The sequence below is a fragment of the Panthera tigris genome, chromosome X, assembly GCF_018350195.1.
Source record: "Panthera tigris isolate Pti1 chromosome X, P.tigris_Pti1_mat1.1, whole genome shotgun sequence".
NCBI lineage: Eukaryota > Metazoa > Chordata > Mammalia > Carnivora > Felidae > Panthera > Panthera tigris.
Genome location: NC_056677.1, coordinates 37,363,457 through 37,507,635, shown reverse-complemented (window position 1 = coordinate 37,507,635; position 144,179 = coordinate 37,363,457). Strand labels below are relative to the sequence as shown.

Genomic DNA, 144,179 nt, shown 5'->3' with positions numbered 1-144,179 from the left:
ATTCAGGAAGATCTTGACACAGTAGTGGGGAATAATTAGCCTTAGACTGATTACTGCTCTGGAGTTGCATTATAAATCACAAAAACAAGACCCAAAAGATCAAATTGTTTCCAAGCAATATTCTTTTCAAGTGCATCAAGAACATTTATCAAGATAAACCATTTTCTGGGCCATAAAACAAGTCTCAATGAATTTTAAAAGTTTTAATTCATATAAAGCATACTTTCTGACCACAAGGGAATTAAATTAGAAGTCCATATCAGAAAGATCTCTGAAAACCCTAAGTATTTGGAAACAAAATAACACACTTCTAAAGAACCCATGGTTCAAAGAAGACATCAAAAGATAAATTTAAAAATATATTGAATTGAATGAAAATAAAAACAAAACGTATACAAATTTGTTGAATTTGTTGAAATTTATAGTACTATATGCTCATATGAAAAGAACAGAATAATTTCAAATCTCTGACTTCACTCTTCACATTAAAATGCTAGAGAAGAGCAAAAAACTCAACATAAATTGAAGAAAAGAAACATTACAACAGAAATCAATAAACTAGAAAGCAAGAAATAATAGAGAAAATCAATGTAACCAAAAGGTATTTTTTTGAGGTCAAAAAAATTGGTAAACTTCTAGCCAGCCTATTCAGGAAAAAAAATATGAAAACACAAACTACAAATATCAGAAATGAGAAAGGTTAGATCACTGTATAATCTACAGATTTGAAAAGAATGAGAAGGGGATATTGTGAACAATTTTGTGCCTATAATTTTGATAATTTAGATGTGAAGTGGAAAAATTCCTTGAAAGACACAAATTACTAAAGCTCATTCAAGAAGAAAAATATGACCAGAATAGCTCTGTATCTATTAAAGAAATTGAATGTGTGGTTCAGAACCTTACCACAAAGAAAACTTAAGGGCCAGATGGCTTCACTGTTTAATCTATCAAATATATAATGAAGAAATAAAGCCAATCATATACAAACTCCTTCAGAATATTTAAGAAGAGAGCATGCTTCCAAATTCATTGTACGTTTTCAGTGTTACTGTGATACCCAAACCAATCAGACATTGCAGGAAAAACAAAAGCAAATCAACAAAAAACAACAGACCAATACTCTTCATTAATGTAGATGTAAAAATTCTAAATAAAATTTAACAAACAGGGGCACCTGGGTGCCTTGGTCGGTTAAGCATCGGACTCTTGATCTCAGCTCAGGTTTTGATCTCAGGGTCATGAGTTCAAGCTTCACATTGGACTCTGTGCTGGGTATGAAGCTTACTTAAAAAAAAAATTAGCAAACAGAGTTCAACAATATATAAAAATGATAGACATTTTGACCATGTTAGCTGAATCCTCAAAATGCAAGGTGGTTTAATATTTAATCTATAGAGTCCATATATTAATGAGCTGAAAAATTAAAAGGCATGTAGATAGTCACAGTAAAAGCATTTAACAAAATCTAATGTCCATTCCTGTTAAAATCTCAGAAAATTAAGAATATAAAGGACCTCGACCTGATAAAGGACATCTATGAAATACCTATGGCTAACATCATACCTCTGGTGAAGTACTGAATTCTTTTCTCTTACCATCAGGCCAAAGACAGAGTGTTTTCATCATTTTATTTGATTTTTTAAATGTTTATTTATTTATTTATTTTGAGTGGGGGTAGGGGCAGAGAGGAAGAGAAAATCCCAAGCAGCCTCCATGCTGTCAGTGCACAGCCTGCTGTGGGGCTCATCCTCATGAACTGTGAGATCGTGACCTGAGCCAAAATCAAGAGTCAGACACTTAACTGACCGAGCCACCCAGGCGCCTCTAAACTACATTGGAGTACCTAGGCTGTTCAATTAGACAAGAAACAGAAATAAAATAGCGAAAAAAAAAAAAAAAAGAACGGAGACTCTATTCACAGAAGACAGTCATCTATGTAGAAAATCCAGTGGAATCTACACAAGAGCTACTAGAACTAATAAGTGAATTTTAGCAAGTTTGCAGACTATAAGATCAATATATACAAATCCATTGTATTTCTATACTAGCGATGCATAACCGGAATTTGGAATTTCAAAAATAATGTCATTTCTAATAGCAGAAAAATTTAAATACATAGGAATCAACCTGCCAACTTTGTGCAAGACGCATACACTAAAACTACAAAAAGTTGCTGAAATGAAAGCCTAAATAAATGAAGAGATCTAGCATGTTTATATATTATTGAAAGATTTGATAGTAATATTTCAATCCTCTCCAAATTAATCTTTAGGTTCAGCGTGATCCCTGTCAAAATCCTCGTGGGCTGTTTTGTAGACATTTACAAGCTCATCCTAAAATTTATATGGAAATGCAAAAGGGTTTAGAAGAGACAAAAACACTTTTAAAATGGAGAAAACATGGGAGAACTAATACTACTTCATTTCAAGGTTTATTATAAAGCTACAGTAGTCACGATGGTGTGGTACTGGTGTTGAGACCCACAATTGGATCAGTAGAAGAGAGCAGTGAATCCATAAATAGACCCGCACCTGTTTGGACCATGAAGTTTTGAAAAAACTACAGAGGTAATTCAGTGGGGCAAAGGTAGTCTTTGAACAAATGGTGCTGAAGGAATGTGATACGCTCATAGGATACGCTCATAGTATATGCCATATTCAAAAATTAGTTTCAAATGGACTGTGTACCCAAATATAAAACCTAAAGCTGTAAAATTTCTAGAAGAAATGTGGGAGAAAAATCTTTGTGACCTTGGTTTGGGCCAAGAACTCTTAAATACGATATCAAAAGCATGACCTATAAAAGAAATAATTGTTAAGTTGAACGTCATCCAGATTAAAATCTTCTACTTTTAGAAAACACTGTTAAGCAAATGAAAAGGCAGATGACAGATTGGGAGAAAATGTATTCAAGGCATATATCATTAAGGGACTTGAATCCAAAATACATTCTCCAAGCACGGTAATAAGAAAACAAAACAAAACCAAAAGCAATTAAAAACCAGCAAGTGCAAGGGAATTTTTAGGGTGATGTAACTGCTCTCTATGATACTGTGGTAGTTGATGTGACTCTGTATTTGTCAAGTCCCAAAGAAATGTGCACACGAAGATTAAAATATCAGCTGGGATTGTTCTGATTGGTTATTGTCAGGCTAAAAACCAAAAGAACTATATATGAATACTGTACTCTAGTGGTAAATGTGCTTCACACAGGAGTATGCTATTTTGAAGCTATAGTAGGATTAAACAAATAGGTAAATAAATTGTAGATGACGGGAGCTAAATTTCTCACTTTCAGAGAAACTTCAAATAGGCAAAAGTAGAAAGCAAAAATGAACCTTGTGGTTCTAGATTAGAGTTGGAGATAATAGTATGAACTCATAATATTACAGAAATAAAGATATGTGTGTGTGTGTATATGTCTCTCTCTATAATCTCTCTCTATATATACATATAAAATGTACATATATATATATATATATATATATATATATATATAATAAAACATTGGTTTGCGAACATAATTCGTTCCGGAAACATGCTTGTAATCCAAAGCACTTGTACATCAAACCAAATTTCCCCATTAGAAATAATGGAAACTTAGATGATTCCTTCCACAATCCAATAATATTCATATAAAACTGATTATGATACTGTAATATAATACAAAATCATAAAGAAAATGCAAAATATAAAGAAAAATAAGTTAACCTGTGCTTACCTTTGAAAACCTTTGTGGCTGGTGTGAGGGAGACAAGAGAGGAAGGTTATTGTCTAGGACGACCTTCACTATCACTAACAGAATCACTGCTATCTGTTGGCTCAATGGAATCTTTTTCTGCATGGGGGCCATTGTATATACTTGCACGGATGTTGACTATAGTACAGTATTTATAAACTTGTCATAGACTGCATTTAATGGAACTGGCAATAAGGCAGCAGAGGAAAGGGTCTATATCTGCAGGCAGCCTGATGTAGAATGAAACAAAGCATTCCTAAGCTTATTCTTCTATGGAAAAGCAACGGACTGTCTATGGGTGCTCTGAAGTGACAAAAAATACATTAGTGCCCGTTGTGGGCCCCTTCCAGCATTGTGAAAAATCACTGATTTCTGCCAAACACCACGGTCTGAGACCGAGCATCCGAGCATGGGGGATGATCACCCACAATCCCATAGCCAGAGTGAGAGAGAGAAAGAGAGAGAGAGAGAGAGAGAGAGAGAGAGAGAGAGAGAGAGAGAAAAGAACCATTGGCTCACTTGTGATCATTCGGCATCAGGTACTACTTGTGTTGCAAGACATCGCTTGTTTATCATGTTAAAATTTTTTAGAAAAGTTTGCTCGTCTTGCAGAACACTCGCAAAACAAGTTACTTGCAATTCAAGGTTTTACTGTGTATACCTATATCTGTATCTATATATCTATATCTATATCTGTATCTGTGTATCTATCCATTTCTATGTCATCTATATCTGTAGATATACATGGGCTGGCATACATACATACATTTTCTAGCTCTGCGTACTAAAAAGACCTAATCGCAATGACATTTCAGTAATAAAATGAACATACCCAGTGCCCAGATCTTAGTTTCTAACTAACATTCTCTCATTAAAAGAAACCAAGGCACCTTGGAGAAATTGATGACACCAAGGTTAGGGCAGAAAAAATGCGAGATAAGTTTGCAGCTAATCTTGTGTCAGAATGTAAGGGAGTACTCACAAAACAAACAAACAAAAGCATATCAAAGAGGCACACGAGCCAACCCGAGAGATCCTCTAATGGCCAAATCTGAAACAATTTGATCACTCAAATAAATAACTTAGTATTGGATTATAACCTAAAGAATGAAATAAATGTACATTACTTCATGGATATAAATTAATGATAGAATAAGTAAATAAATGGAGATGAGACAAACCTTCATTACTGAAGAATTCCAGATAATAAATGTAGAAGGAATGAGGCAAATAGAAAATCCCCATTGGTAAAAATTGCTGCAAGAAGAACCCGTAATGAAGGTTAAAGTTAGTGGGTGAGTCTTTGAAGCGAAATAAGGTATTCAAGTAGCTTCATATATCTCCCCCAAAATATTATTTATTAATTATATATATATTATATAAAATTAATTATATTTGTTAATTATTGTGGTGGTTTTAACATATGGCCACGCATATTCTTGGGTATGCCTCTCTTCATGAGATGGAGCTCAAGTCCCCTCAGCTTGAGTGTGGGCTGGACCGTGTAACTTGCTTCTAACAGAGCACGAAAGAAGAAAGAAAAAGAGTAGTGATTTGACAGAGGAGGAAGCCTGAAGACAACGCCTTAGTCAAATGGTCTAGGTTACCAACGCCAGTGATGTGTATTGATGTGATATGATAGAAGGATGCTCGATATCTCTAGTGTTCTTTCCCCAAACCTGTAACCCTCATCTAATAATGAAAAAATATCAGGGGCACCTGGGGGGCTCAGTTGGTTGAGCCTCCGACTTCAGCTCAGGTCATGATCTCACGGCTCGTGGGTTTGAGCCCCGTATCTGTGTCTCCCTCTCTCTCTGCCCCTTCCCTACTTGTGCTCTCCTCTCAAAAATAAATAAACACTTAAAAAAATTAGGAAAAAAAGGAAAAATATCAGAAAACCCCCAAGCAAGGAACATTCTATAAAATACCTGACCCATCTTCCTCAAAAGTGCCATGGACGCCTGGGTGGCGCAGTCGGTTAAGCGTCCGACTTCAGCCAGGTCACGATCTCGCGGTCCGTGAGTTCGAGCCCCGCGTCAGGCTCTGGGCTGATGGCTCGGAGCCTGGAGCCTGTTTCCGATTCTGTGTCTCCCTCTCTCTCTGCCCCTCCCCCGTTCATGCTCTGTCTCTCTCTGTCCCAAAAATAAATAAAAAAAAAAAACAAAACAAAAACAAAACGTTGAAAAAAAAAAAAGTGCCATGGTCATGAAAATCCAGGTAAGATTGAAAACAGCCACTGGTTGGAGGAGACTAAGGATGTATGCCAACTAACTGCAGTGAGGTATCTTGGATTGGATTCTGGAAAAGCAACAGGGCATTAGTGGAAGGACTAGTGAAACCTGAATAAAGTCAACCATTTGGTTAATAGTATATTAAATATGTAAGTTTTGATAAATGTGTTATGGTTATATAAGAGGCTAACATTAGGGAAAGCTGAGTGAAAGCTATATAAGGACTCTCTGTACTATCTTTACAACTCTTCCATAAATCTAAACTTCTTTCTTTTTCTTTCTTTTTTTAAAAAATTTTTTACCTATACAGTGTGCTCTTGGATTCGGGAGTAGATTCCCATGATTCATCACTTATATATGACACTCAGTACTCATCCCAACAAGTGCCCGCCTCAAGGCCCAGCACCCATTTTTCCCTCTCCCCCGCTGCCTAAACTTGTTTCAAGACAAAAAGCTTTCTAAAAATGAGCACAATGTTGAACTGACAATTCACCAAAGAAAATATACCAGTGGCAAATAATCCAACGATCATTATCATTATTCATTACAGAAGTGTGATATAATACTACAACGAGATACTGGGACAAACATATTAGAATGGCTAATTTTTTTTAATGTTTATATTTGAGAGAGAGAGAGAGAGAGAGAGAGACAGTACGAGCTGGGGAGGGGCAGAGAGAGAGGGAAACACAAAATCTGAAGCAGGCTCCAGGCTCTGAGCTGTCAGCACAGAGCTCGATGTGGGGCTCAAATTCACAAACCTTGAGACCATGACCTGATTGAGTCCAAGTCAGACGGTTAACCAACTGAGCCACCCAGGTGCCCCTAGAATGGCTAAAATTAAAAAACAAAAACAAAAAAACGAACCATATTGAGTGTTGGTAAGAATGTAGAGCAACAGGAGTTCTCATAATTGCTGGTAAGAATGCGATATAGTACTACCGTTCCTGAAAGCAGTTTGGCAGTTTCTTGAAAAGTTAACCATACATCTACCATGCGATCCAGCCAAGAGGAAAGGAGAGCACACATTCATACATAGACTTGTACACAGATATTTATAGCAGTGTTACTGGTAGTAGCCAAAAAGTGGAGACGACCAAGATGTTCATCAATAGGTGAATAGAGAAACAAATTGTGGAATAAAATACTACCTTCCAATAAAAGGAATAAAACATTTGCATTTGCGTACTAATGCAAACTAACCTTTGAGGACAGAAAGCAGGTTATTGGTTGCTTGGGAAGAGGGAGGTGGAGTATCCTGGAAGGTGAGAATACCAAGAAGCATGAGGAAACTTTGTGAATGATAGATAAATTCAGTCTGGATTGTGGTAGTATTTTTTCCAGTTTATTTATTTATTTTGAAAGAGAGCGTGAGCCGGGGAAGGGCAGAGAGAGAGGAAGAGAGGAGAATCCCAAGCGGACTCCACACTGTAAGTGCGGAGCCGGATGTGGGGCTTGAACTCATGAGCCCTGAGATCATGACCTGGGCCAAAATCAAGAGTTGGACACTTAACCAACTGAGCCACCCAGGTGCTCCAACTGTGGTAGTATTTTCATGGCTATTATATGCATGTCAAAACTTTTCAAATTATGCACGTTAAACATGCTAATATGCTCCTATGCTAATAACATTTCAATAGATCTGTTAAAATGTATTATACCTATTCTTATTTTATAGTCTAAACTTAATTTTAACGACATATGTTAATTTAGGTAATTAGCATAATTCAATGTATAATTAAATAGTGGTTAAAAATATTGGTTCTCAAACCAATTGGAATCTCCTTGTGGGCTTTTAAAAACACGGATTTCTGGGCCTCACCCCCAAAGTTTTTAATTCAGTAGGTTCAGAGTTGTACCTTATAATTTGCATTTCTAACATGTTCCCAGATGATGCTGACTTTGAGAACACGGTTTTTGGAACCAGAGACACCTCGGTTTGAATCCTGGACAGTTTTTACTAACGATATGGGCTCATAAAATTTTTGTAGGTCTCTAAGGAGCAGATCCTTTTAATGTAAAATAGGGATGGTAATACTTGCTTCACAGGGCCATTGTACAAATTAAATGATTACAGTGATTAACATAATAATTCTTGGCATATAATAAGCAACCATTAAATGATAAATATTATCATTATTATGATATATTACAGACCACTCGTCTTTCAATGGTCGCTTTAGTTCACCCATATTTTGCAGAGTGGAGAAAATTAATGAATAAGCTAGGTTTTCAGTGTGTGAGGTTTGAATTTAAATACAAACCTTTATTATTAACCACTGTAGGTCTGGATTTTTCTTCCTTCACTATTGATAGCAAGAAAACTCTCAGTGTGTTCTCGTGAACTAGCTGGCTTTTGTTTGCTCACATTCGCTCTGCTTCAAAGAGCATTGCAAAAGATATTGCATCCTTGGATGTACTCGGTTGGAAAATTGTAAGCTCACACTTAATGAAATTCATATAGAGTTAATCCTCCTGATTCACAGATTCCATATTTGCAAATTTGCCTACTCACTAAAATTTATTTGTAACCCCCAAACTGATACTTGCAACACTTTCATGGTCATTCGTGGACATGTACATGGCGGTGAACAATCTGAGCTGCCTGAAACTCAAGTTCTCAGCTGAGGCCAAACAAAGTGACTCTCCGCCTTCTCGTTTCAGCTCTCAGACTGTAAACATCTTCTTTTCACAGTTTGTTGAGGGTCATATTCTTCATATATATATATATATATATATATATATACACATACATATATGTATATATATATATATATATATATTTTTTTTTTAGTAAACTCTACACCCACTCAGTGAAGTAGGGCTCAAACTCAACGACCCTGAGATCAAGAGTTGCACCCTCTATTGACTGAGCCAGCCAAGTGTCCCGGTGGTTTTGCTTTTTAAAATGGTCCCCAAGCATAGTGCTTCAGTGCTGTTTCATGTTCCTAAGTGTAAGAAAGCTGTGATGTATATTACAGAGAAGATATGCATGTTAGATAAGCTTTGCTTAGACATGAGTTATAAGTTATAGTGCTGCTGGCCATAAGCTCAATGCTAATGGATCCACAATATATATGAAATTAGGTGTCTTTAAACCAATCACACAGAAAACAGGGTTATGTATTCATCAATTGACAAAAATGTTGTGACCAGGGGCGCCTGGCTGGTTCAGTCAGTTAAGTGTCTGACTTTGGCTCAGGTCATGATCTCATGGTTCATGAGTTCGAGGGCCAAGTAGGGCTCTGTGTTGACAGCTCAGAGCCTGGTTTGGATTCTGTGTCTCCCTCTCTCTGCCTGTCTGTCTCTCTCTCTCTCTCAAAAGTAAATAAACATTAGGGGCGCTTGAGTGGCTCAGTCGGTTAAGTGTCCGACTTTGGCACCGGTCATATCTCATGGTTCGCGAGTTTGAGCCCCACATTGGGCTATGTGCTGATGGCTCAGAGCCTGGAGCCTACTTCAAATTCTGTGTCTCCCTCTCTCTCTGCCCTTCCACTGCTCACATTCTGTCTTTCTCCCTCAAAAATAAGTAAACATTAAAAAAAATTTTTTAAGTAAATAAACATTAAAGAAAATTAAAGAAAAAAAAGAAAACATTACACTCAGCATCTTGGGAAGGAGTGGGTTTGCTTTCCAGGAGCACTGTGGTGCCAGAGATGTCTGTCACGGTCATAAATACTTGTGTATAGTTAAAGGTCTAGTCCCCATATTAATTTCCCACCCTCCTCCTCTAGGGAAGTGGTTCAGCATGCCATTTGACAAGCCATTTGCTTTATCAGCCATCTCTTCCCTTCTTCATGCCTAGTGAGGCAGAAATAGAGACTGCTGTATTTGGTGTACAGAGCTATTGGTCAGGGTCAAGACCTATGCATTTGTGTCTCACTGAAAATAGAGGGAGAGGAATAGAATGCAGTTAGAAGACATTCCCAAAGTGTGCTTGTAAGACCATAGTGAGGCCAGTAATGGGACCTCTACTTAACGGACTAGTTTTTCATGTCGGGCTTACTGAGGTTTTCCTCCAGCGTTAGCAGGAAGCCTTAATCGTGGTGACATGTTACATGTTCCCCATTCAGATTTCTTTGACTTCTCAGTGGTTTCTCTGACACTTGGAAGAAGGTCATTGAATCTCCAACTGAAACATGAAGGGACTAGGGGTGCCTGGGTGGCTCAGTCGGTTGGGCATCTTGATTTCGGCTCGGGTCATGATCTCCAGGGTCATAGTATTGATCCCCATGTTGGGCTCCACACTCAGTGTGGAGCCTCCTTGTGATTCTCTCTCTACGTCTCCTTCTGCCCCTGCCCCATCTTTCCTTCCTTCCTTCCTTCCTTCCTTCCTTCCTTCCTTCCTTCTTCCTTTCTTCCTTTCTCTCTCTCTCTCTTTCTCTCTCTCTCTCTCTCTCTCTCTCCCTCTCTCTCTCTCAAATAAATTTAAAAAAAAATGAAGGGACTGAGGTCAAGGACTGACGGTTAGAGGGTAGAAAGAGGAGAGGGATTTGCTTCAGAGAAAATGGCAGAAATAGCCTGTATATCTTTAACATTACCCAGCACAAAGATTCTGATTTTAGAATTGAGATGAAAATTGTAAGTATTTTTTAAAAGCATGGAAGAAATGTTGGCAATTCAGGTTGCATCTAAATAGCTTAAACCTTTTAAAATATTCTCTGAAGAAAACGTAACTGTGCAAATCTGAGCTTGAGTTTTGAAAATGTATATTGTGCGGTTCTTTTGTTAGGTGATTTAGGGAAGGTGAAAAACTCATGGAGAAGGTCTTGGAGAGTGTGAGGTTCAGGAACAAATATGTACCCCTAGCTCTAGAATTTGCTCATGCTTAAGGGCACCTGGGTGGCTCAGTCAGTTAAGTGTCCAAGTCTTGATTTTGGCTCACATCATGATCTCACGGTTCGTGGGTTCAAGCCCCACATGGGGCTCTGTGCTGACAGTACGGAGCCTGCTTGGGAATCTCTCTCTCCCTCTCCCTCTGCCTCTCCACCACTTGCTCTCTTGTTTTCTCTCTTTCAAAATAAATAAATCAACATTAAAAACATTTTTAGAATTTGCTAGTGCTTAGGCAGAGCAACAGGAGTCCTTTTGGGTAAGACCCTGACGAGCTGCAGGGAAAAAACTGCAACACTGATGGCCTCATCCTCAGACCTTGGATTTAAGCCTCAAACACGAATGGAGCAAACATTGCTTCCATCCTCTGGATACGTGACGGTGCTGAGGAAGGCAGTTAACACACTTTGAAGTAGGGAATAACGGATGTACCCAGGTTCCATGCTTGGTTACCGGCAAGGGATGCCAGTTTTGGGTGAAGTCTCAGATGGCATCCACAGAGCTCCTGACTTGTCCTAAGAGAGCTGACCTATGTGTTTATAGGAAGTTGAAGTGTGCATAAAGTTGGGAAAGTAAGTTCTTTTTTTTAAATTTTTAATGTTTATTTACTTTTGAGAGAGAGAGAACCCAGCAGGGGAGGGACAGAGAGAGAGGGAGACACATAATCTGAAACAGGCTCCAGGCTCCAAGCTGTCAGCACAGAGCCCATCGTGGGGCTCGAACTCACAAACTGCGAGATCATGACCTGAGCCGAAGTCAGATGCTTAACCAACTGAGCCACCCAGGCGCCCCTGGGAAAGTAAGCTTTTAATGAAAAGAGCCATAATATTGGTGGTAGAGTGTCTTCCCAATTGAGCACACCGTCAGGGTGTGTGTGTGTGTGTGTGTGTGTGTGTGTGTGTATCTCGGTGTGTTAAGATGGAGGGCACAGAGCAGCAAAGGGCCCAGTAACACTGGGTCCATACTGGCGGAGAAGATGATGAGAAACCCTAGTGCAGTATCTGATCGTTAAAGCCCCATGAAGCCAGAAAGATATGATACCAACAGATACGTCTGGGAAATTATAAAGGCCAACAAGAAGTCATGAGCCTAGCCTGATTCAGTCAGGGGAATAGAGGGGGTTTGGAGAGAGGATGGCTTGAGATCCAAGCAGCCCTTCTAGGGAAGTACTGTAACCCAGTGAGTATTGTCATTATAATTGCTATTCTAGTGCACATGACTACATGTCCTCCCCGAATTCCCAGGCCATGACCTGGAGAAACAAAGGTTACTCAAGTATTACGTTGCCCAAATGGTTGAGGATTAGCGATTGAGAGTCAAGCGTGGAAAGTGTGTACAGAGAACCACGATGCGCACTACATTCTTGCTGAGAGGAAACACAAATGTGAAAAAATTGAGAACCAAGTTAAAAGCATAAAGGCCATCAATCCAAGAAGCAAAAATTGCCCACTTACAATGTACTGTGCAAGATGGTAGAAATATCAGGGCAAGTAAAGAAGGTCCTTGTCATACGTGAATAACTCTACTGTTTTGTGTGCATGACGAGAACTCTAACGGAGGGGGAAAAATGCAGCGTTTGGGGGGAAGAAGCAAGAAATTTAAATAGTTCCAAAATAGTGGCAGGGTTGTATGTTGAACACAGGTGTGCCTTGGGAGTTAGCGGTTACTCGTTTGGGGGTCCTAGTCCTGAGGATAGCCTTTTGAAATTAGAAAACCATCTCAAGGGAAGTAAATTCACCCAAACTGCAAAGTTAGGGCATCAGCAGAATATAGATTAGCTCTATTACTCCCAGACCATGTTCCCTCTGCTTCACCTTGTTTCTGGGCAGTGTCTTAAGAGGCTTATGATGGGGACACTTTTACAGAAATACTTTACAAATAAAAGGAGAGAAACTGACAGCCATGTGCTATTTGGTCTCCTGGGTTATAGTGCCTGCGTATAGAGAGGATGACAGCGTGTGCTTAAAAGCTACAGTCTGCCTATTATTAAATATTAAAGACCTTGTTTCTTTGCCAGTCTTGTGGTTCTTAACTCAGTAAGACTTCTCAGCTAAGGTGGTTTTGAGGAGGGATGGGATTGTGTAAATGCTTTATTGTAAAATTCAAACTAAAATTACCTTTGTCATAAAGAACATAATCGTCTTCTAAATGAACGCACCCTCGGACCCTAACAGCAGCGCACCACGGTCATTTGGAATCAATCAGGCAGTTAGTGACAAAGAACCTCCTTCCTTCCTTCCACCCCTCCCCACCCCCACTGCAGTGCAGTAAATGGGTCTGCTTCCAGACTGTGAAAATGTGTCTCTAGGGATATTGTATTAGGCAAGTGAAAGCAATAAACTTATCTTGGGAATCTGTTCTACCTCTGAAGGGGAAGAGAAAAGGGCACTAAGTTAATACTCAGACCTTTAAGTCAGACTCCTGATTTTATAAATGCTTTGACCACACTATGGAATGTGATTTTTCTAAGATGCATTTCCCTTAGCCCCCCTCTCCTGCCATCTAAAAGGAACTGCATTAATGGATAAAAATCAGGGGGGGGGGGGGCTCATCTCACCTATGCTGAAATGTACCAATGATGCTCAAGGACAATAGTAGTTACTATGATGCTCTGGTATACTTGGAGGCCAGTGGGCCCAAAGGCCTTTCTTCTTTCATTGAAAGATAACAAAATGCTCATGTTGGCATTTATTTTATGCTATGGGTTTTGGTAAGATTTTGATGCATTTTATTTTGTCTTGTAATCCTCACAGAGGTAGATACTATTGTTCCTACATTTCGGCAGATGAGGACATGAGTCTAGAGCGACCAAGTAACTGTCTATGGTCATATAACCAGTAAAAGGGCTAAGCTGACTCATAAGTCCCCTGGTCACATATATGATAAACATAAGTGAATGTCTTATCAATCAAAGAAATGTCTCCTAGCCCTTTTGCATCCAGTTTCGGACTGTTCTAACTTATAAAAATCCTGTCCTGCCATTGAAACACGTGAATTTAGGAATTGAAACATCACTTCCTTACCCTACGGGAGGTTCAGGATTTGCCTTTAACTGAAGAAATGTGTTTCCGGGCACCTGGCTGGCTTAGTAGGTGGAAAGTGCAACTCTTCATCTCGGGGTTGTGAGTTCAAGCCCCACGTTGGGTCTAGAGAAAAAAATCTTAAAGAAATGTATTTCAGGGGCGCTTGGGTGGTTCATTCAGTTAACTGTTCAATTCTTGATCTCAGCTCTGGTCTTGATCTCCGCGTTGTGAGTTTGGGCCCCGCCTTGGGCTCCATGCTAGGTATGGAGCCTACTTAAAAATAAAAAAGAGGGGCGCCTGGGTGGCTCAGTTGGTTAGGCGGCCGACTTCGGCTCGGGTCATGATCTCGCGGTCCATGAGTTCAAGCCCCGCGTCGGGCACTGTGCTGACAGCTCAGAGCCTGGAACCTGTTTCAGATTCTGTGTCTCCCTCTCTCTGACCCTCCCCTGTTCATGCTCTGTCTCTCTCTGTCTCAAAAATAAATAAACATTAAAAAAATTTAAAAAAAAATAAAAAAGAAATGTGTTTCAATCTTTCAAATACTTCACAGACCAACAAAGCATTAGTAAAATCAATCAGTCGATCAATAATACACCTGCATGCTGTTTCTCAAATATCATTCCCCCCCCCCTTCTTCTCCCCAAAACTCATTCCACTTCTCAAATTCTTATTTGGATATATTAAAATGAAATTAAGACTTTACTTAAAAATCTTCAACAACAGTTTACTTCTTAGCATCCAGAGAATTATTTTCCAACTTCCCCACTCATCCTAAAAATGTATTTCTTTAATAAATATAAAAGCATCCAGGCAATGTAGATGCTGCTAGTAACATGTCGACTTGAAAAGATGATTTAAAACTTTGTTCAAAACAGACTTGGGAATTCAGATCTTGGTTTCCAGTACTGTTTCCCAATAAAAGGAACTAGGGCTTCTTAGGGAAAAGATATTTTCTAGGACTGGGGCCGGAAATATACAAGATGAACCAGGAGCATCTTGTAGTGCCAGAGAATAAGGAAACACTCAAACAAACAGAACTTATCACAGTGATGGGGTTTGTCAGAGGAGCACAGGAATGAGCTGAAACAGTTCCCAGTGGTCAAAGCTGAAACAATTGAGGCAACAAATAAAGAAGTGTTACATTATAGCCCAGCATATAAAGTAAATATCCATGAGTCCATACTGATATAGATGACTGAAGGAACACAAAAATAAATAAACATAAACGAGGGAAATGAGACAAATCTCCTCTGCAGAAGAATTCCAAATAATTTATGTAGCTCTTTCATCTGAAGGAGATGGAATATAACTCTGAACTTTTTAAGTACAGGCTACATCTAGTGCCTTGCTTCCAAAGACCATAGTGTGGAAAGGGAGGAGGAAAAACAGTAGGTTTACAGTGGAGAAACCTGACAAACAGATATCAGCCAGATGATCAAGGTCAACATCAACAGTGATCCGTCATGTTGGTAGTATAAGCCCTTGATGTCATATAATGTGACAAGAATGGCACTTCACCTCTGTGGTCTTCCTCTCCAAGACCCATAACCGCAGTCCAATCAGGAGAAAAACATCAGACAAATCCCAATTGAGAGACATTCTACAAAATACCTGACCAGTACCCCTCAAAACTGTCAAGGTCATCAGAAATAAGGAAAGTCTGAAGGATTGTTACAGCCAAGAGGAGTCACAGGGTGCCCTGGATGGGATCTTGGAACAGAAAAGGGATATTAGGTTAAAAAAAAAAAAAGGAAATTTGAATACAGTATGGACTTTAGTAAACACTGTACAAATATTGGTTCTTTAATTGTGACAAATGTACCATAGTAATATGAGATGTTAATAATAAGGGAAACAGGATGTATAAGGGAAACAGGGGTATATAGGAAGCCTCTGCACTGTTTTTTGCAATTTTCTATAAATTTAAAAGTATTTCAAAATAAATTGTTTATTTAATGGAATAAAGCCAATTCAAACCACGCTGTACCAGTTCCCTGGAGGAAGAGGGTAGAAACACAATATGGACACCAGACCTTTGCCTATATGTAAATATCTATTGAATTACCCCATCTGAATCCAATTTGTTGAATTATAAACCAATCTGCATCATTTTCCCATAACTGAGGTTGGCATATGTGTGGTAATGGAACTGGTTAATGTAGCTTCTACAGTTAAGTTCCAGGACACTCTTCTCCTTCGCCCTCTTTCCCCCCACCTTCTCCCCTGACGCCTTCAGAACTGAGCAGCCATATTAACTCAAAAAATACCACTTGAGAGGACCCCTTTAAGAAGTTGGTATCACTGCAGGTTAATTTACTAGATTTTCACCTCTGACCGTATGAATTTAATTATTTTCATTTGTATCATTTTTTTTTTTAATGTTTCACCTTTTCTCGGTCTGTTCTATCCAGTAAACTATCAAATCCAATAAACTTCCGTTGCTTTTACCCTAGGTCTTTCATTTCAAGACTCTTTTGTCTGTCAGCACTGAACACAGGGCAGATAGACCTTAATGTAGGAAAGATGATCTGGGATAGCTTGAGAAAAGTTCGCACCCTAAATGGAGTTTTCTCTCTGTACCTCTCAGATCCCTTTTTAGATTCTCTGATTGGAGTCGGAAACCAGCCGTCTTGTGATTTCCCAAAAAGGGTACCCCACTGGTCAAGTCCCCTTAAAGTAGGATCCAGTGATGTTGTTCCACGTCTTTTCCTTCCCTTTTTAAAATTCTTCTCTGTTCAGTGCGTTGATTTTTCTCACTTGTCACAAAGGAAGAGATTCATATTCTTATTTACATTAAGGAGTGACTGATAAAAACAAGTGCTGTTCTCCTTGAAGATGCTGCACATTAAAAGGGGTTCCCGTGAACTGTGTGACAGTAGATTGTGGGGATGTTTTTTTTAGTACAGATACCTTTCTTATATTCCCCAAATTCCAGGAGACTGGGATCCAGGTTTGCCCAGGATGATCTCCTTTTATGCTTGCGATCCTGGAGTAATTATTAGAGGAAACTACTTTCACTCCCCAAATTACCCGTTTGTATGATAAATTATATGAACACCTTACCAAAACCATCCAAGGCAAAATCCTATTTCCTCAAGTCAGCGTTCATATATGAAGCACAAAGGTGGTAACGAAGGTAGCTAATGCTTGTTACAGGGTATTGTGGATCGTCAACATTAAACACACTCTATTGACAACAAATGGGATTTTGTTGCTGATGGGATGTAACCAATTTGTTCCTAAGTCTGTTATTTCGATTTGTCTATAAAGTTAACTCAGGATCTCAGATGCTCTTCACATTAAGTTCTACCTTTGAATGATTTAAGTTCCCTAGGAATAAACAACGATAGTCAAATACCACCTAACAGTGCTCAGTAAAGTTTCGCTGTGGACATCTAAACTTCTTGCAGATTCTTGCGAGTACGCAACCAGAGACGCTGCTGCTCTTGTTGAGTTGATATTGTCTGTGAGATAATAGTATTTTAACCTGTTGCTATCTTATAGAACCAGCTTTTCAGAAAAGAAAAATTACGATCCAAAGCCATCTCAGGTCAAGGAGAGTAAGTCATAAACCGATCTCTGCGAGACGATATCCCTCTGTTCAGGTTGAACCCTTGTTCAAGGTGGGTCGCCCCGGGACGCATGGCACTGTGGGCAGCGCTCTGGGAAAGACTGATTTCCCTCCAAAATTTGCCTTTCTTTGGTCAGTTCTTTGGGGGCTTTGGGGAACCAAACTGTGGGATTGCCGTCTTCAGACATTTTATTTGTAGAGGAATTCGCACCCATGAAGTAGAAGGACGTGTGAACTCTTCTGCCTTCCCATCCTCTTTCCTCCACATCCACCCGGGATGTGACCCTGAGGGAACCTTTGACAGATTCTTCTAGGGTGAAGTGATGATCTAATGAAGTGATGAATGGCAGTGTGAGCAGTAGTTCTGCCTGAAGCATTTGGTGTCATCAAGGCTCTAGCCTCACAGCCCACCACGGATGGGAGGAGAGAGATAAGGAGGGAGGCAGAAGAGGAAAGATCAGAAGGATCACTTGCCAAAGACCCCCAGTGACCCATGGCTGAGCATCCTCTCCTTACGTTCTGGGAAGAGAAACCTGAAGAATATCCAGCAAATGGTAATTACTCACCTGTGTGCTAGCTAATGATTGTGGTAATGAGATGGAGCAGGGCCAATCTTCTTCCTGCTGTGCTCTTATTAGTGAGAGATAGCATCTACTTGTCATGTTTCCATTTTTGCACAACGTGTTGCCTAGGTGAGGAGGGGGTAGTTATGTGCAGGGGAGATAGTGGGGTAGAGATGTAGAAAATGCTCTGCGAGAGCAAGCAGAAATGGGGCACTCAGTCTCTTCGGGGGGAAAAGCTTACTGGGACAAGCGGAGAGAGAGGGATGGGATGGAAACCGGTTCTTGCTAGAAAAGAAGCCTAGAGAAAATGCTAGGCACTTCACTCCATTTAATAAACAACCTCCAAACTTAATGACCAAAAGTTATGATGATTTCTGCTCAAGAGCTTGGCTGGATCCGGAACATCCAGGATGTCTCTCATCAGCCAGTTGTGTAGCATCTCTGCAGCATGGTTCTGGCTTCAAAAAAGGAAACATTCCAAGAGGAAAATCCTCAATATACAAGACTTATCAAGAACATAACGATTAAGAAATAATTAGGACTGCTGGATTCTAATTCTGGCTTTGCCTTCAATGTCGTCAACTCGAGTGATGTGCTTTACTTCTGTGGGCCTCAGATTCTTCTTCCATGAAAACCAGGAGCTGACTAAATGATCTTGAAGCTTCTTTAAAGCTTATTTACAAAGAATCTGCTATTATCGCCCATTTCTCAGGAACCTTGAGTGGACTCTGGAAAAATAGCGTATTGATTATTATCACCTGTTGGTCTAAACCAACCCGTTCTCAACTCGTGTTGTCTCCTTTTACAAATTATCTGTTTCCGTTTAGGGAACCACCTTTGGTGTTCCACCAAACTTTCCTTCTACTTTCTCAGCTCAGTTATTTCCATTCATGCCTATCATAGAAGGTCAGTTTAGCACTCAGATCTCTTAACTTCAAGTGTAGTGTACTTTTCAATGTAGCTGTTCCACTTTTAGACATGCATCAATCACTCCCATTTCCCAAACTCAAACCCTGGAAACCTTCCTAATTATTTAAAGTCTAACTCAAAGCATAAGCTCCTGCACATAGTTTACTCCTGTTACTGCAATGGAAAGTGACTTCTCCCTCCTTTGAACTACTTTTTCTGATTATTAGCTCTACTCACACGATACTTACCTGTATGGTTTATGCTCCCAAATAGAGTATGATATAAAGAGCCACTTCACAAATTTTATCAAAAGCCCAGTTGAGAGAATTGATCTTTGTGGAGGACAATCAGGCCATCTCTTCTGCTAAACTAGCCTAAAACTTCTGCCTGGTTCAAGGTTACACCATTAGGGCTATACAGTTGTACTGAACTCTCTTGCCTTCCGCTGTGAAGCTGTCTACGCTGAGTTGTGTCTTGGTGTTACATCCTCAGATTTCAATGAGTGATGTGATAAGAGTCTATTCCTCATTGAGAGAGACGTCTTCCTGTCAAGATCTCCCAGTGTCTCCTGTCTCAGAAATATAAATATAAATTATAAATACAAATATAAATATAAATGTAATTTTTTTCAAGAGAGAGAGAGTATGAGCAGGGGAGAGGGGCAGAGGGAGAAAGTGAAATTTTAAGAGGGCTCCAAGCTCAGCGCCAGGGCTCAATCCCAGGACCGTGAGATCATGACCTGAGCCAAAATCAAGAGTCGGTCGCTTAACCAACTGAGCCACCCAGGCACCCCTATCTCAGAAATATATTTTAGAGTAAATGTTTCACTTCTCCTGAGGTACTGTTGGCTTTTTTTTTTTACTCATCAGGAATGGGAACTCTAAAACCAATTCCATTGTTTTCTTGCTTTTGTTGCTGCTGTTATTCTGTTTTCCATTGCTTGTTTTGGCCGCTAGGGTGCCCAAAGCCAAAGTTGTGATGCAATTACAAAAGTTGTCTTGTTCTTAGTAATTGTAAGTGGACAGATAGGTTTGTTTCTCTTAAGATAGGCATTTATTTTGAAGGCTGGGGGGTTTTTTTTCCTGATTTTTTTCTTGCTAAATTCTACTCTCTCTCTTTTTTTTTTACAGTTACACATATTTTTGTAATTTGTTTTAAAATTGTATTTTGGGGGGGCACCTGGATGGCTCAGTCGGTTGGGCGTCCGACTTCAGCTCAGGTCATGATCTCAGTCTGTGAGTTCGAGCCCCGCCTCGGACTCTGTGCTGACAGCTTGGAGCCTGGAGCCTGCTTCAGATTCTGTGTCTCCCTCTCTCTCTACCCCTCCCCTGCTCATGCTCTGTCTCTCTCTGTCTCAAAAATAAATAAAAACATTAAAAATTTTTTTTAAATAATAAAATAAGCTTGTATTTTTTTCATGGTTGGATTACATTTGGAGTTAACTCTTTAATCCATCTAGAATGTATTTTACATTTTCTGTACATTATTCCACAGTATTTAGCCAATATTATTAACATTACTTATTGAATAATCAAGCCTTTTCTGATTATGAGGAAAATTTTGTTCATTTTATACATTTTGAAATATATAAGTAATACATGAATTGTGAATTGTGAAAAATTCCAAGGCTGTAAATAAAACAGATTGCCCCATTTAGTTTCACATGGCTTGTCAATTTCAATTTTTTCCCTCAGAGGAAATTTTATCAGTTCACTGCTTATCCTTCCAATTTCTTTCTATGCATTTAGGTGCATATATGAACATGTCAAATATATAGTTTTGTTATATGAGGGGTTTATACATAAATGCATTTATACAGTATATATTGTACCGTAACTTTTTTTTATTCACTGCTTATGGTGATCCATCTATAGTAGTGCCTTTATTTATTTATTTTTATGGTTATTTATTTTGAGAGAGAGAGAAAGAGAAAGGGAGAGAGAGAGAGCGAGAGCTTGCATGAGCGGGTGGTGGTGGGGGGGGAAGAATCCCAAGCAGGCTTCACGTTGTCAGCACATCGCCCAACACGGGGCTCGAACCCATGAACTGTGAGATTGTGACCTGAGCCAAAATCCAGAGTGGGACGCTTAACTGACTGAGCCACCTAGGTGCCCCTTAATAGTGCATTTAAATAGAGCTGATTCTTTTTTAATAGCTTCATAGTATCTCATTGTAGAAATAATAATTCAGTTCACAACTTTCATACCAATAGGTTTTATGTTATTTCCAATTTTTCACTTGGATAAAATAATTTTACATGCGTCTTTATACTCCAGAGTAAGTATTTACATAGACAGATTTCCGCATAACTGGAAGTGAAATGTATGTATCTCCAAATAGTCTCTATCAATATGTATTTCTCTTGATAATATGTGCACGATAATAAATATGTTTCATCAACTTCAACAAAGCTAGATATTTTAATTTGTGTAACTTTTGTGCTTCTAAGTATGTCTGAATCATATGTGACTTTATAGTGGTCTTGTAGTTATCTACTAATTCAGTTCAGGCAATATATAGTATATATTGTATCTTCTGAATATATAGTATCTTCTGACTCCTTCAACCTTATGTGTTTATGTGAAATAATAAATGTATGGGCGCCTGGGTGGCTCAGTCGGTTGAGCATCTGACTCTTGATTTTGAATCAGGTTGTAATCCCAGGGTCATGGGATTGAGCCTTATGTCAGACTTTATGCTTAGTGTGGAGCCTGCTTAGGATTTTCTCTCCTTCTGCTCTTTTCCCCCACTCACAGTCTCTCTCTCTAAAAAAAAAAAAATGTAGAACTCTTTTGTTCCCCTAGCCTTTCCTTCTGTACTTCCTAATCTTAGAACATGTAATCTGGAATGTTAGAGCCAGATGATTGTTACTAAATATATATTTAACTTATATCTCCTCTCTTTCAAAAATTATCTTTTATATTTTCATTCTCTTTTGTAAGCCTACTTCCAGCAATAACTGTATGATTAACTAGTGCTGAAATTCAGAGTATTATATCACTATTTTTCTAACTTAAGCTATTTATTTTCATCCTTCAATTGGTACTCGAATAGGCCTTTCCATTTTGCTAAATGAATATTGGCTTAGGGCAGGTTCCCTAGAAATAGAGCCTGAGACAGAGAAATACATGCTGGAACTTGACTGGGGAGTGTGATCTTGGGAATAACAGTTGTAGGGAAATGAAGGAAGCAGGATGGGCAGGGGAAGAACTATCAGGTAGTTGCAACGTAAGGTTTCGGCCAAATCCAAGGAAAGCTGTGGAGATGGGATGCTCCTTCACAGCTGCCCCCCAATTTTGGAACAAAGGGGCTGGACCTTTGCACTTCAAATGGAGCAGTGATTGTGTGTGGTCTTCCTGATGGACAGGTGTAATCTTGGGTTCCCATCTACTGAAGACCGTTTTTAGAGAGGGACTCAGCTATGAGCCCTCAGCAGCCAGCACTTCTAGAAGTTTGGAGAATGAGTATCTCTTTCCCAAAGTAGGGGATTTACAGCCTCTACTACGAATAGCAACTTCACCTGAAATGCAATTTTTAAAAATTTCTGAGTCCAAAAACTGTCCATTTTTTTAGGTTTATTTATTTTTGAGAGAGAGAGAGAGAGAGGGAACACATACACACGCTGGGGAGGGGCAGAGAGAGAAAGAATCCTAAGCAGGCTCAATGCTGTCAGGGTGGACTCCATTGCGGGCTCAATCCCACGAACCATGAGATCATGACCAGAGCCAAAATCAAGAGTCAGATGCTTACCCGACTGAGCCACCCAGGCACCCCAAAGACTGTCTATTTTTTTTTAACTTTTATTTCAGTGCAGTTGACACACAATGTTACGTTAGGTGCAGGTGTACCACATAACGATTCAACTTCTTTACACATTATGTCATACTTGCCACCAGTGTAGCTACCATCTGTCACCGTACAACGCTTTTACATTATCATTGGCTATGTTCCCTATGCTGTGCCTCTACCTCCCACTCCCTTCACCCATTTTGCCCATCCTCACCCCCCTCGAAATAGAATTTTTAATTCCCTAACTTTTTTTCCCCTCAAATTGCATGGATGGTATTATTTGCTTTCTGGAATTTAATGGTGCAGGAAGAAATATGAGGCTGGTCAGATTCTTATTCTTTTCTAGATAACTTGTTTTGTCCATCCACCCATACTTTTCCTTTTTCCTCAACATTCAAAACGTGCACCAGCATATGTCAGACATGAGTGTGTCTATTCATTAATCATGCTTTGTAGTCAGCAATTGAAAACTGTTTTCTTCTGTTGTACGACCGATTACTGCACTATGTCTTTTGTTTCTTCTTCAGGAACACCGATTTTCTTTGTGAAAGTAAGTTTCCATACTCTTATCCTCATATCTACCTTCTTTTTCTTTGATATCATCTTTTGTCTATTTTTTCTGTCTTCAGTGAATGCTTCACAAATCTGTTCTCCTCATCGCTGATTTACGTTCCTGCAGTGTTAAATCTGTTCTTTCCTCATTGGGCTGTGAATTTAAATTTTATTATTACATTTCTGTATCTCCTGATGTCTTTGTCTTGCTCAGCTATGTCCCTCTTCATCGGAGCCTGTATCTCTTGCAGTTTTTTGTCACCTCCGCTGATTATGCTTCCATTTCACCATTTTCCTTGTAGTTACAATCTTTACTTTTCTTGAGAACAACAATGCTTTCTTTATAAAAGTTGTCTTTATAATATGTTCAAGCACAGATTCAAGGTGGTATGATTATCTCCTGCACCTTCAAGCTAGTATTTCCTTTACCTGATATAATCAAAAAATTTTTCGGGGGTGCCTGGGTGGCTCAGTCGGTTAAGCGTCCGACTTCAGCTCAGGTCACAATCTCGTGGTCCGCGAGTTCGAGCCCCGCGTCGGGCTCTGGGCTGATGGCTCAGAGCCTGGAGCCTGCTTCTGATTCTGTGTCTCCCTCTCTCTCTGCCCCTCCCCCGTTCATGCTGCGTCTCTCTGTCTCAAAAATAAACGTTAAAAAAAAAATTTAAAAAAAATTTTTTTTGTTAAGACCCACTTTTTAAACATTTAATTTTTTTGAGAGAGACTGCACACACACACACACACACACACACTCAAGGGCACGTGAGGGAGGAGCAGAGGGAGAGGGAGAAAGAATCTTAAGCAGATCCCATGCTCAGTTTGGAACCCAGCTCGGAGCTCAATCTCATGGCTTTGAGGTCATGACTTGAGCTGCAGTCAGGAGTCAGACATCGGATCCACTGAACCATCCAGGCTCCCCAGGACCTACTTTTAGTTTGGTTAATTTCTACTCATCACTAAATGGTAAGGTTCAATCCAGGCTCGATGTAGATTCCTCTTATTTGCTCTCCTGTCCGGCAGAGTGCTACAAGCATCCCCCTTCGTGATATCTGGCTGAATGACAATTGATATACACAGCTCCTAACCAAGAAGGGATTTTCTCCTGCTCCTTTGAATTTACGTTATAAGGACGAATTGATTCCTGGATAAGTAGAAGCATTCTAGGATTTTGTGGTTCTTTTTTAAATGCGCGTATTTATTTACTTTATTTATTTATTTCACTAAAATATCATGTAAAACCGCATAGATTCTAGCATCCATGACCGTGTTGCATCTCTTCCAGCTTAAGAGTTCAGAAGACAATTTACCATCTTGGGATTTGAGCGATGGTTCTGTTGCCTTTCTAGAGACTTAAACTCTTTGCAAGATTTTTTTTGTTTTAAAATTTTTTAATGTTTATTTATTCTTGAGACAGAGAGAGAGAGAGACAGAGCGCGAGCAGGGGAGGGGCAGAGAGAGGAGACACAGAACCCGAAGCAGGCTCCAGGCTCTGAGCTGTCTGCACAGAGCCTGACGCTGGGCTCGAACCCATGAACCGCGAACCCATGACCTGAGCCGAAGTCAGCCGCTTAGTTGACCGAGTCACCCAGGTACCCCAGAAAGATTTTTTTTTAAAGGGCACTACATAGGGGTAGAAATACAGCAGCAGGCACCCTGTGTCCGTATCCATATTGCCTGCTACCTTGTTTCCTGGTTGGGGTCGGTCCCATGTCTCTGAGATACGATGGGGAATACTTAGTCGCAGTTGGCAGACATTTTTTCTTTCTGCTTTACATTTTTAGTGTTTAGATCCACAAGTCATTGTGTTCCTGGGCCTCCAGTAGTATGTTCGTCATTTGACCCTTCTCTTTAAGCTCTGGTTCCTCATTTTCCCTTGTCCTGCTCTTTATTACAGGGGACAGACCCTTACAGGTTGTTTCCCACACTTCCACGTCAGCTGGCTTCTGGCTGGGTTTTGCCAAAGAGACGCAGTAATGGCAGATTGAAATTATGGGAGGAAATGAGAAACCACACATTTCTTTTTCTGTCTGTCTGTCTCTCTGCCTCAGGCCTTGCCTCTGGCAGGGTCTGTGGCTCCTTCAGCCCCGCGGCCCCTTCAAAGTCCCAGCTTTCAACAGACGGCTCCGTCCATTTTCACCTTGCGGATCCCTTTCCGATTCTAGCCCTCCCCCGATGGCCCTTTCCAAAGAATGGAAGCAGCATCTTGCTCTTGCCAGCTTCTAATTGCCTCACTCTTGTATTTTGTTTTGCTGTCTTTCCATCGACTCCATAACGAATTCCCTTGATTAAATCTCTCGTTTTGGAAAACCTTGAGAGGTTTCTCTTTTCTTGACTTGCCCCTGGTGAACGCATTTAATTTCCCAAACTGCTACTTTCATTTCCTGAAAATCACTTCTAGAGTCTGGGAGTTCTGAATGTCCAGTGCTGTTGCAACCTTACATACCTCTCCATAGTGTTTCTTTATGAGTATTTCAATGGACAAAAAGCATAGGAGGACAAATACTATGCCATTAGCTAATAGCAGTCATACTGCATTTGTCCCTGGCTGCACAATTAAGGGCAATTTAATTCTATCCCGTGGCCATTGTTCTTTGTAGGAATCCGGCGCGAATTACAAGGTGAAGACCATTGGGAAACAAAACTTTGAGCCATTATTTCTTCTGAAAGGCAGTTTCATGATGTTTCTGTGAGGCTGTGATCACGCTGAATTTGCCAGTAATTGTTAGATGCCAGTCATATTGTTAGATGATACAGTGTGACTCAAGGCCCACCAGGGAAACGAAGACGCCTTTATCAGGCAAGACATTGCAAGAGCTCAGAGATCCCTTCCCAGGAGCTGGAGGCAAAGGCCAGACCTCCCTTTGAGTAAGCTTAATTTTTTACTACAGTGTCCGAATCTCCAGATCTCAGCTAGGGTTGTGAACCTTCAGGTGGAATAGATAGGGAAGACTGCTTCTCTCTGGAAAGCCTGGAAAGAGCCTGCTGCCCTCTTCACATTTTTCATCAGTCGCAGAACTTGGTCATGTGGGTTCTACCTAACCTCAAAAGGACCTGGGAAATGTAGTTTATCTGTGTGTAGAAGGACATGTACATAGACGGGTAGCTCTGTCACAATGATCCTTTCTAGTTCCTCTTCTTGGAACCATATAGCACAGGTCTCACATGACCCCAAGTCTAGAATTTGAACGAACCATTCAAAAATTTTATAGGAATGATGGAATTTAAGCTTACTGAGTTACAGGAGTCAGGTAATGGGAAGGGGACCGGTAGACTATATAGGATAAGCCCGTGGATGGTCTGTGATTTGTAGTTGACATAAGCAACTACACTGCTGCCAGGCCAAACTTCCCGTATGATTTTGTGCCTCATCAAATATAAATACTAAGTGCTTTCTGATTGCAGTCTTGTTGTGAATGTTTGTATTTTTTTCTTCTCCAAAGATTAAAATAAACATTGGAGGGGCACCTGGGTGGCTCAGATGGTTGAGCATCTGACTTCGGCTCAGGTCATGATCTCATGATTCATGGGTTCAAGCCCCGCGTCGGGCTCTGTGCTGACAACTCGGAGCCTGGAGCCCGCTTCGGATTCTGTGTCTCCCTCTCTCTCTGCCCCTCCCCTGCTCGTGCTCTGTCTCTCTCTCAAAAATAAATAAACATTAAAAATTAAAAAAAAAAAATTTTTTTTAATGTTTATTTTTGAGACAGAGAGAGAGAGAGTGTGTGTGCGTGTGTGTGTGTGTGTGTGTGAAAGAGTGGGGGAGGGGCAGAGAGAGAGGGAGACACAGAATCCCAAGCAGGCTCCAGGCTCTGAGCCGTCAGCACAGAGCCCGATGCAGGGCTCGAACCCACGAACTGCGAGATCATGACCTGAGCCAAAGTCAGACACTCAACTGACAGAGCCACCCAGGCGCCCCCAAAATTTTTAAATTAAATTAAATTAAACATTGGAAGGGGCAACTGGGTGGCTCAGTCAGTTGAGCATCTGACTTTGGCTCAGGTCATGATCTCATGGTTTGTGAGTTTGAACCCCACCCGCGCCAGGCTCACTGCTGGCAGTGCAGAGCCTGCTTCAGATCCTCTGTCTCCCTCTCTCTCTCCCCCAACCCCGCTTGTGCCTGTTCTCTCTCAGAATCATGAAAAAAATCTTAAAAAAAGATATTTATAAAATAAACATTGGAAATAAGGAAATAAATTAGATGACTGAACTATGGACTCTGGTCCATTAATCCCATATTACATTACTCTAAGAATAAATTGTAGGCTAAGTGCTTGTTGAGTACTGGAATTCTATCCTGATCATCAGAAAGTAGTAGGAAGTACTCTTTCACTTGAAAACCAGAGAAGAACTGCAAAGCAACTTAATTTAGAATTTATCCATCTTACTAGGCCCTTTATCCTGTTGGGAAAGTGCTGCTACTAGAAACTGGCAGAAACATTCTGCAAGGGATGCACTAGCACTTTCCAAGGTTGAACAGAGTAGCCATTCTTGCTTTTGATTAGGTGTTCAAGATCTGTATCTATTTCTTTCTTTTTTTTCTTCCTTCCTTCCTTCCTTCCTTCCTTCCTTCCTTCCTTCCTCTTTCCCTTCCCTTCCTTTCCCTTCCCTTCCCTTCCCTTCCCTTCCCTTCCCTTCCCTTCCCTTCCCTCTCCTCCCCTCCCCTCCCTTCCCCTTCTTTCTTTTCTTTCTTTCTTTCTTTCTTTCTTTCTTTCTTTCTCACTTTCTATCTCTATTTCTCTTTATAATGTATGTTATAAAGATGTATATTATAATGCTGTAAATGTTCAACACATAAGAAATGCGTGTTCTCAGAAGAGCAGAATCTTTATGAAGAATTTGATTGGAGTTCACAACTCAAATGGACAGAACTACTTGGTCTGTGTTTGGTTTCCTGGTATCTCTTGGTAGTCTCTTCCACAGGATGATAAAATGACAGAGTAGGGGCCCCCTGACATGGTATAAATTGGGAAGGGACAAAGGAAACTGACTTTTCTTCAATTATTGATCTCTCGTGGAGCTCAGTTTTCTCTTCCATTCTTCACCTTTGAAATATACATGCATTTCACTATACCGACAAGGAAGTCAAGGACATTTCCTGAGGTGGAGGCTGCAGGGGACTGTCTCTTTCTCCTTCCACTTTGGACATGTGGTGGTCTGGCAACAGATCCACAGAGCATCTTCCTCCTCTATTCCCAGCAAACTGGCAGGGGAGTAGTTATAGAAACTCTGCTCTGGGTCTTAACAGGACACTTACAGCCTTTCTTTTCTCTCTCTTGCTTTTTTTTTCTTTTTTTAAAATTTTTTTTAAATGTTTATTTTTGAGTGCGAGAGAGAGAAGGGGGCGGAGGGGTAGGGAGACACAGAATCTGAAGCAGGCTCCAGGCTCCGAGGCATCAGCACAGAGTCTGACTCAGGGCTCGAACTCCCGAACCACGAGATCATGACCTGAGCCGAAGTCGGATGCTTAACCGACTCAGTCACCCAGGCGCCCCTCTCTTGCTTTTCTTCACCTTCAGAATGGTAATACACTTTCCTAAACGGTTTTATATTTCTTACTTAAAGATCACCGCTAGAAGTGTTAGTGTCTATTTCCCTCCTCTCTACTTCATCCAGCTGGCTATTCCTGGGTTTTGGGAGAATACCTGTACCTCAACTCCACATGCACCAGATTCTACTGGACTTCTGTTGTACCAAAATAACTAGGAGAGATGGTAGTCGGTAAATGTGATGCAATCACAGATAATCTTTAAAATCTCAAAGGCTTAATGAAATCGTATCTCTCTGTGTCATAGTCTAATACAGTCAGTAAGGGGACAAGTTTTCTTGACATGACGATTCATGAATGTAGGTTTCCTCCATCTTTTAATGCTTCCTTGTGTTTCCATCACATTCAGTATTTGGCTGCCAAGACTTCCTGCGAAGAGAAGGAGAGTGGGATAGAAAGGGAGTTTCGTGGCCAAGCCCAGAAGTAGCCTGCTCCATTCTGTACATGTTCCATTGGTCTCAGAACTCAGTCCTGTGGACTCTACCTAACCTCTCAAGGGGCTGTAAAATGTGTTTTAATGTGTGTAGGAGGACATGAACATGGGCCAGTGGCTCTGTCACAGTGGTTTGTTCTAGTTCCTGTCCTTGGGAACAATGTAGTGTAAGGTTCACATGACACGAAAGTCACCCTAACACTGAACAATTGTAGATTCCACTATAACATTTGAGAATTTGGCTGCTCTGGAGCTCATGAAACCCCAGCAAAAGTGAGGACCTATACTGACATTTTTATGGTAATTTTGTTGAATATTTTTACGATGTGCTTTTATAGTACATTGCTCAACATTTAAAAATAAATGTGTAGGGGCGCCTGGGTGGCTCAGTTGGTGAAGCGGCTGTCTTCAGCTCAGGTCATGATCTCATGGTTCTGAGTTTGAACCCTGCATCGGTCTCTGTATTGTCTAGGCAGAGCCTGCCTCAGACCCTCTGTCTCTCTCTCTGTATCTCTGTCTCATGTTCTCCCTCCTTCTCTCTCAAAAATAAAAATAAAACATTAATTTTTTTTAAAAAAAAATAAGTGTGTAGGGGCACCTGGAGGGCTCAGTCGGGTAAGCATCTGACTCTTGATTTTGGCTCAGGTCATGATCCCAGGGTGGTGGGATCGAGCTTCCTGTTGAGCCCCACGCTGAGCATAGAGCCTGCTTAGGAGTTTCTCTCTCTCTCTCTCTCTCACTCTCTCCCTCCACCCCACTCTCCAGCTCTCACTCTCTGTCCATGTCTAAAACAAATAAATAAAATAAAATATGAATAGCATCAAGAGGCAGTTAAGGCACAGAGGAGACACAATATCCTGCACATCAGATACCCTGAGCCGCATTAGATGAGCGTATGCATCAAAGGGCTAAACTTTGAATCATGCAAACCTTGTGTCCTGTTGAGTTCTAAGATCTCAGGGAGAAGGTAGGAGAGTGGGCCTTGCGCCATCTCCAGTGGATAGCCAGAGGCCACAGCTGCGTGTGACATGTCTACCAGCAAGGGACTTTTATGGCAATGGGAGAAAGGCGGGGGTTGAATAAAGGCTGCCCCCCCAGGAAAGATGGCAACATTGGCCAGCTGATGGTTTTGGTAGCTGGGGTCATGGACAGAGGAGAAACAGTTGTTCTCACGCAAAGGGTAGGAGAACCATTTGATTATCCAGTGAACTACCTTTGCATAGTTGAATGAAACAGTCATTGCACAACGGACTTACGTTTGCTTTGTTGGTATATATTTTCTTTAATCCCTTAGAACCCTGTTGGTCAGATCACCACATGATTTCCTGTCTTCATGGGTGAGAGCAGAGTAGCGGTTTGGAATCTTACTTGCCAATTTTTTGATACTCTTCCCATTAAGAAGTGACTTGCTGCTGAGGGGTAGAATGTGACAAAAGTGTCGCTGTATGGGACTTCCCAGACTAAATCATAAAAGTCTTTCACTTGGCTGTCTGCTTCTCTTGAGAGCTTTGCTCTTGGAACCCAAGCGCCTTGCTTTGAGAAAGCTCAGGCCACACAGAGTTGCGCCATGTACACATGTGGCCGACAGCCCCAAATGAAGGTCTTGGCTGACAGTAAAAATCAACAAGCAGAAAGCTGAGTAAGGAAGCCTTCCAGACAACACCAGCTCCAGCCGCCATCTGATTGTAACCACAAGAAATACCCCAAGTGAGAGCCACCTAGTTGAGCCCAGTCAATCCCCAGGGCTGGGAAAGATAAGAATGATAATAATAATAAACACTGGTTTAAAAATTTTTTTTTCAGTGTTTATTTTTTAGAGACAGAGAGACAGAGCATGAGCAGGAGAGGGGCAGAGAGAGAGGGAGACACAGAATCCGAAGCAGGCTCCAGGCTCTGAGCTGTCGGCACAGAGCCTGATGCAGGGCTCAAACTCATGAACGGTGAGATCATAACCTGAGCTGAAGGCGGACGCTTAACCGACTGAGCCACCCAGGCACCCCTAAGTGCTGTTGGTTTTTAATGCAACTAAGTATAGGTGACTTATTTTGCAGCTATAGATAACTAAAACATAAGGCAACGCTGTGGAAAATCAGTTCTCGTTTTCCTCGACTTCCTCTGTGCATCGCAGGTCCTTTAAGCTTACAGTATTTGGGATTTGTTGTTGTTGTTGTCTTTATTTTTTTTAGTTTGGAGAGAGAGCATGCCAGCTGGGAAGAGAGGCAAAGGGAGGGAGAGAGAAAGAGAGAGAGAGTCTCAAGCAGGCCCATGTGGGGCTCAATCCCATGACCCTGAGATCATGACCTGAGCCGAAATCAAGAGTCGGATTGCTCAACCCACTGAGCCACCCAGGTGCCCCTAAACTATAGTATTTGAAAAACTAGATATTTGCAGGCCGGGGGACAGAAGACATAGCGATGCAGACCGCCTGGTCCTTGAAGCCCAGTTCTGAAGCCAATAGCAGTGCCAAGGAGTGAGGGAAAGCTTTTCTCCCGCAATCCCGGAAAGTAACACCACAAAGCAAATAATATTGGAACCGCAAAATGTATGTTCCCTGGGTCTTTTGTAAAATATGAATGAACAGAAGCATCTTTGGGGGACTTTGATATTTTCATTCATCTGTGATCAACAGTCTAAGTAACAACATGTGCTAACAGAGCAAATGCAGGTTCATGACATAGGTTGTCACCACTCCCACTTCTGTCCCAAAGTAAATGGCTGCCTTATACTCTCCGATTGTTTTCTCGTCGTCTGCATGATATTGACAGCTCACCTACCTTGTTGGATTCTTTTAAGGATCGGTTGAGATAGTGTATGTAATCCACTGAGCCCAAGGCTTGACAAAACCCAGTAAATATACAGTAAGTACTGGGCAATTAATTATATTACACGAGGTGTCCCCGCTTAAGAGCAGCATCTTACTGTGAGGAAATAGTACCGTTTCACTGTTAGTTAATAATCCAAGTCTAACAGGCCCCCATCCGGTGATGACCCAGCAGTGTTTGCTAGCTGGGTACACTTGAACAAGTCCCTCAACCTGCTGTGTTTCCCCATCTGTAAAATGGGGGTGATAACAGCCACTGCCCAGGATGACTGCAAATGTTTAATGGGGCTCTACGGGACCAAGGCCACCCCAACGTCAGGAAGAGCGACAGCTGTGTCTTTTCCCAACAGTGTCATTTGCATTTTCTTAGTTTGTACCTTCTAAGGAAGTCCTAGGAAGCACAGCTATTAGGAGAACAAAATTCCCAGTCTTTTTCTTTAAGTGTGACGAGTGTCTTTTATTTTGCTTCCAGTCCTTACCAGTGGTGTGGATGGGACACGACGCAGGCTCATCGCAGTGGCACAGAGCCATGTGCCATCAAGTTCAGAGCCAGCATGGGGCAGAGTCGCCACGTGGAAATGGCAAGGCCCCAGAGCTGGAGCCACCTACAGCCTGGGATTGAGCCTCCGCGGAGGGCTATCAGCACTGGAGTCATGGGTAAGTCTAGTTATCATTTCCCTGAGGCTCATTCAGGGGTCTTGAATTCTGCCCTGAGTTTTAAAAACTAATTATTTTCCTCTCCTCCCTTTTCCTGTCGGGCAAAAGTGGGTGACTATAGAGCCACTCATTGACTGTTTCTGACAAGGGCCTGTCGCTGTAGCTGCACAACCCAACTAAATCTAGAATTGAATTTGTAGAGTCTCAATTTCCAGCAGATTCTTCTTCCGATGGAGCATTTCCCCCTATCTGCTACCAGTAAACACCACCCCCCCAGCCCCCTCTCCATCCCTTGTGGAACTGGCATGTAAAAGAATAACAACTAAGCTTTGTTTTTATTTACGTTAACTCTTCTTTATTTTCCTGAGTATTCATAAACCTGATAAATACTTGAAATTGTCAATATTGATTCAGAATCTGAATAGAGTATATGTTATATTTCAATATGTACTTTAAGAATGTGTTAATATTTAAGAACCCAAACCTTCAGATTATACCTCAATTTGGCAGAAGTAATACTATTCTGTCTCAATATTTGGAGTGAATTTAACATAACATTTTTTTTCCCTCTCTACAGCCAGTTTTGGCAGCAAAGAATTGAATTTCATATCAAGACATAGTACAAAAATAGAGAAGGGGATTTGTAAATACTAATTATTCAAATCCAAATCCATACATTCCTATTTTTCTTACTGAGCTTAATACTGTCAACATTCAGGCAAATTGGTTCCTTTCTCAACATTTTTTTTCAGGAGCATATTGTGTTAGATTACAAGAAAAATGAGAAATCCAGTAACAATAAGAATAAACTACAGAAATGAGACAAAAGTAGCTGTTTGAGGAGGAGAACCATTTCAATAGTTCATACATTTTCAACCAAAAAAACAAAAAAAAACAAAAAAAAAACAAACCATGCTGTTCCCTTCAGCACTTTTCTTTTCCTTCAGCACTTTTCTTTTCCAAGGCTGTAGAACCTTACTAACATACCAATTTCTAGTTACTGGCCACTGATCTATGATTCAAGAAACAAAAATTAGGGTTGAATGCATGCTGATTTCTTTGAGTCGTTTTGACTTTGTGAATAAGAGTCCAGAATTTACCTACCCTGTGGCCTTTTGCATTTTCTAAAGTAAACACAGAGAAAGTAATGCTTGAGTAAAGATATTATTCTTACGTTTCAAATCTTGGCACAGCCCACTGAGAAGAACTTGCTGTAATTTACCCAAATCATACTCCACACTCTACCTATAAGGTTGACTGTAGCCATTTTCTCAGGTAAACAACAGAAATGCACACCCCTGCTCATGCCCTCTGTGTTGCAAAATCGCTCTTATTAAATATTGAGCGGATGTAGAAGAATGTTTATAAAATATGTATAAGGTCGAACGATAATACAAGGAATACCCATGTACCCCCTTCAACCAGTTTCAGAACAAGGGTGGTATCTATGAGATCTTCTGTGACAAACGTCGTGATCTCAACTCCATCGCCTCCCTGTTCCAAGGCAACTTCTTCATTTTTCTTTAGTTTTTTAAAATTTTAATGTTTATTTATCGTAGAAAGAGAGAGAGACAGAGCACGAGCAGTGCAGGGGCAGAGAGAGAGGGAGACACAGAATCCGAAGCAGGCTCCGGGGCTCTGAGCCGTCCGCACAGAACCCCACCCGGGCGCCCCTCATCTTTTATTCTTATTTCTTCAAATATCTCCTCCCCCCTTTTTTTTTTCCTACTTTCTTGGAATTCCATTATCTGGATGGTAGTACTTCTGTGTGCTTACAACTTAAGGACCGCGAGATCATGACCTGAGCCGAAGTGGGATGCTTAACCGACTGAGCCACCCCGGCGCCCCTCTTTTTAACTGAAATATAGTTGACACACAACGTTAAATTAGTTTCAGGTGTACAGCGTATCGATTCACAAGTCTATACATGACGTTATGCTGACCACAAGTGTAGCCACCATCTGTCACCATACATCACTATTACAGTATCATCGACTGTATTCCCTCTGCCGCACCCTTTCATCCCCTTGAGTTATTCATTCCATAACTGGAAGCCTGTACCTCCCTCTCCCCTTCAACCCGTTTTACCCATCTCCTTGATTTTTTTTTTAAATCTTTCATCGCATACGTTTATAGTCCTGAAAGTACAACCGTAACATTTTTCGTACCTTTTTTAACGTTATGCTTTGAACGAAGTGGACACATCCTTTTCCGCTTTTTGGGGGGTGGGGGAGGAACATGATGTTTCAGAGATTCACACACACTGTTCCGTGCAACTGCATTGCATCCCTTTATTCTGCTGAGCCCTACTTCGCAGCACGGGTATGCCTCAATGTTATTTTTCCACCCTGCTGCTGATCTCTACGTGTGTGGGAGGGTTCCAGTTTTATCATGTTAGAAACCACGCTCAGTACAAACAGGAGCATTTTTGTAAATGCATCCTAAGATGTATGTGCCTGATTTCTCTAGGATGTACACTTAAAGCAATCAATTTCTGGCCCACGGGGTATGCTCATTTTACTTCTTCAATTACTGATAAATTTCTTTCTAAAGTAATTGTAAAAATGTGTTACATTTCCCCTCCCCACACCTTTGCACCAGCCAGTGCATGATATTGTCCACATTTTTTATTTTTGCCAGGTGGTCAGTATATAATAGTACCCATCTCTTTGTAGTTTGAATTCGTTTTTCCCTGGTTACTAATAAGATTAATTGCTGTTTCATGCAATTAATTGTCCCTTATATGTCCTCTTCTATGAAGTGTGTCTTTAGGATTTCTCTCTCCTCTCTCTTTTTAAAATTGGGAGATTTGGGGGCGCCTGGGTAGCTCAGTCGGTTAAGCAGCCGACTTCGGCTCAGGTCATGATCTCGCGGTCCGTGAGTTTGAGCCCCGCGTCGGGCTCTGTGCTGACAGCTCAGAGCCTGGACCCTGTTTCGGATTCTGTGTCTCCCTCTCTCTGACCCTCCCCTGTTCATGCTCTGTCTCTCCCTGTCTCAAAAATAAATAAAACATTAAAAAAAATTTAAAAAAAAATAAAATTGGGAGATTTGTTTTTTCATTATTGATTTGTAAGAGTTCTTTATATGGTCTGGATATGAATTCTAGGTCACTCATATTTGTCTCAAGCCTCATCTCCCCATTTGTGACTTTCGTTATTTTGAACTATCTCTAAAAGGTCTCAAACATAACATAGTCAAATTTATCAATATTTACCTTTATTATTTATATTATTTATATATTTATATTCATATATTATATTAAGAAATTCCTTAACAGTGCTAAAATATACAGTCTCTTATATTTCCTTCTAAAAGTATTATTAGTCATTATTCCAAATTAAGTCCTATGGGGCACCTGGGTGGCTCAGGTTAAGCGTCTGACTCTTGATTTCAGCTCAGGTCATGATCTCATAGTTAGTGAGTTTGAGCCCCAAGGCAGACAGTGTGGGAGCCTGCTTGGGATTCTCTCCCTCTCTCTCTGCTCTTCCCCCACTGGGGCTTTCTCTCAAAACAATAAATAAATTTAAAAACAAAAAAAGCAGGGGCACCTGAGTGGCTCAGTCAGTTAAGTGTCCGACTTCAGATTAGGTCATGATCTCACAGTTCGTGAGCTCTAGCCCCCCATTGGGCTCTGTGCTGACAGCTCGGAGCCTGAAGCCTGCTTCAGATTCTGTGTCTCCCTCTCTCTCTGTCCCTCCTCTGCTGTGTTCTCTCCCTCCCTCCCTCCCTCCCTCCCTCCCTCCCTCTCTCTCTCTCTCTCAAAAACAAATAAACATTAAAAAAACAAAAGTAAAATCCTCAGTCTCACTTAATTGATTGTTGTGCTTTCTAGGAGACAGAGACCCTATATAATTTTTTTCCCATTTTGATAGGCAAATGCCACATCACCATTTATTGAACTATTCCTCTCTTCTGCACAGATTTTCCGTAAAACCTGTCATACATATATATACATACATATATATACATACACACACACACATATATATATGTGTGTGTGTGTGTATATATATAATGCTTTCTAGAACCTCTATTTTAGTCCAGTGGTCAATTTGTCTATCTCTAGGCTAATACTTTGTTGTCTTATTAATATAGCCTTACAATAACTCTTGATTTCAGGTAAGGCAAGGCTTTCAGCTTCTTAAGTCTTGGGTATTCTTGGCAATATAAAATTCCATGTATATTTTAGGATAAGTTTGTCAAGTTTATAAAGAAATCATTTTGGCATTTGATTGCAATTTAATTGCGTCTGTAGATCAATTTCAGTTTCTAAAGCTTAAAATCTCCCTGTATGTTCTGCAGTAGTTGCGTTCCACATAATTTTATGTAAAGGTCTGTCATTATAATTCCGAGGTAAATATTTTCTCATTTCTATTAATATTTCTTCTTTGACCTGTGTGATATTTAGTATTTCCTAAGTCTGTAACACTTGGATTTTTAAAATTATTTTTATGACATTGATTTCTAACTTAATTGTTTTGTGGTCAGAGAAGATAGTCTATGAAATCTTTGGGAATTTATTGAGACTTGCTTTATATGTCAGTACATGGTTAAAAAAAAAGGGTATATCACATATATGTTTGAAATTGACCTTGTAAAGAATTTAACCCTGAGCAAAAAGTTGTGATAAAACTTTTTGCTACTTAATTAAAGTATTTAATGGGGTGCCTGGGTGGCTCAGTCAGTTGAGCGTCCAGCTTCAGCTCAGGTCATGATCTCACGGCTCGTGAGTTCGAGCCCCACGTTGGGCTCTGTGCTCACAGCTCAGAGCCTGGAGCCTGCTTCGGATTCTGTGTCTCCCTCTCTCTCTGCCTCTCTCCTGCTTGCACTCTGTCACTCTCTCTCTCAAAAATAAACATTGAAGAAAATTTTTTAAAGTGTTAAATGAGTATAGGGCCGTTTAGTTTTTCAATTTCTCCCTGGGTTAGTGTTAATGAGATATTAATAATTTCATCACATCTATATTCTGGTTCATATTTTTCTTCTCAGTTATTTCTCATCTGCTGTTAGGCCCATTCATTGAGTTGTAAATTTTCACTTCGACTTCTGACACTTAGAAAAGCTTTAATTTTTTAAAAAATCTGCTTGTGTGTTTGCCGAGTGTGTTGTTCTTTATTCATATTTTATCACCTTCTTTTGTATCTTTAAACATATTGAGCTGATTTAGAAAACCGGTGGTGTTTCTAATAATTCAATATCTGCATCATTCTGGGTCTGATTCTGTGCTGTATTGTTTTTTCTGCTTTGTACTCACCATGTTTGCTGTTGTACTCCTTTTGACCATGATTCTTATTTTTAGGAACTTGATCTAAGAGAATTCTTTGATCTAAGGGTCGAAACTCAAGTTTGTTCAAAGGAGATTTTGCATTCTGTCAAGTACATGGGGCATGTTTAGCCCAGGACCGCTTTAACTAAGTCTCCTTAGGTTTTAGTGGATCACCCCAAGTGTGAGAATTGCAGCTGCAATCTACATGAGAAATAACCTGTTACTACATATATTCTCAAGGGAGATTCATCCTCCCCCCTCCCCCATTCATTACCAAATTTTAATATAAGCGCATTCTTTTAGTGTCCTTGTAGGAAGAAGTATTCAATTCACTTTTATTTTGAAGGTTAGCCTACTGAGTTCCAGCATTATGCACGTATACAGGCATAAGAGTGATCTTCTGTCAGGGGCACCTGGGTGGTGCAGTCGGTTAAGGGTCCAACTCTCGATTTCGGCTCGGTCCTGATCTCATGGTTCGTGAGTTCAAGCCCCACATCAGGCTTTTTGTTGGCAGTGCAGAATCTGCTTGGGATTCTCCGTCTTCCCCTCCCCACTCACGCTGTCTCTGTCTCTTTCAAATTCATAAATAAAAACTTAAAATAAAAAAAGAGTGATCTTCTGTCAGACTCTTCCCCTCTGGGTAGGCTCAGAGCTTTGTATCCTATCCCCCATGCCCATGAGGCCAGGATATCTGAAACTCAAGTTCACTTGGTTTGGCAAACATTCTCAAGATCAAAGCTAGATTAATGCTTCCTTCACCTCTCTGAGTTTCTGCTTTAATTTAATTTTCAGCTCTGAGCGATGGTTACTAATTTGAAGGCTCGTTGATACATGAAAAATAATTAGATCTTTCTTGAAACAGGGTTTTTAGTTATATTTAGTGAGATAGTTTTTTTTTTTTTTTTAAGGTATGTAACCTGCTATACTGCTGTGTTGGAAAGTGATTTTCACATGTTTTCATCCTCAAACTACCTCAATTATAACTATTTTGTTTTTAGTTTTTTTTAAAGCTTTATTTCTTTCAAGCAACTTTGTAAAAATGGTTAGCAATTTCCGTTGTTTCAAACTGTAAAGCCTTAAAAAGTATCTGAGTCTTATATTTGATCTGTACAAGTAGAAAAGTACATTTTGTAAGAATAAAGAAATGTTCCCCTGATAATTGAAATTCAATGATTATTAAGATTAAGAAAAAGTGTAAGTAGTAGGAGTATTATATGCTGTATTATTTTTAAAAATTGTTTTTCCCCCTTCCCTGTTAAGTGTATTATCTAACTCTACTCATTGCCATATGACTTGCTAAATCTCCTGTGGGAACACTGTACATCTCTTTGTGTTTTTGAACATTCGACTCATCAAATTATTGAGTACCTGTCATATTGAAGAGACCCTGCTAGGTGTTGTGGGAGATGGAAGGATGAGTGAGGTTTCTTCTCTGCCCTAGAGTAGCTAACAATGACATGGGAAGATAGATGCATTCATTAAACACAAAAATGCAAGATAAACAGTAATGAGTGTCCCCAGAATGCCACGAGAGTGTAAGGGAAGGAAGGATAAATTCTATCAGGAAGCATTGGCAGTGGTATACTGGTAAATGTTTAACAACTGACCTTCTGGGGATAAAAGCCCTGATTTGTACCATTAGCCACTTTTCATGGTATAAGTATTTTCACCATGGCCAATTTCAAGCCACCAACATTATGTCAGTTGGCTCAAAAATTTCTGAAAATACAACAGGTGGCTTTTGCAAGCTGGTACAAGGTAGCTCCAGAACACCACTGTGTTGGGGACAGCTTTGTAGTTGGACTGAGGTATATCTTGAAGAAAAGATAATATTCTGGTATATGTATAGAGAGAGGCATTCTAGACAGAAGGAAAATCCTAGAAAAGGTAGAAATGTGGTGAAATCTAAGATATATTTGAATAATACCTGGAATGACAGTGTGGATGGCTGTAGTATACACAGTGGAAAGAAAGGGTAGGAGGGGGCCACAGTAAACGATGGCTGGGGGCTGCTTTGGTTGGTCCTTACATCATAGACAGATTCAATGAAATGACAAGACACACGTAAATTTCAAGCTCTATGCCTTTGCCACATTTTTTTAATGTATAAAGGGTAATGAAACCAATAACAGTGTACCCACCATTCAACCTAAGAAATTAAACATCATTGGGGTGCCTGGGTGGCTCAGTCGGCTAAGCATCTAACTCTTGGTTTCAGCTCAGGTCATATCTCATGGTCATGAGATCTAACCCTGCATCAGGCTTGGGGCTGGGCGTGGAGCCTGATTAAGATTCTCTCTCTCCTTTTCCCTCTGCCCCTCCCCAGCTCATGCTCAGTCTCTCTCTCTCTCTCTCAAAAAAATTATATATTATTAATACAACTGAAGTGTATACACACACACACACACACATACACACACACGTACACATATATAAACTCTTTCTTCTTTATATACATATATAAGTAATTATAGCTCTATATTAATTGTTTATACATATATAAGTAATATATGATATTACTTACATATTTTTAAACTTGATGAAAATGATTTCATGGGATGGCTATATGTTGTATTTATAATTCTGAAATTTCCTTTTCTCATTTGTATTTTATTTGTCTTATTCTTCCATGTTCATATTTGTAGATCCAATTCATTATTCTCACTGTTGTATAATATTCTATTATATAAATAGAACATATTTTGTTTATTCAGTCAACATTTAGGTTGTTTCCCACTTTTCAGTAATTATAAATATTTCTGCTAAGAACATTTTGTACACTTCTCCTTTTATAAATGAACTAGGCTCTCCCAGGGCAAATAACTAAGGGTGTATATGTTGCATCATCGTGCGTATTTGTTTTCAACCTTACTGGTTATTACCAAGTTATTTTCCACAGGTGGTGGTATCATGACACTTTCACCAGTCTCTGTTGTTTTCCATTAATATTAACCTTTGATATTATTGGACTTTTAATTTCTTTTCAATCATACTGGAGTGAATGGTATCTCATTATGATGTTAATATGCACATTCTATGACGTGAAGTTGAGCATCTCTTCATTTTTGTCATCTTTTTTACTCTTCAGTAAGTTTTCTGTTCAGGTAATTCACCCATTATTGTTTTCTCTATTGATGTGTTTGTTAATAAATGTAAAACGTGTCTTCCTCAGCCCCTCTGTCACTCAACTTCCAGATCAAGCTTCTGTCTCCCACGATATTGAATCAACCCCATAAAACTGTTTCTAAACTTCTTGCTTATCCACCACTCACCTGTGCATGAATAGATCTCATTACATTTCATACACCAAAAACATGAAAAGTGAGCTAACAGACAGACCTCTGCCTGGGTCCAGACCGACCACCGAGTGGTGCACATACAGGACACTTCTAAATAGCACTACAAAGTCTTTGAAAACTGAACTGATCTGAAACCAGAGTCAATGGAAGATGGATTAGAAGTTGCAGCTTAAATCTAAGCAGGACAAGTGCCTCCTAAAACAAATATATATATTCTCCATAGACTATAAACAAAACCAGAGGCTCATGACCTAATATTCAAAATGGCCAGGGTACATTCCAAACTTATGTGACATGAAAAGAATCACTAAAATCTCAACTCACATTGGAAAATATGGTCAACAGATGCCAATACCAAGGTGACATAGATGTTGGTATGATCTGACAAAGACTTGAAAGAATCTATTCTAAAAATGTTTGAATGAGTAATCATGGATCCTCTTGAAACAAAAGTTAAAATGTGAAGTATCAGCCAAGAAAAAGAAGATATAAATAACAAAATGGAAATTTCGGATGGAAAAATAGAACTGAAGCAAAAAAACCTCACTGGGCAGACTCAATAGTAGAATGGAAATGACAGAGGGAAGACTCATGAACTTGAAGGTAGATCAGTAGAAATTACCTAATTTAGACAGTAGAGACAAAAAAGATAGAAAATAACTAACAGAGCCACAGAGACTGTGGGGACAATAACAAAAGATCTAACCTTTATGTCACTGCCATAAGAAAAAGAGTGAGGTACTGAAATAAAATTCTTGAAATACATGATGACTGAAAATTTCCAAAGATGGAACATTCGAGAAGCTGAGAGAACCTAAAATAGAATAAACCCAATGAAATCCATGTCCAAAATTAGTGTAATAAAAGTGATGACAGCTAAAGACAAGTCTTTAAGAAAATCTTCAAAAAAAAAAAAAAAAAGGCAGCCAGAAGTAAAAGACATGTTACTTATAGGAGAAAAAAAAAATAGTAATAATAAAAAAAAATCTGTGGATTTCTCATCTGAAACCATAGAAGGAAGAATTGGTACAATGTCGTTTTCAAGCACTCTGCCAACCTAAAATTCTACATCCAGTAACAATACTCTATAGGAATGAGAGTGAAAGGAAAATATTCTCAAATGAAGGAAAATTAAGAGAATGTGTACAGATCTACCCAGAAATCATTTCTAAAGGAAATTTAACAGACAGAATTGAAGGAAACTTGGAACATCAAGAATGATGGAAGGGCAACATAAATGGTAAATATTTGGGTGAATATAGTAAACAGTCTTTACTTCTTTACTTGTTTAATGGTTGTAAGCAAAAACTATAACATTGTCTGATGTAGTTGTCAATGTATGTAGGTGTAATATATATATACTGTAGTATGCAGGGAGAAGGATAAAGAGACCTACGTGGAAGTAAGGTCTCTATCATTTCTGTTAAAGTTGTAAAACATTGAGGCATCTGGGTAGCTCAATCTGTTGAGTATCCAACTTCGGCTCAGGTCATGATCTCATGGCTTATGAGCTCGAGCCCCACAGTGGGCTCGCTGCTGTCAGCTCAGAGCCCACTTCGGATCCTCTGTCCCCCTCTCCCTGGCCCTCCTCCCCTTATGCTCTCTCTCCCTCTCTCTCTCTCTCTCAAAAACAAAAATAAACATTAAAAAAAATAAAGTTGTAAAACATTGATTCTAAGTAAATTGTGAAAAGTTAAGTATATATATAGTAGTCCCTAGAGCAGTGACTAAACAAACTATACAGAGAGATGTAGTCAAAATCACAATTAATACACTGCAATGGAATACTAAAAATTGGTTAAATAACTAAAACAATTAAAAAGGCAAGCAGATAAAGAGGAAACAGAGGGAACAAACAGAAAAAAATATTATAAAATGGTAGTATTAAATCCAAACATTGATAATGAGGTAAAATGTAAAAGATCTAAACATGTTCATTAAAAGAGGTTTTAGAAATGGATTTTTAAAGAAATGACCCATATGCTGTCCAGAAGAAAGTCAGTTCAAATATAATAATATAATAGATTAAAAGTTAAGGGCTGGACAAAAATATATCATTCAGACATTAGTCGAAAGAAAACCCTGGAGTGACTATATGAATATCAAATAAAGCAGAGTTTAGCACAAAGAAGATTCCAGAAATAAAGAAAGATTATATATTGATGAAAGCATAGATTTGCAAAGAAGACACCATCCTAATCACATATTTATTTAAAAAACAAAACTGAAAAATACATGAAGTGAAAATCTATAGAACTGAGAGAAAAAGTCAACATTCCTCAGTATTCTATGGAAGTAGTCAACAGAAAATCAGCAAAGATATTGGACAATACAGTCCACAAACTGGATCTAACTGGCATTTGGAGAACCCACCACTTGACAACAACATAATACACATTTGCACATGGAATATTCATGAAGTTAGATCATGTCCTGGGCATAAAACCAACCTTAACAAATATCAAAGAATGGAAATCCTTCCAGGTATGATCTTTGTCCACAATGGAATTAAATTAAAAATTAATAATAGAAAGTTAACAGAAATTCAACAACACACTTCTAAATAATCCAGGAATCCAAGAGTAAGTCTCAGGGAAATTCAAAAATATTTTGACTTGAATGAATATGAAAATACAATGTATCAGAATTTATGGGACATGGCTAAAGCTGTGCTTACAGGGAAACTTTTGCCCTTAAATGCTTCTATTAGAGGAGCACCTGGGTGGCTCAGTCGGTAGTGCTTCTGACTCTAGATTTAGGCTCAGATCATGATCTCATGGTTGTGAGATCTAGCTGTGTGTCAGGCTCCACGCTGGGCTGGAGCCTGCTTAAGATTCTCTTTCTCCCTCTACTTCTGCCCCTTCTCTGCTTGTGCTATCTCTCTCTCTCTCTCTCTCTCTCTCTCTCTCTCTCAAAAAATGCTTATAGTAGAAAAATACCTGTCATATGTGTCATAAAATTATCACAACGTTATGGGCACAAAGACTACCTTTAAAACTTCCAGAGGGGAAAAAAAATAGGTTGTATGCTAACATAAAGGACTGGGATGCAAACAGCATTAGATTTCTGGAGGGTAAAAATGGAAACTCAAAGCCATTAAGCAATTTGCTCGAAATTCTGAGAAACAATGATTTCCAAGTTGGGTCCTTGGTTCTTGGAGTTTCAGCCAAATTATCAATCAAAATGAATGATAAAATGCATACTATTTTGGACACCAAAGGTCTCCAGGATTGTTCCTGTGCCTCTTTCTAAGAAAGCTCTTAGAAGTATGCCTAAACCAAATGAAGAAATAAGGCAAGAAGAGAAAAAAATTCGGGTCTCTGTAGCAGAGGAGTTAGCATAGCAGAGACAAAAGAACTTCTCAGGAATATGGAAAGAGGGCGTATTAATGATGTCAGCAATGCAGCACACAACAGAGGATTTAATGAATGTTGTAGACTCTAAGTCTGAAGTTCGCTCTTGGCCAGCAAAAGAGTGGGATGCATGATGAAAAGTGAGAGATGGCTAATGTCCAGGAAAAGGCAAGAGCCCCGAATAAGGGTCCTTGCCCCATATTTATTAAGATCAGAAGGCTTACAAACATGATGGGCGTGCACAAGAAGACAAAGAAACTGGTAACATTAACTTGGGAACAGTAGGGAAAAGGGGGTTTTGAAGATATACAGTATTTGGGCTTTGGGTCAATATAAAACAAAATCCTGGCACTGAGCAGATGGGCAGATGGTTGCTAACAGCAGACAGGTGGCACCGTGCCTGTTTATTTTAGCCAGCCTAAGGGATGAGACAGATAGGGGGAATAACCTCAGGGTTAACAAGGCATCTTTTCTTTTGTTAACCGTCTCCACTCTGGGCTGCTTCACCTGCGGTGCAGCAGTCTATAGCTCAATTTACCTGTTTACCTAACTTGGTCCTTCCCTCCTGTGAAAGCAGGTGTCTGCTATAGTACTAAATTGAGGGGTGCTTCTGTCCTGAACGCCTACTCTTGCTTACCTCATATACTTTTGTATTGGGTGCCTTTGCTCCCCTCTATATTCTGGGACCTTTGCCCCTCCCTCTCTATTCTGGGTGCCTTTGCACCCCCTCTCTTGGTGCCTTTGCATCTCTCTATTCTTGGTGTCTTTGCACCTCCTTATTCTTGGGGTGCGAATCTTGTTTACCCAAACTCAGCTGTGAGCATCCTATGGCTTTGTACTTATTTATGCCTTGTTAACCCATTGGTATAAGCCTGAGGAATTCCTAAGCTTATTCCCCACAAATGAAAAGGTCAAGGTCTTCAAGTAATATCCCTTCCACTACCTTGTCTGAGAAATGAACTGATTCACTTCATTGAATTGGGAGGAATTTTGTTTTCATTGGTGAGTGTGCCAAGAATTATTGAGGAATAAATAGAAAGGTAACAGGAGGAAAAAAAAAAAGCTAAACAGGGGCACCTGGGTGGCTCAGTTGGTTAAGTGTCCTACTTCGGCTCAGGTCATGATCCCACAGTTCGTGGGTTCTAGCCCTGTGTCGGGCTTTGTGCTGACAGCCTGGAGCCTGCTTTGCATTCTGTGTCTCCTCTCTCTCTGCCCTTCCCCTGCTCCCTCTCTCTCTCAAAAATAAATAAACACTAAAAAATTTTTAAAAAAGAAGCTAAACAAAGGAATAAATGTGGCAATTACACTAATTTCCAAGAAAACACAAAGGTGTAAAAGAAAGGAAATGTAATTTGCATATACAAGTGGTTTAACTTTGAATCACACATGTTTACTTGTGATAATATAAACTCTGATTATTCAATTTGTCAAAAATGGGATATTGCTCTGTTAGAATAGGGAGAGGCACAGAAGGGAAAGTTGGTGTGGGGTTGTGTAAGAATACAAAGTTCTAAGGTTTTATCACCAGAATTAATACACAGTGTTTGAAATGGAAAAATTAACAAATAGCAATGTTGTATGTTGTTTTGAAATATGAAAATATATCTAAAAAAAATCACAGCTAGAAGAATTGAGTTGTTCCATCTAGGGAGGGAGAATCACATGTGGAAAGAAACAGTCGGGCTGTTTAATTATAAACTCTTGGTAATATTTTATGTTTGCAGATATGCACATTACCGTGATATAAATAAAAAAAAAAGTGCTAGAATATAATTACAGTTCTTTCTAGCAAATAGTAGTGGTAGTAATTGTAGTAGCTAATCTTTATATAGGGCCTACAGTGTGGCAGGGTCTATGCTAAGAGCTTTTTATCCATTATTTTGTGTACTCCTGATAGGCCCCATTTGAAGCAGGTACCACTTTTCAGAAAATGACATTAAGGGTTAGAGAGGTTTTGTAAATTATCCAAAGTTGGTGTAGTTGGCAAGTGCCTTTGCTAAGATGACAATCCTAGCTTCCTGTCTCCAGGGCCTTGGTTTCTAACTCCATTGGCATTTTATGGTTTTTCCAGCCTTATGTAGCATCTGTCCCCAACTGAGCCTCAGTCCCAAAATATAGGTGGTGGCATCAAATTGCCATGCTTGGACCTGTGAATATAATGTGAGAAGATGGTTTTTCTATTTTGTTCTCAGCATTTCTGTGTTTCCCTCCCCCTTTATCCTAAAAGCAAAGAATTGTAACCACAAATCAAAAGCTACTTTCTCAGCTTTAATATTCTGTCAGTTTTGGCATCTATCACTGTGCTACCTGTTATACATATTTGAACAACAAAAAATTTCCCTGCTAGACCTTTTTATTTTTTTTTTATTGTTAAACATTTTTTTTAACATTTATTTATTTGAGAGAGAGAGAGAGAGAGAGAGAGAGAGAGAGAATGCAAGTGCGAGCTGGGGAGGGGCAGAGGAAGTGGGAGACACAGAATCTGAAGCAGGCTCCGGGCTTCAAGCTGTCAGGACAGAGCCTGACCCGACTCTCGAACTCACAAACCACAAGATCATGACCTGAGTTGAAGTCGGATGTTTAACTGACTGATCTACCCCAGGCACCCCCTTCTGGAACTCTTTAAAGTGACCGCATAGGTTAGACGGCAGATAGTAAATTTCTTTTAGGATTTTAGTAGAACAGAAAAAGAAGTTTCTACATACATACTCTCGCCTTTGAAAAAAAGTAAGTTTGGCATTTGGGTATATTTAAAGGTCTAAAAATACCTCGCATGAAGCAAATTTTCTTTGCCCTATCACAGTTTTCCATCATTGGCCAGTGCATTCTGGAAAACATCCCAAATATTCAAGTCTGTTCTTCATCTCAATTCCCTGTCTGCTTATTCAAGATGAGAATCCAGGGACAGAAATAACTCAGGAAAATAGCAGAGGAAAAGCATTTATCAGCAGGAAACGAAGGAAAGTACATTCATGGATCAATCTCTTTTAAGTCAGCAGAAATGGAATTTCTCTCCCCACTGCCACAGACCAAGCGTAGTTTAAACTTTTAAAGAGACGTCAGAATGATTTCTCTATATAAATAACAGCTTCTGTGTTAACTGTGCTGGTCACCATCCTCAGACACAATACTGATGTCAAAACAGACATTCCAGATCTTCTCAAGAGACTGTCTCAATTAAAAAGCTGAGTGAAGACCGTCGTTATCTCTAGGGACTGAGATTATCATCATCAACACCACAAAAATATGGATTTTAGTAGCCTTTAGGATTTTCTGCCTCAGGGGCTTCCAAAGTGCTCCTCACAGGCAGGGAGAATGGCAGACATAAGAGAGAGGTTTCCCACATCCCACGGTTGAGAGAATTCGACTGTCAAGTGTTTCTTTGTTATGCTCACCAGCCATTATTATTTAGTTAATAAATGTGGGTTTGTTATCATTGCAGCAAGGTTGGGGTGGGAGAGGTGCTGCACACTGTGGAGAAACATTGGAGATTCTCTGAAAGAAGAAATGGGCAAGGGGAAGGGGGTTGCTTACCACAGCATTGAGGCTTGTGTTACGTTGTTTGTTTGTTTATTTGTTTTTTTTTTTTTTTTCGGGGTTTTTTTTGGTGGGAAGGTTCAGGAAGCAAGGGTCTGTTTTTGAATTGACTGCTGTCCAGAATCTGGGGCAATTACATGATTGGGTGTCTTCTTTTTTGTCTAAGAGGTGGGAGGAAAGGAATGGGGCTAGAATATTCACTAAAGAAGTGGCTGTCACTCATGGTGACCGAGAAGGTGGTGTGGTAGTGTTTGGTCATTCTGTGATTGCCTAATGTCTCTGTTAATATGTCCGTTCAGGCATCATTATGAAGTATGAAGTGGTGTTTCAATTATTTTGTCCCATCACAGTTGTGGGGAGTCCTTGTCTGAGGTCGATATCCTGTGCTATTGTTTTTTTCCAGCAAAAGAATACCTTGCCTTAACTGGAAGTAATGAAACCAGCTACCAGATGTCGACGGTCAGGATTTCCCTATATTTTTTTAGAGCAGCTTTATTGAGGGACACCTGGGTGGCTCAGTTGGTTAAGCGTCCAAGTTTGGCTCAGGTCATGATCTCACTGTTCATGAGTTTGAGCCCCAAGTTGGGCTCTGTGCTGACAGTTCAGACCCTGGAGCCTGCTTTGGATTCTGTGTCTCCCTCTCCCTCTGCCCCACCCCCGCTCATGCTCTATCTCTCTCTTTCAAAAATAAATAAACATTAAAAAAATTGTTTTCATAAAAAAGAACAGCTTTATTGAGATGTAATTAACAGACAAACTACATGTATTGAAAGTGTAAAATTTGGTATATTTTGACATAGATACATCCTTGAAACCATCACCACAGTCAAGAGATTGAGTACATCTATTATCATCAAAAGTTTCTTGGTGACCCTTTATAATTCTCCCTCCCTTATCTCTCCATCCATCCTAAAGCAACCACTGTTCTAATTTTTGTCACTGTGGAAGATTTTGCATTTTCTGCAGTTTCCCAAATTATATAATATGTACTCTCTTGTGTTCACTAAGCATAGTTATTTTGTGATTCACTCATGTTGTTATGTGCATCGATAGAAAATTCCTATTTATTTATTTATTTATTCATTTATTTATTTACTTTTTAATATTTATTTATTTTGGGGACAGCATAATCGGGGAAGGGGCAGAGAGAGAGGGACAGGATCCAAAGTGGGCTCTGCACTGACAGGCTGACAGCAGTGAGCCTGATGTGGGGCTCGAACTCATGAACTGTGAGATCATGACCTGAGCCAAAGTCAGACGCTCAACCGACTGAGCCACTCAGGTGCCCCAGAAAATTCCTTTTTATTGCTGAATAGTATCCCATTGTATGGGCAGATCACAATTTATTAATCTATTCATTTGTTCCTGGGCATTTTCATTGTCTCTAGTTTTTAGATCTTACAAATGAAACTGCTGTAAAATTTTTATACGAGTCTTTGTACTAACATATGCTTTCATTTTTCGTGGACAAATACCTAACGGTGAAATGGCTGGATCATATGGTAGATGTATGTGGATGTTTTTATGAACTTCTGGGCTGCTTTTATCTTTCTTAAGTTTTTGAGTTTTATGTAAGATGCCAGGTATCTTAGAATAAAAGTTTTCAGCGGGGGTGGGGGAAGGGTGGTAAGTGGGATGATATTTGAAATCCACCCTTCCAGCTAATCCATTTTGTTTATAGATAAGATAATTGAGGGGCGCCTGGGTGGCTCAGTCGGTTAAGTTTCTGACTTTGGCTCAGGTCGTGATCTCACGGTTCATGAGTTTGAGCCCTGGGTCAGGCTTTGTGCTGACAGCTCAGAGCCTGGAGCCTGCTTCCAATTCTGCGTGTGTCTCTCTCTCTGCCCCTCCCCTGCTCACGCTCTTTCTCTCTATCAAAAATAAGTAAACATTAAAAGAAAAGATAATTGAGATCACAAAGAGTATATGAATGCCTGTAAGTAGGTATCAGACCCACCACCAAATCCCTGGGCTTTTACTACTACGGTCTTGCTTTGGCACCAGGATGACTACCCATTACCCTTTGGAAAAGAAAAAACCCAAAGATCCAGAGTAATTCTGTGTATATTCCAGGTAGCATCGTGGTGCAATCACTCTGTTATATTCTATTTTATGTCAAAATGTCTTTCTCTCTATTATTTTTGTCATTATCCTAGGTCAGATGTTTATCACCTTGTGTCCAAATTTCTGTAACATCGTTCTTCCCTGGTTCTGTGCTCTCTCCAATCACCCCTCTCTGTATAATGACGATGGATTAATTTTCTGTCACTGGTTTCTTATTTCTTACTCTGTGAAATTCAGTCTCCTCTATCTAGTCTTGAATGCTCTCTCTCACCTGAAATCACTGCTCATGCCAATCTTGCTCCTTAATTTCCCTGGGGTCCTAAAATATACTCATCCTCACATTACTGGAAATGTTTCTACAATTTGTGTAGCCATAAAGCTACATAGAAACCCTTTGGCTTGTTAATTGATAATGAATTACCAACGCAAACAAAACCACAAAGTAAAATAAATAAAACTCAAAATATTAACTTAGGATGATCAAGGACGTTTCCCTAAAACTAAATTGATCGTGTTGGTTTTGATAAAAGTAGGCAGATATATTTGCATGTTTCATTATTTTTGTTTAATTGATTCTTTCTATATGGAGAATGATGGACCATCGTGTGTCTCACTGCTATTTTTACTAATGCGATTTTTCAGTTTTAACGTTGATCTAATTTTAAATCACCCATCCTTTACTTTGAGGGTATAATCAATTTAATACTGCACTCCAAAATCCAATACTGAAAAATTAAAACCAGTTACTGCGGGTTTACTACTTACTATTTTTGTCTTTTTCTTCTATTAAAAAAAGAAGAAGAAAGAAAGAAAGAAAAGATTGCACAATGAATTCACTGAGATGGTGAAATAATCCTGCCTGCAACGGCTCTTATTTCTTTTGTTTGATGCGACTTCTACCCTGAGAGCTATTTGACGACTCCGTTCTCCATTGAACCCCTGTAAAAAGCCCTCCATGCAGCAGGTACTAATATAGTTGTCCCTGTGAACATAATGATAAACAATTTTGGTTCCTGGAACTCTTTGGCTATACTGGGTGATGAAGTAGTCATCCAGATGATCAAGATTAACTTTCTTTATATATTTTTTGACTGCAATTGGATTGAAATTTTCAATTGGTTGAAAAACAATTCTTACTCTCTGTCCCCCTAAGAATATGTCTAAGGAACAATAGACAGGAGTCTGGAAACCACTGTATGAAACATGCTTACCAGGTGTCGATGAGAAACAGAGGTGCTTTGTCAAAATCACCTCACTGCTTATTTCACAGAAGAAAAAAAAATAGAACAGAGATGATCACAGCAGACAATAAGCAAGTAGGAAAAGGTTTCATCTACTCCCTTGACCAGGCGGCTAACAAATAAATTTAAACATATGGCGAATCTATTTTTCCATTTTTCAGACAGCCATTTGCATTCCTTGTAAGTGCCTGGAATGCAAAAAAAAAAAACCCCAACAAATATATATATATATATATATATATTTATATGACTGTGTGATTTCAAAGGTTCTCTTTGCTTTCCCTGCAGATAATAACATCCGTTGTGCTCAGCAGTCCTCAATAATGTGATTCTGGATTCACAGCAACAAACGAGAGGCTGAAAAATCTTTGGTGATTATGCTATTTATATAATTCTAGAGGCAGTCACCCATATAATAAATAAAATGAGGTTACAAGGCAGAAGAGAGTGTCCAAGGGAGCAAACACAACAGGAAAAGGAGAAAACAAGAGGTATATGAAAAGAAAATAAGAAACACCCCCAGAGAGAGAGAAAATGAGAAATAGAGCTGAGATACCAATTTGAGAGCAAGGTGAATATTTTCCTTTGGAATCAGTGGAAATATTCCATTTAGTGCAAGCAATATAAATTGTAGTATTTTAGGTTAATAATTTTGATATATGAAGTCCTTTAAGAACACTAATTACGAAGTTTTCATTGGTAAATATTCGATAATAGAGTTCATAACATTAAATTAAAATCCACTGAGGCTAAGTTACTGGTAGTTCTTATTGCTGATAAAGGGCATATTTTATGACTTAGTACCTTCATGATTTTTTTCTAGATTTTACTCAGATCTCATCAGTTTTTTCATGAATGTTCTATCTCTGTCATGGAATCCAATCCAGGATACTATGTTTTATATAATTGTCATGTCTCCTTAGTTTCCTCTCATCTATGATGGTTTTAGTCTTTTCTCATTTGTTATGACCTTGAGAGTTAAAAAAATTTTTTTTTAATGTTTATTCATTTTTGAGAGAGAGAGAGTGAACAGGGGAGGAGCAGAGAGAGAGGGAGACAGAGTCAGAAGCAGGCTCCAGGCTCTGAGCTATCAGCACAGAGCCCGACACGGGGCTCGAACTCACAAGCTGAAAGATCATGACCTGAGCTGAAGTCGGACGCTTAACCGACTGAGCCACCCAGGCGCCCCTATGACCTTGAGAGTTTTAAGGAGTAGTGGTCAGCTATTTTGCAGACCGTCTCTGAATTTGGGTTTTCCCCATGTTCTGCCCCTTGATTAGATTGGGGTTCTAGGTTTGGAGAAAAAAAAATCTCAGATATGAAGTGCTGTTCCCATCATGTTAATATTATGTGCTCTCTGCTATGACAATATGACTAATAACCAATCATGTTACTTTAGTTCACTTGTTTAATGTAGTGTTGCTATAGAATTACTGTTTTTCCCTTTTCCATGCTGTGTTTTTTGAAAGTGAGTCAGTAAGACCAGGCCACACTCAGTGGTGAGGGGAGAGGGAGGTAGTAAGCATTAATCACCTCCGAGAGTGGAGGAGTGGAGAGTATCTACATAATAATATCTGGAGTTCTTCTGTAAGGAAGATTCGTTGTTTTGTTTTGTTTTGTTTTGTTTTGCCACTTATGTGTTTATTCGATTGCTTATTTATATCAGCACAGACCCATATATTTATTTTGTAGTTATACTAGGTTATTGATATTGTTGTTTAATTGTTCCAGCTGTGGCCATTGGAAGCTCTTTCAGATTGATTCCTCTGTCCCGTTGGCATGCTTTCATTCTTCTGCTTTTTGAATGCTTCCTTACTTTCTGGTACTGTAAAATGCTCCAAGTTGATTTTGTACTTCCCTTCCATAGCTCTGGTAGAATCCACTATTTTTACAAGTAGTTCTGGTTCCTTTTATTGGAAAATGGTCTTTAGAAACAAAAATAGGGGCTCTTGATTTGCTTGTTGCTACTGGGTAACCATTGCTTCTAGGCCCTCTCAGCAGACAGAGCTAGAAAAGATATGCATACATGCTCACCTATGTGTACACACACAACTATCAATGTTTTTGTCTCTATCTACCTGTATCTGTATTAAGCTAAACAAGAATTCATATCTGTCTCCAACTTTATTCCACTACTCTAGGAATTATTCTGGTTTTCTGCTGTTGCCTATCAGTCACTTCTCTTACCAGCAGTGAAGAACTTGACTCCCACCATCCACTATCCATTTCTTTACTTGTTCAACTCCAATATGCATGTGAAGTGCTTTGAGAATTGTAAACCCATACCCTTGTGAGAAACAAATTAACCAACGACAGTACAGTGGTTCCATAAAGTTCCTTTTGTCTTTAACCTTACAGTTTCCAGCCAGAATATTGTTTTCCAAAGTTATTTAGGTCGGTTCCTTTTTTCCAAAGTTATTTAGGTCGGTTCCTTTTTTCCTAGCCCCTTTAGTGAGATTATGCCATATGTTTGTAGTATTGTTATATTAATTTATCACCTCCTGCCTTCCAACATTGAAGCTCATTCTCTGTGTTGTTTTTGGTTCACAAACTGCCCCCTGTACACCTAGGGCAGGAAGAGACTGAAGGAAGCGGCAAGCCAGTTCAGATTGGTAGGTGGAAATTTTATTGAGCAGGGGAACTTACTTATGTGGCTTGTCTTAGGGAGCAAGTGGATCTCTGCACCTGTTGTCCAGAATCTTAAAGTTTATAGAGGCCTTAACTGAGCTTGGTCATGTACACCATCCAGGTGATCAGCCCAACACCTGATTCTCTCAAGGCTGTGTCCTTGGAATAACTCCCGCGGTGGGAATGGTAGACAAACTATATATTCCAAAGACAGGGGAGGAGGTAAGGAGCCTTTGATTGTCCAGGTCCAACTTGAGAGTCAACTGGCAGTCAAGTCTTCTCAATTACCTCCAACACTCCATCCCTCATGACCAGCTCTTAAATCTTATATTTTCCCCTCTTCTACATGTGTTCTGAGTGGTCAGCAAGGACTTTCACCAGCATAAAAGTGGCTTGTTTGGCGGCTATCTGCCCATCCCAGCAGGACATCCCATTGCAAATTCCAGTAGATAATGCCTTTCCTAGGCATGGTGGGGCTTGCTGTTTTAAGCAGCATAGCATAGTGATCCATGTTGACTGGGCAATGGCTATTTCCTGAGACTGTCATACTTTACAGCACTGGATATCTTGGCAGGGTCCCCAGTCTGGCACATGTGACAATAGGCTTTACTTATTGATCATTCAAAGTTATTATTAAAGCCTGGGACAGTACTTTAGTCCACCAGGCCAAAGTGATTTTACTTATTAGTAGTTTAATCTGCTGCTGCTTTCTATTAACCTTGCTGCTTATAAGGGAGTTGGAATCTCCACTCATTGTCACGTTCTTTTGCCCAGTCTTGCATATTATGACCTTTGAAATATGACCCTCGGTCACTGTCTATTTGGTGGGAGTATCTGTACATGGTACTCAGCTTCTCTAATCCCCTGATGGTGGTGGCCTGGTTTGTGCAGCAATCGGGGAAATAATTGGGTTAGGCCAGACACGCAGTGTCCACACAAACCAAGACATGTTGGGAACCCTCACGCAGAAGGAGAGGGCAAGTATAAATAATTTGCCAGTCCCTGACTGGTTGGAAATTCCAGTGGATAGCCACAGACCACTTTGGCAGTTGTGTTGGGCATTGTTTAGAACACAGAGCATGCTGTTACTGCATTCACTAAGTCACTGTATTTCAAGGGCAATCTGGCACCCTTGGCAATATGTCTTCCCTCCCATTCCCTCCCATGCACTAGAATGGCCACTTTTTGTATGCACCCAATCTGGTATATCAACTGAAGAGTCATAGCTAATGGTCACACCCAGGCTAGGGCACCAGCTTCCTGATTGCCAGTAGGCAGATGGCGCATAGGGGAAATAGATGAAGGAGATTAAGAGGTACAGGCTTCCAGTTATAAAATAAGTAAGTCACAGAGATGAAAAGTACAACATAGGGATACAGTCAACAATACCGTAATAACGTTGTATGGTGACAGATGGCTGCCAGGATTTAGGAATGAGGTAAAGAGTGGCAACAACAGAGAGGCTGCTGTGGTTATAGAAGGGCAACTTTTGTGGATTCTTTGGTGATTGAACTAAATCTTTTTTTTAAGTATCTGTACACCTGATGGGGGCATGAACTCATGACCAAGAATCACATGCCGTACCAACTGAGCCAGCCAGGCATCCCTGAACTATTCTATATCTTGACTGATAGAAGATATATGAACGTACAGAAGTGATTAAATTGTGTAGAACTAAATACACATAACACACACACACACACACACACACACACATGAATACAAGTAAAACTGGGGAAATCTGAATAAGATTGATAGATCATATTAATATCAACTGTCTTGTGATATTTTGTTATAATTTTGTAAAATGTTCCCATTGGGAGAAACTGTGATCGCTTTCTATTATTTCCTATAACTGCACGTGGAGCTACAATTACTTCCATAAAACTTTCAGTTGAACAATCAGTTGACTATATCTTTGTGGTCTTCTTCTGGGTTTCCCATTCTATTCCACTGATCTATGTGTCTAACCTTTTGCCAATATCATATCGTCTCCATTATGGCAGCTTTAGGGTAAGTTTTGAAATTTTTAGATTTTCTTATGTTTTTCATTTCTTCCTGCCTATTTATTCTTCCGGTCACATTTTAAAACAACTGTGTCAGGGCACCTGGGTGGCTCAGTCAGTTAAGCGTCCTACTCTTGATTTTGGCTTGGGTCATGATCTCATAGTTCGTGAGATCGAGCCCCGTGTTTGTGTTGTCAGCCAAGAGCCTGCTTGGGATTCTCTCTCTCTCGAAAATGAAAATAAAAATAAACATTTAAAACAACGGTATCAGTTTACAAATATGTGAAATTTGATTGAGACTAAGTTAAACCTTTAAGTGAATTTGGTAAGAAACGCAATCTTTAAAGCATTTTGTTTTTTCATTCAGCAGTATGGTGTGTTGCTCTTTTTTATTCAAATATTTTCTCTTGTTCAGTCTTATTCATAGAGATTCTACATTTTCATTTTAGAGCTGTGCCTTTTGGGTTTTATGATATTTGATACTGTTATTGATTTAATTTTTTAACTTCAAAAGTATTTTTTGGCATATATGCAAGCGATTTATTTCTGTGTATTTATCTTTATCCTGACATTTTCTGGAACTCTTTAATTCAAAAGGTTTTCAGTTGACTTTCTTAGCTAAGGCCTGTATCTGCAGATAATAGTTTTTCCCTTCCTTTCTGAAAGTTTTGCCTGTTATTTTGGTGGTATATCTTTTATTTTTAAGTTTTTATTTTATCATAGGAGAGAGAGAGAGAGTGCAGGAGAGGAGCAGACAGAGAGGGGGCCAGGGTATCCAAAGAAGGCTCTGTGCTGAGAGCACAGAGCCCAACGTGGGGCTCGAAGTCTCGAACTGTGAGATCATGACCTTAGCTGAAGTCAGGTGCTTGACTGAATGAACCACCCAGGCACCCCATTTTGGTGGTATAACTTATTGTGCTTATTGACCAACGCTTTCATAAAACTGGAGCATAAGCCCACTAGGAAACTCCAGGAGACAGTGTAAACTATATAGCTCAGAGGTATCCCATGTAGCATGTGATGATGATGGGCGGGGCACTCCAGGGCACTTCAAGCTTGTCCCAAAGGTGGACAAAGCAGGCCATGAAGACCCGAGAACTTTCTCAGGCAAAGGAATTCAGGGGCTGACGGTTGGAAATTCAGCACTAAATGTAAGTGGGGGCATCAGCAGCATCTACTTGAGGAGCTTTGTTGCCTCACTCTTCTCCTCTCCTCTCCTCTCCCACATTCTAGCAGCCCGCCTCCCATCTGTCCTGAGGTCTTTGTGGTTTCACACACGTGCACGCACACACACACACCCACACACGAAGAGGGGGATATTATTCTTAGGAATTCAGACCATCTACCTGAGTTTCCAAGGCAAGGACATCACTGCCATTCCCGTGGATGATGAGTCCTGGGCAGTATGTCTTCCTGTGGAGGAAACCATTTTATTTAAGCAAAAGAGAATGGTTCCACAGGAAAGAGGTGGGCACCGTCAGCAGGAGTGAGTGTGATCTGGAGCAAAACCTTCTGGTGAGGGTTTTAGTGATGCCCACCTCAGAGAGGTCGGCTGACCCGCAGGCCCGCTGGTTAACTGGTCTTGGGAACGGCAGATTCAAGAATGATGAACGTTGCCTCCTCCCGCCTCAGGCCTCAGCTACCACTGATTTTTCCTGCCCCTGAGAAGCAGTAGGATGAAGATTTCTTAGGTTTATTCTCTTCCAACTCTTTTAGATTCTTACCCTATAGGAATCACTAAAATCAAAACAAAACTCCCTGCTCTGTAAATGGATGACATTTATTCAGTACATTTTGTTAATTCTCCTCTCTCCCAAATTCTGATGTCCTTATCAATGTACTTTCTAATCATAACATTCATTTAAATAATCTCCTGTTTTTGTGAATGATTCCTCTCATCTGCAATCTTTATCAGGATGTCCTTTAAATCAGAATCCACTTAATAAAATGTGTAATGCCATGCTAACTTGGGAAGGTTTGAGAGAGTCCATACTGTAGCATATGGTACTGAAAAAAGAGATCTGAAGAAGGGAATATTAAAGACGTCACATGCTTACCATCAGATTGGCAGTCAATTGTCTTCATCGTTATTGTTGTTGTCATTTTAAACTGATATTTATTGAGCATAATGTGAACGAAATTATATTAAGCATATAAATACAGTTGGGATTTAGAGCGGCAGGAATTTGCTAATAAGTATAAATAACAGAAAGAGAGATAACAATAAGGTATGCATCCTCAAATAATAAAGTACCCTTCAAATATTTTTGAATAAAGCCAAATGTACTTTGCTTTCTAATTTACGAATCCAGTCCTTTAGAAAACACACCTTTTGAATTGGTAACGGATGGATGGTCAGGATGTTAGCACCTAGTGATGAAATGTTAATTAGCAAGTGCAGATGTCCTTTGAAACTAGAACACTGAGTATGGCCAATTTTATTACCAAGTCCTCTGCAGAGAGGAAACGAAGTCTCTTGTACACTAACCTTCCCTGCCTGCTTTAAACTCTTTTTTTAAAAAAATTTTTAATGTTTATTTATTTTTGAGAGAGAGAAAGATAGAGCGTGAGCAGGGGAGGGGCAGAAAGAGAGGGAGACACAGACTCCGAAGCAGGCTCCAGGCTCTGAGCTGTCAGCACAGAGCCCAACACGGGGCTCAAACCCACAAACTGTAAGATCATGACCTGAGCTAAGTCGGACGTTTAACTGACTGAGCCACCCAGGGGTCCCAACATAAGATGATACTTTTTAAAAAATATAATGTATGCATAGCTAATGGAAAGGTATTATATAATATTTAGAAAATGTTTTTATACCCACTTTTCCTATAAGCAAGTATTTCTTTCAGGGGTTTCTGTTAAACTAGGCATAGAACAACTGTAATTACAGATTGTTTTAAGTCAGTGACTGCTTTGCGGCACCTGGGTGGCTCAGTTGGTTAAACATCCGACTCTTGATTTGGGCGCAGGTCATGATCTCACGGTTCATGGATTTGAGCGCTGCCACAGGCTCCGCACTGACAGCGTGACCCTGCTTGGAATTCTCTGTCTCCCTCTCTCTTTCTCTCTCTGCCCTTCCCCTGCGTGCACTCTTCTCCCCGCCCCCCAAATAAATAAACATTTAAAAAATAAAGAAATCAATGGCTGTTTTGCAAAACATTATTTCTGGAATTCAGCAGGTGGTACAGAGATCATACAAAGGAATGGGAATTGAATTATAAAATGATGCAACTGGTTTTTGTGTTGTTTCTTTATTTTCACTGCCAGAGCAGTGTGGAATTTGTTATGAGTTAAAGGTCCAGTCAAGGATAAGAATTTGTGTACTTGGCTAGCACTGGGATGTTAAAAAAAAAAAAAAAAAAAAAAAAAAAAGACCCTGAACGACAGCTAGAGGAATGGATGATTGTGGGTAAGAATGAGGAAGAAAAAAAATTCACATGCTAGTTCCCAAAGAGTGAACCCAACATTTATACAAGGTAAAAATAAAAATAAAGCACAATAGCCCATTCAAAAATCCTTAGTCATGGAATGAAGAGGCTTTTATAGGGGAAATGGACAAGTATAGGTGTTTGTACATGTTGTACTAACATGCTTTTTATAAACAGGACCTTTATTTGAAAAACAGTAGAGGAGCCAGAAATGGTCCTGAAAGACCTACGACTTTGGGGAGAGAAAGGCAAAATCATTTTTCGAAAGGTTTTCATCTAAAACAGATTAACTGCTTTATTAATGGAATACATTTCAGTTATCTAACAATTTTATTTTTTTAATGTTTATTTATTTATTTCTGAGAGAGGGAGAGGGAGAGAGAGAGCGAGCTCATGTGGGAGGGGGCAGAGAGAGAGAGGGCAAAAGACAATCCCAAGCAGGCTCCGCGCTGCTGTGGGGCTCTATCCCAAGAAGCTGCGAGATGGTGACTTGAGCCACAACCAAGAGTAGGACGCTTAACTGACTGAGCCATCCAGGCGCCCCGAGAAAATTTATTTTTTTTAACATGAATCAATAAAACACCATGAGTTCTTCTTTGATATTTCCCCCCAAGTAATATGAAATGGCTTTAAAGCATCAAGAAGGACTAGTCATGGATGACTCTAGCTCAAGGAATAACAGGACACAGACAGGACCAGAAAATAATTCAGGAAGCATGAACTAAGAAGAGTCATTGTATGTTATACCTCCCCTACCTTCCCCCCACCCAAGTAGTTTTCTAAGATTTAGTGATGAGTTAGTAATTTTCGATCTCGGTTGTTGGTGGTCTTATTACATGCTTTTTTAAAGATATCACCATCTGTATGCATGTCTTTCATTGCACAGTTAGCACACTGGACTTTTCACCTTGTTAGAATTTCCAACCTAAGCAAAAGAACGATAGAGCTTGCAAATTCAACTCCGGGAGCTAATGGAGACCATTAACATCTACTTCTATAACCTAAAATTTTTGCAGTCCGGTTCTTACTCTCATTATGAGGACTTTTTTTTTTTTCTTTTAAAGATCAATAGCGTTCCACTTCTTAATCATTTTGAGATCAATATTAAATAACCAAAGCCGCTCTTAAAAAGGCGATTTAGCAATAAATTTTCACCTAAACTAGAATTGCAGTAAATTGATTATATTCAAGTCTCAGCAGTCTTCCTCACTGTGTTTTATGACATTAAACCACTGCTATTATATTTAACACTACATAGGGTGACAGGGCAAGGTAACGGATGTCTCCTACAGCTTTTATGAAAGCTGAAAGGGGAGGTTTTTGTAGTAAATACACACTGGTGAAACTTACTGCTGTAAATTGCAAAAGGGCTAAATTATTTGGGGGAAGATTAACCCTGTCAATAATTCATTCCGCCACCATAGGCAGCAGTAAAAGCTTCTGTGGAGCCAGTTAATAGCATTGACAGTCGTGCTGTTGAGAGTAACAAACCAGAAACACGCAGTGCTGTATTCTTCCGCTGTGACACGAAGTGGGAAATAAAACTATATAGGAAAAGGGTACGGTAACCACTTCAAGAAGGCTATGAATGTAGCAGTAATTCTGTATTTTGTTGGTTTGCTTAGTGTTTGGTGTCTAGAAGTTCAGAAGCCCAATCAAATGTATATATTCTCTTTCACGGCACTTATCGCGATTACAGTTACAAAGTAGATTATCTGATTGGTAGTTTATTGTCCATCTGTCCTAAGAGAATCTACGTTCCATGAGAGTATGAGAGCATGGTCCATGTGTGCTGTGCGTATCAGTGTATCATCAGTGCCTGGCGTTGTGTCTGATACTTAGGCAACCTTCTATAAGAATTGAATGCATGAGTCATTAATTAGCACAAATATAAAATTAGGACAATTTATGAATAATCTGCCAAAAAAAGCACATTTAAAACATATGGAATAAGGATCACCAGTAAATCTCATTCTCCAGTTGCGAATTTTTCCAGTTGGTCTCAAGACTTGTTTCAGGGGACACCTGGGTGGCTCAGTCGGTTGAGTGTCTGACTCTTGATTTCAGCCTTGGGTCGTGATCTCACCGTTTGTGAGTTGAAGCCCCACATCAGGCTCTGGGCAGACGGTGTGGAGCCAATTTGGGATTCTCCCTCTCCCTTTCTCTCTCTGCCCCTCCCTTGCTTGTGTGCTCGCTCCCTCTCTCTCTCTCTCTCTCAAAATAAATGAACTTAAAAAAACTACTTTATAAAAAAATAAATTAATTAAATTAAATTAATTAAAAAAAAAAAAAAGACTTGCTGTGGCCAAAAGATGGATACTGTCATCACCTCCTGTGCCGAAGCAGGGCCTTGATCCCTCAAACTATACCCTTTGAGCCTTCAAAGTATCCCGAGCAGCAGTGTACCCTTCACCCCGATAAGAGAAAAGCATGGGTCCATCCCAAGCACCTGAGGCTCCATGGAAACGATATTCCTTTTGTCTGGGAGAGGTTGTGAGCGGGGGTATGGAGGAGTTAATTCACTCAGGCACACTCAAGAAGCACCACCACTCTCTTAATTTGCCCCATCCCACACCAAAAACAGATCCTGAGCTAAAGGCCTGTTTGTGTATTTAACTGGGAGGTGATCCAAGGTCACATAAGTGAGAAAGTGGAAAACTTGAGACAAGGCAGGAGAAAGGCCAGTAGAAGGGGTTGTTCAAGAGCAGGTTACTGCAGTGGGCAACTGGGGCTCAATCCTATTTGGAACCCTCTGGGAAACCATACAAAACACACTCTAGAATGTTCCCACAGAGGGAGGCAGAGGCTGGGGCATTTCTCTACTGACTCCTACTACCAGTAGGTTGGTTGAGGGTTGCCCTGAGCATCATTAATTTCCTGCAACTCCCAGTTGTATCCATATCTACCTGCACAGACTCCCATGGTGCTCTGAGGCACAGAAGCAAGGAGCCTCAGGTGCTTGAGATGGGGCCATGCTCAGGAGCACTGTGAGGTGTGAGTTGAAGGGATCTATAGGGCAGGGAAACGAAAGCATCTACTCAACCACTTTACCTATATCTTTAAAAAGAATGCTTATTTTTGAGAGAGAGAGAGAGACTGACAGCTCGAGTGGGGGAGGGGCAGAGAGGTGGGAGGGGGTACCGAGGATCCAAAGTGGGCTCTACACTGACAGCAGGGGTCCCGATGCTGGGCTCGAACTCACGATCCCCGAGATCATGACCTGAGCCGAAGTCCAACGCTCAACTGACTGAGCCACCCAGGTGCCCCCACTCTATCTGTATCTTCTATTTCATATTTACCAAGTTCTCTGTACGGTTGTAACTGAATTCTTACAAACACTCTTTCTGCTGTTGGTAGTTCTAACAGTCTTCAAACTCCATCCTCTGACTTCGAGTCCCACACATTCAGCCCCATGTTGTTTCACCTCACAAAAGATAAGTTGGCTGGCTTCTAAATAAACAATAGTCAGTACGTGATGTGCCGAACCCATAATCGATTTTGATGGTGGCTTCTGCCTCTGTCAACAAAGGCAGAGAACAGGGGCCCACACTTAAGGTTGAGACTAAAAATGAGGCCCATCGGAAGAGTCAACTGCCAAAGGCACAGCTCCCGCTGGAAAGAATTGTGTTCGGTACATCCCCCAGAGTGGTTTGTCCAGTGAGGCATACTGAAATCTCTCAACTTTTCTAAAAGGAAAGAAATGCCTTTTGGGGGGAAATACTGTGTCATTCAGCTAACCCATTCAATAAGACCAACGAAATCCTAGCAGCTGGCCATGTTCCCTGGAAACAAACGTACATTTGCCATCTTTCTTCCTTCAGTCATCTGGAAACCTCCACAAGATAGGGGTTAGGATGCTTAGTTGTATCTACATTTTATCTCTAGGCAGCTGACTTTATTTTTGGCTTGGGTCAGGCTAATAAAGTAGTCTATTTTAGTCTGTGGGCTGTAAGTGCTGATATTTGCCTAAGACAAACAGAGTAATAATATATCATTGATTTTGGAAAGTTTGCAGGGATCTATATGCCACATAGGTAAAGTTTGCACAAAGATTTTGACATGGTATTTTACAGGTGGCACCTTCTCCTGAAAGCAGATTTCAGCACTGAAGAAAACTTTGGTTTCTGGTACAGTATAATGTGGCCACTGGACAGTTTCTTCTAAGGTCCTTTCAAGATTAAGTGTTTGCAGTTTTGTCAATACTGGGAGACTCTAAGAAAATCCTTTCAGCTGCATCAGCCATATCTTTGACTTCTTTGGGTTACACTTGGGTATTCTAATCTTCCATGCAGGAATCTTGGCAGAATTGACTTATCCTTCGTAAGATGGTATACTAAGCTTGAGCACACTGGAATCTTGAGCATTCTGGGGCTCATTAATCCTTTCTACGTTAGCCGTGCCCCTTGCTTCCCCTTCCTCTTCTTATTAGGAAATTAATCAGGCAAAGCAGCAAAGTAAACACCAAGAAAGAAAATGTCATCCCACTTCATGTAGGATTTCCTCCCCTTATGAGAACACTGATGTCTTATCCATAGAGTGATTTAGCATTTCAATTCTTCCCTTCTAGAAATGGGACAGATAGATGCTCAAGGAGGCTTGACAGTTGCCATTTCTTTTTCTATCAGAAAAAAAAAATCTAGTAATTAACACACAGGCAGTTACAGTAGAACCTTGATTTTGTCTATTTTCCTTTGCTTTGTGCTTTATGTGTATAAGTGAGTATTTGAAAACCAACCATTAGCAATGTTGATGAAAATACATAAATTCTCATATGATTGATACAAAACGCCCACCCAATATAAATCGAGAGGAGGGAAAGAATAAGGAGGGGTGGACGAGGTCTTTTGTCATTTATCAATGTAGAAGATATTGCACCTCATATTTAAATATAAAAAGTTATGGCTGTCACTGTTTTCACTTCCATCCATTTCAGTGTTATTTATTGTTGACCCTATGGTGTAGCCACTGCCATATTTTCTCATTCATAATGAAATTTCCTTTTGGGGCACCTGGGTGGCTCAGTCGGTAAAGCGTCTGACTTCGGCTCAGGTCATGATCTCGCATTTCTTGAGTTCGAGCCCTGCATCAGGTTCTGTGCCATGGAGACAGCTCGGAGCCTGGAGCCTGCTTCCGATTCTGTGTCTCCGTCTCTCTCTGTTTCTCCCCCACTCGCGCTCTGTCTCTCTCTGTCTAAAAAATAAACAAAAAAAATTTTTTAAAGAAATTTTCTTTTTGTTTTGGCTTCCTTCTAACTTTTCAAACTTTTTGAAGTACATTATATACACAAGAAGTACATAAATTGTAATGTACATCCGAATATGTGTGCAAACTGAACACACCCGCATAAAAGTGCCTAGAGGAAGACATAGAATATTACCAGAATTCCAAAAGCCTCCAAGGGACTGCAAGTATTGCCATCAATCACTACCCTCCCCACGAGGGTACCCACTATCCTAACTTCTAGCCACATTGATTAGTTTTGTCTCTTTTTGATTTTTGTATAAATGGAATAATACCCTGTGTACCCTTTTTGTGTCTGGCTTTTGTCGCTCAACATTTTGTGAGAATCATCCCTATTTTTGTGCCTCGTTGTAAACTATTCCTTCCCATTGCTACATGGTATTCTGTCATTTGAACATACCACAGTTTAGTTCTCTATTTTACGGTTGAAGGACATTTGGGACATTAGTTTGAAACATTAGTTTCCTCTTTGGAGAGATTACAAACAGCACTATGATATTCGCACATATGTCTTCTAATAAAAATGTATATGCATTTCTTTTCTGCATATACCTCTGAGTGGAATTGCTGGGTCATAGAGCATGCCAATGTTGCTCTTTTTTTTTTTATTTTTTTTAACGTTTATTTATTTTTGAGACAGAAAGAGACAGAGCATGAACGGGGGAGGGGCAGAGAGAGAGGGAGACACAGAACCGGAAGCAGGCTCCAGGCTCTGAGCCATCAGCCCAGAGCCCGACGCGGGGCTTGAACTCACGGACCGTGAGATCGTGACCTGAGCTGAAGTCGGACGCTTAACTGACTGAGCCACCCAGGTGCCCTACCAATGTTGCTCTTTAAGAGACACCTGCCAGACAGTTTTCCAAAGCAGTTGTAATAATTTACAGTCCTGCCAACATTTTGGCGGGGGTGGAGGGGAGGGTCTGCAGTCTTTTGCTATCGATCACTAATCAGAAGCATTAACAAAGTTCCCAAATCATTGTTCTGAGTGAGGTGTTTCGGGGTGGGAGAGAGGAGAGGAAGGAGTAAAAGGAGAAGGCCTTTGCTATCTTCACTGCAAAAGATGTAGTGTTAAGAACTGAAGGAACAGGTGCCTGAAATCCATTTATATGAGAAAATTTGGAGACTCTTGGGAGAGAATTTTTTTCCAAAGAGAAGAGTCAGATCTCTGACAAGCTTTGTCTGTGCAGGGATTTTGAGGACAGCATGGCATTTTTTAAAAAGCAAGTTTGTATCCTGATCCAGCCATGGAATGTGTCCTGGGGAATGTGGAAAAGTGAATAAGCATTATCTCTGAATTTTTTATGTCATTGGGGTATATTCAGACGGCTTTGGTAGCTACGCAGAAAGGTTAGGATTCCAAAGAGAGACCAAGATGTTTTCTTTCCTTTGGCATGGAGCACTTTGGGTCTTTGGTGCACTTAGTCTCAGGACCTTCTTTATATTTATGACACCAGGTATCACTTCATCCCTTGGCCCACCGGGTCATGGCAGGACATGTCAGTCCTGGACAGAAATAGCCACCTCTGGGTACCAGGACAGTTACAAGTGATGCTCCCCAATCCAGCAGGTAGTGAAAAGGGAGCCAGAGCACAAGGAGAAAAAAAATATTAGACATCTCACTATGGAATAGCTTAATTTCTAAATTAGTTTCTATGTTGGTTTGCTAGATAACATTTAAAAGTAGGAAATCCAACCTTCCACCTCAGGTTTCATCTTTTTTGCTCATTAGATCATCTATTCATTCATTCATTCATTCATTCATTCATTCAACAAAGTGCCCTTTTAATACTATGTACCAAGCATGTGTGAGGCACTGAGAATAAAATATTAATCCAACAGATATGATTCCTGTATCCATTGAACTTATAGTTTATCAGGAATCTGTGTAGTAATGATCTGCCTACACTGAGCACTCAAACGGAAAATAATGTTCTAGATTGGACCTTTGTTTGGTAAATGTGGAATCGGAGCCAGAAAATGAATGTGTTAAAGGAAAACAGAGACAGCTGTGAGTTAGCTCCCTTTGTAATAAAGAAAATTATTTGTAAGGATGTGGTCCACTCAGGGTCCTGAAATGAACACATATTATTTCGCTTCCCCTGATTATATCCTTGTGTAAAATGGCATCAGTAACTTCTGCAGTTTACCTTACATGGTTACTTTGAGCATCAGCAGATGTAATTAACTCAAAGCACCTTAACAGTACAGTTCGGTTCAAGGTAGGATATCATTGCCATTATTGTCATCAGTGTAAGATAACAAATATTACTCAACAAAACGATAAATGTAACACCCTCAACACACACAACCTGTTCACCAATATGGTAAACAGAAGCTTAGTTTTTTTTAAGTTTGTTGATTTATTTTGAGAGAGAGAGAGAGACAGAGAGCAAGCAGGGGAGGAGCAGAGAGAAGGAGAGAGAGTCCCAAGCAGGCTCCGCGCTGTCCGCGCAGAGCCCGATGCGGGGCTTGAACTCATACTGTGAGATCATGACCTGAGCTTAGGTGAAGAGTTGGACAGTTAACCGACTGAGCCGCCAGGTGCCTCCAGCCACTTACTTTTTAAGTTGTTTCGTTTTTATACATTCTAGACTATTAAACCTCCTGAGAATCACACAAGGTGGATAGTTGACAAAAGTTTGAATCTCCGGGATCTCCTTCTTCCATTTCGTTTTATAGATGTGTCAAATTAAGTCTAGATGGGTTCAGTCGTCCACTAGGCGTCCACAGTACAACATATAAGAGAGCTGAAATTGATTAGAAGTGTCAAGCATGAATTTTTTAAACTATTGTCATTCAAGTATAATTAACATACATTATTATATTAGTTTCAGGCACACAATATAATGATTCAACAACTCTACATGTTTCTCACTGCTCATCAAGATAAGTGTACTCTTAATAGCGTTTCTCTGTCTTACCCCTCCCCCAACCCACCTCCCCTCTGGCAACACCAGTTTGTTCCCTGTATTTAAGACTCCAGTTTTTGGTCTCCTTTTTCTCTGTTCATTTGTTTTGTTTCTTAAATTTCACATATGAGTGAAATATGGTATTTGTCTTTCTCTGAGTGACTTTTTTCACTTAACCTTATACTCTCTAGATAGATCTGTGCTGTTGCAATGGCAAGATTTCATTTTTTTTTTATGGCTGAGTAATATTCCGTTGTATATATACACCACATCTTCTTTTTCCACTCATCTATCGATGGACACGGGGGTTGCTTCCATATCTTGCCTGTTTAAACAATGATGCAATACACATAGGGATGCATATGTCTTTTCAAATTTGTGGTTCTGTATTCTTTGGTAAATACCCTGTCGTGGAATTACTGCATCGTACGGTAATTCTTTTAAAAGTGCTTTGAGGAACCTCCATACTATTTTCCGCAGTCGCTGCACCAATGTGCATTTCCACCAACAGTGCACAAGGGTTTCTTTTTCTCCACATCCTCGCCAACACTTGTCTCTTGTGGTTCTGATTTTAGCCATTCTGACATGTGTCAAGTGATACCTCATTGTGGCTTTAATTTGCATTTTCCTCATGATTCCTTTGTTTAAATAAAGCTAGCAGCTTAAAGATGGTAGCAAAACTCATGGCTATGCTTATGGTTATGTACAGATAATGAAAAAGTAAATAGCTTGAAAGAATTCTGAAGATGTGTTAAATATATAGTAATTTAGTAACCAGTGACATATGTTAAAGATAGAATAAATGCAGTGTGTGATGGAAAACATTAAGAGTCTACTGAGAGATGGGGTGCCTGGTGGCTCGGTCGGTTGAGCGTCCACCTCTTGATTTTGGCTCAGCTCATGATCCCAGGGTTGTGGGACTGAGCCCCGTGTCAGGCTCCGCACTGACCATGGAGCCTGCTTAAGATTCTCTCACTCTCTCCTTCTCCCCCTCTCCCTCGCTGGTGTGCTCTCTCTCTTAAAAAATAAAAGTCTACTGTGAGATAGAAAGGGATGGAAAGACCAAGTCATAATCATTACAAATAGCTGACAGCTATGTCATTTTCCTCAGTCAACCATCCATTAGTGGGTATAGTTCCATTCTAATCCTGCCAGAAAATGGAGATAATCCAGCAAATGCAGGTAAAACTCATGGCTCTTCAGCAGACTTACTGGATAACTACAGCTGCGGCCAGGCAGACTTTACCCCATGTCTCTCTGACAGAATAAGTATATGCCTTTAACCTGGGTCCCCTTCTGTCTATGGTCTTCCTTGCTTGGACTTCGACTCTGGGCTCATAACCACACTATCAGTGGGGAACACAGGTACAGTAGAGAGAGAGAGACAGAGACAGAGACTGGACCATTGCCTACCCCAAGATTCAGGCAGTGTGATCCTTCTGCCACAGATCCCCTGTTCTAAGTATGTGACCCTACCCCACCTCTTTCCCCTTGCTTCTCATTGTACTCTTTCAGATGTTTTCATAAACTCTGTGATTTGCACATCTTATTTTGGTCAATGAGCCCTTCTGTTCTGTGGCCTCTGGGAGAGCCTACATGGAGGATGCTGTTGAATCAAGGTCATATCCCACAAGACAGTATCCAAATGACCTCCTTTTAAATTACATGGACCAAATGGTACCAATGTCACAAAGCGAGCAATTCAGTCAGACTGCCATCAGGTGAACAAAGCCCCTGACCTGAAATCCAGGACCATAACAGGATATAAAAACCTTGAACTCAAGTGTCAGGAAACTTCTTGCCTCATTAATTCAACCAGAACTTCTCTCAAAAATGCTCACTTGTTTCCAGATTGTAAAACCACCCATGGCATGCTCAGATGTTTCGGTAAACAGAAGAATAACATTTGTATGTTTACAGCACATTAACTTTTGCAAAGAATTTTAGGCTATCTGTCATGTTTCACCTTACATTTCTGTGAGGTTGAAGGTAATGGAAATGGAAGCCAACAGAATGTTTTCCCTCTTGAGTAAGAAGGTAACAAAAGTTGATGAAGAAAGAATACAATCCCAGAGCTACACGTTATGTTCTTTTGAGCTTGCTCAACAATGTGGAAGCTTATGGGTTTGTTGTCAGAGAGAGTCAAAATGCAGCCTGAGAGTCTCCATTTTTTTCTTGTTTATCTGATCCTGATTTTCTCACTAGGATTTAACAGCTGATGAAATTCTGGATTTTTTTTAAAAAGTCGTTTATTATGAAAACTTTCCAACTTCGAGAAAATGGTATAATGAACACATATATCCAAAATCTAGTTAATAATGAATACTTTGCCATATTTCTTCACTTCCTTTTGACTGAAACATTTAAAAACAAATTAGAGACTTCATGATATTTCATTCCAAAAGGCTTCTTTACATCTCTAAAGATGACATACTCCTCCATAACTACAATATCATTATCACGTTTAACCAAATTAACTATTATTTCCTAATATCAACTAATACCTGGTCTCTGGTCACATTTTTTTTCCAGTTGTCCCCAAAATGTCTCCTACAGCTGGTTTGTTTCAACAAGGATTACACATTCTATTTATTTGTGAGATCCCTGAAGTCTTTTAATCTACAACAGCTGTCACACTCTTTTTTTCCCGTGACAATGTAAAAAAAAAATACCAAGCCACTTATCGTTAGAATGTCCCACCTTCTGGAAGTATCTGTTTTGTCATGGTGATTTGATTAATTTGTTTTCCTATCCTCTATATTTCATGCAAACTGGAAATAAGATCTATAGGTCTGATTATTTTCAAGTTGAGTATTTTGTTGCAAGAATTCACCATATGTGTGCTATAAACTTTTTATTGTATAACATCAGGAGGTGCATAGGTCTGCTTCTAACCTTTATGTTTCCTGTTTTCCCAAAGTTAATTGTCGGTTGTTGAGATATTCATTTCATGTGCTTTGGTCCCAGGCTGAAGAAAATGGCCATCGGTGAAATAGATCATTGTTTTGATTGGGCTCAAATTGTTCTTGTCATTAACTGAACTAACCAGTTAGTGGATATTAACCATATCATATAACCATAGTGCTACATATTGGCCTCCGTTTTGGAACAAATGCACCTTTCACATGGTCTTATACAAGGAAGCATTTCTCAATTCAAATAAAATGTAATTGTTGGGGGAATAATTAAAGGTGAAGCTTTCATAGAAGGAAATTCCTTCTATAACACGATCAGCATATTCATTAAAGGACACGGCTTCCCCCTGCCCCCACCAGCTGCCTCGGTCTGCTTTTATATACTGACCTTATATAAAGCAGGAGGTTTTGTTTTTTTGAGGTTTAGGTCTCATGAGAAATATTCCTTAAATTGCCTGCCCTTGACTGCTAAAGTTACTTAATAGATTCACTGGGAAGAGTTTTCCATTTATTACTTTTGGCATTTTATTGAAAAATGTCTTTTACCAACAAATGTGTTTGCTATGCCAGCAGGCCAAAACTCAGAAGAAATATTGTTCTTCCCTCTGCTCATACTCTCCAGTTTATTCTGGCCCTCTAAATTAGTTTCTGGTGTCCCTGGATTACACACACAAACTCTGGAGTTGGATTTCAGTTGGAGGTCAGATTTTTTTTTAATTTTATTTATTTTGAGAAAGAGAGAGAGTGTGTGCAAGCAGAGGAGGTGGAGAGAGAGAGAGAGAGAGAGAGAGAATCCCAGGTAGGCTTTGCACTGACGAACCATGAGATTGTGACCTGAGCTGAAATCAAGAGTTGGATGCTCAACCGACTGAGCCACCCATGCATCCCTGGGAGTCAGAATTTTAAACATATATAATTTTGGAATGGTGAGGCATCATTGGAAAGTTCTGGAGCACGTGCCAGCTTCTCTAGAAGCCACACCTCCACTCCCACGCCCCTCTCCCTCCCCCACTTATGTGATCCACCTAGAGTGAACCAGCTTGCTAGAACCCCAGGTAAAGCCAAAGCCCTGAAGGAAGGAGAAACCTGAAGCAGAAACTTCTGGTTTCAGAAAGGAGAGAACTGCAGATTCACCAAGGGGGCCTAAGAGACAGACCCAATTCAGTTTTTCAGGGACAAAACAATCTTGTTTCCCAATGACAGGGAAAAGAGTCATTCTCTCAGATTCTCAGTTCCTTGCAGTGGTTCCCCTGAGATGTGGCAGTCTTTTCCCTCCTTAGTATTTCTATATAGTTATAATGTTCCATCCCCTCAGGTTTAACTTTACCAATGGCAAATTGTTTTCTTTTGCTTCCAACCAAAGAGGCTTGCAACGTGGTATAGGTAGATATCACCTCTTGGTTTTCTTTTTATTTATTTATTTATTTATTTATTTATTCATTTATTTATTTTTGTTTGTTTTCATTTTAGAGAGAGAGTGTGAGTGGGGGACGGGCAGAGGGAGAAAGAGAGAATCTTAAGCAGGCTCGACACTCAGCATAGAGCCCGATGAGGGCTCAATCCCATGACTCTGGGATCATGACTAGAACCGAAACTGGGAGTTCAACACTCAGCAGACTGAGCCACCAAGGTGCCCTTCGCCTCTTGGTTTTCTAATCTAGAATATGACGACAAATGAAAATACCACCTTCTTACTCTTTGCAGACCTCCTTTGATAAGCCTGAACATTTTTAGCTTTGCATAAGAAGAATTGTATCTTCAGAATCTTTTTTTTAAGTTTATTTGTTTATTTTGAAAGAGAGAGAGAGAGAGAGAGAGCACAAGCAGAGGAGTGGCAGAGGCGGGATGGGGGTGGGTGGGGAGAGAGACAATCCCAAGTAGGCTCTGTGCTGGTAGCTTGGAACCTGAGGTGGAGCTCGAACCTATGAACCATGAGATCATGACCTGAGCCAGAATCAAGAGTCAGACACTCAGCCAACTGAGCCACCGAGGCACCCCAGAATCTTTTTTTAATGCCAGAAATTGCTGTACTTCTCTATAGAATTTGGCTTAGCTTTATTTTGTGGTCGACCTTGAGCTGTGAAACTGATCAAGCTTGACTTTTTCATTTTCATGACTAGAAAGCTTAAAAATAAATTTGAAACCCACATAGAGAAGTTGAATCATTATGTTGTACACCTGAAACAAATGTAACATTATGGGTCGACTGTATTCAAATAAAAAGTTGTGTTTTTTTTAATATGAAATTAATTGTCAAATTGGTTTCCATATAACACCCAGTGCTCATCCCAACAGGTGCCCTCCTCAATGCCCATCACCCACTTTCCCCTCCCTCCCACCCCCCATCAACCCTCAGTTTGTTCTCAGTTTTTAACAGTCTCTTATGCTTTGGCTCTCTCCCACTCTAACCTTTTTTTTTTTTCCTTCCCCTCCCCCATGGGTTTCTGTTAAGTTTCTCAGGATCCACATAAGAGTGAAACCATATGGTATCTGTCTTTCTCTGTATGGCTTATTTCACTTAGCATCACACTCTCCAGTTCCATCCACGTTGCTACAAAAGGCCATATTTCATTCTTTCTCATTGCCACGTAGTACTCCATTGTGTATATAAACCACAATGTCTTTATCCATTCGTCAGTTGGTGGACATTTAGGCTCTTTCCATAATTTGGCTATTGTTGAGAGTGCTGCTATAAACATTGGGGTACAAGTGCCCCTATGCATCAGTACTCCTGTATCCCTTGGGTAAGTTCCTAGCAGTGCTATTGCTGGGTCATAGGGTAGGTCTATTTTTAATTTTCTGAGGAACCTCCACACTGCTTTCCAGAGCGGCTGCACCAGTTTGCATTCCCACCAACAGTGCAAGAGGGTTCCCATTTCTCCACATCCTCGCCAGCATCTATAGTCTCTTGATTTGTTCATTTTGGCCACTCTGACTGGCGTGAGGTGGTATCTGAGTGTGGTTTTGATTTGTATTTCCCTGATGAGGAGCGACGTTGAGCATCTTTTCATGTGCCTGTTGGCCATCCGGATGTCTTCTTTAGAGAAGTGTCTATTCATGTTTTCTGCCCATTTCTTCACTGGATTATTTGTTTCTCGGGTGTGGAGTTTGGTGAGTTCTTTATAGATTTTGGATACTAGCCCTTTGTCCGATATGTCATTGTTTTTTAATTGAAAGCCACATAGAGCAGCAGCTTAGGAATTTGTAATATGTAATTTTCCATTAGGCTCGTCCTGGATCCATTTTCCAAAATTGTTTTTGCCCTTTTTTCTCCCTTCTCCTTCTCACCTCTGTCCATCTTATGTAATCTTACCTGATTTTATAAACCTTTTAAATAAATATAAATCAATGAATTAATATCGCATCCAATGAGCTCAGCACACAGTTGTATGCCTCAAAACTGCTCCGTAAATACCTGTTGAATCTTGTTTCACTTAAAGTCACAAATAGTCTTCTGAATGCCGTAAGCAGTGACTACCTAATAGAAGACTTTGGGAGCCTTAAGTAAAAGGTTCTGCTTAAAAGATTTGTGGTCATTATATGTATGTATGTATGTATGTATGTATGTATCTATCTATCTATCTTTGTATCTATCATCCGTCATGTAGAGGTAATTTTCAAAATTCTATAATACTCAATGTATTACTTTTGATACATATGCACATATTAACTTACATTATATATAAATATAATGCTTTCTTTACAATTTTGTCCTCCCATTTCATGAGATACTTTTATTCAAACCCTTTCTATGCATCTTCGACATCACTAACATTACTCTTCTTATCATTAAATCTTTGAAACTACATTATGGAGCACTGGGTATTGTATGGAAACCTATTTACCATAAATTATATTATAAAAACATAAAATAAAAACAAAGAAAATACACACACACACACACACACACACAGAAACCACATTATGGAAGTTTTCCAACATATTCAAAAAAGAAGCTTGTAACCTTTCATGTACCTATTGCCTGGCTCCAACAATTATCAATATATGGACAACCTTATTTCATCTATATTTCTATCCGTTTCCCTTCCCTGAAATAAAAGCCCCATAAAATCCAATTTGAATGCAATGAACTTAAAATCCATTTTATCTTTAAAATGTTAGGTCGATCTACATGCGACTGCTGATATTCTATCATTTTGGATTTATAGAAAATGCACTTTCTTAGGGTTCAAAACCACATGGTTCATATGGTTCCCCCTCCTTTGTCCAAAAAGGACAGAAAGAATGTCCAATATAATAGCAGTGAGTGTTTCTGCTACTGGAATTGTGGCCTCTAAATATCATTTCTCTGTCAAAGGAATAAGGGTTCTCTGGGAAAATGTCTAATTTTAGCTCTGGGGCAAAAAAATGTGAGATTAAGCTTGAAATATCTTGCCATACCATAAAGCGAGGATGTTGACCAAGGCTATGAGGTTAAAGGAGTCATGATTATTTTTGCATATTTTGATGACTCTTGCACGCACATGAAGTCAAGAGCGTTTCTTCTTCACATTCTTAGGACTATGGCAGTTGGGGGATTTGACTTGACCTAGCTAATCAATAATAGCCTTTGTTGGTGATTTTCTCTTTCTCATTTTCGAGGAGAGCTTACCTTTCTCTAGAGGATTGGTGAATGACATTTCGTTGATGAACTTTCTTTCAGAACATTTAACACTTCACTCCAGAGAAGGTCAATGGGTTAGAGAAGGTTGTAATTTACCTTTCTTTTCAAAGTAGGAACATGTCTATATGACTATGGATGTGTTTAACTTTGGAGTTATCCATATAAAGAGACAAAGGTCCTTTAGTTTGGGGAAAAACTAAAATAAAACTGGATGCGGATCATTATCACAAATGACTGCCAAATGCCTCGGGACACCAGGAAGCTATTTGTGATTCTAGTAATTACTATAAGAGGAATTTAACAGATCCTTCTAAGATACTATCATGTCCTTCAAAGGGAACTGAATAATTGTTTGCCTCTGGTAAGTCTGACTTCAATTGAAAATACAGATACAAATATTAGAAACGTGTGTGGATGTTGCTACCGTACTGGATTCCTAGCCTTTGCGATCTGACAACCAAGTGAAACAAAAAACATAGGGATTAATCCTGAATTTCTCCTAGGCCACTCCAGTCAGCAGACAGATACAGAAAAAATGGGTAAGGTTATCTGAAGCCCTTATCCATTCTTGCCAGCTGGTGTTTTCTACACTGGGAGTGGGACACATTCTCTGGACATGAGAATGAATAAGCAGAAGAGGCTTTTGTGATAACAAAATGCTTTCTACTAGGGAACACAGGAAATACCCTGCTGAGGGGTGTGGAGAGAACTAGACTAAACTGGGAATAAACCTCTTTCTTTGGTAGAACTATAAACTGGCAATGTTCCCCCCATCCTAATAAATCTTTGATTACTTTAAACTTTACCCTATATTTTACTCCCCATATAATCAACCTTCTATTAATTCTACCTTACAAGTATTTCTACTGTATCATTTTCCCCATTGCTGATCCTACTCTCCAGAAAATCCTTATCATTCACCAGGCTTTTTCCTATAGCTTCCGGATCCCAGCCTCTTACATTCCTTCCATTTTAACCCCTCACCACAGTCTTCCCTTTGTCTTCTTGAAAAACAAATCTGCTCATGTCATTCTCTTACTCCAATGCCAAATTAGTATGGTTCAAATGCTGAAATCTAGGATTAAAATGCCTCCCCACAATTTAAATTCCTAACTTTCCCAGCTCTATTTCCTGCCATACCCTCCCCCCCCCCAACCCCACACCCCGTCTTTCGTCTCCAACCAGGATTTCCCTGGAAATATTTCTTACCACTGATGACTATTACTGCCTAAATAAGTATAAGAAAAGACCAGAGCATTTCACATTTCACTCTAACTGTGCACCCTCAGGGCAAAATTAAAACTTCAGTCTCTTAGAGGGGCGCCTGGGTGGCTCAGTCGGTTGAGCATCCAACTTCAGCTCAGATCATGATTTCACTCTTTGTGAGTGCGAGTCCTGTGTCGGGCTCTGTACCGTCAGCTCAGAGCCTGGAGCCTGCTTCGGATTCTGTGTCTCCCTCTCTCTATGCCCCTCCCCTGCTCGCTCGCGCTCTCTCTCTCTCTCTCTCAAAAATAAATAAACACTTAAAAAAAAGAAAAAGAAAAAGCTTCAACCTCCTGAGCGGAGTTAAGGTCAAAAGAATATCCCAAACCTCGTTCTTTCTGGATCCTTCTAGAAGACTACGATTTATAAAGAACTTTAATAAAATAAGGACATCAGGTTATTCCAGGTAAATGGCATAAGCATTCAAGATACACCAGGTGTTTTTTTTCCCTTTCACACTCTGAACTTGCTTTTGCCTCAAAAGAATTGCTCCAGCTGTTCTCTCCCGCCAAGTTTTCCTCCCCACACTTAATAACTTTCTGTCAAAGTCTCATTCTTCAAGACCAAGTTCCAATTCCACCTATTCCAAGATCATCAGCGAAATTAGTATTGTCAGTCTTAACAGTCCCTTGGCATTTCATTGGCACCGATGTGCCACTCTGCTTTGTTTTACATTTCTGCCTTTTGTAATTCGCCTGCCTATTATGTGGAGAATGTTTAGAAAACACTTTTTTGTAATGTTTATTTATTTGTGAGAGAGAGAGAAAGACAGAGCGTGTAGAAAACACTTCTTATCTTGTATTCCCCACAGTACCCATCATAGCGTTTTATACGCTGTAGGTAATGATAAACGTGTTAAATTGGGTTGATTGTATTGCATAGAAAAGAGGAGAAAACCAAGGCATATTTTGCATACCTCCCTAATTTTTCCAGGCCCACTTCCCATGTTGATCCTATGTGAGTGACTCCTGGTAGGAAATTGTATTTTGTCTTTTTCTGTCTTTGTACAGATATCTTATTACTGCCTCAATGTTAATAATTTGTTGGGTGCAGGGCACAGTAGATCAGTGTTTTGGAGTTAGCCACCCTGAATGGTTCCTGTTTTTAAAATTGCTGTGTAGAACCAGAAGTAGTTGGAAAGTAGAAAGTGATTGCTATCCAGGAATTTCTTATTGACATCTAGAAACAGGCTGCCTGATCATTAAGAACAGGGACTTTAGGATTAGGCAGATGATTGAGTTCTGGTTCTGTCCCTTACTATCTAAGTGACCTTGATTAAGTTATTTGACCTCTCTGGAAGATTAGATTCCCTGGAAAGAGATGGAATTTAGGGTATAGGATGTTTATTTAGGAGGAGCTTGACATCAACATCTGTAGAAGGAACGCAACAGAAGCAGGAATGAGCAAAAAGAGGTCTACTTGCAATGCAAACCCAACAGCAGGTTCCACCATTCTCTTGAGGGGCTCTAGCAGTAGGATGGTCCCACAGAGTTGACTCAAGTTGGGTCAAATATCAGGCCTTTCCACATAGTCTTCGGAAGTGGGTAAATATTTAATAGCTAGCTCTCTCAGGGGAACAAATGACTGATCTGTAGCGTTGGCTGATTTACATAATGTAAATGTTCCCATCCATGCCTATTTCAAGCTCTCAACCTGATGTCGCTGTACATGGTATTGGGAGTAGATGTATACGATGGTCCCTAACAGTATGTGCAAGCTCTAGCATACACTGAAAGGTATGACCTTGGATAAGAGATTTGGTTATGAACTTCAGAAGATGTGGGTAAGGGACTACTTACCACTTCCTGTCTGAGCTTCAGCCTTTCTACATCTCCTCCCCTACAGCAAAGCTCAAGTTGAATTCCTCCACAGGAATTAACATTCCCTACACGGGCCTGGCCAAAAGTGTCTCTCAGGGCCATCTAAAGCACAGGCTAGCTGTTTCCTGCCCCAGAGGTGGGGCTTGGAAGATCCTGGGTCTTCAAACAGTTTTGGCTGTTGTTCCCATAAGGGGACATAGAGCTAAAACGTACTTTACTATCATTCCTGTCCCCCACTGCAGCAAGAGCAAGGCAGACATTGAAATCTCATAGACCGTCCTGCCACACTAGTTTTTAGTAATTTTCAGTTCTCTGTACCATCTTCTGAAATCTTATTTTCTGCCTCTGACTGTAACAGTGAATCCTAACATCTTTAGCTGAGCTACTACATGTAGTAAAAAAGAAAGAAAAAGTGGACCTCAGGTCCTACACCTTCTTCTCCAGAACTCTAATTACATTCTTTGTTTCTCTCTCTTTTTAAAAAAATTTTTTATTGTTTATTTATTTTTGAGAGAGAGGCAGAGCACAAGGAGAGAAGGGGCAGAGAGAGAGGGAGACACAGAATCCAAAGCAGGCTCCAGGGTCTGAGATGTCAGCACAGAGCCCGATGCGGGGCTCGAACTCACGAACAGTGAGATCATGACTTGAGCTGAAGTCAGATGCTTAACCGGCTGAACCTCCAGGCGCCACCCCCCCCCCCCCACATTCTTTCTTTCTGGATAGGTACTCTGTCACAAGCATTTCCCTTGAGGGCCAATGTCAAGCACAGAAAGCAATTCAGGAGTGGTAGCGGAGTCATACTTTCTGTCCTTACTGAAGTAGAGGCAGAAGTACATGCTATTGGGAACTTTCAGTGACTGGGTTCCCTTGGGAAGTCCTTAGTGACTGAGGGTCAACCTTTATAGTCCCAGGGACAAGTAGCGTCTGGACCCAGTGGAGGTGAAAACCTCCATTAACTCCATATAACTGCTCTCCCCCAGGGCAAAATCAAAGGCTAAGTTAGAATATTTGACAATGGTTAGGTTTAACAGTTTCCAGAGTTCTTTTAACAAAGAATTCTCAATGGACATGCTCAGAAAAGTAAAATTGTATAAAGAATCCTCATCTCGAATCTATAAAACTAAAGTAAAAGTAAATATTCTTGAACTGTAAGCCAAGAACCATGGAAGAAGACCAAATACATCTGAGAGACATAATTTGGTCATGAAATAACCAAATATATATTCCTTATAAATCATAATATCCCAGTCCCCTTTGCAAAAATTAAATAAAGAGCCTCTGGTAAAACGAGCAAACAACAACAAACAAAATAAGTAATCATTCTTGGGTAGTAAACTTGAATGGAAACATCATACCATACCCACATGTGGTCTATGACATCCAAAGCCAATACCAATATAACGAACCCCTGTCCCAAAACATCCCAGTTACTCTTTGAAATAAAAGTAATGGAATAGGATGTTAAAATTAAAAAGATCCTTAAAGATGTTTTACAGATGAGAAACTGAGGCTTAGAGAAGTTGAATTACTTTTCTAAATATATTTCACTTCCAGCAACTCATGGCAATCCTTGTGTATCTTGGAACCAATTACTGTTCCCTACCTCAAAAATTACTGTTTCAGAAAAGTTTGGAAAGACTGGAAAAGTTTGTACTTTATTGCTGCCCTCATGCTATTAGCAAGACAAAAGGGACATTTATTTTTAGTCTTCAAGATTCAGGTTTTACACCACTAGCTGAGAAAAAATATTAGTAGCCAGCAATTGGAAGCAACCCAAAATCCATCAACAGAAGAATGGACAAACACACTGGTGTATTCATCTGATGACATACTACTCAGCAGTGAAAATGAAGAAACTGCTAATAAACACAACAACATGAATGGATCTTATGTATATGGCGAGCAAAAGAATCTAGACCACAAAGAGTGCACATTATATTATTCCTCTTCTGTGAAGTTCTAGAACAGTTAAAACTAATCTATGGTGATATAAACCAGATTAATGGTTGTCTATTGGGAGAACTTTCGCAGGTGATAAAAATGTTCTGTATCTAGTTTGGAGTTTTAATTATACAGATATATACAATTGTCAAAACTCGTTAAACACCAGAGATCTGTGCAGTGTGTGCAAATGTGTGTGTGTATTTTAAATATATATATTACAAACGATTGAATAGAGCCATGCAAATATTCAGAAGAAGCTTTCAGTCATTTCACAGCATTAAGTCCACCTTGATGAAAAAAAACAAGAAAATCAATGTATCATTGAATAATTAAAAAAATTTTTTTTGACATTTATTTTTTTTTTGAAAGACAGAAAGAGGCAGAGCATGAGTTGGGGAGGGATAGAGAGAGAGAGAGAGAGAGAGAGGGAGACACAGAATCCAAAGCAGGCTCCAGGCTCTGAGCTGTCAGCACAGAGCCCGATGCGCGGCTTGAACCATGAACCGTGAGATCATGACCTGAGCTGAAGTCAGACACTTAAACAACTGAGCCGCCCAGGTGCCCCTCGTTGAGTAATTTTCTGCTTCTAATTCCTGTTTTCAACCTCTTGGCTCTCTCCATTTTAGCTCCACATGTGCATTTGGAATTTCAGTGGTTTTTCAATAAAGACATTGTTTACTTCATGTGGACCAACAGATTTTTGTATATTTGCTTATTCACTCATAAGTAAAGAGTATTTTAGAATGCTTATTTTTATCCCCACCCCCAAGTGTTTTTAGCTGCAGATAATAGATAACTTGACTAAAACGGCTTAAAACACTTACAAAGTTTTGCTTATTTAATTAAAAGTCTTGAGGTGAGTAGACTCGGAGGATGTTCTGGGGACCCAAGTTCTTTCCACCTTTCTATTGTTAACAGGATGGTGGCTTGCATCCTCAAGCTTGCTGTTTCTTCTAGAGTGGGCCATGTTGTTACCTGAAGCAGGGCTTCCTTAGCGAGAAAGGTGAAATCGCTTTTTGGGTGAGCAGCCATTGGCATATGCCTTAATTGTAATGCCGTATTTGAAGAAAATATAAGCCAGCCCCGTCTACCATATGCAAAAGGAAAATGTTGTCAACAATGACCTCATTGTAGCTACTCCAGTGAACACTGCTATAATTATAATTACAGCAAGCATAGTTGCCGGTATGCTTTTAACCCATGAAGGCTCCCTCATGAAATTTCAGTCCAAATCACAACTCATATGCTACTTCCTGTTTGTTTTTTCTCCTCGCCAGTCTTTTTCTAAAAATCGCTTGGCTGAACTTATGCATTTGTCTTCTAGATAACTTGAGAATTAGCTTGCCTCATTCTGTTTTCTTAAATTCCTGTAAGTATCTTGATAGGAATGGCATTGCACTTACAAATTAATGCTGGAAGAATTGGAAATTGCATATAGTTTTGGAAGTACTGGGTAAAAGCATTTCCTCTGCAGATTGATGAATCTACCTGTAAAGCAAGAACCTGTGGGGGGAGGGGCGGGGTAAGGGGGAATGACAAGGATCAAGTGGTTGTAGCGTTTAAAATCAGTGGGAATGTCAAGAAGAATGGAATTATAATACATATATATCAGCAAAAGTATAGAGCCAGGAGATGACGTGGCATTAAATTTCCCACTATTTGTAGTGACTCCTTAATTGGGAGTTTCCAAAATAAAAATGGGAGTAATGAGCTAGAGCCCTGAAGGAACATTATTTGGCACTACGGGAACATTATTATGCTACTAGCACTGATCTGCTTCAATAAACTCTGTATTCAGACATCACAGGGAAGTGCATGGTAACAAAAGTGAAGTCTTGCATTATCCATAAGAGACGTGTTCTTCTTTGCAGTTGATGAGCAATTCTCCGGCAGTGAGTCCCGGAGTAACTCAGCTTTGCTCGGCAGCTAAGATTTATTGGGAAAATTCAACTAGGTATTGTGGAAAATGCTTGATACATTGCCAGAAATATAGGGTGGGCTTAGCAAATGGTGGCTATTGCTATAAATAGTGGCATATAATGGTAGATAATATTAGCTTCACTTTATAAATGTGGATAACGAGGCTCAGACCCCTTGCATAGCTTTTTCGAGGTGTTCCAGACAATATATACCTCCTTGATTCCTAAATTATACTATTTCCCACTATACTTTGCTGCCTGCATTATCTACCAGTGTCTTATGCTGGGGAAGCCATTTCTCAAGCTGTTTTTGTTGAAGATGATCATATCAAGGTAATAGTTTCCCCCCAAATATGGATAGTGTGACCATATTCTCTTGGAAAAAAATGGGGCAAACCACTTGAATTTGAAAGGTTCCTAAAAATGTGGAATCTCTGGGCATGAAACTCATAACAGATGCCTCCAACCACATTTGTTCAATTTTCAGATTGTTACAGAATGATAGGTTGTTAGGCCTTCAGATGACCAAGTCTGTCCCCTTTAAATGATAGAATGATGACATCTGAGTGGGTGAGTAAACATCTTGCCAGAGTTAAGCACACTGGTGGATGTAGACTAGAATCCAGGCCTCTTGATTCCTGGGCCAGTCTAGTACTTTGAATGAATATTACGGACAGAACATGTGAATTGTGCCAAGCTATGTATAAAAAACATAAATCTTAAGTAAAATTAGGAATAATTATGCACTTTATTGCATTTAAAAATTATTTAGATTTTGAATTATTTTCTGTTTGTTATTTCTTTTCATGTGTCTTTTTTAACATTTATTTATTTTTGAAAGAGAGAGAGCGTGAGTGGGGGAGGGACAGAGAGAGAGGGGGCGACAGAGGATCTGAAGTGGGCTCTACGCTGGCAGCAGTGAGCCCACGGGGCTCGAACTCACAAACTATGAGATCATGGCCTGAGCTGAAGCCAGAAGCTCAACTGACTGAGCCACCCGGGTGCCCTCATATGTCTTTGATATAGACATGATTTAACTTGCAAAGTCACTATCGATGCAAATAAATGAGACAATAAAGAATATTGAGAATATAGTTTTTCAAGGTTACTTAGATTGTAGTTTGTATTTTTAATATATACAAGTATTTAGTAAATATCATTGCAAAAAAATTAAAACAATGCAGAAGGAAACAGAGCAAAGCCTTCCTGAATTCCTACCCTACTCCTCAACAATAACCACTGAGAACAGTTGGGTGGATATTTTTCCATTTTTGTAGTCCATTAATTCACACACATGAGATTTCGATATTTAATTTGGGAGGTTAGCTATCTGAATCATTTCTACTTGTTTTGGCCAAAGCAGTCTGTCATGGTGAAAGCTCTGTGCCAATACAAACAGATGTATTTCGTTCTTTTTAACTGCTACATGTAGACAATGGTATGACTATTCCAAAATCTATTTGATCATTCCCTTATTGATGATCATTTAGGTTGTTTCTAATTTTTCACAATTATTGTTCACCAAAACTGCTGCGATTAATCTCTGTCTAAATGCTTCTTTGAAGCATCTAAATGTGTTTATGTACTGCTGAATTATCCCCCAAGATTGTTTCGCCAATCCACACAACTGTCAGTAGTATATGAGAAAGTCTGACTTCCCAAATGTGTGCTAACTCTTGACATGAGTAATCCTTAGCTTTTACCTGATGGCTAAATCATATTTCTAGCTTCTATCCATTTGAGTGTATGGAATTCCTAGTATGCTAGTACAATATTTCTATTTCTTTATCTTTTACTTTTGCGTATTGTGCTTTTCATGTTATTTTATACACTATCTTTATTTTTCTTGATATTAATCCATTATATGTAACAACTATTTTCTTCCAAGTATTTGTTTTGGAGGGGAATATAGAACTTTAATTTTCCTGTGATAAAAACAGTATTCTTTTGGTTTTTTACATCTATACCTTTCCCACTTAAAAATTGTAAAAATACACATTTACCTTTAGACCTTGGTTTCTTAGGTTTAGCTTTCTTTATCCATCTTAAATTTATTGTTTTCCAATCTTTTTAAATTTAAGGATAATTAGCATGCAGTGTTACGTTAGTTTCAGGCGTACAGGGATCTGACAATTCTGTCCATTTCTTAGTGCTATCATGATGTTTTTACCCATCCCCCCACCCACCTCCCCTCTGGCAACCACCAGTTTGTTCTCTGTGTTTAAGAGCCCGCTTTCTTGTTGGTTTCTTTTATCTTTGTTCATTTGTTTTGTTTCTTAAAGTCCACATATGAGTGAACTCATATGGTATTTGTCTTTCTCTGACTGACTTCCCTTCACGTAATACCCTATACCTTCATCCATGTCGTTGCAAATGGCAAGATTTCATTCTTTTTAATGGCTGAGTAATATTCCATTGTATATATACACCACCTCTTCCTTGTCCATTCATCAGTTGATGGACACTGAGGTTGCTTCCATATCCTGGCTATTGTAAATTATGCTGCAGTTTAAACACAGAGGACCGAGTTGTATGGAAACCAATTTGACAATAAATTTCATATTTAAAAATAATTAATTTTTAAAAAATGTTAAAAGTTAAAAAAAATTAAATGAACATAATTAAACAAAGAATAAAAGTTTCAAATTAGAAAAAGACCCAGACAGTCTAATCTGAAATTTCCAAAATAAAACACATTTCTAGTTCTAAAAAAATTAAAAAAATAAAAATAAAAATAAATAAACACAGAGGACCTAAATATGAGACCTGAAACTATAAAATTCCTGGAAGAAATGAGAGGCAGTAATTTCTCTGACATTGGCCATAGAAACATTTTTGTAGATAGGTCTCCTCAGGCAAGGGAAACAGAAGCTAAATTAAACTATTAGGGCTACACCAAAACAAAAAGCATTTGCACGGCAAAGGAAATCATCAACAAAACAAAAAGGCAACCTACTGAATGACAGAAGATATCTGCAATTGTTATATCCAATATGGGGTTGATATCCAAGGCATAGAAAGAACCTATGCGACTATACAACCTATACAACCTATACAACACCAAAAAACGCAAATAATCCAATTAACAATGGGCAGAGGATGTGAACAGACTTTTTTCCAAAGAAGACATGCAGATGGACAGCAGACACATGATAGGATGCTCAACATCACGAATCATCAGGGAAATGCAAATTAAAACCACAATGAGATATCACCTTACACCTGTCAGAATGGCCAAAATCAAAAACACAAGTATCAAGTGTTGGTGAGGATAGTGTAGAAAAAAAGAAACCTTCATACACTGTTGGTCGTAATGCAAACTGGCGCAGCCACTGTGGAAAACAGTATGCAGGTTCCTCAGAAAATTAAACATAGAATTACCCTGTGACCCAGTAATTCTGCTACCGGGTATTTTAACCCCCCCCCCCAAAAATGAAAACAGGAATTCAAAAGGATATATGTACCCCTATGTTTATTGAATTTATTCTTGGCATATATAAATGTGGAGGATTATGTGGTTTAGTTAATAAAGCTGTAGAATTGTGTTACAAAGTAATAAGCATTCAGAAAACAAGAACTCAATTGCCAAAACATAAAAATAAAAAAAACTTTTTTCATTTTCCACAGTCAGAGAGTCTCTGTTCATTTATTGGGGAAATAAGTCTGTCCACATTGGGTATGAGGATTTATATGTTTGCACGTGTTTTTGCAATCTGTTTATATTCTCCATTTCCCAAGTTTTGTGTTAATTTGTATTTAGCATATTTTGGCTTTTAATTGATTGTCTTTCCTGCATTTTGTTGAATTGTTAACTTCTCTGTTCATTGTTCCCCCACCAATGCATCCAGTTTCTATAGATCTAGTGAAATGTTAATGAACATAAATATATATAAATTTAATTTTACATAAATTACTGTATAGTTAAATGTAAAAATTTAGAGTTAATCATTAACTATGACATCTATCTATGTATGGAAAAATCTTAGCATGCTTTCACTTTTTCCACTCCATATACCCCTCCAACACACACACACACACACACACACACACACACACTTCTCATATTCATATGAGATTCTTTGGACTTTTCAATCTAGACTAATATTAAATTTTGTGACATAATGCATCAGCAAATATTTAAGCAGAAGTAAAAATTTTGCTACTGTGCTTGGCAAAATGAAAAATAAATCTCAGCCAAGGAACATATTGATCTCAAGAAAAGGTAGAGATAGAGTATATCTCTTTAACAAAGTTTCTGTGAACTGCAAACTTTCTAACTCCTTAAATGTCTAAAGCATTCTTTATCTTCACACTTGAAAAAATATTTGTGCATGCATATACACATATGTGAGTATGTAGTCATATATGTATACACACATGTGTGTATAGGTATATAAACACACATGTACAAGAATGTTCATAGCAGTAATATTCATAAAAGCCAAAAAGAAGGGGCACCTGGATGGCTCAGTCGGTTAAGCATCCGACTTCAGCTCAGGTCACAATCTCATGTTTCGTGGGTTTAAGCCCCGTGTTGGGCTCTGTGCTCACAGCTCAGAGCCTGGAGACTGCTTCGGATTCTGTGTCTCCCTCTCTCTTTGTCCCTCCCCCACTCACACTCTGTCTCTCTCTTTCTCTCAAGAAAATAAACATTAAAAAAATTGTTTTAAGCCAAAAAGAGAAAACAACCAAAGTGCCCATCAGCTGATGACTACATGAACAAAATCTGATAACTCCATACAATGGAATATTACTTGGTCATAAGTAAAAATGATGCACTGAAACATGTTCCGATGTGGATAGACCTTGAAACATTAGGCTAAGTGAAAAAAGCCAGGCACAAAAGGCCAAATATTGTAGTCCATTCACATTAAATGTCTGGAATAGGCAAATCCATTGAGAGAGAAAGTAGATCAGTGGTTTCCAGGGGATGGGGGGGGGGTGTGGAATTGACAGGCATCCTATTTTATTTTGTGGTGCTATAAATGTTTTGGAATTAGATACTGGTGATAGTTGCACAAAATTGTGAATATGCTAAAAATCACCGAATTGTCCATTTTTATACATTTTTTTAAACGTTTATTCATTTTTGAGAGGCAGAGACAGAGCATGAGCGGGGAAGGGGCAGAGAGATGGAGACACAGAATCTGAAACAGGCTCCAGGCTCTGAGCTGTCAGCACAGAGCCCGCCACGGGGCTCGAACTCACGGACTGTGAGATCATGACCTGAGCTGAAGTCGGATGCTCAACTGACTGAGCCACCCAGGTGCCCCTATACATTATTTTTTTTAATGTTTAGTTTTTTTTTAGAGCGAGTGTGAGCTTGGGAGGGGCAGGGAGAGAGGGGGACAGAGGATCCCAAGTGGGCTCCATGCTGACAGCAGTGAGCCCGATGTGGGGCTCAAACTCACAAACTCACATCATGATCTGAGCTGAAGTCAGACGCTTAACCAACTGAGCCACCCAGGTGCCCCTGAACTGTACATTTTTAAATAGTTAAAATGGTGAGTTTTATGTTAAGTGAATTTTATCTCAAAAAAATTTTAAAAAATTGCAAAATTAGCATAACCTACCACATAAGTGAAATACTACAAATATTCAAGTAAAAATTTAATAATCTGGCCACTCCACCTCATCCTCCGGATTCTTTTTTTTTTTTTTAATTTTTTTAATGTTTGTTTATTTTTGAGAGAGAGAGCGAGAGTGCATGAGCAGGGGAGGGACAGAGAGAGAGGGAGACACAGAATCCGAAGCAGGCTCCAGGCTCTGAGCTGTCAGCACAGAGCCTGATGTGGGGCTCGAACTCACACACCGTGAGATCGTGACCTGGGCCAAAGTCGGACGCCTAACCAACTGAGCCACCCAGGCGCCCCTCATCCTCCGGATTCTTGAGCCTGGAAACTAATGCACACAGCCTGTTGTGAGTCCACTCACACTTTTTCATCCTGTTCGCGCAAACATAAGCATGCACAAGTGTACATGTATATGCACAAACACATAGTTTTAATCATACTATTTGTTGTAAAACTGGTGGGATCATATCATGTGCATTATATTGTAGCTCATGGACATCCTTCAAGTCGATCAGTATGGATCCATCTCATTCTTTTTTGACAGCTACATGATATTCCCTAGTGTGTGCGTTAATCGGGGTTCTCCAGAGAAACAGACCCAGTAGGATGTGTGTGTGTGTGTGTGTGTGTGTGTGTGTGTCAAGACATTTTATTATAAGGAATTGACTCAAACACTTATGGATGCTGACATGTCCCAGGGTCTGCATTTGGCAAGCTGGGGACCCAGGAGAGCCAATAGTGTGGTTCTGGTCTATGTCCTGAGGCCTGAGCTCCAGGAAAGCTCCAGGTTCCAGTCTGAGTGGTGAGTGGTGGCAGGCTTGAGACACAGGAAGAGCCAATGTTTCAGGATGGCTCAAAGACGGGAAAGAATCTATGTCCCAGCTCAAAGCCAGTCAGGCAGGAAGAGTTCCCTCTTCCTCAGCCTTTTTCTTCTATTCAGGCCTTCAACAATTGGATGAGGTTCATCCACATTAGGAAGGGCAGTCTGCTTTAGTCAGTTTATTGACTTTAATGTTCATCTCATTCAGAAACATCCTCACAGACATACCCAGAATATTTGAGCAAATATCTGAGGACTGTATGACCCAATCAAGTTGGCAGAAAATTGACCATCACAGCATGGATATACGACTACAATTCATTTAACTGTTCACATATTATGAACGTTCCAATTCTTCCTAGGTTTTTCACTACCACAAGTTTAGTGCAGGAAACCATAAACATATGTGTGTGTGTATTAATGTGTGTGTGTGTGTGTGTGTGTGTGTGTGTGTAAAGCAAACTTTTGCTTTACTTCCATAGAAAAATTTCTAAAACTTTAGGATTGCTAAGTCAGGGATACGAACATTACAAAAAACTGAAATAGATATTGACAGATTGTTTCCAAAACTGTTGTAGTAATTCACACATCCATAAGACACTATTTTATATTTAAAGACCTAAATCGTTGTTGTTTGGCATTCTGATGAGTGAAATTAGATTTAATTTTGGGTTTCATTTGCATTTTTTAGGTTGCATTTATAGTGTCTTTTGCCATACTTTTTGCTTTTTGTTTTATGTTTTTAAATTCCTGGGTTTTTTTTTCCATTATGATTTTTAAAGTCCTGTCTTCCTTAGGATGATAATTTTCTTCCACTATAAATTTATACAAATATTCTTCCCATTTTAACATTTTTATTCTTTAAATTTAAATTCTGAATTCATCTGGAATTAATTTCTATATATGGTGTGAGGTAAAGATCTAGCCTTTTCACTCCAGATGGAAAGTCAGTTGTGCAAGCACCTTTACTAAAATAAATCCTCCGTATTCTACTAAGTTGGAATAAAACCTTGAACACATATAAAGCCTTAATATTCATTTGGTTCCATCCCCAAACTTTTCTATTTCACTGATCTGTTTGTTTATTCCTGTGTCATTTCAACATGAATTTGAGTATAGTAGCTTTATAGATATCTGATAAGGTGACTTCCTTATCCACTATTTTTTAAAGATTTATTTTTAAACAGTCTCTACACCCAACATGGGGCTCAAACTCACAACCCTGAGATCAAGAGTCGCATGCTCTACCAGCTGAACCAGCCATATACCATCCCCCCAGCCACTATTTGTACTTCTCATAATTTGCTTGAGCAATCTTTGTCTATTATTCTTCCGTATAACTTGTAAAATATTTTTTTTAAACAATTATTTATTTTTGAGAGACAGAGAGGCAGAGCATGAACAGGGGAGGGGCAGAGAGAGAGGAAGACACAGAATCCGAAGCAGGCTCCAGGCTCTGAGTTGTCAGCACAGAGCCTGACGCGGGGCTCGAACCCACGAACTGTGAGATCATGACTTGAGCTGAAGTCGACACTTTAACCGACTGAGCCACCCAGGCGCCCCGTAAAATATTTTTTTATCCTGTTCACATAAAAAGGACGCTAATTAGAATTTCAATAATACTCATCATTAAGAGATTATTTACATTTTCATATCATATGAATACATTTTGTCTTCCCTCTCTATGTTGTTTTACATTCTTTAGTATGATTTTATAGATTTCTTCATGTAGTTTCTATATCTTTCTAATTAAATGTATTACTAAACTAATTCCATATGAAAATGGTTACTGTCAACATGTAAAAGGTATTGATTATTTTTTATCTAGGCTTTTGCCGATTATTTTAAATTCGTTTTGGCAATTTTATTTATTTATTTATTCCTTCCTTCATTCATTCATTTATTTATTTTAACGTTTATTTATTATTGAGAGACAGAACATGAGCAGGGAAGGGACAGAGAGAGGGGGAGACACAGAATCTGAAGCAGGCTCCAGGCTCTGAGCTGTCAACACAGAGCCTGACACCGGGCTAAAATTCACAAACCTCCAGATCATGACTTGAACTGAAGTTGGACGCTTAACTGACTGTGCCACCCAGGCGCCCCTCATTTTGGCAATTTTAAAGTCTCTTGAGATTTCTGGGTATAGGAACTAACCAACTACAATGCTATATGGTTGTTGCATAAGTAGTTTCACTTTCTTAATCATAGATTTTTTTTCATGCTTTAATATTTTACCATAGGACTCTATTACTTTTTAGTCAGAAATGAAAAGTATTTCACAAGAAAGCTAGTTTTAAAGTTGATTCATGCTTAAAAAAAAATCATTTGCTTTTTCAGAAAAAAAAAATGACTCCAAGGGTTAACACAAGAGTTGAACTTCCAAATAAATAGGATCTCTGGCACCAACAGGTGCCATTATTGAGTTAACGTACTGATTCTGCTTATATTATGTAGAGTCAGTGTTCTGGATTTCAGGAATGGTGCTTTTGGTCAAATAAAAATGAAGTAGATAAAAGGAACAGAACAAAGGGAAACAGACGATACAAATTCATGAAATCTAGGTCATATGAAATAGATGTAATGATCACACCTACAGGAGAACACCCTAAGTTTATATTGCCATTCGTTGCCTGATTCTTCATGATTAATAGCGTGTCAGAATAGTATGACAGTAGGCATGGGGTTAGAAGTCCAGTCTGTTACTATCAAGTAGAGTCAAGTCAGCAGGTTTACTGGAGGAATGAAAAGGAGATTCAGACTTATTTTATCTCTGCATAAATGACTGAGCAGTTGGGATAAACAAGCCATTTCCCACCCCACCCCCCATTATCTAAAATCACTGGTCACCATCATGATCATCATGCTTTATCACACTGTTATTAAAGAAGGAAAGAAGTATTCAGTTTATATTTGAGAATATTATGAAGAAAAGCCTTTGTAGCTTTGAATTGAATGGGTTTACTTTAAATATATAGTCTCGGGGCACCTGGGTGGCTCGGTGGGTTGGGCATCCACCTCTTGTTTTCGGCTCAGGTCATGATCCCAGGGTCGTGGGATTGAGCCCCACGTTGGGTTCTGCACTGACCATGGAGCTTGCTTGAGATTCTCTCTCTCTCCCTCCCTCTGCCCCTCTTCCCCACTCACGTGGGCTCTCTAGCTTAAAATAAAATATATACATATTTATGTTATTTAAGTAATTCTGGGGAAACCAGACATACAAAACAAAAAATGCTAACAAAAGAATAACTCCAGCTCACCTATAAGCAAATGTTGGCTATTATTTTTTTTTATTTTATTTATTTATTTATTTTTAACGTTTTTAATTTATTTTTGAGACAGGGAGAGACAGAGCATGAACAGGGGAGGGTCAGAGAGAGGGAGACACAGAATCGGAAACAGGCTCCAGGCTCTGAGCGGTCAGCACAGAGCCCAACGCGGGGCTCGAACTCACGGACCGTGAGATCATGACCTGAGCTGAAGTCGGCCGCTTAACCGACTGAGCCACCCAGGCACCCCTTTTTTTTTTATTTTTAAAGTATAATTGACATGCAATGCTATATTAGTATCAGGTGTACAACATAGAGATTTGGCAATTCTGTATATCACTCAGTGCTCATCACAATAAGTATAGTATCTATTACCAGTGTAACTTTATTACAATATTATTAACTATATTTCCTTTGCTGTGCTTTTCATCTCCATGACTTACTTATTTTATAACTGAAATTTTCATCTCTTAATCCCTTTCATCCATTTTGCCCATCCCCCCCACTTGCCTCCCCTCTGGTAACCACCAATTTGTTCTCTGTAGTTGAGAGTCTGTTTTGTTGTTTGTTTATTCATGTGTTTTGTTTTTTTAGATTCCAGCCACACAGAAAAAGACAGTGGCTACTCTTTTTATGAACTGAAAGACATCTGAGACAGTAATTCCTAATATACAGAATCATATCTCCGTCACCTTCGCCCTACTCAGTTCCCTGAGAATAGACAGTCACAACTTTCAAAATGCCTTCTACCACAATGAGTTCGTGGTTTGAATATTACAGATCTTCAGTGGTAGATTTATAACAGTCTGATGTTATTCAGTATTATGACTGATTGTGACAAGCCCCTCAAGAAGACATCCACACACTAATAACCAGAAATATTAGTTTGGCCTTCATATCTATCCATGAGGCAAGGACTATCACAACCATCGGCTGAAACAGATAACAGATATACCACAGGATCATCAGGCCACAGCTCCCACTTGGGTCTTGGTCCTGCTTGCACTTGGGAATTCCTGGATACATGAATCATTATGAATTCTACCAGGATAGTTCCTAAGTATCGTCAGGACAACAGTCTATACCTTTGGCAACCAAAGTTGGGACAATTATGGGACAACTATTTTTATGGTATTGACATCTTTCTCGGCTGTGACATAGTTTTTGCCACCTGCACATTCTATTTTCATTGCTGCCATCCACTACGTGACACTTCTGTGAGTTGAAATTCCAATGGTCTTCATTCCCCAAGCATCCTACACTAACTTGGCATCCTGGGCCGAGCAACTCCAAACATCCTTGAGACCCTTCACAAGAGCTGCAATTAATTTTAAGAACTTTTTTGCATCTTAACATCTCTTGTGACTATTTAAAAGCTGGTAATTGCCCAGAAAGTCAAGTGTAACCTAGCAGAAAAATATATAAGCAAGGCCACCATAATCTCACACACAGGAAACTGAGACATAGAGATGTCCAAGGAGAGATCATACAAGATTTCACAGGGTGGCACCATCTTGGCAGAATCCCAAAGTCTGGAGTCTGCTCCTCGTATTTACAGATCTAAGCAAATTAATTTGTCAGTCTGCTCTGTGCTGATCAGGGTCTCAGGGACAGACTACAATACAACTAAGCAGACTTATAAGAAGCTGGTGTATAAATTGAATTCAAATAACTTCATTGCTAAAGGATTACCCATAAACTAGAGTGACCACATAATTTATTGTCTAAACTGTGACACTTTTAAGATCGAAAAGGAGAACTATTCAACAATTAGGCTGGGACAAGAGGGTATAAACTGTGGCTGTTCAGGACAAAACAGGACATATGGTCACTTTATCCATAACTCAAACACTCATCTCCGTGGTCCAGTGTATCTCCTACTTTGTGTCAAGGTCTCTGGGAAACCAAAATAATAACTTAAAAGTTGTGTGATCAGCATGAACTTAGAGCCAAGGGGGTTAGATAGTTCCAGCCATGGATAAATCTATTGTAGTGAGGCAGGCAGACATGCATAGTGCATCAGAATCTATTTGTTGGTTATAATATAAATATATTTTACTTTTTTCATGTTTATTTATTTTTGAGAGAGAGACAGAGAGAGAGGGAGAGTGCAAGCAGGGGAGGGACAGAGAGAGAGGGAGACAGAATCCAAAGAGGCTCTTATTTGTCAGCGTGGCATGAACCCACGAACCATGAGATTGTGACCTGAGCTGAAGTCAAATGCTCAATGGACTGAGCCACCCAGGCACCCCAATTTGTTGACTGTAATATAAACTTGTCCCTCCAGTCCAGAGTGTCTCTCCCTTTGGACATCTCTCTTTCACTCTCTCTCTCTCTCTCTCTCTTTTTAATGCCTCCTGTCTAGGTCCACTTTCCCCCATCTATTCAGATAGGATACAATGTAGTTGGTTAGAATTCAACTTTCTGAGTTGCAAAAAACACTCCAGTCTTGCCCCCCATGAAGAGATGCCCCAGTCATCTGGACTTGAGTGTTTTTCCAAATCTTCCCAGCCACGTCCACATCAACCATATCTTAATTAATGTCAACAGGTGTTTAATCTCATTAATTATTAGAAATAAAATTACCTTCTGAGAATGAGAGCAGGGAGAAGCAAATCCAAAACAATATTTCTCTGCACTGATTTGTACAAGATTATATTAAAGCCATATGTAATTTATAGCTAAAATAAAAGGTATTAAATGAGATAAAAGGGTTTGTTATGGCAATGCAAGCTACAGTAATTACCAACAAATTTAGTACAAGCCTGGTTGGTGATAAGTAAAGAAGATGTATGACAAATGGTTAAACAACGAACCTATAATTGGAAGAAGGAAAGCTTGGCATCTGTAAGATGTAGATGGGAACAGCAGGCTTAATCAGAACTTAGCTTAGATACCAACAGCGAGCAACCTGTAAGCATGTGCTTATAAATGCATTAGCCAAGTAGTCAAGGCCAAATCAAATGCTTTTTAGAAAATAACACATGGAAGACATTTGGGGAGAGCATCATAATAACAGAGGAACAAATCTTGTCCAAGAAACATGGGGAATATTAAGAATGCAAGGGGCGCCTGGGTGGCTCAGTCGGTTGAGTGTCCGACTTCAGTTCAGGTCATGATCTCATGGTTTGTGAGTTTGAGCCCCGTATTGAGATCTGTGCTGACAGCTCAGAGCCTGGAGCCTGGTTCAGGTTCTGTGTCTCCCTCTCTCTCTGCCCCTCCCCCACTCATGCTCTGTCTCTCAGAAATAAATCAAAATGAAAAAAAAAGAATGCAATGGGATGTGCTGGTTAGTAGAAAATTTTGCAAATGCATTCAGATGCAAGAAAATTAGAAATTGTTTTCTTGGTCAGAGACACTGAAGCTCACAAAGAAAGTAGAATGACTGATGTCAGTAATCAGAGAGTTTGGACATACACTGACTGTGCTTTATCTAAATAAATCATCTTTTGAAGCCCGTTTGGGAAGGCAGTGTTTCTATGCCACTGAATCCTGAGTCTAAAATGAATACCAATGAGTGTTTGCAACCATAAAGACTGCAAGGGGGATTAAACAGGACTGTAAGGGCAACAGGTAAAACTCCAGAGCCAGGGAGAAGTAAACTCAACTCAATGAATGATCAAATTTTACACATATGATGAGAAATAAGAAGTGAAATTGACAAAGAGGGCTTTGGAAGAATCTAAACATTCATACTCCTACTCTGAAACCACTGACACTAAGAGATGATGAAGCAAAAGCCTTCATCCGTGCCTGCATTTCTTGATCTTTGCCCCTTTTTTGTCTTATAATCCGTCCATTCAGAAGAGATGGCTCAGTGCCTTTCCCTCCTTTTGTTCTGGAGCAGTGAAACTCCTAGCCTGGCCTTCATGCAGCACAAGAAGCATTTTCTCAACCTCGTGGAAGAAAATACAATCATCCTAGCCTGTTGTAATAAAAAATAGGATTGAGTTATGATGCAGTAATAAGCAATCCTCGAGTTTCAGTAGATTAACCCATGAAGTTTATTTCTTCAACACATAAAGTCTGTTGTAGGTCAGGTGACCCACCAGTGCAACTGTCTTTCATGAGATGACCCAGCAATGCAAGGTGCTTCAATCTTCCAGCTCTGCCATTTCCATGTACCACTCCAGGCTCATCATTGAAAGGGAAGGTTGAACAGAGGTATTTCACTGCAGTCCAGAAGAGACAACTTATTACTTCTTTTTTCCTCCAAGTTTCCATTTACATTCCAGTTAGTTAAGGGGTGCCTCGGTGGCCCCGTCAGTTTAAGCATCCGACTCTTGATTTCAGCTCAGGTCATGATATCCCAGTCATGGGATCAAGCCCCTAGTCAGGCTCTGCGCTGGGCATGGAGCCTGCTCAAGATTATCTCTCTCTTCCTCTACACTCACACTTTCTCTATCTCTAAAATAGTAAAAATTAAAGGGGCACCTGGGTGGCTCAGTCAGTTGAGTGTCTGACTCTTGATTTTGGCTCAGGTAGTAATCTCAAGGTTCGTGAGTTCAAGCCCCACATAAGGCTGCATGCTGACAGTGTGGATTCTGCTTGGGATTTTCTCTCTCTCTCTCTCTCTCTCTCTCTCTCTCTCTCTCTCTCTCTCTGTCTCTCTCTGTCTCTGCCCTTCTCCCCCTCTGAAAGTAAATAGACTTAAGATTAAAGTAATAAATTCCAGTTAGTTAACATACAGTGTAATGTTAGTTTCAGGTGTATAATATAGTGATTCCACACTTACATATGGCATCTGGTGCTCATCACAGCAAGGGCATTCCTTAATCCCCATCACCTATTTAACCCCTCTTCTCACCCACCTCCCCTCTGATAACCATCAGTTTGTTCTCTGTAGTTAAGTGTCTGTTTCTTGGGTTTCCTCTTTTTTTCTTCCCCCTATATTTGTTTGTTTTGTTTCTTAAATTCCACACATGAGTGAAACCATATGGTATTTTTCTTTCTCTGACTTACTTTCTGTAGCATAATACTCTTTAGCTCCATTCATGTTGTTGCAAATGGCAAGATTTCATTCTTTTTTATAGCTGAGTAATATTCCATTGTATATATATGTATACATATGTATATATTCCATTGTATGTATTGTGGTATCATACAGAATAGTTTCACTGCCCTAAAAAAATTCTGTGTTCTATTTATCTACCTCACTACCTCACCTCCCCCCAGCCCGCCCCAACCTCTCCTGTCCCCAGGCAACCCGCTGATCTTCTTACTGTCTCCATACTAATATTCCATTGTATATATATGTATACATATGTATATATTCCATTGTATGTATATGTGTGTATAGTTTTGTGTCCATGGATATTTGGACTCTTTCCATAATTTGGCTGTTGTTGACAGTGCTTTCATAAACATTGGGGTACATGTGCTTCTTCGAATCAGTATTTTTGTATCTTTTGAATAAATACCTAGTAGTGCATTTACTAGGCCATAGGATAGTTCTATTTTTAACTTTTTGAGGAATCTCCTTACTGTTTTCCAGTGTGGCCGCACCAGTTTGCATTCCCACCAGCAGTGTAAGAGGGTTCCCCTTTCTCTGCATCCTTGCCAACACCTGTTGTTTCTTGTGTTGTTAATTTTAGCCATTCTGACAGGTGCGAGGTCATCTCTCATTATGGTTTTGATTTATATGTCCCTGATGATGAGTGATGTTGAGCATCTTCTCATGTGTCTGTTGGCCATCTGGATGTCTTTTTTGGAAAATTGTCTATTCATGTCTTCTGCCCATTTTTTAACTGGATTATTTGTTTTTTGGGTGTTGAGTTTTATTTAGTTTTAATATATCAAAGATTTTATTCATCTTGGGTTCCTTCTGTTTAGATAAAGTGACCTTTGTAGGATTTGATGAGAGATAAAGCATACTTGTGTATATTTCTCTGTATCTTTTGCTTTATCCAGGTTTACTTTTGAATGTAACAGGGAATTATTTTTCTCTTTCTTGCAACCCAGTGTTTGGATATCAGCATAGTGTTAACTGCATTTATTTTCTTTCTTTTTAACATGTGTGGCTTCATTCTCTTTAGGTTTGGCCTTTCAGTCTTTTTCCTACATCTGACTTTTCCAAGGTAAATGCTGGAGTGTATATGCATATTCGATAGAGGAGTATTACAATTTCAGGCTGACTTTCATCTCTATGTCTCCTATAAGAATTTATGAGTTCTATCAAGTAACAATAGTACTCTACTTTGTTTTGTCTTTTAGCTTGCAATGCCTGCCCTTAACTGTCCTTTGTTTTCCAATCATACATCAGATCCTACTATACTAATCTTTTTTTTTTTTACATCTGAGTTAGCATATCGGGCAACAATGATTTCAGGAGTAGATTCCTTAATGCCCCTTACCCATTTAGCCCATCCCCCCTCCCACAACCCCTCTAGTAACCCTGTTTGTTCTCCATATTTAAGAGTCTCTTATGTTTTGTCTCCTTCCCTGTTTTTATATTATTTTTGCTTCCCTTCCCTATGTTGTCTGTTTGGTATCTTAAATTCCTCATATGAGTGAAGTCATATGGTATTTGTATTTCTCTAGCTCACAAATTTCGCTTAGCATAATACCGTCTAGTTCCATCCACATAGTTGCAAATGCAAGATTTCATTCTTTTTGATTGCCAAGTAATACTCCATTATATATATATATATATATATATATATATATATATATATACCACATCTTCTTTATCCATGCATCCATTGATGGACACGTGAGCTCTTTCCATAATTTGGCTTTTGTCAATAGCGCTGCTATAAACATTGGGGTGCATGTGCCCCTTTGGAACGGCACACCTGTATCCCTTGGATAAATACCTAGCAGTGCAATTGCGGGGTCATAAGGTAGTTCTATTTTTAATTTTTTGGGGAACCTCCATACTGTTTTCCAGAATGGCTGCACCAGTTTGCATTCCCAATGCACATACACCAGCAGTGCAAAAGAGATCCTCTTTCTCTGCATCCTCCCCAACATCTGTTGTTGCCTGGGTTGTTCATGTTAGCCATTCTGACAGGTGGGAGGTGGTATCTTGATGTGGTCTTGATTTGTATTTCCCTGATGATGAGTGATGTTGAGCATTTTTTCATATGTTGGTTGGCCATCTGAAAGTCTTCTTTGGAGAAGTGTCTATTCATGTCTTTTGCCCATTTCTTCACTGGATTATTTGTTTTTTGGGTGTTGCATTTGATAAGTTCTTTATAGATTTTGGATACTAACTCTTTATCTGATATGTCCTTTGCAATATCTTCTCTCATTCTGTCGGGTGCCTTTTAGTTTTACTGATTGTTTCCTTTGCTGTGAAGAAGATTTTTATTTTGATGAGGTCCCAATAGTTTATTTTTGCTTTGGTTTCCCTTGCCTCCAGAGACGTGTTCAGTAAGAAGTTGTTGCAGCCAAGGTCAAAGAGGTATTTGCCTGCTTTCTCCTCGAGGATTTTGATGGCTTCCTGTCTTACATTTAGGTCTTTCATCCATTTTGAGTTTATTTTTGGGTATGGTATAAGAGAGTGGCCCAGGTTCATTTTTCTGCATGTTGCTGTCCAGTTTTCCCAGCACCACTTTATTTACTGGTTATGGGTTTGAAGAGACTGTCTTTATTCCGTTGGAATAAAGTGTGTGTGTCCATTTCTGGGTTCTGTATTCTATTCCATTGATCTGAGTGTCTGTTTTTGTGCCAGTACCATACTGTCTTGATGATTACAGCTTTGTAATACATCTTGAAGTCTGGGATTGTGATGCCTCCAGCTTTGGCTTTCTTTTTCAGGATTGCTTTGGCTATTTGGGGTCTTTTCTGGTTCCATAAAAATTTTAGGATTGTTTTTTCTAGCTATGTGAAGAATGCCAGTGTTATTTTGATAGGGATTGCATTGAATATCTAGATGCTTTGGGTAGTATTGACATTTTAACAATATTTGTTCTTCTAATCCAAGAGCATGGAATATTTTTCTTTTTTTGTGTGTCTTTAATTTCTTTCATAAGCTGTCTATAGTTTTCAGTGTATAGATTTTTTACCTCTTTGGTTGGATTTATTCCTAGGTATTTTATGGGTTTTGGTGCAATTGTAAATGGGATCAATTCCTTGATTTCTCTTTCTGTTGCTTCATTGTTGGTGTATAGGAATGCAACCGATTTCTGTGCATTGATTTTATATCCTGCGACTTTGCTGAATTCATGGATCAGTTCTGGCAGTTTTTTGGTGGAATCTTTTGGGTTTTCCACAGAGTATCACGTCATCTGCAAAGAGTGAAAGTTTGACTTCTTTCTGGCCGATTTGGATGCCTTTTATTCCTTTGTGTTGTCTGATTGCTGAGGCTAAGACTTCCAATACTATGTTGAATAACAATGGTGAGAGTGGACATCCCTGTCTTGTTCCTGACCTTAGGGGAAGCTCTCAGTTTTTCCCCATGGAGGATGATATTAGCATTGGGTCTTTCATATAAGGTTTTAATGATCTCGAAGTATGATCCTTCTATCCCTGCTTTCTTTCCCTACTTTCTTGTGGGTTTTTACCAAGAAAGGAAGCTGTATTTTGTCAAATGGCTTTCTCTGCGTCTATTGAGAGGATCATGTGGTTCTTGTACTTTCTTTTATTTATGTGATGAATCACATTTATTGTTTCCCAGATATTGAACCAGCCCTGCATCCCAAGTATAAATCCCACTTGGTCATGGTGAATAATATTTTTAATGTATTGTTGGATCCAGTTGGCTAATATCTTGTTGAAGATTTTTGCAACCATGTTCATCAGGGAAATTGATCTATAATTCCCATTTTAGTGGGGTCTGTGTCTGGTTTTGGAATCAAGGTAATGCTGGCTTCATAGAAAGAGTTTGGAAGTTTTCCTTCCATTTCTAGTTTTTGGAGCAGCTTCAAGAAAATAGGTGTTAACTCTTCCTTACACGTTTGGTAGAATTCCCCTGGAAAGCAATCCGGCCCTGGTCTCTTGTTTTTTGGGAGATTTTTGATTACTAATTCGATTTCTTTACTGGTTATGGGTCAAATTTCCTATGTCTTCATTTTTCAGTTTTGGTAGTTTATATGTTTCTAGGAATTTGTCCATTTCTTCCAGATTGCCCATTTTATTGACATATAATTGCTCATAATATTCTCTTATTATTGTTTGTATTTCTGCTGTGTTGGTGGTGATCTCTCCTCTTTCATTTTTGATTTTATTTATTTGGGTCCTTTCCTTTTTGTTTCTGATTAAACTGGCTAGGGGGTTATCAATTTTGTTAATTCTTTCAAAGAACCAGCTTCTGGTTTCGTTGATCTGTTCTACTGTTTTTTGTTTTGTTTTGTTTTGATAGCATTGACTTCTGCTTTAATCTCTATTATTTCCTGTCTTCTGCTGGTTTGGGGTTTTATTTGCTGTTCTTTTCCCAGCTTTCTGGGGGGGAGGTTAGGTTGTATATCTGAGCCCTTTCTTCCTTCTTTTGGAAGGCCTGGATTGCTATATACTTTCATCTTATGACCACCTTTGCTGTGTCCCAGAGGTTTGGGGCTGTGTTGTTATCATTTTCATTGGCTTCCATGTACTTTTTAATTTCCTCTTTAACTTCTGGGTTAGCCCATTCATTCTTTAGTAGGATGTGCTTTAGTCTCCAAGTATTTGTTATCTTTCCACGTTTTTTCTTATGGTTGATTTCGAGTTTCATAGTGTTGTGGTCTAACAATATGCACATTATGATTTTGATCTTTTTGTACCTGTTGAGGGCTGATTTGTGTCCCAGTATGTGATCTATTCTGGGGAATGTTCCTTGTGCACTGGAAAAGAATGTGTATTCCGCTGCTTTAGGATGAAATGTTCTGAATATAACTGTTAAGTCCATCTGGTCCAGTGTGTCATTCAAAGCCATTGTTTCCTTATTGATTTTTTAATTAGATGATCTGTCCATTGCTGTGAGTGTGGTGTTGAAATCCCCTACTATTATGGTCTTATTATCAATGAGTTTATTTATGTTTGTGCTAAATTCATTTATGTATTTGGGTGTTTTCAAGTCTGGAGCATAAATGTTTATAATTGTTAGGTCTTCTTGGTGGGTAGACTCCTTAATTATGATATAATGCCCTTCTTCATCTCTTGTTACAGTCTTTATTTTAAAGTCTAGATTGTCTGATAGAAGTATGGCTACTCTGGCTTTCTTTTGGTGACCATTAGCATGATAGATGGTTCTCCATCCCCTTACTTCCAATCTGAAGGTATCTTTAGGTCTAAAATGGGTCTCTTGTAAACAGCGTATGGATGGATCTTTTTTATCCATTCTGTTACCCTATGTCTTTTGATTGGAGCATTTAGTCCATTGATGTTTAGAGTGAGGACTGAGAGATATGAATTTATTGCCATTATGTTGCCTGCAGAGTCGGAGTTTCTGGTGGTGCTCTCTGGTGCTTTCTAGTCTGTTGCTTTTGGTCTTTTTTTTTTTTTTTTGTCTTTTCTTCCCTCAGAGAGTCCCCCTTAAAATTTCTTGCAGGCCTGGTTTAGTGATCTCAAACTCCTTTAATCTTTGAGAAAATTTTTATCTCTTCTTCTATTTTGAATGTCAGCCTTGCCCGATAAAGAATTCTTGGCTGCATATTTTTCCAATTCAGCATCTTGAATATATCCTGCCACTGCTTTCTGGCCTGCAACTTTCTGTGGATAGGTGTGCTGCTAACCTGATCTGTCAACCCTTGTAGGTTAAGGACTTTTTTTCCCTTGCTTCTTTCATGATTCTTTCCTTGCTTGACTATTTTGTGAATTTGACTATGATATGCCTTGTTGATGGTCGGTTTTTGTTGAATCTAATCAGAGTCATCTGTGCTTCCTCGATTTTGATGTCTGTGTTTTTCCCCAAGTTAGGAAAGTTTTCTGCTATGATTTGCTCACATAAACCTTCTACCCCTTTTTTCTCTCTCTTCATCTCCTGGGACTCTTGTGATTCTGATGTTATTCCTTTTTAATGAGTCACTGATTTCTCTAATTCTTAAATCATGCTCTTTTGCTTTAGTCTCCCTTTTTTATGCGTCATTGTTCCCCATAAGTTTGTCCTCTGTATTGTTGATTTGCTGCTCTGCTTTATCCAGCCTTTCCCCCGTGCCATCCATTCGAGATTGCAGCTTAGCTATAGCATTTTTTTCATCCTGACTAGTTTTTACTTCATTTATCTCTGCAGAAAGGGATTCTAATCTATTTTCAACCCCAGCTTGTATTCTTATTACCGTGATTCTAAATTCTGGTTCAGACATCTTACTTATATCTGTGTAGATTAAGTCCCTGGCTTTCTTTTCTTCCTGTTCTTTCTTTTAGGGTGAATTCCTTCATTTCATCATTTTGAAAGAAGAAAAGGAATTAATAGAGAAAAAAAATTTTAAATTTAAAACAACATAAAAAATCAAATAAAGGATGCTAGATTCTAGGTGTATTGTTGAACGGAGCTTGATAGATTAGAGAAAAAAGGGAAAGATACGAAAAGAAAAAAAGAAAAAGTTTCAACATTTGAAAAAATGAATACAATAAAACAATGAAATGATGGAAGTAAAATAGAACTTAAAAAATTTACAAAAAATTAAAAAATATAGTAGTAAAAATGAAAGAAAAATATTTTTAATAAAAATAGAAAATAAAAACTTTTTTCTTTCTATATTCAGGAAAAGAAAAAGAAAAAATTGAATAGATGGACCAGTAAACAGACTGAAATACGATTGAAATTACATTGGTTTCCCCTAGAAGTCAAACTATGAAGCACTTTATAGTACATAAACTAAGCAGGTGGAGAGACTTCTGATGTTTGTCAAGAGCGCAGTTGACCCAGTTGGGCGGGGTTTAGTGTAGTGGCTCTGTTCTCCATTAGATGGCGCTGCTTAGCTTACTGGGGTGGATTGTTGTGGCTCTTGTAGGTGTGTATGCGCATGCGTGAGAGGGATGAAAATGACATCACCCAGCTACCCAGTCTCTAGTATCAGAACTCTGTGCTCTCCCCGACAGGCAATCAAGCACCCCTCCTTTGTCTCAGCTTGCATCCACTCCCGGCTTTTACACTGTCCGTGATCAAGCCATCAGACTGCCAGGCAACACCTCCCTCCTGAGTTTTATCTCAGATGTGGCTGTGTTTCCCAACTCCTCACTTCTGAGGGACTGCGGGTTTGGCCTGTTCTGACCCTCTGGGGGTGCATCTCACCGAGCAATGGCTGGGTGCCAGCCCACCCCCAGGAACGTTCACAGGACTTCCTGCTGCCAATGCCCAGAGACTGCGGCCAGGCACCAGACTGCCTTCGAAAAAGTTCACGCGATCTTGTAGCAGCAGTGTTTTAGGGATTATGGAAAATCACAATACACATCTGGCACCAGGCTTCCAACTTAATGCCCTTGTTCCAGTACCAACGAATGTGGTTGTTCTCCAGGTTCCGCTGGGGCCTTTGCCTGTGGGGAGGTTGCACAGCCTTTACCAAGTGTCCTCCCGGCAGGGGAACAGCCTCTCCCCATGTGGCTCGAGGACCCCACGGACCTCACTCTCTGCTCCCAGGGATTTGCCCTTCCCACCAGAGCACCATCAGTTATTGATCTGCGGAGTTTCAGACCCTGTGCTCCCCCTGCTTATAGAGTCTTAATGGAATTTAAACCCTCTCTTTTTTCTTTCCTTTCTTTTTTGTTCAGTCCCTTGTGTACGCTTCCTTTTCTTTCCAGCTGCTTTTGGAGGGCAGGTGCTTTCCTGTATTCTCCCCCATATCCATCCCCTCTCTATAAACAAAGACAGCTCCTTGCCCTCCCTAGCTTCTCTCTCCTCCCGTTCACCTCTCTGCACTACATACCTGCTGAGTTCTATGGTTCAGGTTGTGCAGATAGTCGTGTTAATCCTCAAATCAGTTTTCTACGTGTGCAAGATGGTTTAGTGTTGATCTGGCTGCATTTCAGGGATGAGAGACACAAAAAAAATTCCGTGCTCTTCTTCCATCTTGTCCCGTCCCCCTGGGTGTTGAGATTTATGAGACAACTTATTACTTCTGCTCATGGTCCATTTGCCAATTGTAAATGCATGGCCTCACTAACTTCAAGGAGCTCAGTAGGATATTGGTGAACACTGGAAATATCGACCAGAGGTTTTTCATGTTTGATCTTTGATATGCTAAGGAAATTTATGAAAATGTCTTCCTCTCCCCAAAGCCTGATTTTCAAGCTTATTGTTTTCCTAGGAATGCAAATACAAATTTAATTTGGGGACCTCTGGGTGGCTCAGTCATTTGAGTGCTCGACTCTTCTTTCAGTTCAGGTCATGATTGCAGGGTCATGGGATCAAGCCCCACATCCAGATCCACGCTGAACACAGAGCCTGCTTAAGACTCTCTCTCTCTCTCTCTTTCCCTTTGCCCCCCTCCCCTGCTTGCATGCGTGTGCTCTCTAGAATAAAAAAAATTTTTTTTAACTGACCATCCTGAGAAATGATACCTTTCCTGGTGGGTGTATTTACCCTTCCCCTGAAACACTGCGTGTCCGGTGCTCCAAATGGCAGGGAATTTCAAGAGCCTCATTGTAGAATGTGCAACCACATGGAAATGTTTCAAAAATATCCCATTTCATGATATTCAAATATAATATTAGACTTTTGTAATACCTGAGAAATAATGCTCATTTTATGAGCAGGAAAAAAGGTAAAATCAGCTGAGTGTAGTTAAAAAAAATCTCATCATCATTAAAAGGAATTAATCTAACTTTCTCATTGCAAAGTACGAGAAAGCCTTGTATACCGATCATATATAAGTGAACAAAATCTTCTTCCATCTCCTGTTGCAAAAACCTATTCAGTGAGTAACTCTGAATCAGAAATCAAAACAAACATGTAGTATCTAAGTATAGTCTTCTGAATACGGGGCTTTTTGGTTGACTATCTAAATATGTGATAGTCTTTGAGGAAGTCAACACAGTTATCTTCTTGTGTTAAACGTATTATTTAGAAACAATCAGGCAGCAAACTTCCAAAAAAATATGCTACAAGTCTTGATACAAGGAGTGTCATCGAACCCATTTGCTGAAGGTTCAAGGAAGCATTTTGAGTGCTGTTAATGTGAAAAGCAGTTTGTACACAGTGAAGCTCAGTAAGAAGCAGTGTTCACAGATTTACCTATAAAACCACACACCTCTCCCTCTCAAATATTTATCCTGCCAAAGTTAATTGGGCCAAAGCAGATAAAACCGTTCAAGCATGGAAACCAGTAATTGTTTGTAATTTGTAAAGAGGATTACGCACATGCGGTAGTTCTAGAGAAACTACCTGTCTGTAAAGGAACACAGTTACAGCAAAGTGTCCTACAAATTCACGCTCTTTAGTATATGCACTGCCAAAGTGAGCTCTTTCGCATGTACACGGCAAATATGCACTTTTTAATAGTCTCCTTACGTATAGGAATGAGGCAAAGTATCAGGGTCCTGGGGGAAGCGATGATGACAACTCTTGCCTACGTTCATCAGTACAGTACGGAATTTCAGGGGTCACATCTCAGCTGTGAGCTCACACAGCAAGTATCAGATTTAGTTTCTACAGCTCCGTCTGCATGCCCAGTGACTAAATCGGCAAGTCATCTATGCCCTGGTAAAGTTGGAACAAGACAAGTTTCCCAAAGGTATTCGTTGGAACAATTGTGGAAATTGCCCTGCCGCTGCATGTAGACACAAGACTGAGATCCAAGCAATAAGACAAGCTGTGTATACATGACATGAATCCATTCATGAATTTCTTCTAGTACATTTGAACTGGGCATCTGCTCTGTAGCAGGTACTGCTCATGGGCACCCAATGGGATCAAGAGTAAAGGCCCCACCAGCGCAGGCCGTGAAACAACAATGTATGCTTTATACAGTAAGCAAATGAGAGTAAATAAGTTATTGTCCAATCCTAGTTGTTTAGCTGGAAGACCTCTCCAGAATGGTAAGCGTAAAAATGCTGTAAATAAAATAAACAAAGTCGCTTTTCCATTCAGGGTGATGGACAGTGGGGATGTTTGCATGTGGCTGCTGTGATATCACTGCAACACCATGCCAAGAAATTTCTTCACAAATGTACAATGAGGCTTTCAGTAAATAAGCCATGAAAAGTCCGCATTTAAGAATAATAGAAAATGCCACCAACTTGAAACGCTTTGGGAGACTTTGCGGATTTAGGAGGAGGCTTTAGGAGAATTTACAAGAGCAGTAAACACTGATGCATTCACTACGCATCTGCAGGGACTTCATTCTTCTGGACAGAAAAATATGCTTCCCACACATTGTGACTCTATTATTTCACCATTAACTCTAGAATTTATACGAGTGCAGGATCATTGCCCAGATCCGGCATACAGCTGGCACCGTTCCAAACCTTGCAAGTAATTCTCAGGCCACTGAGGGGACCTTAACTCTGAAAGCCTGGAAATTATGCTTAATTGGTTTGCTTTTGTCATCAGTGGACAATAGATGATAAAAGGTAACATTTATACCTGTCAGGGACAAGCCACCCGGGAGCAGGCTTCCTTGGAGTCAGCACTTGGAGATGCAGTCCTTCCGAGGGGAGTGATAAACTATTATTTGGTTGAAAGAAAGATATGCCTTCCTCTCGTGGTCAGCCTGCATGCTTTCCAGATTCACATATTCGGTTCCCTAAAGGGAATTAAAAGATGTACCTGTAGGGGCGCCTGGGTGGCTCAGTCGGTTAAGCATCCGACTTCGGCTCAGGTCATGATCTCGCAGTTCATGAGTTCGAGCCCTGCATCAGGATGAGGCTCTGTGCTGACAGCTCAGAGCCTGGAACCTGCTTTGGATTCTGTGTCTCCCTCTATCTCTGCCCTTCCCCTGCTCATTCTCTCTCTCTCTCAAAAATAAATAAACATTAAAAAAATTTTTTTAAATGTACCTATAGGGCCACCTGGGTGGCTCAGTCAGTTGAGCAGCTGACTTCATGATCTTGCAGTTGGTGGGTTCGTGCTCCACATTGGGCTCTGTGCTGACAGCTTGGAACCTGGAGCCTTCTTTGGATTCTGTGTCCCCTCCCCCTGTTCCTCCACCACTCACATTCTGGCTCCTCTGTCTCTCGAAAATAAATAAACATGAAAAAATTTTTAACTTGGTTCCCTAATACATGGCTTCATTTCCCCCCATCATCATCATAGAGTGACCTTCACTGAACTCTGAGTATGGATGGACTTTCTCATCACTTCTTTTTTGCAATATCCATCCCTCGGTGTATGCTTATTTTCTGACAGGGGGATTTAAGTTTTCCACGCAGAGATGTTGCACAGAAATGGGTCTTGTGTCTGTACTGTGTTATGTTCTTTTGAGTTTGGCTATAAACAAATCTCCTAAAAATCAGAACAAAAGGACAGAAGTAGTAAGTCAGATATCCAGTTGTCCCAGAACTCCTGAAAAAGAATCATTCCAAACGGGACTACGATATGGAATCTGTAAAATGATCACTGTTTTCCAATCTTGTTCTTGTTCATTTTGGGGGATTTTAACCCCCTAAATCAAATTAATCTTGTTTACCAGATTAAAGATGTATCTTACGAGCTATTCAAACCTTTTCTTCCTTCTTGCCTTTTCCAGATTCGGGGTACCTGGAGGGCATGCTTGGTTAGCAAGACCTTCATAAATCTGATGACTACTGAAGCTTTAATAAATTACCATACTTTTGATGATAAAGTGGGAGTAGGAGGTGTTTACTATGGCTCCCTGTTGCCATCATGAAGGTGTGTTATTTACAGGTAGTTTTAAGCGTGCATAGGAAGTGAGATGTGACTGATCTGTAGTTAATGAAAGGCTTTAACTCCAAAATTACAGAATTCAATTGATGTTACGGGGTAGAGGGGCACCTGGGTGGCTTAGTTGGTTGAGCATCTGACCTCGGCTCAGTTTGTGATCTCCACATTCATCAGTTCAAGCCCCGCGTTGGGCTCTATGCTGACAACATGGAGCCTGGAGCCTGCTTCAGATTCTGTGTCATCCTCTCTCTCTGACCCCGCAGTCTCTCTCTCTCAAAACTAAATAACCATTAAAAAAAATGTTATGGAATGGAAATGACAAAAGGAAAATAAACTGCCTTCCCTTTCACCATTCTGAGACATGTCAAAAGATGGTCATGTCTCCCCTCTCTATTTGCCTCTTCTGGAATAATTTCCACAAACCCTTTCCCTCCCTCTTCTCCCTGACCACCTCTGAAATGTGTTCAGCATACCTAGGAAAAAGCATCTATTTTCCAAGTTCTTGTTCTAATGCATAAAACGTGTTTCATGTTCTGTTCATTTTTCTAAGATTTTGATGATACTCAGTTTAACTTCTTAATAACATATCTTGATGATTTTTCAATGGCTGAGATGATTCTAGTATAGCCAACGCATTTCACAGTCAGGACAGTAACTTTAGCTGAGGTCAAAGGATACATTTTGCATGTCTTGATTAACCTTTAGTTGACCAAGGCAGTGCATATCCTACTTTCTTCCTCGGAATCAAAGATTTCAAGCCTCTTGTGTGTATTTTGAAGTGACTTAATCTGCTTGAGTTTTATTTTTCCTTCGTAACCATGTTCTCAGCTCAGTCTGGGATGTTGGACCTAAGTGATGATTTTTGAGAAAATCGTCAGGCGAACCTCTTGGGTAAGAACAGAGGAAAAGCCAAGGATTTGACTGCTAACTGTACCCAATAACACAAAAGTTGGGTATGGCTGGGGTTCTAATGGATGCCCAACACTCTCATAGTTTTTTTTTTTCCTTAATACAATAATAAGGATGGAACACTGATTTCCTAATATCAATGTTGTGCTTGCTGCTGTGCACGCTCACATCTGGCCTCAAAGGAGGGCAGTGTGAGATGGAGGTTGGCATTTAAATGGTTATATTACCTCCCAGCACCAGCCCCTTCATTCTCTGTGGCCACAGCCAGCAACTTGGTATCATCTTTAGGATTCTACTTGACTGAGGTTCTTATTCCTTCCTTCTTCCATCACTGTGTCCCAGAGCAATGGATTTTTCTACTGGGGTATGTTTCGCTGATACAATGGATATAATTTGGGAGTCTTTGATGGAAGGACTTGAAAGAGTCATTAACTTCATTTTGCTTCATTTGTTTGCCAAGGCAAAGAATCCCAAAGAGAATGGCTGTGAAAAATACGAGATCTAAATTGACTGCCTTGAAGCTATGCATTTCAGACATCACAGACTGGGGCTGAGCTGTCTCTGGAGGATAGATGGATATGAAATTTCAACTATTATCTAAGGTTGGTGTTCCCCCAGTCTGTGCTCAGGTCTACCCTATTCTTCTCTCCTCCAGTCTTCTGCCTTTGGGCATTGCATCTTTGCAGTTCAGAATCCTACTTTTTCCTGGGAGTTGAAGGTTTCAGGCCTCTCTTCTGAGTATTTTATTTTATTTTATTTTTAAGTGTATTTGTTTATTCTGAGAAAGAAAGAGCACAAGCAGGGAGGAACAGAGAGAGAGGGGCAGAGAGAGAATCCCAAGCAGGCTCAGCGCAGTCATCTCAGAACCCAGTGCAGGGCTCAAACCCACGAACTGTGAGATCATGACCTGAGCCAAAATCCAGAGTTGGACACTTAACCGACTGAGCCACCCAGGTGCCCCTCTCTTGTGAGTGCTTTAAAATAGTCTTATCTGCTTGGGATTTACTTTTTCTTAGACATTTTTAGCCTGAAGAAGAAGAGCCAAAGTCAAGAAGAAGAGCCCGCGAAAACAAGTAGTATTTTACCATTTGCTTACTTAACTCATGGCATCTTTTTCATTGGGTTCAAATGCTGGTAACACTGCCAGCTGGGTGACCTTCAGCAAGTTACTTAACTTACTGTGCTTATTTATATCATGAGGATAATAATCATACCTGCCTCATAGAGTTTTAATTAGTTGATAGGCTTAAAAGTATTTAAAATGGTTGGGGCACCTGGGTGGCTCAGTCGGTTAAGCGTCCAACTTTGGCTCAGGTCATGATCTCGCAGTCCGTGAGTTCGAGCCCCGCGTCGGGCTCTGTGCTGACAGCTCAGAGCCTGGAGCCTGTTTCAGATTCTGTGTCTCCCTCTCTCTCTGACCCTCCCCGTTCATGCTCTGTCTCTCTCTGTCTCAAAAATAAATAAACGTTAAAAAAATTTAAAAAAAAAGTATTTAAAATGGTAATGGGCAGGGCATCTGGGTGCCTCAATTTGGTAAAGCATCAGACTCTTGGTTTCGGCTCAGGTCACGATCTCACAGTTTGGTGAGTTCAGGCCCCGCGTCAGGGTCTGTGCTGACAGCGTGGAGCCCTCTTGCAATTCTCTCTCTCTCCCTCTATCTCTACCCTTCCCCTGCTCATGCTGTCACTTTCCCTCTCAAAACTAAATAAACTTAAAAAATTTTTAAATAAAAATAAAAACAAAATGGTCATGGGCATATAGTAAACTCTCAGTATGTGTTGTTACTGTCATTATGACTATCACTAATAGGATTATAATTTCTAAAGTTCAAGACAAAAGTAGGTTTTCAGTATACTAGCTTTTTTGACATTAACAAAAGCTATGAACATAGGCTGCCTACCTGTATGAAAAATAAGATATGTACTACCACTTTAATTTGTGTTCTACATTTTTTATAAAAGGAATAAGCCACAAATGGAGGTTTCTAAAGCTAGATCTCAGAAAATGGACACGAGACACTTCTATTTATAAGAAAGGATAATAGATTAAGTAGAAAAAATTATACATAAAAACATTTAGTGTAATTACCAAATGCTTAGGATTGTATGAGATGAGAAAGAAAGTTGGGTAGGTTATTAATGCAGAGTTTCATGTGTTTGTGTGTGTGTGTGTGTGTGTGTGTGTGTGTATGTATGTGTGTGTGTTAGACGTTAGCTAAGCATGGACAAGATAAGTATTGCCAGGCACTTTCATACTTGATCTTGTTCCACAACACTGTGAGATTGTTGGTTATGGATTAAAAATCCAAGGCCTACATAGGCTAAGTCTTCAAACACAAATCTTCTTAGTCTAGCATTCATTACTTTAGACTCAAGTCCAGTGCTCTTTAAATTTTTTTTTTAACGTTTATTTATTTTTGAGACAGAGAGAGACAGAGCATGAACGGGGGAGGGTCACAGAGAGAAGGAGACACAGAATCTGAAACAGGCTCCAGGCTCTGAGCTGTCAGCACAGAGCCCGACGCGGGGCTCGAACCCACGGACCATGAGATCATGACCTGAGCAGAAGTCGGACGCTTAACCGACTGAGCCACCCAGGCGCCCCTGTGCTCTTTAGACTCTACAGCAATTGTACGCATACTAGGCACAAGGGAGACACAGAACAAGATAGATATGGTCCCTGCCTTCTTAAAGCTTCCAATTTAACAAACAAGGCACACTCCAAAAAAGTAATTGGAAGTGTTAAAAAAAAATAAAAGAACTTTTAGGCAGCTGAAGGCAATGGTGGCCACAAAGCTATCAGTCTCCCACGATATCTTCCCTAAACAAGAGGGGAAATAGAAACGTACACAAAAACCAAGTCTTCAGTGTAACTTGAAGACATAGAAGGCCAAAACTTCAAACTAAATGTAGGTTAAAAGAAATAAGTCACCGAATCCCCATGTGGCAGCCACTAAAGCAGGAGAAAAACTGTGGGAAAGACAGAAAAAGGCTAAGGCAGTGGCACTGATTTAACATCAGCCTCGGAAAGATTCAGTCCACTTTAGTCAGAATGCTCTAAGAAAGCAATAGTTCAGAGCATGGATTACAAAGAAAGGGATTCAAAAGTGCTTATGGTTTAAGGGGGGCAGTCTTTGAAACACAGAGCTTCTAGAAGTGAAAAAAAAGTCAATAAAGGAAAGAGAAACTCCACTTGGCAATTAGGTGGTGAAAAGGAAAAGAGCTAAAAGGGGATATGTAGGGTCTTACAGAATAGAAGAGAAACATAAAACCAGAGGACATGTCTCACCCCTACACAAACAAACAAACAAATCTGCTTAAAGTGCTGGACTTTGTTATGGTGGAAGAAAAGATTTCACTAAGCTGGCAGTCTTGTGAAATACTCCAATACCATAAAAAGTGAACAAAGAGAAAATCAACAAATCCACAAAGGGCTGTTTTAAAAAATCAGAAAACAAAATTTCACACACATTTCGTTAAGTTCCCATGAGAAAAATAACCATACAGCAGAAAAGAACAGTAAGAATTAAATATAATCAAGCATACATTAAGGATGTGAAAAACCACCTTGTAAGAAATGTAAAAACTAGGGGTGCCTGGGCAGCTCAGTTGGTTAAACGTCCGACTTCAGCTCAGGTCAGGATCTCATGATTTGTGGGTTCAAGCCCCGCATTGGGCTGTGTGCTGACAGCTCAGAGCCTGGAGCCTGCTTTGGATTCTGTGTCTCCCTCTCTCTCTCTCTCTCTCTCTGCTCCTCCCCTGCTCATGCTCTGTCTCTCTCTCTCTCTCTCTCTCTCTCTCTCTCAAAAATAAAAAAGTAAACATAAAAAATTAAAAAAAGAAATTTAAAAACTAAGAAAGGAAATAGTTAAAAAACCAGGAGATAAGAAAAGAGAGTAGAGTTGACTTAATTCAGGAAAGAATTAAAGAAAAGACAAAATTATCTCAGAAATAATCAGGTGTAATACCCAAGCAAGAAGAGATTCAAATGAAATACAATAAGGGGCAGTGAAGAAGACAAGAAAACAACTGAGATGAGGAACAGGAGATAAAGAAAGAAGTAAAACTGATCAGAGAGAAAGTGGGGAAAATGAATGACAGAAAAAGTGAGAATAATTTCATATTATCAGAAGCTACCTACCAGAGTGAGTTAAACCCATCCACAGCCAGATTAGAGCCTTGTGAGAGATTTTGAGCTAGAGGCACCTAGCTTGTTCACGCCAGGATTTCTGTCTCACAGAGACTGTCAGATTAAAAAAAAAAAAAATGTCTGTGGTTTTAAGCCATTTTTTTATGGCTTAAAAACAATCTGTCTTTCTCTCAATGTACTCCTCCTCTCACATTTTATTATAAACACCAAGAAGCACCCAGGTGGCACTAAGTTTGGGGGTAATTTGCTATATAGCAGTAGATAGTACAGATTTTTGTACTTGGATGTCTGGTACTGCCATAACAAATAACTAAAATATGCACGTGGCATTGAAACTGGACAGCACATTTTAAGGAGGGTGCTGGTGAATGTTTAAGATGCCTTGAACACGCTGTAAAATTTTGGACTTTGAGGAAGATGCTGGCAAGGGCTCAAGAGAAAGTGAGGCAGATGTTACTGGCAACGTGAAAAAAGGATATTCTTGTGATTTGGTGTCAGATTGTAGCTGTTGTTTGCAGTTCCGTGGAAAGTAGAAATCGTACCTAATGATCAGGGTCATCTACCTAAGGCTGTTCCTATGCAAAATATTGAAGGTGCCACCTGGGTGCTTCTTGCTGTTTATAATAAAATGTGAGAGAAGTACATTGAGAGAAAGACGGCTTTTGAAAAGCAGCCAGGACTTAGGATTTGGAAAATCCTCAGCCCCTACAATTGCAAATAATGCTACAATTAGGAAATGGCTTCTGAGCAAAGATCAAATCCAGAGCACAGGAAAACATTGTCTAAAAATGAAGCCAAGGGTATGGCTGTAAAATCCCTTGTTAATACTTAAGAAATATCAAAGGTTCCATTTAGATCCTTAGAGTTATTTCAATCATACATAAGACCCTTTAAAGAGATTAAGGGTATACCTCACAGATCCTTTAAATCAAAGCCTTAAGGGTGCTGTCCCATAGCCCAGTCTGCCATAGCACAAGGTAGGAAAGGATTTATCTCAAACAGATCTGTACGTGTGGCTTTTCTCTAATGGAGTGAATTCCACTGAAATTTACAGAAGACCCATAGAGTTAATGAGAAAACTATATCAGCAAAAACATTGCCAGTTTGGACTATAAGGGACAGAGAGAAAAGAAAATGAAAAGAGGCTCTTAGATTCCTAAAATTCTACTTGAAGCTAGCAGGCTGAGAAAATCACTCAGCTGCACATGCTGACTCGGAGGGTGAACCCAAAAGCTGGCAAATGGAGTCAAGTGCCTAAGCCTAATCAAGAAACATCAAACATTTTGCTGGCTGGATTCCAGAATTCTACAGACCAATATGACTCCTTTGTGTTTCCAATCCCTCCCTTTTAAATAGGAATATGAACAGTGTTTATTCTATGCATGTCCCACAATTATACATTGGGTGTGTTGGGGGGAAGGCACCTGTCTCTTTTAGATTTACGAATCTATAGAACAAGAGGAACGGCACCCAAGGAGCTACACCTGCACTGGATTTAGGTGATGAGCTTCTCAAACTTGAGCTGACACAGTAAAGGTTTATAAATTTTGAGGACCTTGAGAGGGGGTGAGTGTATTTTGCCTATGAAAGGGAAATGAATCATAGAGGGCCAGAGAGCAGGCCGTGGTAGGCAGCCTCTAAGATGTTCCCAAAGATCCCTGTTTCCTCCTGGTATTCAAGCCCCTGTGTAGGCTAAACTGTTTATAACCAGCTTCTAATGAATAGTATATGACAAAAATAAAGGGATGTCACTTCCAAGATTGACTTACAAAAAGATCGTGGCCTCTGTCTCACTCACTCTCTATCCCTTGTTCTGAGAGAAGACAACTGCCATGCTGTGAACTGCCCTATAATGAGGCTCCCATGGTAAGGAACTGGAACCTCTCACCAACAAGGGGCTGAGGCCTGATAACAACTACCAGAACTCGGAAGTAAATTTTCCCACAGTGGAACCTTGAGGTGACTGTAGTCCTGGCCAGCAACTTGATTGCAGCCTTGTGAGAAACCATGAGACACAGGATCCCAGCTAAGCAACCCTCTGATTCCAGACTTCTAGAAACTGTGCATAATAAGTGTTGGTTGTTTTAAGCTCCTGAGTTATGAAGTTATTTGTTTGTTGAGCAACAGGTAACTAACACACTCATGTATTAAAAGAAAAATATTTTAAAGTTTATTTATTCTTTAAAAAAATTTTTTTAATGTGTATCTTTATTTTTGAGACAGACAGAGACAGAGTATGAGCAGGGGAGAGGCAGAGAGAGAGAGGGAGACACAGAATCAGAAGCAGGCTCCAAGCTGTCAGCACAGAGCCCGACGTGGGGCTTGAACTCGTCAACTGCAAGATCATGACCTGAGCTGAAGTTGGATGCTCAACCAGCTAAACCACCCAGGTGCCCCTGTTTATTTATTCTTGAGAGAGAGAGAAAGTATGAGCAGAGGAGGCACGGAGCGAGGGAGAAAGAGAATCCCAAGCAAACTCTGCACTGTCAGTGCAGAGCCTGACGTGGGGCTTGAATTCATGAACAGCAAGATCATGCATGACCTGAGTCAAAACCAAGAATCAGATGCGTAACTGACTGAGCCACCCAGGTGCCTCAAAAGGAAAATACTTTAAAATTTCTCACAAAGCACAGCCCAACTATATGCCATGGACATGAGACATACCTATAACTACGTGATTCAGAAAGCCCCAAACTGAAGGAATAAGAAAGGTATACTAAGCAAATGGAAACAAACAGAGAGCAAGTATAGAGATTCTGATATCAGGCAAAGTTTAACTCAAGCCCCAAAACAGCAGATGTGACTGAGGACATTTTTGTGTGTGTGCTAAAAGCCATCATACAAAATGAAGATACAAAGAAATGAACATTTGTGCACTAAATTACACAGAAACCACATTTAGGAAACAAAAACCACCATATATGCAAGAAAACATATGTAGACACACACTGACAGTAAAAGACACTACTATGATACTCTCAGTACAAGACAGATCACACGGAAAAAAAATATAAGGAGACAATAACTGAACAACATAATTAATAAGGTAGATGTTATGAATGTATATAGAACTGCATATCTTGATGTACATTGTGTTCAAGCATCCATGAGACATTGATAAAATTTGATCCTGTCTTAGGTCACAAAGGAAACATCAGTAATTTCCATTTAGTAGAAATATTACAAACAGCATATCTGCTTACAATACAATAAAACTGGAAATTAATAACAAAACAAGCAAGCAACTAAACAAAACAAATTGGCTCTTTCACCTGGAAACGAAAAGGCCTTCTATTAAACAACACCTGGGTGAAGGGGAAACAGACTGAAATTACAGAATCTTGAAGAAAAGAGATACTGAGGGGCGCCTGGGTGACTCAGTTGGTTAAGCATTCGACTTCAGCTCAGGTCATGATCTCGTGGTTCGTGAGTTCGAGCCCCGTGTCGGGCTCTGTGCTGACAGCTCAGGGCCTGGAGCCTGCTTCGGATCCTGTGTCTCCGTCCCTCTCTGCCCCTCCTCCGGTCATGCTCGGTCTCTCTCTCAAAAGTAAATAAACACTAAAAAAAAAAAAAAAAAAAAAAAAAAGAAAAGAGGTAATGAAAACAGTACACATCAGAATCTATGGGATATATTTAAAGCATCGATCACAGGAAAATTCATAGATTTTTTTTTAAAGTAGGAAAAGAATAAAGTCAGCAACAAAGGAATAAAGTAAACCAAAAGAAAACATAAGAAACTGTAAAGATGAAGGTAGAGGTTACAAACAGGAAACATGACCTTAAAAGCAGAGATTCAGAATAGAAAGCAATAGATGTCATTAATAAACCAAAATCCCATTGTTTAAAGAAAAATAACAAAACGGACACATGACTAGCTAACTTGTTAAGAAACAGAAAGAGATAAGGCACAAATATATAAAATAAGAAATGATACAGGTAGCAACTAGCCATTGAAACAGAAGAAAAAAAGTTTTAAATCCTGAGACTACTTCAGAGACCTCTATAGAAATGACTTCGAAAATCAAGATCAAATGGATAATTTCCTAGAGAAATATACATTACCAAAATTTACTCCATTTGAGTTAGAAAGACCAATTTCCCATTAAAGAAATAGAGAAAATCATTAAGGCACTACCCCGCAAATAAAGAGCAAAGCCTAGATGTTTTTCCCAGGGAGATTCTAGAAAACCCTTGAAGATATGATACTTTTAGTGCTCTCTGTATTGTTCCAGAACACGGAGAATAAAGGAAATGTCCTAACTCCATTCATGATGCAAAACCTAATAAAGACATTAAAAGAATGAAAATCACAGGCCAATATCAGTCAAGAATGCAAATACAAAAAAAACCCCACACAAACATAAAATACTAGCAAACAAAATCCAACATCACAGTAAGAAAATAATATACCATGACTGAGTGGGATCTATTCCAGAAATGTGGGTCAATATTAAGGAGCCAATTAGTGTTCTCCACCAGATTAATATATTGACAAAAACAACCCCACCCGGTCATCTCCACAGATGCTGAAAAAGCCATTGACAAAATCTAACAACCATTTATGCTAAAGCCTCTCAGTAAAATAAGAATCTGAGAACCAAAGAATCTTAGTCTTTTAACTAAGGTATACGTCCTTTGGTTCTAAAACCATGCGATGTTTGGGTAGCTCAGCCGGTTTGGTCCAGCTCTTGATCTCGGCTCAGGTCATGATCTCCCGGATCGTGGGATCGAGACCGGAGTCAGGCTCCGAGCTGGCGGCACAGAGCCCACTTGGGATTCTCTCTCTGTCCCTCTTTCTCCACCCTTCCGCTGCTCGTGTGCTCGCTCTCAAAATAAACTTTTAAAAAATTGAAAAAATAGTTTTAAAACCAGTATCTTATTTGATGGCAAAACACCAGAGGCGTCTGCACTCGTAGCAAAGGCAGGCGAACAAGCAAACGAGATCTCAAGAGTTGGAACAATTTTCTGCTCTCTCTGGACCACTTCTGTAATTCAAAATTGCAAACTAGAGTAAAAGTTCTCTCACCGGTGCCTCTCCTACCTGGGACCCAGCTAGACGGCAGTTAGAGTCCACAGGCTGTGCAGTGAATACTGGTAACAGTGGCTCTTAATGCCTTTGCTTGTAGAAGCGCTGAGAGAAGCCATGTTGACTCATTGTGAGAGGAGGGAAAAGAACAAAGAAGGAGGGAGGTAGGAATGGAGGGTTAGGGAGGGAGAAAGGATGAACGAGAGCTAGCAGTGAGAACACCTGGCCATCAGGGGCAGAACATCTGACCAGGACATGGAACGGTGTTGAGCGTAAATGTCAGGTCACTTCACTCCAGTGAGGGCATCCACGGTTAGCTCAGCGAACTGGATTTTCACGCAGTCTAGCAAGGTCCACTTTCCTCTTGAAAGCCTCTCACAGCAATAAACAAGCTGTCTAGGAAAACGAGCGATTCTGATCCCTCTGCCTGGCATTGTTGCCTAAAACAAAGCCCTGCAAATTTGGAAGAGTTGCGGGGCTTGATGACATTTCCCCTCCCTGTCTCCTTCTGCCAATCCTCGGAGGTAGGCCAGTAGCGTTTGAGGTAGGAAGACAATGAAATTCTATCATGGAAGAGATACTACATCATGGAAGAGAAAATGGCACTGCCTGACAAGCACAGGCTGTGGAGTGGAGGAGGGAAGAATAGGGCTGAGCGAATCACTGAAGCAGGACAAATCGTGAGCATCTCCCTCTTGGCAAGAGGTTAGGTGGATGGATCGAGCAGCGTCTCCCAGCTACCGTGGAGGCGCAACTCTAAGGACTCACTTCTCATCTTAACATCCACTTACCCCCTCCTTCGTATAAATGTCAGTCTTATAACATGTAATTTGTCACATCTACATACTTATGTTTTGGAGCCTCCTTTAGGATTGTCAAAGCCCATGTGCTGCTCATAGTTTTCTGGTTGTATTTCTAAGGAGCCCATTCATGATTATCTATCATGGGCTGGATGAGGGGCAAGAGGACAGTTGAGTGGGGCTTTGCCCCTAGCCCTCTCCTCTTCTCTTCAGAGCACTGGGGGTTTACTTGTACATTTTGGATTTCGGGCTAACTTTCAGTTGAAGAAACAGCTCCATTTTCTTCTATGCCCACTTGTATACCACATGAGAATTTTGGAATATATATCCTGGAACAGAATTTCTGGGTTATAAGGTTCAGTATGTATGTAATTTGACTGCATATAGCCAGGTCACTCTGGACTCTCTAGACTGCTGATGCAGTGCACACCCCCACCAGCGGTGCAGGAAGTGTGCTATATTCCCACCTCCCTGCCAGTATTCAATATCATTTAACTTTCCAAGGCATAGGTAGTATCTCCTGGTGGTTATAATTGGCGTTGCTCTGATTACCTGTGATTGTGAACTTCTCTATTAATTTGTAAGGCTTTAGGCTTCTTTGTTCTGTATATTGTCTGCTCATATCATTTGCTCATTTAAAAAACTGAGGTTTATTTTCTGGTTGTTTAGCAGGAGATCCTCGTACACTCTGAAGCACTCCTCGGTTTTAGACATTGCCACCCTATTTCTCTACGTGCAAACAATCTGGAAGGTCTCGACTATGATGTGGCTTACTGAAGAGAAATACTTAATTTTGAGGTAATCAGATTCATTAGTTTTTTTAAATATTTATTTATTTTTGAGAGAGAGAGAGACAGAGAGAGAGAGAGAGAGACAGAGAACTCTCACAGGTGCACAAGTGGGGGAGGGGCAGAGAGAGAAGGGGACAGAGGGTCTGAGCGGGGCTCAAACTCATGAACCTGAGATCACGACCTGAGCCAGACTCGGACATTTAACCAACTGAGCCACCCAGGTGCCCCAGATTCATTAGTTTTTTCTTTCATGGTATGTGTTTTGGAGGTTTTGTTTATTCTATCTACCCTCCCACAAGCAACAGAGATATTCTTCCATGTTGCTTCTAATTAACTTGATAGTTTTATTTCGACTCTTACATCATTATCACTCCACAGATTGGTCATAAACTAATGTGCTGAAGAAGGAGAGCATATTCTGTTGAAAAAGTAAGTCAGATCATGTCATTTCCATGTTCAAAACCTGGTAATGGCTCCCCACTTTAGAGTAAGAGCCAAAGTCCAATCAGTGGTTTAAAACCGATGGTCCTTTGTGGGGCGCCTGGGGTGGGTCAGTTGGTTAAGCACCGACTTCGGCTCAGGTCATGATCTTGTGGTTTGTGAGTTCGAGCCCCGTGTCAGGCTCTGTGCTCAAAGCTCAGAGCCTGGAGCCTGCTTCAGATTCTGTCTCCACCTCTCTCTGCCCTTCCCAGGTTCATGCTCTGTCTCTCTCTGTCTCTCAATAATAAATAAACGTTACAAAAAAAAAATTAAACCAATGGTCCTTTGTGATTGCTATTCCCCTCTTACCTGTCTGAGCGCCCCTCCTATTTCCCTCCCGTACTCATTCTGCTCCGGCCACACTGGCCTCCTCTGTGATCCTCAGCTATGTCAGGTACATGCACACATTAGGCTGTTCTCTACTCCTGGCATGTTCTTCCTGTGTATATTTGCATAGAGAACCTCTTCATCCCCTCCAAGTGTTGGCTCAAAAGTCATTCAGTGTACGTTCCATCCCCACCACTTCTAATCTCTCTTGCGTTGACCTACATTTTTCATATTTCTCCATACCATTCATCTTTTCCTAACATAACATATAATTTACTCATTTATTATTATGTGTGTGGCTTATTATCTATTTCCTGCCACTAAAGTGCGAGCCCCATGGGAACTGGGAGTTTTGTTTTTGTCCCATCTGTGACCCAGGGCCTAGATCACTCCACGTCTGGCCCAGAGAAGCTCTTTGGCCCCATTTGCTGAATGATGGGTCGTGTGACTCCTTCCCAGCAAATGGTGACAGTAGCAGTGGCCTCCATTTCCTCTGTACAGAGGCGGTTGTACTGTCGGCATCTAGCCCTGTGGCCAGTGCTGTGCCCCCACAGAACATGATTTGGGGCATCATCCTTGACGCTGGGGTTTCCAAGCCTCAGCAAGAGTTCCTGAGAGCTTATAATATCCTTTTCCTTAAATTCCTTAATGTAACCAGACTTTGTTAGTGCAGTTTGTTTGGTTGCTTATTTATTTAATTATTTATTTAATTTGAGGGAGAGAGACAGCGGGACAGAGGGAGAGAGAGTCTTAAGCAGACTCCATACTCAGTTCGAAGCCCAACGTGTGGCTCGATCTCACGACCGCTGGGATCATGACCTGAGCTGAAATCAAGAGTCAGATGCTCAACTAACTGAGCCACCCAGGCGCCTCTGTTGGTGTAGTTTATACCATGTATTAAAGGGTACAAATACACACCTGAAATAAATCAGAATGAAAATGTCACTGAATTCAGGTTCCCTCAAGAACTCGTATTTATTTATTTTTAAAGTTATTTATTTGGAGACAGAGAGAGAGAGATTGTGTGTGTGTGTGTAAGCAGGGGAGGGGCAGAGAGAGAGGGAGAGAGAGAATCCCAAATAAGCTTTGCACTGTCAACACAGAGCCTGATGCAGGTCTCAAACTCATGAACCATGAGATCATGACCTCAGCCGAAACCAAGAGTCAGATGCTTAACCGACTGAGCCACCCAGGCACCCAAGAACTCTTATTTAATTCAGTAAACTGAAAATGAAAAATGGTCCAGTCTCCCCCAAAGTAGACAGTGTGGTCACATATCTTGTCAAAGATGGTCACAACATGTCCTCTTATGCTCTTTTGCAAGGTAAATTTTCCACTTCTCCTATCAAAAGATGGAGTCTTTTCCCCTTTCCCTTGAATCAGGACTGACCCTGTGACTTGCTTTGACTAACAGGATGCAATGGAAGTGACACTTTGCCAGTCGCACCTTGCGGCTTCCCTGGTGACTCTGTCAAAATGCTGCAGTGAGGCTATCGCGTAAAGAAGCTGATCTACTCTGCCTGAGGATGAGAACTAAGGTGCCCTGGCCGATAACCAGAACCAACTGCCAGCCATGTGAGTGGGGATCCTTGTCGTCCAGCCAGTGCCCCAGCTGACAGCAGGCGTATGAGTGAGCTCAGGTGAAACCAACAGAGGGGCTCCTCTGCAAATTCACAAAACGGTGAGAAATAATATTTTGTTGTTATTTCGAATCGCTACATTTGGGGGTGGTTTGCTATTGAAGGGGATGAGAATATGCCACCCCAAAATATGCTACTTTGGAATAAGGATTATTTTGAACTGAAGGCGATTGGGAATCAACGGATCCAGAGAGAAGCCTTTCAGAACTTATCTACCTAAAAGCAGAGCCCCCCAAAAGAACTTGATTGTCACAATTGCCTCCTCAGGAGCTGGAGACAAGAAGTCAGCACCACACCCAAACAAACCTTGTCACAAGACTATCATATCTTGGGGCACCTGAGTGGCTCAATTGGTTGAACATCCTACTCTTGATTTTGACCCAGGTCATGATCTCACAGTTGTGAGATTGAGCCCTGCGTTGGGCTCCACACAGGTCATGGAGTGTGCTTAAGATTCTCTCTCTCCTTCTTCCTCTGCCCCTTCCCCACTTGCACTCTCTGTTTCTCAAAACAACAACAGCAAAAACAAAACAAAACAAAACAAAAAACAGACTATCGTACCTGTGTCCCATCTATTCTCCTAAGGACCCATTTGTCTTTCCCAAAAGTTGTTCCGTTTACCGTAAGTACCTTTCCTACCCCTCTCATCATCTATTAAGATGGCATATAAGCCCCAATTCTAACCACCCCTTTGAGTTACTTGTCACTCAGTTATTCGTCACTGAGTACTCCTGCAGGTATGCAGCATTGCAAATGTAAATGAACTTTTTTCCCTCTTATTAATATATCTTTTGCTAGTTTAATTCACAGGTCTCAGGTACTGAACATAAGAGGGTAGAATGAAAGGCTTTTCCTCCCCTACATTGTGCAGCAATAGAGAAGTGATATAAGCAGAAATACTGCTTATCAGAGCCAAAACCAGTGTATCTTTAGGGTTTTTTTTTTTTTTACCAGTAGTTTTGAGACAAAAAGTTGTAAGTTGTTCCTGGTCAGCTGAGTCGTATGGTGATGCTAGGACAGAATCAAATGAAATTCTGCACACATAACAGTGGGAATAGTTTTTGTTTGTTCACTGGGGACAAATTACTTATTTTATTATCTAAATTTTAAATCCTCCCAAGAAGATGTCTGGTTGAGGAAAAAAAATCACAAAAGAAAAACTAACAGAGAGGACGACCTAAAAGAAAAATGGAGGGATTTTTTTTCAACACGGAAGTCAGACAAATAGACCATTTAAGTATCGAACAAGACATTTTAAAATAAATCACGAGGAGGTGACACTTGTGCATAGACTTGAAGGCAGTGGGAAAGTTTAGATGCAGGTATCTGGGAGAAGAGGGTACCAGATGGAGGGTTAACCAGTACAAAGGCCCCAATTATTGAGTGCACCTGTTACATCCTTCGTGAGATTGGCTTATGATACTCATTTATGGTGAGAACAGTATAGAATAACACAGTTGAAGATAAGGTAAACTTGAATAAATCCCTTATTTTTAGTATAAAAAGGGATACAATTTCGACTATAGAAAAGCAACTTCTCCCTCACGTCTAATAAACAAATGTTAAATCCTGAGAGAACATCAGTTTAAGTACGTCTGAGTCCAGAATCTGATTCTCATCTATGTTTTTAACTCAAATCACGTCCCTGACCAAGCTGCTCTCTGGGAGTCTAGCCCCCCATCTCTTGTTCTGAGCCCCTGCCTGTAAGTGTGAAAGCAGGTAAAACTGGCAAACACCGTATGCAACCGGAATCTCAAATATCAACTTATTCTGAGGAATCTAGGATTCAAAGTTGTTGCCGCATATCCTGAGTGCTACATTGTCTTTATAATCCAGTAGAATTCTTAATATTGGAGGAGAAAGTTCTGAAAATGACCTAAATGGGTGTCTAGTAGAGAACAAGAAGTCGAGTGTAATTAATATTGTAATGTGCTTAAAAACCGAAATAATGGCTTTTAAAAAGAAATTGCCTTCAGTAATTTCATTGTGTGAAAACATTCGCTACATTGAAAATTTCAAGGGGCGCCTGGGTGGCTCCGTTTGGTGAGCGTCTGACTCTTGCTTTCTGCTCAGGTCATGATCTCACAGTTTGTGAGTTTGAGCCCCTCCTTGGGCTCCATACTGACAGTGCAGAGTCTGCTTGGGATTCTCTCTCTCTCTGTCTCTCACTCGCTCTCTCTGCCCCTCCCCCTCCTGCATGTGCTCTCTCTCTCTCTCTCTCAAAATTAATTAATTAACAAAAAAAGAAAATTTCAAAGATACAGATAAGCAAAAATAAGCCAAATGCAGTTCTGCTAAGGACAGATATATACTCTCTGTATATTACTCCATTCTTGAGTATAGACTTATAAATGGGCTCAAACTCTATGCACTATTTTGTAACTCATTGCTGTACCTCATTGATAGATCATGAAATTTTATCCTTGTCAATAAATACATGCCTTTATTAATCATTTTTAGTGGCGACACAACAGTCCCTTATTTAGCCAGTACCCTGTTGGTGGACATTAAGTGTGATTCTGTAAATACGGAATGGTTATCATAACATTATTTCCATATTTATGTCCATGACTATCTTTCAAAGATAAATTTCTTGGAAATGGTGTAAGAGGAGAGATATCAGTCACACGCGCTCTGGTGCATTGCATCGCACTCTCCATTTTGCCCAACCACCAAAATTCTTTTTAATTTAGAATTAAAATTTCTTTTTAGAATTTAGAATTTATAGAATTCTTTTGAATCACTGCCAACTAAATAGGGAATACGTTGTGTCTAAGTTTTAAAATTTGGAGTTTTGATTATTAGTGTTGGTTAAATAATTTCCCACAGATAGTAACAATAATTTCATAATCTCATCTGATACCCAGGTCCTATTAAGATAGTTCCAAATATCCCGGGACACCTGGGTGTCTCAGTCGGTTAAGCGTCTGACTGTTGGTTTCGACTCAGGTCATGATCTCACGGTTTCATGAGTTCAAGCCCCACATCAGAGCTCCTGCACAGAACCTGCTTGGGATTCTCACTCTCTCCCTTTCTCTCTCTGCCCCTTTCCCACTCGTGCTGTCTCTGTCTCTCTCAAAATAAGTAAATAAACTTAAAAAAGATTGTTCCGACTATCGCAATAATGTCTTCTATGGTCATTGTTTTTTTTTGTTTGTTTGTTTTCAAACCAGGGTCCCAGCACAATTCATGCATTGCATTTCACTGTTATGCCTCTTCTCACATTTGTTTTTATGACATTGGTTATTGAAGATTATTGGTTTGCAAACTGGCCCCCAAACCAAAAGGGCAGGGAGAGACTAAAGAAAGAGGCGACCCACTCCAGATTGGTAGGTGGCAAATTTAATAAGCAGGGGAACTTACATATGAGACTTACCAGGGCAGCTACAAGAAGAGTGGGTCCCCGCACCTGCCTGCCGGAATCTTAAAATTTTATATAGAAGCCTTACCAGGGTTTAGTCGGAAATACATTCCAGATGGTCTCAGTAACACCTTACTCTCTCAAGGCTTTGTTCTTGAAGTAACTCTTTGTGTGGGGATGGTGGGTAGAACGTATATTCCAAGGACATGGGAGGGAGTGAGAGCCCCTGATTGTGCAGGTCTAGCTCACAAGTCAACCTGCAGTCACGTCCCCTTGATGACCTCCTCTAACAAAGATTCTAGGCCAGCTGTCCTACAGAATGTCCCACATGCTTCACTTGTCTGATTGTTTCTTCCATGGTGTAATTTAACTCGTCCTCTCCTAGTCTGTGATATAGATAAGACATTTGATCTAGAGGCTTGCTTAAACATTTTTTTAGAGAGAGATAGCACTCAAACAGGGAAAGGGTTAGAAAGGGAGAGAGAGAGAGAATCTGTCATGGGACTTGATCTCAGGACCCTGAGATCATGACCTGAGCCGAAATTAAGAGTCAGCTGCTCAACCGACCGAGCCACCCAGGTGCCCTTAGAGACTTGGCTAATGATGCTGTGTACTTCATATTTTGTGCTATTGAGAAGCTCTTAATTCTGGGTTGTCCCACTATTAGTGGATGCCAGGTTTGATCCCTTGGTTATGGTAGGGGATTATCAGTTTCTCCATCGTGAAAGTACATTTTTCCCCTTTGCAATGTGTAAGTAATCTGTGGGCTAACACATTGATTAGCACCATGCAAATATTCTGTTCCTTAATAACTTTCATCTAATAGCCTTCATATCCACTGATGATCCTTCCTGAATTATATATTACATCGGAGACTGCAAAATGGTGGTCTTATAATTTTTTCATTCCTTTTCCATTTACTAGCCGGCATACTTTTCAAAGAAGCACCTTCCTTTCTCTTTCTTCATATTATTATGCACTCTTGTATTTTTAGTTACTCATTTTGCTAAAATAAATCATTGTTATTTAAATTTTTTTTGATGTTAAAATTGCCCTTTCAAAAGCCAGCTCTTGCATCTTTTTGACATGATGCCAAGTAGTCTTTGAGCATCTTCTAGTTTTCTAGTACCGTGAGATGTTCTTATGCTCACTTTGCACTTTGCTGTCTCAGATCTGTGGAAAGAGAATTCCAGATTGAAGTAACATCAAGTGCAAAGGTCCTGAGGTAGAACAGTGCTAATCATGTGACAGAAGTACATAGGAGAGCAGTGTGACTGGAATAGTTAGTAGGGGAGAGGGGTAAGAGAGGGGTCAGATCTTGTAGGGTGGGTCTTGTAAGTTAGGGTAAAGGTTTCAAATTTGACTTTCAGTGAATGGGAAGCCATTGAATATTTTGAATAAGGGAGTCATTTTATCTAACTTACCTTTAATGGGATCCCTCTCGTTTCTTTGTGGACACTGGAGAGGGGTTAGAAGCAGAGAGACCAGTTAGGAATATATTTTAATTCTTCATGGGAACGATGAGGTGACTTTGACCAGGCAGACTGACCAAAGCATGAGAAATGGTTGATTGATCCTAAATACACTTTGAGGCTAGAGCAAACAAGTTATGGGATGCAGAAGAAAGCAAAGAAGCTAAGGAAGTTAGACATTTCTAAAAATCAGCAGGATCATGAAAAGTAAAACTACAGAAGGGCGTTAAATAAAAAAAAAAAGTAAATGTTTAATGTGAATAACATTGAGTTATTTCAGGGAAGAATCAGGTGGCACTTATTATTTACAGGCCTGCAATACAATAAAATATATTATTTGGTTTTCGTCCTTGTTTCCTGGCACAGGATTCCCTAAAAACCCTTGGAATTTCCTGAGCGTTAAGAGTGTCTTTTGTATGTTAATGAGATGACTGGCTCCTCATCCTTCCGCACCCCTTCCGCCACCCCTTGCTCTATGTGTCTCTTCTGTCTGGCTGTTCCCCAGTTGTAGCCTTTGTAATAAACTGGGAATAGTATAGAAAGCACTTTCCTGAGTTCTGTGAGTTGTTCTGGCAAATTACTGAACCAGAGGTGGGGGATCCCGGGAACTCCCACTTGGTAGCCAAGTGAGAAGAAGTGTGGGTAACTGGGCGTTTCAATATTTGCAACTGGTTTCTGAAGTGGGGGCAGTCTTACAGGACTGAGCCCTCAAGGCAGGGGGTCTGCCCTAACTATGGTTAGTTAGTGTCAGAACTGAATTCCATTGTTGGACACCTAGTTGGTGTTAGAGAGTTCTAGAAGGGGTGTTGGAAGAGGCATCGTAATATTTGGTGTCTGGAGGAAAAGTGGAATCGGTCATTCCTTGTTCAGAGCGTAGGTTCAGGTTTCCAACAGGCAATAGGAGCTTGCAAACGTGACCCACTCCTGTTTTTCCACCGAATGGTCCTCTTGTGTCTATCTCTGCAGCTCAAATTTGGTTCAGATCGGTACTTCTCGGTTCCTGTGTTACGTGAACGACAAAACAGTAACTTCCAATTCCGCTGTTTAACCTTTCGAAGAAATACAATACATAAGAAATACATAAAATAAAGAACCCAAATCACAGGTTTTAGCTCAAGAAATAATCACAATAATATCTACCAATCCAGATCAAGAACTAGAACGTTCTCAGGACTCCCCAAGTGATCTTTGTATCCCCTCTCAGATGTGAACCCCACTCTCCTCCCTAAAGGTAACCTCTGTTTGAATATCCAGCCCCAAAGATTACTTTTGCCTGTGTTTGAATTTTATATAAATTGAACGAGGCATTATGTACTCTTTTATGTCTGGATTTTTTTTGCCCAACATTGTATTTATGTGAGTGATTCATCGGTATCATTGCACGTAGCAGTAGTTCATTAATTTTTATTGCTATGGTTTGTATAAATATGCTCAGTTCATTTATCCACTCTCCTGATGGCTGAGCAGTTTCCTGGATTTGGCTGTTCCCATAATACTGCAATGAACATCCTTGTACATGAATTTTGATGCACAGATACATATATTTCTTTGGGTATATATCTAGGAATTGACTTACTGGATTATAGGATATGTGGTACATAGTGAAAACTTCCAGTTTTCGACAATGGTGATATCAGTTTATACTGATTGTAGTCCCAGCAATACATAAGGATTCTAGTTGCTCTATATCCTTACAATACTTGCTATTTTTTATTCTTCATTTCAGCCATTCAGTAGGTATATTGTGGTATCTAATTGTGGTTTTAATTTGCACTTTTCGAAAAGTAATAAGGTTGAGCCCCTTCCCGCATATCCTTAGGAATAAAGGAAATATATGCATTTAAGATTATAAATTCCCTTAGATGCATAGCTTTAGATGCATTTCAAAAGTTAGCTTGTATTTTAATTATTATGTAGTTTGGGATGTTGTCTAATTTCTATTGTAATTGCTTCTTTGACTCATTGTCTACTGAAATTTACATTGTTAAATTTCCAAACAAAAGGGGATTTTCTGGTTATCTCTTTGTTAATGATGTTTTTCTTACTTCCACATACTCTGAATGATTTCATTCCTTTGAAATTTGTTCTATGGCTCACCATACGCTAAATTTTGGTAAATGTTTTCTGACCCCTTGTGAAGAATGCAGTCTATAATTGTTGGGGTCAATATTCTACAAGTGTCAAATTAGAAGAAGCAGGAATGAAAAAAAAAAACACCATAAAGCTCTAGGAGATTTGTATAATAGGACACATGAAGTTGACCTAATTTGGCATGTACAGAAGAAACAGAAAATATTCCTGATCACAATAACACAAAAGTTGAAATTAACAATAAAAGTAGAGGCTCATCTCCGCTGGATCACTCCCTTCCGTAGCCTGTGCACTGTCTATCACGAGCACACCGTGGCCAGGCCCCTGCGCACCCCGCTGCGCCTGCTAGCCGCTGTGGCCCTGACTCTGGCCCTGGCCGTGAGTCCCGGGACTGGCAGGAGAAACAAGTCTGCACTGGTGGGCGCCCCGTTGGACGCCGACGTCAACCAGGAGGGCAGGCGCTGAACTCAGCGGGTACAGCAAGGGGAGCAACGACGCGTACCCCAGCCGCGCGAGGCGGGTGGTGGGTGCCCGAAAGCAGGCCGTGGCTGGGTTGAACTACTTCCTGGACATGGAGATTGGACGAACCAGATGTACAAGGCCCAGCCCAACTTGGACACCTGTCCCTTTCATGACCAGCCACACCTGATGAGGAAAACACTCTGCTCTTCCCAGATATACACTGTACCCTGGATGGGCAAGACATCCCTGGTGAAGTCCGGCTGCCAGGATGCGTAGAGGACCCTGTGACAGGCTGGGTTGCTCGGGCCCCCTTCTGCCACCCCGCTCCTCCTTGTAGAACTCCTAATCCTTGGAAGGGTGGCCCTGTCCAGGTGATGTCCCCTCAGTGTGCTGGTCCCAGGAGACAAATAGAAAAGGATTCTGGGGCATTTTTTGGAAAGCAAAATGTAATGCACTCGTTCTGCTGTATCTTCATCAATAAAAAGTCACATCCGCTAAAAAAAATAAATAAATAAATAAAATAAACTAAAAGGAGAAAGAAAAAATTACCACCTCTAAAGTAAAAGCAACTTCTTTCCTGAACAACTGAGCTAGGAGGGGAAAAAAAATCATAAAAAATAAATAAATAAACAAAAAAGTACGCTTACATAAATGCTGTATATCAGATAAAAATTAAAGCATTAGGCAGAGAAAAAAAAATTTAGCCCTAAATGCTTACATGAATAACCAAGAAGAAATAAAAATAAATTACTCAAACTCAGTAGGTTAGAAACGAACACAAAATTAAACCTAGGGGAAGCAGCAAGGAAATGAGGCAAAAGCAGAAATTGTTGATCTAGAAAACCTCTGTATTTAACAAATAAATCAAACAGCTTATTCTTTGAAAAAGTCAATAAAGTGGATAACATTGTTGTATTAGGCTTAGACTTTGGTTATAAACAACCCCTAAGTCCCAGGGGCTTAGCACATAAATTTTATCTCTCATTCACACAAAGTCCACTGTAGTTTAGAAGACCGTCCAAGGCAAATTTTGCCCCCCAACACTACCTCAGCATTTCAGCCTGCTTTGACTTGGGATTGTGTCCTATCAACATATGCCCTCCATACTTCCTGTCCATGAAAGAGAATCCGGAAGCTTCCGCGGGGGCTTTTCACTCTCAGCATGGGATGTTTCCAGGACTCTAAGGAAGAGAAATTTTATTACACTCTGAATGGGAGCTCCTAGTTTAATACCCTGGGAATGTGAGGAGCCAGCGGGTCTGGGGTAAAGGAGACATTCTCTAGCGTGGCCATTTTCTTTGCTCAGGAAGTCAAGCAATGCAAGAAATAGGAAAACACTCACTTTTTGACGCTAGTGCTTCCTACAGAAAGATTGAAAGTGAAATCACTCCTGGGGCACCTGGGTGGCCCAGTCGGTCGAGCATCCGACTTCGGCTCAGGTCATGATCTCGCGGTTGGTGAGTTCGAGCCCTGCATCAGGCTTGCTGTTGACAGCCTGTCAGCGCAGACCCCACTTCGGATCCTCTGTCCCCCCTCTCTCTGCGCCTCCTCTGCTTGCACCAAAACTAAATAAATATTAAAAAAAAAAAAAGTGAAATCACTCCTTCCATGGGAAGGACTACAGAGAATGCAGTATTTCACCAAAGCCATCAGGTATGCTCTGTTAGGAAGAATACCAACATTAGGCTATCCTCTGTTGGCCAGGACTGATGTTCGGGGAAGCAGCCACGTAATTTGGCTCATTGGCAGCAATGGCAATGATGGCCATGGCTCACCCAAGCACGATGGGCCTATTTAAGCTGTGTTTTTTCATTTGTTTGTTTCGGGGTTTTTTTTGTTTTTTTTTTTTTCCTTTTTCTCTCGCTGTCTCTCTCCTCTTATCCCTCCACTCAAGCTACGCATTGCCCCATCTGGAACTAGGTCACATTTGACAATCGGCAGTACTTATCCTGTGATGGCGTTGGGGATGTGGCTGATTCGGTACCTGTATCTTTGTCTTCCAGTGCCCCAGGCCTGTTGTGTCTCATGAGCTGAAGCTCTAGTTATAAACCAGGGGAAGAGAGTTTTTCAGCCTCCTTTCAGGAAGGATGGTTTCAGGGAGAGGCCTCAATTTTGGCCACCTGCTTGAATGAAAATTTTAATTCCTTTTTTTTTGGTGGTTGGTTTTTTTTTTTTTTTTTTTTTTTGCCCTAAACACCAGGTTGTCTGTGATTTCAACCCTAAGTTCCAGCTAGCTTGTGGCTTTAGCTTTGCTCATAGTTCTTCGTTCATTGTTTAGTTTTTGAGATGCTTATCTTGCCTCTAAGTCCGGTTATATCTTTTTACTTTCCCTTCTTAATATTTTATCCATCAGGGGCGCCTGAGTGGCTCAGTCGGTTAAGCGTCCGACTTTGGCTCAGGTCATGATTTCGCGGTTTGTGAGTTCAAGCCCCCGCGTAGGGCTCTGTGCTGACAACTCAGAGCCTGGAGCCTGCTTCAGATTCTGTGTCTCTCCATCTCTCGGCCCCTCCCCTGCTCATGCTCTGTGTCTCTCTGTCTCTCAATAATAAATAAATGTTAAAAAAAAATTAAAAAAATATTTTATCCATCACTTCAATGTGCTTGAAGGTCAAAGCATGTTCTCACATCCTGAAACCAATATTGCACTGTATTTTAACTAACTAGACTTTAAATAAAAATTAAAAACCAAAAACATGTTCTTACAATACCATCTTGACCAAAGTGGATTCCTTTTTTACAGTAAAAGTGCCCTTTTCGTCTTCTCTTTCTCTTTCTCTTTTTCTCTATTGTAGCTTTCAAGATTTTCATTTTTATCCTTGGTTTCTCTAGTTTCACTAAGATATTTTTAGGAAATTTGGGTTTTTTTTAAAGTTTATTTATTTATTTTGAGAGAGACTGAGGCAGCGCGAGTGAGGTAGGTGCAGAGAGAGAGGAAGAGAGAGAATCCCAAGCAGGCTGCATGCTGCCAGCCTAAAGCCTGATGTGGGGCTCAAACTCACAAAACATGAGATCATGACCTGAGCTGTAACCAAGAGTCGGACACTTCACTGACTGAGCCACCCAGGGGCTCCTGTAGGAAATTTCTTTTTACTCATCTTGTGTGCTATTTGGAATGCCTTATGATATGAATATGCATGCCTGTTTTCAATTTTGGAAACTTTAAAAAATTTTTTAAATTACTTTAATTTTTATTTGAGAGAGAGAGCAGGCTAGGGGGCAGAGGGAGGGAGAGAATCTTAAGCAGGCTCTGTGCTCAGTGTGGAGCCTGACACAGGGATCGATCCCATGACCCTGGGATCATGACCTGAGCTGAAATCACGAGATGGAAGCTCAACTGACTGAGCCTCCCAGGTGCCCCTATTTTGTAAACTCTTAATCGTTATCATTTCAAGTACGGAGTAGCCGCCATTCTGTCCATTCTTCTAGGCTTCCCGTGAAACATGTCTCTCCCTTTCTTTCTCCTGTCCATCTTACTTTCCTTCTTCCATGGAATAAATTTGGATTGATTAGATTTGTATTATATGCTGTGGACAGTGACAGGCATTGGGACCGAAGAAACAACTATGTACACACAAAGGCTTGAAATACTGTCCCAAAGGTATAGAGATCTTCAAACGATTAAACCAAATGCTTCGGGACACTTGGGTGGAGAAAACGTAGGGAATGCTCAAGAAAATATCTCCCTCGGCTTCTACTTAGAAACTTTTTCCCTTGACACCAGTCCACAAATGGATCAGTAATGGAAAGAAACTCTCAACACAGGTCCTTATTCTTGGTTTTCAAATTATTCGTGCCCATTGGCTCAAGCTTGAAATTCTTCTGCAAGCAAGTTATTCCTGGAAGGCTCTTTCCATGAGATCCCCCTGCCCACCCACCACTATGTCTGAAACCCAGCAGTGGGTGAAGACTCCTGAAACCTGGAGGTTTCCACTACTCTGGAGAAAGCAGTTCTTATGTCCTATATTTATTATTCCTATTCCTAGGCAGTATTTATGTTTTAATTTTATTGGTGCCTGTAAACTAAAATGGTTGGATTTTATTGACTTTAATATAAAAGCAAACGGACAAAACATGGAGAAATAAACATTAGCACCTTTAGATCTGACAGTCTACTATGTGACTCTTTATTTTAACAGTCACCAGCTGATGGAAAAAGAAAGAGAGTATTACCAACACCACAGGGACGATCCTGTGTCATTGTCCCCACACCTTAGTCTCTAAAACTCCTGCTTCCTCCCCACAGTTAATCACTATCCTGATCTATATAATACATTAGATCTGTCTCTTTTTGAGCATTCTAAAAAAGAAATCACATGGTAGGCATTTATACGTGTGTGTCTGGGTTTTTTTTTGTGTTTGGCTCAATATTATTATGTTGCTGAGATTTCATCTATAGTGTTACCTGTAGCGGTAGTTTCTGAATTTTTTTGCTATATGATATCTCAGTACATGTATATACTATAGATTATTATCCGTGTTTTTTTTTTCTTTTTTTTTTTTTTGCTGGACATTTGAGAAGTTTCCATTTGTTTTATGTTTATTTATTTTTGAGAGAGAAAGAGCACGAGTGGGGGAGGGGCAGAGAGCGAAGGAGACAGAATCTGAAGCAGGCTCCAGGCTCGGCGCTGTCAGCACAGAGCCCGACGCGGCGTTGGAACCCACAAACCGCGCGATCGTGAACTGACTGAAGTCAGACGCTTAACGACTGAGCCACCCAGGTGCCCCGAGGAGTTTCCATTTTTGAACTGTGAACATTCTCATAGCTGTAAGTGTGTGACCATGCACATGCATTTATGTTCTCTATATATGAAGGACTGGAAGTGCCAGATATTAGGATATGCATATGTCCAAATTTAGTAAATGGTGCTAAAGAGTTTTACAAAGTAACTCTACAGATGGGTACCCCACCAGTACTACATGAGAAATCCAACTGCTGCACCTCCTTGTCAATACTTGGTATTGTCGATCTTTTGCATTTTCACCATCTTGATAGATGTGTAGTTTTTCTTTCTTTTTATAAAAATTTTTTTTCACATTTTATTTATTTTTGAGAGTCAGAGAGAGATAGAGCACAAGTGGGGGAGGGGCAGAGAGAGAAGGAGACACAGAATGGGAAGCAGGCTCCAGGCTCTGAGCTGTCAGCACAGAGCCCCACACGGGGCTTGAACCCACAAACCGCGAGAACATGACCTGAGCCGAAGTCTGATGCTCAACTGACTGAGCCACCAAGGTGCCCCATGTGTGGTGTTTTGTAGTGTATTTCATTGGGTTGTGTATGTGTGTATGTATACAATTCTGTGAGTTTAAGTTAACCACATGTATAGATTTGTATAACAACTGCCATAATCAGGGTATAGAACGGTTTCATCACCGCAAAAAAAAAAAACTCCCCCCGTGTAGTTACAACCTGGTATCCACTGATCTCTTCTCTATCCCTATAATTTTGCCTTTGCCAGGTGCCATGTAAATGGAATCATCCAGTCTATAATCTTTTGAGCTTGGCTTTTTTTCACACAGTATAATGCCCTTGACATTCATCCACATAATGGCACGTATCAACAATTTGTTCCTTTTTATAGCTGAGTGGCATTCTATTGGTGTCCTATTGACTATACCCCGGGTTATCTTTTAAACTGCTGATGGACATTTGCGTTGTTTCCACCTTTTAGAAATTATGGCTAGAACGTCCACGAACAGGTTTCTACTTGATTTGGAGATTTTATTTCCTTCAGGTAACTGCCTAGTTAGTAGGACTGCTGGGTCATATGCTAAGTGCACATTTAACGCTATGAGAAAATAGCAAACCATGTTTCCGAGGGACTGTACCATTTTCTCCTCCCACCAGGTATGTATGAGAACTCCAGTTGCTCTGTATATTCATCAGCATTTGGAATGGTCAGGTACCACTTTCATTTTAGCCTTTCTGGTACTTGCATGGTGGTATCTCATTGCGGTTTTATTTTTTATCTTTTTTAAGTTTATTTATTTATTTTGAGAGAGAGAAAGAGAGAACAGGGTGCGAAGAGGCAGCGAGTGAGAGAGAGAGAATCCCAAGCAGGCTCTGCACTGTCAGTGCAGAGCCTGGTTCAGGGCTCAAACTCATGAACCATGAGATCATGACCTGAGCTGAAGTTGGGCGCTGAGCTACCCAGGTGCCCCATCATTGTGGTTTTAGTTTGCATTTGCCTGATAGCAGTGATGTTGAGCATCACTTCATATGCTCATTTGTCATGTGCCTATTCTATTCGTTGATGTGTTTGTTCAGATCGTTTGCCCATTTTTAATTGTTTTTTTTTCTTATTCTTGAGTTTTTTAGATATTCTGAATATAAGTCCTTTAGATCAAATACTTGATTTGCAGGTATGTTCTTCTGACCTGTGGCTTGTCTTTTTTTCATTCTTAGCAATGCCTTTTGCAAAGTGAAGTTTTTAATGTTGCTAAAGTCTAACTTACCAATTTTTGTATGGATCATGCTTTTGGTCTTGTATCTAAAAGCTCCTCAAAACTAAACCTAACATCACACAGACTTTTGCTTTATTTTCTTCTAAAATTTTTAAAGGTTTATGTTTTGCATTTAGGTCTACAATCCATTTTGAGTTAATTTTTGAGTGAAATGTGAGGTATATGTCTATGTTCTTTTTTGCATATTTTTTTTGCATCAATTTTTTTTCTAAGTCTATTTATTTTGAAAGAGAGAGACAGCACAAGCAAGGGAGGGGCAGAGAGAAGGAGAGACAGAATCCCAAGCAGGCTCTGCACCGTCAGAGCAGAGCCCGATGCGGGGTTTGAACTCACAAACTGTGAGATCATGACCTGAGCCGAGATTGAGAGTTGGATGCTTAACCAACTGTGCCACCCAAGTGTCCCTAGACTATTTGGTTTTTAAATTGTTTCTTTGTCTGTATTTCATTTTGGATTGTTTCTATTGCTGTGTCTTCATGTTCACTTTTCCTCTGCAATGACTTAATATTTTCTTAATCCCAGTTAGTCTATTTTTCATCTCATACATTATAGTTTTCATTTCTATAAATTCAGATGGAGACTTTTTAATATTTTCCATGTCGCTCCTTGACTTTTTGAGCATACAGAATATACTTATAATAACCATTAATGTTCTTACCTGTGAATTTTAAACAGCTGTGTTAATTTTGTGTTATCTTCCATTGATTATTCTCATATGGGTCAATTCTCATTGGACTCTTCTGCCTCTTTGCATGCTTGGAAATGTTTGTTTAAATGCAAACGTTGTGACTTTTAACTTGATTCCTGGATTTTTTTGTATTTATATAAATGTTGTAAAGCTTCTTTTACTGCTATATGGTTACGTCATTTGGAAACACTTAATCCCTCATTCCTTGCTTTTATGATTTGTTAGGTCTGGAGCAATGTGCGTGATAGGGCTGCAGAGGAGGAAAAAATAATTTTCCCTCTACCTTTCAAAGTTCTGGCTGGGCCCCTGTAAGAAAAGACAGATTAATAAAAAAAAAAAAAAAAAGTAAAACAACTTATTTATTTAGTATAAGTTTTCTGTGACACAGGAGCTTTCTAAAGAAATGAAGACCTGAAGAAACAGTTAAGTCTGAGCATTTAAAAAAAATTTTTTTTAATGTTTTTATTCACTTTTGAGAGACAGAGAGAGAGGGAGAGCATGAGCAGGGGAGGGGCAGAGGGAGATGGAGACACAGAATCCGAAGCAGGCTCCAGGCTCTGAGCTGTCAGCACAGAGCCTGACTCAGGGCTCAAACTCACGAACCCTGAGATCATGACCTGAGCTGAAGCCAATGCTTAACCAACTGAGCCACCCAGGCGCCCCAAGTCTGAGAATTTTTTATGCTAGGGTTGATGAGGAGTGAAAAGTTATGGGAAAATGTGATAGGACAACAAGGGTATGAGCTAAGTGTAGTAAAGTGGGAGCTCCTTTTCTCTGGAAAAGGAGCTTTCACAACCTTTCACACAAGAGTGTTATGATCTGCTTCAGGAGATTAGAAAGTCTTTCCTACACGTGCCATTCCTCAAATTCCTTCAGCTTAAAATTTCAATATGCCAACGTGCCATATTTTGGAGTAATGTGTCCTGAACCGCATCAAATTTAATTATTCCCTTGTACCAAGGCAAAATCTTTCTGACTTGTTTTCCCAATGTCCCGTGAATTCTGAGTGTTCCAATCTGGCTAATAGAAGTAGGCGCTGCTCCCAGCCATGCGTGAGTAGTGTGTAGTACCTTAATCCTTCCAAATGGTTCTTTCCCTGCCTTTGCATGGTTTCCTATCACACCCAGGGTCTGATTAGTACTCCGCCAACTACTCAAGGAGGGCCCTCTACAGATCCTGGATCTCTGGAGTTCTCTCTCTCTCTGAATTTCTCTCCTGTTCAGTATCCTATCCTGTAAACTCTAGACATCCTGGTCTCCCTGAACTCTTAGCTCTGTCTCTTCAACTCAGGGAGTTTTTTGTTTTCTGCCTGGGTTGCATCTCCATGTGCCTCAGCCTGGAAACTCTGTCAGTAACCTGAGTAATGACAGGATTCACCTCATTTGTTTCTCATCCCATAGGTACCATTGTCCTTCATCGCTTGGTATCCAGTGTCTTGAAAACTGTCATTTCTTATATTTGTTTCTCTTTTATTTAGTTGTTTCAGGTATAAAGGTAATTCTAGTCCCTGTTACCACATCTTGGCCAGAAGCAAAAGTCTGAATTTGCATTCTTTATTACTAGTGAGTTTGAATATCTTATATGCTTGTTGGCCATAATATTTCTTATTATGTGAAATGACAGTTTATATGTTTTGCCCATTTTTCTACTACAGCGATTTGTCATTTTTCATTATTATAAAAGAGTTTCTTCTATATTAAAGATATCAAACCGTTATCTCTCATATGTATTATAAATTTTTAATTCATTATTTGCTTTTAATTTTGATTTATTTCATTTTTCTAATGCAATCACTTTCAGTTTTTATTTAATTAGATCTATTACTCTCTTGATATTCTTCCTTATTGATTCTGCCATTGGATAATGTACCAATATTACATGTACCCATACTATCTTCTAATTATTTTTATGATATTTACTAAAATCATAAGGAATCCTAAGGAAGTAAAGAATCAGAATGCAGGTTTCTGGAAAGGCTGTATATCCCAGTGCACTTTTTATGGCATTTAAAACAAATGCCTTTTGGGGTGCCTGGGTGACTCAGTTGATTAAGCATCCAACTCTTAATTTGGCTCAGGTTGTGATCTCACAGTAGTCAGATGGAGCCCTAGTTTGGGCTCCATGCTGAGCATGGAACCTGTTTGGGATTGTCTCTCTGTGCCCCTCCCCTTCTCTCTCTCTCTCTCTCTCTCAAAATGAATAAATAAATATTTAAAAAATAAAATAAACAAATGCCTTTTGGGACACTTGAGTGGCTCAGTCAGTTGAGCATCTCACTCTTGATCTCAGCTCAGCTCTTGGTCATGAGTTCAAGCCCCATGTTGGGCTCTGGGCTTGCCATGAAGCCTACTTTTAAAAAAATGACTGGGGTGCCTGGGTGGCTCAGTCGGTTGAGCGTATGACTTTAGCTCAAGTCATGATCTCACAGCTTGTGAGTTCGAGCCTCGCGTCAGGCTCTGTGCTGACGGCTCGGAGCCTGGAGCCTGCTTCAGATTCTGTGCCTCCCTTTCTCTCTGCCCCAACCCACTCGCATTCTGTCTCTCTGTCTCTCAAAAATAAGTAAACATTTAAAAAATTTTTTTTTTAATGCTTTCATTTCTTCATTTTAACTTGCTGTTATTCCTTAAAAGAAAGTGCTGGGACTTAGCTCAAATGGACTGAAACAATCTATATCCCCACACAACTATTGTTTCCAACAAGAGTGCATAGTCTTTCTTGGCAGACTCAAACCAAAGGTTCAGCTAAAGATCTCAGTCTGGGATCATGGTAGAATCTGTGGAATTATAGCAGTGATTGAGTGCACCATTTCTAGTAAGAATCAGTACAGGATTAAAAAGCAAAGTGAAAAATCAGTTTCCATTGTAGATTCTTTAACTGTTCTTTTTTAGGACCACTTTTTTATGCTCTGTTCTGCTGTCTACATTCTTTTTTCCTTCTTGACCTAGAGCCCACACCTTTCTCTAACCACAAATTTCCTCTTCTCTTTAGAGCTTTTTTCCAATGGAGGGTACAAGAATATGCCACCCCAAAACATGACTCTTTGGCATATAGATTATTTTGAGCTAGAGGCCATTTATACCCAGTAGACTCTGAAAAAGCACTAAAAGCAGGGCACACGTTTTCCTTTTGAAAATGAAATTTCCATTTATAAAAAAGATTTCCATTTAAAAAGGAAATTTCCATTTGTAGACATCTCTCCCTCTCCTTACCATAAATAGCAAGTCTTAGCAATGGAGAAAGCACTGACTTTTTTTGTTCTCTTGTTAATTTGTCTTTTATCAGTTAGATCTGTGCGCCCCAGTCAATGAACCTAAGATGAACAGAGTGAAAAAGAATCATGTTCCTCTCCCCTACACTGCTTGTATTTACTTGTCCCTACTCCTATCCGTCATAGGCCTCTACCAATTTTTATTTATTTATTTATTTATTTATTTATTTATTTATTTTGAGAGAGACAGAAATGGCATAATCAGGGGAGGGACAGAGAGAGTGGGAAAGAGAGAGAATCCCAAGCAGTCTCCCTGCTGCCAGCGCAGAGCCTGATGTGGGGCTCAAACCCATGATACCATGAGATCATGACCTGAGCCAAAACTAAGAATGGGATGCCTAACCGAATGAGCCACCCAGGAGCCCCAGGCACCTACCACTAATAGGCAATTTTTTGTAATACCTATTAAGATACAGAGAAGAAGTTGGATTCCAAAAAATACTTGAGAATATTTTCAAATTCAGATAATTCTTATGATCATGATTCCTGGAACCATGAATACCTAGATTTCCTTGTATATCAGTTATCTCTTGTTCTAATAATGCTGTGTAGCAAAGCATACCACACTTCAAAGGCTTAAAACCATAAGGATTTATTAACTCATGAAACCTTGGGTGGGTGAGACAGTTTTTCTGGTCTCAGTTGGGCTCACTTGTGCATCTATAGTCAACTGCATGTTGGCTACGGAGCTCAAATCTTTTGACTAGGCTCCGGAGGTTGGCTGATGATCAGTTGCCCCAGTTAGGACAATTTATCTACCTAGCTTTGATCTACATACCTTATTCTCCAGAAGGCTGCATTCTCATGGCAAAGGCCTAAGCATGAGAGAGCTAGCAGGAACATGAAGACATTTTCCATGCCCCTGCCTGTTCACATTTCTAAAATCCCAAACCTGAGCAAATCATATGGTCAAGCCCAGAGCCAAGGAGGGGGCAAACACCCTACACAGAGTGGAAGGGTATTTCACAGATACAGGGCAAGGGGCATATATACAGAGAAGGTATAGAATTGGGGCCACATCACACCTTGTAATAATGCCAGCTTTCCAATTTTATGCGGAAAGGGAATTCAACCAGGAGCTCTTCCCACAGACTTCTCTGCTTCTTTGGGCCATTCTGATTCCTTCTTCCAAGAGGCCCCCAGTAGGAGCACAGACCCTTAAAGATAAATTCAGAGTAGAACGAAAGGTGCAAGTCAGTTCCATTCAGGGCACCTTAAACTCATGGGAGTAATTTGCATTTCTGAGGCCTTTCAGCCTAGGCATTGCTTACATTCCTAGCCCTGGGTGCTTCTTGGAATCCTTTGGAGGGCTTTTTGAAAATACAGTTTGCCTGGTTGTGCTACCCAGAAGTGCTGGTTCAGTTGAGCTGTCTATGGAGCCTGGAAATGTATGTTTCGAAAAGGCTTCCCGAGTGATTCTGTAGTCCGCCCAAGTTAAGAATCCGTGCTTGGGGAGGTTTCTTCACTGACCTCGCATTCATTGATTTGGTTGGCTCTGATAAGATGTTCATTCATTCATTTCTGCAAACAGGCAAAGTAGTGGTTTAGTAGGGGCCTGGAAAAGTTTGTTTGTGGAAAAACAAAATAAAGCTTCATAACTTTTATTTTTTTATTAAAAAAAAATTTAAGTCTATTTATTTCGAGAGAGAGACAGCGTGAGTAGGGGAGGGACAGAGAGAAAGGGAGAGAGAGAGAGAGAGAGAGAGAGAGAATTCCAAGCAGGCTCTGTGCTGTCAGCACAGAGCCAATGTGGGGCTCAAACCCGAAAAGCCATGAGAACTGAACTGAACTGAAACCAAGAGTTGGATGCTGAACTGACTGAGCCACCCAGGCACCCCTATAACTTTTATTTTTAAACATTCAAGTAGCTCTTCAACTCCTGTCTTATAAGGACTTTCAACAAGAAGATAGATTTCTAGGTTTTTATTTACTTGTGGATCTTAGGTCCTTACTTTAAATACATAACACCTGTCAATTGGCTAAATTAACTTCAGTAGTCCCTGCTGGATTTAAGACATTGAAGCAGAAATCTTATTACTAACACACAATAACAATCTAAGATCTCAAGAAATTAAAGTAATCCATCTATAAGAAAAGCAAACTGCAGGGGCGCCTGGGTGGCTCAGCCGGGTGAGCGTCTGACTTCGGCTCAGGTCACGATCTCACGGTTTGTGGGTTTCAGCCCCGAGTCAGGCTCTGTGCTGACAGCTCAGAGCCTGGAGCCTGCTTCAGATTTTGTGTCTCCCTCTCTCTCTGCCCCTTCCCTGCTCATGCTCTGTCTCTCTCTGTCTCTCAAAAGTGAATAAAGATTTAAAAAAAATTTTTTTTAATAAAATAAGAAGAGCGAACTGTAGCTGTGACATTATGAATTAGGAGAAAGACATGCTGATGAGTCTTATGTCTCTTGACAAAGAAGTATAAACTATGTCTAGATCCCTTACCTCTCCAACTTGGCCACTTGATGTGTTGGTCACCTAAATGTGGAGTTAGTAATAATGATTAAAATAATAAAATATTTATTTAGCATTGCTAGGTGACAGATAACTGGTATATGTTCTCATTGAAGAAATTTTACAACTTCTCTATGAGTCAGATCTATTATTACACACATTTTACAAATAAGAAATTTCATGCTTGGTAGTTTTCTTAAGACCCCATGACTAGTAAAAGGCAAAAACAGGACATAATGTGCATAGTGACTGAAAAGCTCACACTTTTAACTATTTGCCTATGTCCCTTTCTTCTTCCTTGATTGTGACCCCACCTTCCCCCCCAACACCAGCCTTTGAATCATTCCTGGTATACTTCTAGAAAGGAATCACAGATCTGCATGGCCTCTTGAGAGTACATACTTAAGCAGAAATCTTAATGTATTATAAGGGTATTAGTAGTTAATTAATAGGTATCATAACTTAATATTATATAGTATTAACATAATTTGTTAATATACAGTCTTTAATATAGTTAATAGTTAATATCTAGCACTTAATTAATATCAAATATTTAAAATGTATCAATTCAGAGTGCCTGGGTGGCTCAGTCAGTCAAGCATCCGAGTGTTGATTTTGGCTCAGGTTGTGATCTCATGGGTCATGAGTTTGAGCCCCACGTCAGGCTCTGTGCTGACAGTGTGGAGCCTGCTTGGGATTCTCTCTCTCCCTCTCTCTCTCTGCCCCTCCCCTGCTCGAGTTCTTTCTTTCTCCCTCTCTCAAAATAAATTAACCTTTAAAAAAATGTTTAAAGAATAAAATAAATAAAATGTATCAATTCATTTCGTATTCACCCCAGTGATATAAAATAGGGCCTAATATTCTTTCCATCTTAGAGATGAAGAAGCCAAGGCTTAAAATGATAATGGGACTTGCAAACGGTCTCATAGCTAGTAATGAAGATTCAAATCCAGGCAATCTAATGTCACAGCCTGTGATCTGAACTACTGCGGGGTACTGCCTCAGGTGGCTTTGGAATCCCGACAGGAACCGAGCTGGAGTGTAGGAAAAAACTGGAACAAGAAGCAAGTATATGATCAAGTCATTGTCACACCTGCCGTGTCTCTCTTCCTTCTTCCCTGTGTCTGCAAACCAGCTCTGTAGGCGGCCTGCGGCAGTGCAAAGAGCATCTGGCTCCCAGGGTCCCAAACAGACCAGGTTCTGCCACTCACCACTGACAAAACCCAAAGGCAGAGAGAGAAATGAGTGGAGGTGAAACAAGAAAGGAATTTATTTCAGGGAGGCCAACACCAGGCAGACAGCGGACTAGTGTCTGCAAATGCC

General features: G+C 40.0%; 1 protein-coding gene across 1 annotated transcript; it reads left to right on the top strand.

Moving 5' to 3' along the window:
• Positions 1 to 31,598: 31,598 nt before the first annotated feature.
• LOC122235262 lies at positions 31,599 to 131,030 on the top strand. The gene is given in 7 exon segments (XM_042973940.1): positions 31,599 to 31,654; positions 32,478 to 32,662; positions 121,422 to 121,612; positions 122,377 to 122,459; positions 129,682 to 129,981; positions 129,983 to 130,125; positions 130,128 to 131,030. Coding segments are annotated over 7 exon segments (1,095 nt in total). The 3' UTR covers positions 130,265 to 131,030.
• The last annotated feature ends 13,149 nt before the right edge of the window (positions 131,031 to 144,179 follow it).